Raw genomic sequence first — 121,316 nt, forward strand, 5'->3', positions numbered from 1 at the left:
GCTGATTTAATAAAAATAAAAAAAACGTCGAATATTCAGGGATGAATGCTTTTCTCCAAATAAACAAATGTGAGTCTAATGTGCTCTAACTAAAACCTACGGCGTGACACTTCTGGGGGTCGATTTGAAAGTTGAACAGGATCTTGTACTATTCTATGAGGGTACGTTTCGAGTTTCTGAAACGAATGCTGAAACTGAAAATATAAAAATGTGTGCTCTTTCAGGTCGTTAACTGTTCAACATCAGTGATGTGTGATGGGACTACTCATCTCCTCACATGAGTTTGATCAAGGTTCACGAACATCCGACTACCGTAAAGATTCGCCTTATGGCGCACTTGGGCTCCTTTGCCTAAAGGTAAATTCCATGTGCAGATAGAGGCTCCCTCCTCTGAAATTCCAATAATTAAGGTTCCGTGCCCTTATTTGCTGATGGGAATTCTACGGGAGGACACTTTTAGGTTGTGCCTAAAATTCTACTTATGTCAAGGGAGCCCATAGCGCCATTAGGCGAACCTTTACAGCATATCGATTCGGACATGTCCGATTTGGACAGGTCATATTATGGCCAGTGGAAGTACCGGCTAGAATGGCGCATGCAATCAATATTAGTGTAGAAAACGTCACCCATATAAACAGTTCCACATTATATTTGGTTTGTTCAAGTTTGTTTGTTTCTGTTTCTTCTTTACCCTATAGGATATATATATGGCCCAACCTGATCGACAAATGGCACCGAATGTCCCAATTGAAAGTAAAAATAAGCGTCTTTCTTAAATTGTAGTTTGTTTACCCATGACGACTAATCTAGCAAAGTTCTGAGTTGAATCTGTATCAAGTATTGTCTGTCTGCTCCTGGCGGTGTCTATCCAATGTTGACATCTCACTTGCAATGGATACAACAACATGTTGATACCTAAACACATAACACACACACCGCTCACTATCAGTGGTGCCCGATAGTTGCCAGATATGTCGTGCAGAAATCCTGCAAAAAAGGGAAGACATTTCAAAAGTTATTGAGTTGCAGATAATGAACGAGTCACGACCTCGCATGCATGTCTATCATGTCTGAGAGGATGATTGAAGCACTTCCCAGCACTTCACTGGGGTCAACTTGCGGTTAGCACAGCTGCGTGAGTGAACATGACACCACTGCATACACGTGTATGGTAAAATTTGAAATTGGACTGATATATTTACAATAAAAACACATTCAAAATGTCAGTCGATTTCACATTTTATGTTATCTACAGAAGGTGTGAATTATCCTTCGTGCATACATCACTTTTGTTCTGAAATCGACCAAGTAATAATGACACACACACAATTCTAAAACAACATCTTTTGCACAGAATTCAATGGGAGTTGAGAAGTAAAGTGGCAGTTGAAACTCGCGTGATAAGGGACCGTTCATTATTTCCACCGGAGGGGGGCCGGGAGAATACATGGGGGGTCAGGTGGTTTTTGTCAGGCAAAGTTATTGAAAGGGGGGGTCAGATGGTTTTGCCCTGGACCCATGACCATTAGATTTGCGCTTTGCATGTCGGCCGACACTTTGGTCCTAGTCCGGACTTAAGTCAGACCTCACCTGTTTTTCACCTGCCACGGTGTGAATTGACATAAATTTGCACCAAAAATAAGTAATTTATTATAACATTTTGAAAAAATGGGTCATTGGGTAAAACATTCCAAAAAATGGAGACAAATTCTAGGTTTTGCTTCTAATTTGCCAAATGTACAATACAAATTTGCTGAAATAAGAGAATTTTGAACCTTATTTCATAAATATACATGCATTGCCATTTTCGTAATAGAGAATTAAGAATAATCAAGCTGCTGCACAGTAATGCTGTGGTCAGACTCTTCTTTGTTCTTTTACAATGAAAAGAGACAACTACACCACCCAAACTGCTCCCCCAATACACATCTACTATCAAACCCCACCCCACACAGGTGTCATTTCCATACCCTAGTTAAATTACAAAGACTCGCCCAAACCACCATGACAGTAAACTTGGGCAATGTATTCAAATACATTATAGAAAAATATCATCATCATCATCGTCATCATCATCATCCTCATCATCATCATCATCATCATCATCATCATCATAATCATAATACTAATAGAAATTCACCCTTTCAGAAATTATATTATGGTTGTGTGATGGACAAATGTTCCGGACAAATGTGCAGTGACTGCCACTGAGTAGTGAACACACACAAACCACAGCCACCCTAGCCCTATGGATGGGGTGTATATGTCTGTGTGCATGTTTTCTCTCTTTCAAGAGTTCAATGAATTTAGAGAGTTCCATGAAAGAAATTTTAGATATTTTTATATAGTCAAAATATAGATGTATAATTATCAATTATTTCATTAACGATAACAGTAATGATTCTGGGAAGTGACAGATGAATCTAAATAATTTTGTGGATATGTTGGATATTATGACAACAAATTTTGAATTAAATTTAAGATTCATTTTGACATTTTTTTGATAATCATTTCACATAATTACATGGATCTAATTGGACCTTCTGTGTCCACGTTTGAGCCGAACGGAGTCTGTTACATCACCATAGGAATCACCATCTCCCCAATATTTGCCAGGGGGTTGATCCATACAATCACCCCCCCCCCCCCAATGTTCACGCCTGAATATAGGTTTCTGACCACATATTTGCCCATTTTAGCCCCAAAAGTGCAAATTTCCGCGCGCTTCACACACATTTATTCCACTTTTGCCCCATATTTCATCAGTTTATCTTCAAAATATCAAAATTTTGACCTAAGTTTCCAAACCTGCCACTTGAAATATTGTTTTTGGTACAAAAAAAACTGTAGTCGTATGGATGATATCACTGTGGTTTGTTCAGGGACCTGTGGTATAATTTGAAGTACATGTGCTAGCTGGAGCACAGGGTGGCAGTTTGAACCAAAAACTGTGTACATGCATGTGAAATAAATAATATTTTAGAAAAATGACTAAAACAAGTTAAAATACCCTGTGGGGTTCTACCAAGTTGAAGGTATATGAGATGTGCCACGATGGGTGGCTATTCAGTAAAGACCAATATTTGGAGAAAAGTGCCCAATTACTGCAATTAGGGTAAATTTAGGTCTTTTTGTGAAAAATTGGTATACTGATAGCCGGGTGGCAAAAACAGTGAAAGCATAATTTTTCAGCCTGATATGTGGCAGTGACGTGATGCGTTGAGGCAGCTGATCCAGGTGCGCATCTATTGCGCGTCATTGCGCGTGTGCGTACGTCAGCGCTTTAAGTGTCCACTAGCTACTTGAAGCTGTGCCTATAAATGAAATGCACAATGACATCACTGCTACATGGTGATGAAAAATGGTACAGATGCGAGAAAGTCAGCATTCAAAGGTCTGTGTGGCACATCCCTGTAACCAAAATTACAAAGACCCCACTCCTCTGCCGGGCTCCTCCGCAGCACTATTTTGGTTGGTGGGGGGGGGGGTCATATGATTTTCATGTAGCTCGGAGGGGGGGGTCATATGGTTTTTATTATCGGAGAAGGGGGGTCATATAGTTTTCGGCAGTGACTTTCTGTCTGCTCCCGGCCCCCCCTCTGGTAGAAATAATGAACGGTCCCTAACACTTTTACAGTGCATTATGGGGCTTCCTTAAATCATCCTCTGATCATGTCTATGCAGCAATACCTGTAATTACTTACACTATAGGATCCACAACATGCTCATCTATCAGGCACAGATAGATACATTCATTGAATGACCTTTGAAAATTTGAGTACAAAAACTCATACTCTGCAACTTCAGGTCAAATTTTGCACTATTATTGTTTATTGAGGTTATTGAACTTTGTCGTGTTCCGAGGCTGATTCGACATTGTAACCTTTTCGATAATACTAAAATTCATCTAAAGATAAGTTTCGAGTAATATCACCATCATGTTTTTGTTAGTCGAACTCAAACGAATTGTCTAAAAAAAACTAAAAAAGAGTCTTCCAGAAACTGCTTTTGTACATTAGGAAGTAATTAACCAATAATATACCGTAAAACCCCGTCTACAAGCATATAGAGTGCTTCTGATGAAAGCTACATCCAGGCGTCATTATGGAGTTTGAGCAAATAAATTACGGATCCAAGCATATACAAACAAGTATTATTTTAAGACCAATCTATTGTATTGGTATATTTACGCTTGGTTCGAATTAATTTAGCTTTCATAAAAAACACTATATATGCTTGTAGACGGGGTTTTACGGTATATCATACCCATAAGCAAAATACAAGTAAGAGTCCCAACTCCTTCGCCGAGAAACATCCAGCCAATGGCACCAGGAGCTTTCTCGTTAGACCCAGCAGCGTAAGTAACCATTACCATCCTCAAGAAGGCTGCAACACCGAGGGTAACCCCATACACTACTGCCACTATAACTAATCCTGAAAATGTTCTAGTAAATGATGTGATCACAATGTTAAGTCCACACATCAGGAATGCAATTCCACCTAAGGTTGATGCGGAGATGAATTTCTTGTCGACAATCCAGCCGACGGGACAGAGTCTGATGGCGAGTCCGCTGATACCAAAGATAAACATGAGGTAGGAAGCTTCCATATTAGCTATCCCGACGCTTACTGCGTATGGGACGAGGTACAAAATAGCAGTGTTGTTGCCGCCGTATAAAACTCCAGTTACGATACCTTGAAAGACGAACGCCAACTTGCGAAATAACGATAGATCAAAACTTTTTGCAATGTCTTTAAAGAAGCTATTGCAGCAACTGGTGTCAAGTTCTGCTGTATCATTACTTTTGCTACTGATAGTCCTCAGTTTTTTCACTTTTGGAGGATTTCTCAGCAATGCCCCACATACACATATATTAGACATGATTGCCGATGTTATTTGTAACGCGCCTCTCCATCCGTAGTAACTTATAAGGATCTCCATCAACGGTGGAAGACTCAAAATCCCAACTGCGCTTGCTACACTGTTCAGTCCATTAGCCAGAGCTAAACGTTTGTCAAAAAACACAGCAAAATATGAACATCCTGTCTGACAAGCGATCCCAAACCCAAAACCTGAAACGAAAATTGAAAATGGCATTAGGCCTATAACAAACCATTATGGTTGTTCCTAAAATGTTTTTGTTTGTTTTTATCTCATTTTTCAAAAACTCGGAATGGCGTTTTTAATACTTAGTATCATTACCCCATATTAATTTTATCATTAAAATTCTTTAAAAAGGAATAGGGTGAGACAATGAGAAATGTGCAAGAGGCATGCATGACTAGAAATGTGCAAATACTCGAGAATTATGATACGTAACAATGGGCATGCAGGGGTCAAAAACTGTAAAGTGCAATTTAAGTAAGTCGGATCAAGGAATAATGTACACTGTTCTGAATGCTTCGATACATTCACAAAATATGTCTTAGTCGATATATTTACATGGGGTGTATGGGGTTTCACCTTTTTGACGTTTTTACTCAATAAAGACGCATTCTAGGCATTGCAAACTACTAGCATATTCCTCTGACTAGTTTAATACATGATGGAACATGAAACAAAATCAATATGGCGTCATTTGAGGTCAAAGGTCAAATGGGTAAAATGTAAAAATGTGCATGATTGGGCTGAAACTTGGTGCAAATCATCCTTGATATGAGTGGAACATTAAAGAAACAAAACTAGACCATCCAAGGTCAATGTCGTCTAGAGGTAAAATATTAAAATTTGTCCAATTGGGTTTAAACGTGAAAACACATAATTAAGAGTACTAATAAATTATGGTTGAGGTCAAATGTCATGCAGAAGTCATCTATATTCGTGAGCCACAGTAGGTCTAGTTTCTTTCTATTCGTATTATGCTGAAATTGTTTAAATATCGGAATAAATTTAGTAATATCTATATAGCTTGTCACTGTACTATAGCCTATGTCATAGTGCTGTGACCATTCTTTCTCACTTCCTTGATTCTACATGAGTTCAATGCTGCGAAGGCGTCCGAAATATGTTATTGTTGAAAACATGAATGGAGACAAGATTTTTAAAACTCCATTTGTGATGGTATTGCCCGCCAGTGGTTCAAGGATGCGCCAAAAAAACCCGGGGGTCACTCCCATTGTGGCCTGTACACCATCCGCGATAATGAAAAAGCGTAAAAAGGGCCGTTTTTCGTGGGTAGGCACGATACGCGCGTATCGCGTTTAGGGTGTCAAAAACATGAAAAATTGGAAAAAAGGGTAGCAAAATTGCAATTTCTAAATACGCGGAAATGAAATTTAGGGTATGAAATTTGATGTTAGGAATGAAATCCCTGTTTAGGGTGTCGTTTTAGCCAAGGGTTAAATCCTTGTTTAGGGTGCTTTTCAAAAGTTGATTATCGCGGCCACAATGGGAGTGACCCTCCCCCCCCCCGGGCAAAAAACAAATAAATAATATTATTCGTTACTTGATTTCAATGTCAAGTTGTTTTACTTTCTGCATGAATTTGAATAACATTAGCATTGTTTATTAGTAACACGATTTTCAGCTATTATCAGGCCCGTACGCAGGATTTTTTTTTTGGGGGGGTGCTGATTTTGAAAAAGTGGACCTTTTTTCCAAGGGGGTGGGGCGATTTTGTAAAAAGTGGATTTTTCCTCAAAAATGTGGACCTTTTTTGACCAAAAAAGCGTAAAAAACTCAATTTTTTGCTCGCTACGCTCACAAATTGTCATATTTTGGGACTTTTTGTATACTTTTGTACATTTGGGGGGTGCGGCCGCATACGGGCCTGATGGTTATATTGTAAATACTAAGCACGATTGCACAGTTTAAACTTACTAAGAATTGGCATAAATATGTAGATTTGCCAGAATTGGTCCGTCTTACTAATAGCAAACAAACACGAAAATATGACAATTCCCGCTCCTATGACGTTCACACGATACGTCAGACGATGTGCCAAGGCGGAGGATATAGGGGCTGCAAAAAAAGAACAGAACGGTGGTATTATTACGAGGGATGGTCAATAAGTTCCCCACACTGGCGTATCTCCGCTCATGGATGACTTTAGTGATGACTGTTACTAGCTGTTACTAGCTGTTACTCACGATAAATACAAGTTTGTACTTTTTCAAAACAAATATGAACTAGCGATGATGAATTGTTGATTACGCAATGACATTAGCATAAACACAATAGCGTATGGACACTGCCTAACCACAGATATTGGAATGTATGTTCCAATATCTGTGGACTATAACTTATGGTGAAAAGTAGGCCTAGTCAAGAAAATCTCGCTCCAAATTGAGGTATTGTTGCGTAATTACAGAATAAAAGTATGGAATCTGGCGCGGTTTTACAATTTTGTAGACTGATAACACAGGGTTGATGCTATACTCTTTTTAGACCTATACCATTTTTATTAAAGATAAGGGATCATGTTAATATGGATTTTGAGTAGGCTTTATAACCTATTGTTCTTTACCATGTTTACATAATAAGAGATTAATCGACGATAAAATTTAACAAATGGTACCTGGATTGGGTATAAACTACTGACTAACCAAACAAAAAGAATTTCTTTATTAATGAACCCTTTGTTTTCAAAAGGTCCTGATTTTGTAATCAAAGTAGCACACCATAGAGAGGCTCTGGATTGAAATTGAATTTCAAATGGTTTGTTTAAGGCCGAGTAAAAAAAATACATGTTTCTCATCCGCGCCCTCCTCCTTTTTTGAAGATTTGTCACATTTCTTTTTATTTTGTAAACTTTCAGTTATAACTTGTTGAAAAAGATGTTTCAGAAGTTGAAACTTATTTTACGGCTTTGTAAATGCATAATACATCATTTAAGAAGAGTTTTGTGATCACTAGAGGGGTCTACCTCTCAAAAAAATAAAATAAAAACTTAAAGGACCTCCTCCTTTTTCTCAGATATCAATCTGTATGTCGAATACCCAAAATATGGTGCCAAATACAGGTATTTAGCGTCGTTTTCCAATAAAAAATAGAAAATAAAAAGCCCCTCATCCTCCTAATTTTTAAAAACCCGGACGAGAAACATGTTTTTATTTTTACTTGGCCTAATTGTGGCATATCTGTTCCCTCCTATCTCGCCGATTCTGTATATCCACTTGCATACAATACTAAGGGACGCACCATTAGACTTCAAGGGGTGGGGAGGAAGTTTTTGCAAAAAAAAACTTTCCCCACTCCATGAGCCCTACCAACACTAAAAAAAAAAAAACCTTTCCTCACCAAACTGTATGAATGCATGAAAATTAAAAAAGAAAAAACTTGTCTCCTTTGGCGACGAAAAAAAAAACTTCGCCGCCTTTGGCGGCGAAAAAAAAAAAATCTTGCCCCGACCCCAACTTCCTCCACCCCCCCTTGAAGTCTAATGGTGCGTCCCTAAGCTGAGCTGTGCCCGGAGCTGTGTTAAAGTTCAGCCGAGTTCATGGTATCACAGTGCAATATGTCTATGTTTACGCCAAAAAAAATAATGTTTTGGTTCTCGTCCCCTCCTGCCTCAATTTATAGGATTTGTCATATTTAAGTTCAGAGAATAAGAACCAAAAGACCAAAAACGTCTAAAACAATGCTAATTTTACTTTTATGTAAATAAAGAAATAGAAAAAGAAAAAAAGTAAAAATAATAACATGTTATATTACTACTGAGATAACATGGAGTGAATAAACATATTGCTTAATCTCCATACAGCGTTCAAATACAACTGTAAGCTTATTATGTTCATTTTGTAAGGCCAAGTAAAAAATAAAACATGTTTCACGTCCGGGTTTTTGAAAAAAAGGAGGAGGAGGGGGCTTTTTATTTTCTATTTTTTATCGCAAAATTGGTGTAAAATACCCATACTTAGAGATGTTTTAGCGTATACAATAATGCCTGGAAAAAGGAGGAGGCCCTTTTTTATTTGTTGTTCTGAGACCCCCTCCAATGATCACAAAACCTTCCTAAATTATGTTTCTTGTATCTTAACAAGGCTATAGAAAGCATTCCAACTTCCTAGACATATTTTTTGTACAGTCATACCTGAACCTCCACCACTAAACCTATATCACACAAAACCTCAAAAAAGCAAGCGGGAGGGGACGTGAAACATGTTTATTTTTTTATTTTGCCTAATCATAACTCAGTGGCCAACTCTGACATTTTTTGGCTAAATACAAAAAAGGAATGATCAATGATTTATTACTATAGGCTATTACCTGAAGAATATAGTATCAACATAAATACGGATCCTATCCATGCAGTATTCGAGACACTGACATCAAAATGTGTCTGCCATTTTAAAAACAAGATGCCAAGACTAGTCCAAAAGGCATCAACTAATGCCCTCAAAACAAAGCAACTTGCAAGAACCACCCATGCGTAGCCGCTATCTACTGATGATGGTGAATGATGATACAGCTTCCCCATGGTGGTGATTAAGCCCCCTCCTCTATAAACATGATAAACTCCCGTGTTAAATTCGCGGATGCAAACATCATTTTACGTTGGTGGTTTGATGATACTACATGTAAGCTTTTGACGGAGGTTTTGCAATCCCGGTTTGCAACACTGAGAAGACAGTATTATGCCCATGCCAATGGATGTTGACTTACAAATGTATGAGTACGGTACGTCAGTTTGAGGCGGCGTTATCCGCGTCACTATAGTTCACAACATAGCTATATGTTTTGGGCCGTCGTGTCAAGGCACTGGACTTTGGACTTTTGGAGTGTGTATGTTGGTACAATTTGTGACCCCGGGTTGTGACCCTACTTCTCATACCCGACTTTTCATACCCCACTTGACCTGACTTATTTTTTAAGTTTTGTGAGATATTAGCAGCGTATTCAGTAGGTAATCAAATATTGAACAAATACCATACACATGTCCTTTATTATCGACTAAAATAACAGCATTTTCAAGCATTGTTATCGCAAATTTCAAAGCCTCGTTCAGCGATGAGCCCTGTGCAATAGAAATCGCCCGGACTAATTTGCTCAAGCCAATCAATATTGTGTTTGGTTATTGACCAATTACCAGGAGAAAAGTCAATAACTGGTTATACCCGGGGGTTATACCTTTATCTGCTAACTTGGTTGAATCTGGTGGGGTGACTACGTTGAAGTCAATGTTCAATAAATGCCAAATGTTGCTAGCAGTAAAAGAGCTAAGGGAACGTTCATAAATACTTTGGTAGGGGGGGCTGGAAAATTTTGATTTCGGTATGTCAAAACTTTTTGACCCCCCCCCTCTGTCTGTATGTTAAACTTTTAGAACCCCCTCTTTATGGACTGAAAACTTTTTGACCCCCCTTTTGTAAACACCCAAACTTTTTACCCCCCCACACACACACACACACATAATGAAGGTATACTAGTAGGCCTACTTAAAATACTCCACTCTTGTTTCCACTATAGGTAATGCTTTATTTTACTAGTACAGTGGATTAAACTTATACAGTTTCAACCTTGTTACAAATTCAAGCAAACAGATCCGCAATAAATTAATCATTTATCAGTGTCACTCTTACAGGCCTTATTAGGCCTAAATTGTCAGGTCATCATAAAATATAAATAAATTGTTTTCAAATAAGGTCTCAAAAGTTATTGCATGGATGTATCAGGGGTGTATCCAGCTTTCTTGGTGTGGGGGGATGACATTTTGCGGCACAGACGAAAAACAATTGCAGTTGCTTTACATACATATATACCGGAGCTTTAAAAAAATGCTTTACTGCGCGCGTAACGCGCAAAAATTTTGTATTTTACTCTATTTACGCCTATGATCGGGATGAAAAGAGCTTTATTAGACAATGTGCGCGCGTAGCGCACAAATTTGTATTTAACTTTTGGACCCCCCTTTATGGGTGTCAAAACTTTCTTGACCCCCCCTTTTGCCATGTCAAAACTTTTTGACCCCCCTTTTGGAAGGTCAAAACTTTTTGACCCCCCTACAAATTTTCCAGCCCCCCCACCAAGGTATTTATGAACGTTCCTAAATAGGCCTACTGCATGCAGTGACAATAAAAAAAAGTTTATGTCGTCATGCGTAGATCTTAAGGTGGTATTTGATGCATATTCTAGAAATTAATAAATGGCTGAGACAAACCGTTTGTGTCTTTCAGAAGATTTTAAGGTATGTAATTTGAAAATAAATCATTTGAGTTTGATTTGTTTGACTACTAGACCTAATTCGTTTTAGGCCTATCTTTTTAATATATTCTTTATAGTATAGATATTTTGTAACTTTCGGAATATTTGTTTTCATTTTGATTTTGAGTAGGCCTAATAGTATGGTCGCCACATCTCTAGACGGATAACCAGAGCGACAGAAAAAGTAGAAACACATTCAAAATAAAGGAATTTTATCATTTAGGTGTAAATATTTTCATTAAACTTAAAGCCTTAAGGGATCTGGAATGAGCGTTTTGAGCGCTTCGACAGTATTTTTTGTGGGACATGAGAGCACATCAGACATATCGAATTGCATTCTGAATACGAAGAATGTCTTTCTGATATCAAATAATTTTCATTTTTGATATTCACGATATAATACAAATTTTATGACAAATTATTAAAAGTTGATATTTTTCACATTTTTGATATATAACAGTCCTCGAAGTAAATTTTTATAAATCTAATGATATATTCTTAAAGTTTATGTATAGCTGGGAGGAAAAGCCGACGATCAATTGAAAATTTTGACCTTTCATATTGAAGATATGGATTTTTTCCCAAAAAGACCTACTTTTTTTGGTGTTTTGGGAAAAAAATCCATATCTTCAATACGAAAGGTCAAAATTTTCAATTGATCGTCGGCTTTTCATCCCACCTACATACACTTTAAGTACATATTATCAGATTTATAAAGTTTACTTCGAGTACTGTTAAATATCAAAAATATCAATTTTTAATCATTTGCCATAAAATGTGTATTACATTGCGAATTTCAAAAATCAGAAGGACATTCTTCGTATTCAGAATGCAATTCGATAGGTCTGATGTGCTCTTTTTTTCTTCCAAAATGATAATATGCAATCATTATGAAAGTTCCCAATACATTTGGACGCGAAAAATATTGGGAATTTGCAAAGAAACAACATCATAAACTTCACCTCTTTCACTCGAAACATCTCATGATCTCCCACTATTTGGATTAGGACAGCGAGTGCGGCCCAATGAGGTAGAAAGGATAGAGTGCCCTGCTCGCCGAATCTGTGAAGCAGGTTTGGGTCCCGGTTTGGGTGCTGTATAAATACACAAAGTTGAAAAAATCATGTATTAAAACGCATTAAATTTCCCAGTATACCATTGTTTTTATCAAAAAATTGCTGAATTATAAAGGCAAGCACGCCTGAATCTGGTATATCACCAGTGTTGCCACGCTAAACAACTCTACTACTTTACGAAATTTCGCCTTCAGTGGTCATGGTAGTAGAGTTGTTTAGGGTCCGCATGGCAACGGGCGAATGAACTAGATTTAGGAGCGTGCCTGCCTTTATTATTCAGCAATTTTTTGATAAAAAAATGGTACACAGTAAAGTTGAATATGCTCAAACAAGTAATTTATTTAATTTTATTAATCCATACATGCTAGAGTAAATTTAGTTCCCATTTTAGTTGCATTTGATGCTGATTTTGTTAGGTCCCTTCATTTCATAATGCCGTATTCAGTGTGTGATTGTCAATGAAACGGCAACGTACCAGTTCGAGCTCAGCGATCTATGTTTTTCTACGTCATTGGTGCGGCCTCAGAGTTAGTCTCCTACGCGGCCAGATTGGTTACGCGGCCAGTAACCAAACTAGTTTAGTAGGAGACTACGGTTTGCGATCGTGGCCGACATAAAATCATAGTCTAAAAAATTATGATTTTATGTCGGACCAACAGAAAATCATCCCGTTTTACTACAAATAGGGCGAATTTGACAGTTTGCTCATAGATTTAAGTTATAACATGTGTAAGTATTACAAATATGCCAAAAAATCGGGTTTGAAAAAAATAAAGGTAAATTCTGAAAAAAGATCGTACATTAAGGCTTTAACGAATAACTGGAGTAACATGAAAAGTAGAAACATTTATGGGGGAAGACTCATTTATTGACATTCAACAGAATATAAACTTACTTATAGTTGCCCCGCCCGTCAGCTTCTAAGTAGTCAACGAAAACTAAAGAAGTGTTTTGTTTCCACACAGTGCAGACAAAGTAGCGTAGTCAGTGGGAGGGGGTGGGGGAAGGGGAAAAGAGTGACCCCTTGACAAAAAATTAAGGAGAAAAATGCCTTAAAAGTAATGTCTCAATAAAGCCCTTTTTTTGGAAGCTTGAACTTAACATGATGTAGGCTAGCCTACAGTCATGACAGTCGCTTAAAAAAACGGTATAGACCTTTTTATATGCTCCACCGATATTACCGGGTCAAACTGATGCAACCGGGATTTTTTTTTGTCCCCCAACCTACCTGAAATCTCCCCCTCGACTAAGAAATCTGGCTATATGCTCCTGACAGTGCCAGCATTTTTGGTAACGAACCGGAGCGATATTGACAAAAAAACTTGAAACATCAACCTTCTTTTGTGATGACTTTTAGAACATTCTTTTGGAATGGGATGGGGGCATCTTTTGTAATGATTTTCGGAACTGTCTTTTTAATGGGGCCGAGCTATTATTGGCATAACCACAACCGCATTAATTAACCTTCTTTTGATCTTCTTCTGTTATGACTTTCGGAACATTTTCTCGTGGGGGTGCATATCAATTTGTAAGCGCTCTTTAAGCAAAGTCATTGTTCATTGAATTTACAACTGAACTGTGTATGACAAAACAGACGAAACTAGTAGTGACTTTTCGCACAAGATTTGCAATTTAAAGTGAATTGGTGGTCATTGCTCATTAACATGAAGCTAGTATATGGACAATATAAGTGTCCCAGCAAACACAAAACGTTTTCGACATCATTCGCAAAAGGTTATAAAAGGTTGTCAGAAAACGTTTAAATGTCGGGTTATATAAAGGGTATATTAAGGGTATAAAACGTTTTCATAACCTTAAAAACATTTTTGATAATCTACTGCTCAGCAAACAAAATGTTTTGCAGAAAACGTTTAAATGTTGGGTTATATAAAGGGTATAAAAACGTTTTAATAACATTCCAAAAACATTCTTGAAAACTTGATACAAAACATTCTAAACAGAATGTTATTTTGGGTTGAAAAAATATTTTGCGAAAAATGTTTGCCTAAAATATTTTCAATAACGTTTTAAAAACGTCTTCATGACCTTTATATAACCCAACATTTAAATGTTATTAAAAGGTTTTGAAGAAGAAATTTTTAAGAACATTTTTGTGTTTGCTGGGTTCAGATATTTTAACATAATGTTATTTAAGTATTGACACAATATTTGGCAAAAATGTTTGCAGAAATAGTTTACAATAACATTTTTTGAAAACATTTAAAATTATTGTTGTAGTGTGTTTTCATACCAAACGTTTTAAAACGTTATCATGACCCTTATATAACCCGACATTTTAATGTTATTAAAACGTTTTTACCTAAACCTAAAGCCAAAATATAAAAATAATTATTTAAAACGTTTTTAAAACGTTTTTGTGTTTGCTGGGGTGCTCTTTCATTTAATGACATAAAATCTGAAAAAATATTTCAAGGATCACTTGAGGTTTTGATTTTTAAACCCTACATTTTGGTCACAAATCGTGCTTGATTAGGTCATTTTCAACAAATTTACCACATTCGCCTTGCTATAAACATTGAATTGCGTTATCTGTTGACCTTATGAAAAAATATGTTTTAGGGGGAAGTGTTAGATTTTGTTCGATATAAAAAAATTCTGATTGGATGAAGGGAACACTTTTAAGTGTTCCCTTCATCCAATCAGAATTGACAAAACCAATCACAGATGCCTATTTTCCAGCTAGAACCTTACACAGCTCTTATGATGCTATGCATTCAACCGTGTAGATTGTGTCGAGACAATTCACTGCTTGCTTGGAAGCTCTTGGATGAAATTGTGAGCTCAGGTGTATCGGGGTGGAAACTGTGCATAGCTATTCGTTTATAAGAGAATCGTTTTTATAGCCAAACCTTTCCATATGAAATTTTTGATCAAACTCACACTCTCCCCTGGCATAAATATACTACATGTACTAAATCAACATATTAGTTATTGAAAAACAACTCTTTGATGTTTTGCAAAAGTTCATTCTACAAATCATATACTTTGAAAACTTGCTTGATTTATTGTTGTGAATGAGCTACGTACGTTTTACAAAAGTGTTGTTGTTCCAGCCCTCTTTACAACAGGACATACGAAAGTAAATCTGTGATATTTGAATTCTTCTACACACTCGCTATGAAATGATCAGTGCAATTTTTGTCAAAGCTCACTACCATTCGCAAGATGCTGTGAACTACCAAATTACAACAGTTTAAAATAGTTGCTAAATAACCTTAATTTTGTCTTTGCTTTGTAGTTCTCATCATATTTTTAAATGAGGCAGGGGCGGATTTAGGGGGGGGGGGCGCAGCCGGCGCGCGCCCCTCTATTTTTTGACTAGCAAAGGGCGCCGGTAACTTAAAAATACAAAAATTGTAAGAAATTAAAAAAAAAGGAACAAATTCGGCCATGAACAGCAAACAATGGGCCAAAACCGTTGAGTTTTCGAGGGGGTAACCCCCTTTAACACATTTTTTCGTCGTCGACCAAAAGGCGCCCCCTTTATCAAAAATTCCTGGATCCGACCCTGTGAGGTACACAATATTGACACAATCACGATGTGAGCACACAAAAATAGTTTTATTGACACCTTATATCATTGAGTATATAAAAATAAAAATACATTTCATATCAAGGATTGCAAGATCAAATATCATAAAATATAAACTTTTAATGTAAATTAAAATAAAACATGTATGTCTGTGATCAGACCATTTAACTTGGACCATGGATTTTCCATGATAAACGTTTTCCTCTCTCCTCCCAGGCCTGCACTATTCTAGGAGGGTATGAACATCGGAGTTATAACTAGATGATATATCGAGGGCTTAGAGCCAGAGGTAGCTATGTCCATTTGTTTTCTCAATTACATATTACATACGGCAACAAATGTACGGTTAATTATGCCCTTCATAATAAATGCAAGTGACTTTGGGGTATGGTTACTTGAACAGTTAGTTAGACCACTGTGGTTAGACGCAATTGACCATGCATATACCCCAAAGTCACTTACATTTTCTTATGGAGGGCAGAATTAACCGTCCATTTGTTACCGAAATGAGTAACATGTAATTGAGAAAACAAATGGACATAGCTAGTTCTGGCTCTTTAAGCCCTGGATATGACGTTGTACATCCACCTCATAGATCGTTAACCAAGGGTTGTGATTATTTTGTCTCAATGTGGGCATATGAGTCCATTATATATGCTGATCATCTGATGTCCATCAATATCACAAATATTACAAAAAGTCACACATATGAACAGTTCCACATTACATTTTGTTTGTTTGTTTGTTTGTTTGTTTGTTCATTTGTTTGTTTGTTTGATTGATTGTTTCCTCTTTACCCTTACAGGAAGTCTCTGTTCTCCCATATGGCCCACCCTGATCAACAAAATGGCACCGATTGTCCCAACTGAAAGTGAAAATGAGCGCCAGTTCTTAGACTGAAGTTTCTTTACCCGTGACGACTAATCTAGCAAAGTTCTGAGTTGAATCTATATCAAGTATTGCCTGTCTGCTCCTGGCGGTGTCTATCCAATGTTGACATCTCACTTGCAATGGATACAACAACATGTTGATACCTAAACACATAACACACACACCGCTCACTATCAGTGGTGCCCGATAGTTGCCAGATATGTCGTGCAGAAATCCTGAAAAAAGAAGACATTCAAAAGTTATTGAGTTGCAGATAATTCACGAGTCACGACCATTATACATACATGCAGAAATAGTTACTTATAGACGTATTCCGCGAGTCATTTAGGCTGATTCGATAACCTTTTCGCAAAAGACCAAAATTCCTCTAAAGATAGGTTTCGAGATATCTTACTATGTTTTTGTTAGTCGAACTCAAAATAATTGTCTAACAAAAAATCTTCTAGAGACTGCAATCATTGATTTTCTACATTATTATAGTAAGCAACAATTCATACCCATAAGCAAAATACAAGCAAGACTCCCAACTCCTTCGCCGAGAAGCATCCAACCAATGGCACCAGGAGCTTTCGCTTTAGACCCAGCAGCGTAAGTAACCACAACCACCCTCAAGAAGGCTGCAACACCGACTGTAACTCCATACACTACTGCCACTATAACCAATCCTGAAAATGTTCTAACAAATGATGTGATCACAATGTTAAGTCCACACATCAGGAATGCAATTCCACCTAAGGTTGATGCGGAGATGAATTTCTTGTCGACAATCCAGCCGACGGGACAGAGTCTGATGGCAAGTCCGCTGATACCAAAGGCAAACATGAGGTAGGAAGCTTCCATATTAGCTATCCCGACGCTTACTGCGTACGGGACGAGGTACAAAATGGCAGTGTTGTTGCCGCCGTATAAAATTCCATTTCCGATACCTTGAAAGACGAACGTCAACTTGCGAAATAACGATAGATCAAAACTTCTTGCAATGTCTTTAAAGAAGCTATTGCAGCAACTGGTGTCAAGTTCTGACGAGTCAACTTCATCAGGGATACGTTCCTTAACAAGCTTACTTTTGCTACTGTTAGTCCTCAGTCTTTTCACCTTCGGAGGATTTCTCAGCAATGCCCCACATACACATATATTAGACATGATTGCCGATGTTATTTGTAACGCGCCTCTCCATCCGTAGTAACTTATAAGGATCTCCATTAACGGTGGAAACATCAAAATCCCAACTGCGCTTGCTGCGCTGTTCAGTCCATTAGCCAGAGCTAACCGTTTGTCAAAAAAGACGATAAAATATGCAGTTCCAGTCTGACCAGCGATCCCAAACGCAAAACCTGAAACAAAAATTGATATGAAATGGCATTACAGACCATGGTTATTAGTGGGTTTTTAGCGGGTTCGCCGTGGGACAAGTTTAGAACTGTCAAACTTTCGTCAGGAGTAGCTTCAGGACAAAGTACCTAAGAATGAGACATGTAGGCCGCCCCTTGCCTACTAATGGCTCTGAAAAGAGCCGTTCACTGAACTGCCCCCTGTCAACAGAGAACAAACAGATCTCGCATATCTGCTCATTTTAAAGGTTTTTGTGGCTCTGAAAAGAGCCGTTCACCTAAGACTACCCCTTGTCTACAGAAAACAAGCAGACCTCGCCTGTGGTTCTGAAAAGAGCCGTTCACCTACCTAAGACTGCCCCTTGCCTACAGAAAACAAGCAGGCCTCGTCTATCAGCTTCTATCTGCTAAATTTAAAGGTTTGGTGGCCCTAAACAGACCATGGTTGTTGCCTATACATGCTATATTCATATAAATTTCTATAGATTTCTTTGTGTCTATTTATTTCAATTTTCCAAAAATTTCATTCGGAGTGGCTTGTTTGCTTTTATACCTACCAATGTTCCCATATCATTGCCCCATCTCAATCTTAAAATTTAAAAAAATCCTTCCTGCATGTCTGCCTTTACGTTAAACAATGCAAGTTTATAAATTGTTGGTAATAGCCACACATAATTTTCTGAGCTACTTTTTGCTTGTATTAATTTACTATCGTCCAATGACAATGAATTTTTGTGCCAAAAATCCCACGCCCTTAATTTAATTGCTACCCCCACCCCGAAAAAACCCTTAATCATTGCCTCTCTTTTGATTCGTACCCCCGTAATTTCACCATCTAATCTGGGGAAGATAATAACCACTAACGAACGAAGGAAAGTATGACAAATACGGTAGATTGCTCTAGCAAGATGTACCGGGCAATGGAATTACATGTTTACAATGTCATAAGGATCATTGCATTTAAATTTCAGCTCAATTGGAGCATTTAGAAAACCTTGACCTTTGACCCCTTTATGACCCCTTAATGACCTTAAATAAATTTTTAATGTTTTAAACATGTTTAGAATGTCATAAGGATCATTGCATTTAAATTTAAGCTCAATCGGAGCATTTTCGGTTAAAATGACCATTTTTGACCCCTGTGACCCCAGGATGACCTCTGACGTTTGAAAATATTTTTATTATATTCTTTATGTTTTCCACTTTCATATGACACCACTCATGGGGTCATACCTTCGTGGCATTTAGAGATATGTCCATTTCAGACCAAATGGTTAGTAAGTTAGTAAGCTAGTAAGTAAGCTAGTAACATTCACTCATATAGGCTGATACCATTTCATGGTTCAGCAAAAACCGGCATGCATAATACCTTCCGATAATACCGGGTCAAAATTATGCATTGCGAAATTTTTTGCCCACGAAAATTTTATTTTGCCCCTTTGGCTACGCTCCTGTGTGACAATACAGGAAAATCCCGGAAATTATGATAAAGTCATCAGGAAAGCGTTTACCTATTAGTCGTCGGAATACTATTATTACTACTGTATAGGCCTACAATAATGAATAATAACAAATTCACCCAGACTATATATTTTAGTGTAGTCAGGATTGTTGCCCAATCAATGCCATTATTACGAATTCATGGCCGTACACCATTCTTCTTCCACATCCTTGATTCTATGCAATGGCAAGTTCAATGCTGCGACGGCGTCCGAACATGGCGAATGTTCAACATTTGTCCTTCACCAGAAAGTACAGCCTTTTTTGTCCAACATTTATCCTTCACCAGAAAGTTCACCAGAAAGTACACAGAATGTTCGCCAGAAATTACAGCCATTTATGAAATTTAAGGCCGAAATAAAGTTGCATTTTTTTACTTTTTCAAGCGGGCCTAGTCACATCTATGCATTTCTCTTAAGGGGGTACTACACCCCTGGCCAATTTTGTGCCTATTTTTGCAATTTTCTCAAAATTATAAGCGCATTGGTGACAAGTAAGATATGTATATTATAGGGGCAAGGACTACAACTACTGCACTGAAAATTCAGCAACTCAAGGTAAGTAGTTATTGATTTATTGATCAAATATTGGTTTTCCCTCATTTTTGACTGTAACTCCACAGCTGTTGTCTGTGCTGAAATAAAATTTCCAGTGCAGTAGTTGTAGTCCTTGCCCCTATAATATACATATCTTACTTGTCACCAATGCGCTATAATTTTTGAGAAAAATGCAAAAATAGGCACAAAATTGGGCAGGGTGTAGTACCCCTTAAACAACTCCAATGACAAGAATGTTGAAAACGAACAAATTTAATGAAATGATTTGCTATCCGTTATCATGGTTATGGTTTAAAATTATCCAGCACAATTTTCGATAATGGTTGACAGGCTGAGTGATTATTGTCTATTGAATGCGGATCATCCGTTTGGATAGAACCCATGACTTTAGATAACACATTAGCTCACATTCTTTCTTCAATAAATTTATTTTCCTGATAAAACAAAGAGTCATTCAGGCATCACAAAGTTCTCTTTGCTGCAATAATAGCAATTAAAAATAACAAAGTGACTTGTGTAATTTAAAGAGTTTTCGATTCTTTTCTTTTGTCAAAAACAATTTAAAGAAAAAATTTCCTTGCTGACAGTTTTGTCAGTGAACCACTGACTTTATCAAAGCTTGATGTTGTTGTGATGATCCAACAGCTGATGACGGGCGGGAAGTTATGTCACTTCCGGTAGCGATGTTAGTTTTGCTAGCAGTCTTCAAGAAATGACTTGTGTAATGTGAAAGTTTGTTTTCCTTTTTAGTAATGTGTTGGTCCACCTTCATTCTCAACAACCTCATTGCAACGATTCTGCATTCTGTTGACCAGGTTTCGAATGTACGTCCAGGTGATTCCATGCACGTTGCAGTTTTCTCGGCAACCCTTTCCATGCTTTCAGTCTTGTGTTGTCATCCCGGGGTTGTCATTGACTATCTTGTATGCAGCTTGCTTCAGATGGTCTTAGAGATGGTCAATGGGGTAACAGTCTGGGGACTTCCAATTTCTTCGTGGAATCACCTGGAACATACCAACAGTGCATTTGATTTGAAACCTGGTCAATCGCATTCAATTGACAATAATCACTCAGCTAGCCATGATCAAAAGTTTTGCTGGATAATTTTAAACCATAATGGTAACAATTCATCGAATTCATTTTCATGATTGTTCATTTTCAACATTCTTGTCATTAAAGTTGTTTAAGAGAAATGCATAGATGTGACTGGGCATACTTGAAATCCCTATGTAAAAATGCAACTTTTTTTCAGCCTCAAATTTCATAAGTGGCTGTATTTTCTGATGAAGGACAAATGTTGGACAAAAATAACCACACACGTTATATGTAACTTATCAGGCTACATTTCACACTTTGGAACCGTTTATGTACGGTTGCACAGTTGCACTGTTAGGACTTACTAAGAATTGGTATAAACATGTAGATTTGCCAGAACTGATTCGTCAAACTAATAGCACACAAACACGAAAATATGACAATTCCTGCTCCTATGACGGTCACACGGTACGTCAGACGATGTCCCAGAGCGGAGGATATAGGGGCTGCAAAGAAAAAGAACAGAACCGTGGTATTATAATTATGCTATTTGCACAAATATTCAACATTCAGGGTATAGTTAGTGGTACTAAAGGCAGTGGCGGCGCCAGGAATATTTTTCGGGGGGGGGCATGGGGGCAAAGTGAATTTCAGGGGGGAATTGGCAAATTTTGCGGAAATTTACGTGATTTGGGTTTTTTTTCCTTAAAAGTGGGGGGCAAGAAAAATATTGGGGGGGCAAATGCCCCCTTGCCCCCCGTAGCGCCGCCACTGACTAAAGGGGCGTACAATACATGCATTGGGAAAATTCATTGGAAGTCTTTTGATCGGTTGTCTTGACCTCGACTGACCCTAAGATTACCTGGCATTTTTATCATGTTTATGTAGTGTGACGAATGAATAGCGTGGCCATTAACACACAAGTACACTTATTGATGTTTATATCTCAAAGCATAACTGTTTTATTTCTGAAGATAAAGCTTTACACATTTCGATGGCGTTTTAAAATCTTCTTCGAACCCCTCAGTGAGGTGTTCTCTGAGTCAAGTTGTAGATTAGACTGAAGAGAAGAGGAATATCTCTCCCTATACATACAAATGAAGGAATAATCAGATAATTAATATTATCCAATAGGAAGTTTCTTAACAGTGATTGGTACTAAACTTTCCTGACCAATCACAAACTTCCAAGTAGGTTTAGATATCAACTTTCAACCAATCATATGGCTGGTATGATTCAGATCACCAATAAAGTGGGTGGTGTCCCTTGAGATGGTCTAAATCCTGGAAAGGAGGAGGCTTGGCCAAGAAGAGGAAGATTTCCTTGGCCAAAACCACATTTATGATTATTTAGTCAGATTAGCCAGAATTCAGGATCGAAATGACCATTACTTTTGAACATACCATCTGTCGTGGCGGACATGGTCATTTTAGGAATGTATCTCCTCACTTTTATGTGTGAGAAGTTTCGCTTTCTCACCCCCGAATTTTAACTCTGTACAAGGGTGAGCTTTTTACCTAGCTGGGGGGTTTACACCCCCCAGCTAGGTATTGTAATCGTTCGGGTTCTTCCGCTGGCAACAAACCACTGTAATCTTCCCGTTTTCTTCCGCTGGCAACTAAGTGAAATTGCACATGTTTTTGTACTTTATGCACCAAACCCTCTATCTTTTTAACCAAATATCCCACAGAGTTGTGCGATATGTCAAACTTTTCCTCTGGTCATAAGGAACAAAAAGTCAGTGGTCACATCTCTGTAGGATCATTGGTTAATGAGATATAGTCACTTTTTTGTACTTTATGCACCAAACCCTCTATCTTTTTAACCAAATATCCCACAGAGTCGTGCGATATGTCAAACTTTTCCTCTGGTCATAAAGAACGAAAAAAAGTCAGTGGTCACATCGCTGTAGGATCATTGGTTAATGAGATATAGTCACTTTTTTTGTACTTTGTGTACTTAACCCTCTATCTTTTTAACCAAATATCCCACAGAGTTGTGCGATATGTCAAACTTTTCCTCTGGTCATAAGGAACAAAAAGGTCAGTAGTCACATCTCTGTAGGATCATTGGTTAATGAGATATAGTCACTTTTTTGTACTTTGTGTACTTACCCTCTATCTTTTTAACCAAATATCCCACAGAGTCGTGCGATATGTCAAACTTTTCCTCTGGTCATAAAGAACGAAAAAGTCAGTGGTCACATCTCTGTAGGATCATTGGTTAATGAGATATAGTGACTTTTTGTACTTTGTGTACTTAACCCTCTATCTTTTTAACCAAATATCCCACAGAGTTGTGCGATATGTCAAACTTTTCCTCTGGTCATAAGGAACAAAAAAGTCAGTGGTCACATCTCTGTAGGATCATTGGTTAATGAGATATAGTCACTTTTTTGTACTTTATGCACCAAACCCTCTATCTTTTTAACCAAATATCCCACAGAGTCGTGCGATATGTCAAACTTTTCCTCTGGTCATAAAGAACAAAAAAGTTAGTGGTCACATCTCTGTAGGATCATTGGTAAATGAGATATAGTCACTTTTTTGTACTTTGTGTACTTAACAATCTATCTTTTTAACCAAATATCCCACAGAGTCGTGCGATATGTCAAACTTTTCCTCTGGCCATAAAGAACAAAAAAGTCAGTGCTCACATCTCTGTAGGATCATTGGTTAATGAGATATAGCACTTTGTGCATTTAACCCTCTATCTTGTTAACCAAATATACCACAGAGTCGTGCGATATCTGATATGTCAAACTTTACCTCTAGTACGTGAAGATGGCCTGATTGGCGCGAGGTTCATATCGGTGCGTATGCACCAAATATGTATCTTGTAAACCTTAATAAGTTTTGCCTTGCCTTGCTTCGTAATCCTGTTTGGGCTGGACAAAAAAAAAAGTTCCACTTTTCCCCAGTTTCCCCTAGGTATTTCGTCTTTAAGCTTACTGATATACAGGGATTGAATACGCGTGTCACGGCCCTGGTTAGTGTGCATTCAAATCAGAGATCCCTGTTCAAGGCCATCTTACTTAGCCGTCGGAAATGATTGCAAATTACACATTTGTAATCATTTTGACCACAAAATATGATGTGAAAACACAGGTAAGCAATGAGAACAAGTCCTCAAACATTTGAAATTTGTAGCTTACTACAACCTGATGATGTACTCATCCCAGGCAAACCTTAGTTAACACATTTGCTAGTCAGCCAAATTCGCCGACAAAATGCATATTTACATAGAAATTTAAAACAACTGGCAAAAGAAGGAAACCTACATAAATATGTTTTCTATACTTCACTTGACCCAAATATATGATTTTTTATGGTGACAAGACAATCGCACAAGGAATTTTAGAGGGATTTTGATAGCAGTTCCATTAAAAAAAAAGCTGCTATCATAATGAGACTAAGATCTAGAAACACCCCCGAAATGCCGTTTTGTGGAATTTTGCTAGCTGAATCTTTTTGATGAAAGTCAATCTTTGACAAGATGTAACTTTGCTACGGAAAGTGCTATGAAAAAAAGGTTTTCAGTTTTGGCTTTGTTTACTCAAGACTAAGAGCTTTAATTTGATATATAAAATGATGCAGTTTGATGGCAAATTTGAATTCACCTAGCATACCTAATATACCATGTACATGTCAGATGTACGGTATATTGTATTGGCAAATATCCATAAAAGCGTTCATTATAAAATTATTTTGATAAATTGTCACATTTATGACCTTCCCGGAGAAACGGTAGCCCAAAATGGGTTATATTTCATAATATGCAGACGAATGGTCAAATTAATAGAAAAATACCTGTGATAAATTTATCTGTACACATTGTCGCACTCCGAGTGACGTATAGTATATTTGCAACCCTGTGGTGGATTTGTGAACAATTTGTCGACATAATGATGTTCGCTGAGAAAAGGTGGCCCAAAATGCGTTATTTTTGGTAATATGCAGACGAATGGCCAAATTAATAGAAAAATAGCTGTGATAAATTTATCTGTACAAATTGTCACACTACGAGTGACATACTGTATGGTATATTTGCAACCCTACTGTGGATTTGCAATTGACCTGGGGAACATATTGGAACATTTTGCACGGGTCAGCTCAAAAGACATCATTCTGGGGCCAAATCTTAGAATTGCGTTATCTGGACATCTGTAAGATGTACAGGGCTCAAACTCGGTGACAACTCACGACCAGGGGTGAATTATAGAACATCTTGCAGGGGTCTGGTCAAAGGTCATCTGGGTCAAATCTTAAAATTGCATTTTCTGGACATCTGTGAGGAGTACAGGACTCAAAACTCGGTGACAACAAACCTCATGACAGGAGAACATTTTTGGAACATTTTGCAGGGGTCAGATACCTCCACAACACCAACATGCCCCAGCTAGGTTTGTGGTCTATGACCACCATTTGCCTCTAGTTAACTTTCTCTTTGAATCCTTATATATTATATATTTATAATTGAAACAAAACTCTACTTTAAACATGAACACGTTATAAAGAGTTAACAAGATATAAGTAACATATATAGTTATTTGCCTCAATTAGGGATCATACTATGTCACATGCCCCTTCTCTAAGTATGGAACTGTGTTTCCATGAGCAGGTTTGTTCTGGGCAGATTATAATATTAACAAAAGTCAATGTTTGACATAGAGTTTTAGGCGATTATCATAATTTTCCAGGCATAACATTATATAATCAGAACATGCAAATTGTGTTCATTTCAATGTAGAAAGTTCTGCTCTCTCTCTGAATGCAGCCAGTTGCATCTTCGGTGTCCATAGGAACCATAGTAAAAGTAAAATGCAATACAGTTTGTTGACATTTTTGAAGGTGATCCCTGTCTGGAGTTCCAACAGTGTATAGAGTTCTTCCAGTCCTCTTTCCCAAGAAATATCTGCTTAATTCATTGGTTGCTATGGTAACTAGTAAGACAAGTAGTATACCCTTGTAAAATGTAGGTCATTCAAGGTAAAGTTGTACAACTTCTGTGTACAATTCAAGGAAATCCTTTACTGGTTACAGTCATGGTGTCTTGTTACAAAGACATAAAACATTTCTGGAAATGTCAAAATTAAGCTCTGTTGCCATAGAGATCTGCATGGTCAAAATGACCTTTGCTCTTGGTTCAGCTACAGTTTGTTGCAATACAAGCTGGATCTCCAATATGTGTACTAGCATTTTACACATAAACTGGGTCATTATACATGTATTATAAAGCAGGATACAAGTTATATACATGTACAAGCAATTCAAAGTTACTGGAACCATTTTTTGTCATCATCAGCCTGTCGCCGCCATGTAGGATATATAATATGGAATATAATAGTCAAAGTTCATATTGTTCTCTGGAGCAAAATCTGGCAGAGATGTTTTAGAAGCAGGATAAATATAGTTCTGGTAAAATAACAAACAGCATAATATAGTTATCTCGACAGAGAGTTATACATTGTCTCTGTATGATGTATCATCTCATGCCTTACGTAAGACGGCATGGTTTTGGAAGACCATTGGTCACCCAAATAACTTTAGAGTATAGCCACCCACATGTTATGCACTGAAAGTGGCATATGGTGGTTAAATATCATTCAACATTCAAGTCTAAAATTAGTCACACTATTATTTACCTCTTCTTTTAGTAAACAACATTATTTATATTCTACTGAGGGTATCGGCGTTTGCATTTGCCGAACCTTTTCGGTATGCTACCGTGAAGTGGTAGGGTTGGAGGGCTAGGCTCCAGCGAGTTAACCTGTTGTTGGTTGACTTCATACGCTCAAGCCATTGAATAGCTTGGTGGTCAGTTTGGACATGAAATTGGTGTCCATACAAATAGATGTGCCATTGCTTGATTGCCCAAATAATAGCAAGGCACTCTTTTTCCATCACAGAATATTTTTCTTCTGTGGAGGAAAGTTTCCTACTGATGTAGGCCACAGGGTGTTCTTCGTCTTTTTCGTCGAGTTGACTTAGGACGGCCCCTAAACCTCTTTGACTGGCATCTGTTTGTACCAGGAATGACTTTGTCATATCAGGGGCCCTCAAAACTGGGGCATGAGTCAGGCGGTACTTGATTGTCTTGAATGCCTGCTCTTTGTCATCTGACCAGTTGACAATGTTGGGTTCAGACTTTTTAGTGGCATCAGTGAGGGGTAACGCTATGACTGCCATGTCCGAGCCCATGTATTTGCGATAGTAGTTTGCCAAGCCTAATAACGACCGTACGTCCTTCTTTGTAACCGGCCGGGGAAAGTTTTTCATCGCTTCAATTTTGTCAGGGTGAGGACGGGACTCGCCATTACCAATGACATGGCCTAAGTAGGACACGGATGATTTCCCAAAGTGGCACTTGCTTGGTTTTGCTGTTAGACCTGCCCTTTGAAGACGTGACAGAACCTCTCCCACATGTTTGACGTGAGATGCCCAATCCATGCTATATATAGCAATATCATCAATGTATGCTCGAGCAAAGGTGTCACATCCCCGTAAAACTGTGTCTACTAGTCTTTGAAAGGTGGCCCCTGCCCCACACATACCAAATGGAAGAAATTTGTATTGAAAAAGTCCAAAACTTGTGATGAAAGCTGACTTTTCTCTTGTGTCTTCAGCTAGGGGTATTTGATAATAACCCTGTGTTAGGTCCAAAGTTGTGATAAATTTGGCCTGGCCTACTCTATCAATTATATCATCAATTCGAGGCATGGGATAAGAGTCAAAAATGGTAATTTGGTTAAGCAATCGATAATCAGAACAAGTTCTCAGTGTTCCATCAGGTTTAGGAACAGTGACTATTGGGAAAGCATAAGGCGATCTTGACTCTTCAATAATCCCCAAGTCTAAAAGTTTTTCAATTTCTTTCTTGACTTCAACTTCTTTCGCATAGGGTAACCTGTATGGTTTTCTACGGATGGGTGTTTCTGTAGTAGTCCTAATACTGTGCTCTACCAAATTTGTACGCCCTGGGACATTGCTCATGACCGGTGCATGGGATTGGAGTACAGTGATCATTTGATACTTCTGTGATTCAGTAAGGTCATCAGAAATATCCGAGTCTTGGTAAGTTTCAGTTTGTGTCATGCTCAAAGGTGGGTCAGGTGGTGACCAGTCTTCAGTAAACGAATCGTCATCGTCCGAACATGCATGTACCATGAGACATACAGCTTCTTGTGTGTCTGTGTCTCTTTGGTGGTATTCTTTCAACAAGTTGATGTGGTATACCTTAAGTTTCTTGTTCTTTTTACCCACATCAACTTCATAATTTAGGTCATCGACCTTTCTGGTCACCATGTGTGGACCTTGCCAGCGTGTTAGAACTTTGCTGGGGTGAGTAGGCAGAAGGACCAGAACTTGTTGTCCTGGTTGGAGACTACGGTCACGCGAGTGTTTGTCATACCATGTCTTTTGTCGCTGTTGGGCCACTTCTAAGTTTTCATGAGCTTGTTTGGTCATGTTATACAGTTTTTCGCGGAGGTCAACAATGTATTGGATGACCGTTTTGTCATTAGTAGAGGGTCCTGTCCATGATTCCCTTACTATATCTAATGGTCCTCGAACTGGTTCAGCGAACACAAGTTCAAAGGGTGAAAACCCCAAGGACGCTTGTGGGACCTCTCGATATGCAAACATAAATAGGGGCAAGTATTTGTCCCATTCTTTTAACTGTGTTTCAGTCAGTGTGCGCAACATTGATTTGATCGTCCCACCGCTGCCACCATGTGACGAATGAATAGCGTGGCCATTAACACACAAGTACACTACATAGCTACTGGGATTCCGTTAGACTTCCTCCACATTAGATGCATCTTTCAGCTTACAGTTCTACTAGCTTGAAGAACATTTCAGGTGTCGTAAACCTAGCTGCTACCATGTGACGAATGAATAGCGTGGCCATTAACACACAAGTACATATGTTTATATCTCAAAGCATAACTGTTTTATTTCTGAAGATAAAGCTTTACACATTTCGATGGCGTTTTAAAATCTTCTTCGAACCCCTCAGTGAGGTGTTCTCTGAGTCAAGTTGTAGATTAGACTGAAGAGAAGAGGAATATCTCGGCATATACATACAAATGAAGGAATAATCAGATAATTAATATTATCCAATAGGAAGTTTCTTAACAGTGATTGGTACTAAACTTTCCTGACCAATCACAAACTTCCAAGTAGGTTTAGATATCAACTTTCAACCAATCATATGGCTGGTATGATTCAGATCACCAATAAAGTGGGTGGTGTCCCTTGAGATGGTCTAAATCCTGGAAAGGAGGAGGCTTGGCCAAGAAGAGGAAGATTTCCTTGGCCAAAACCACATTTATGATTATTTAGTCAGATTAGCCAGAATTCAGGATCGAAATGACCATTACTTTTGAACATACCATCTGTCGTGGCGGACATGGTCATTTTAGGAATGTATCTCCTCACTTTTATGTGTGAGAAGTTTCGCTTTCTCACCCCCGAATTTTAACTCTGTACAAGGGTGAGCTTTTTAACTTTCTCTTTGAATCCTTATATATTATATATTTATAATTGAAACAAAACTCTACTTTAAACATGAACACGTTATAAAGAGTTAACAAGATATAAGTAACATATATAGTTATTTGCCTCAATTAGGGATCATACTATGTCACATGTAGTATGATCCTTTTGGGCGTCTTTTGATGCTATTGGCCATCCATAGAGTTATACTCTTTTCGAGCAAGATTTTCGATTGGAGGTATCTTTTCTCCATTTTTGCTCTTGATACCCTATACGAGATTTTAAAAATTACATTTCTTATGTTTTTGTATTTTGTACGTGGCTGATGTAATTTGAAATACATGTGGGCCCGGGAACAGGGTCAACATTTCTTTAAAAAGAGCATAGCTTCAAAATTTGTGAGCTGATGATATTTGTTTTCGGTTTATCGATCAGAAGTTTCTTTACATTCCAAAATAAATTAGTGAAATATATGTATTTTGCAAATTACAAAGAAACGTCAGAAGCAATCGCTGTTGTGTGTTGGACATTTGTTTTGTTATACATACATAATATGCATACACAATAATTTTCCGTTAGTAGGCCTACCAGAAAGTTTCATGATTTATTACTCACTGTAAAAAGGACCATACTGCAGTTACTGTCCGTTTTCCTATACACAATACACAGTGCTCTTTCCCATTGACGCGTGATATACAAATAGCCCTACGTTAAAAGTATGGGGATATGACTAGTTAACGTCGCTGTGTGAAAAATAACCGGCCAATATTAAAAGTACTCTTCTAAAGTTCTAGAAAATATAGTTTTTAACATGTCCTAAATTTTTAGCTAATTTAGATGTTTGGAAATATTCGTACTTTGGTGTTTTAGTTAATGTTATAGGTAATAGTACATTGCCTAGTTAACGTCGCTGTGTGAAAAATAACCGGCCAATATTAAAAGTACTCTTCTAAAATTCTAGACTATATAGTTTTGTAACATGTCCTAAATTTTTAGCTAATTTAGGTGTTTGGAGAGGGTCGCACTTTTGTGTTTTAGGAAGGACATGTAAACGACAGATAACACCAAAAATATGAAGAAATTATTTCCAAACCGTGTTAAGTCAACAATCATTATGTTGCTCATTTTCAAGAATGCTGGTTTACAAAAAGCACGCCATTGTCTCATTTCGTGAACAAAGGTACACATACCATTGTTTCCTTTCGTTTCCTTTATAATCGGTTACCCAACTGAAGCTATGAATACCAGCTTTATTGCGATATCGCACATGAAAACAGACACTTGTGCACAACCAGAGAAGATCCGATTTAATCAGTTGAGCTGTTTCAATGAGTGTTATCTTGGTTTAATAGCTTTTAATGGGGTTAAGTCCTGCAAAGGTCGAGATGAATTCTACTGTAGACATGACTGCATCATGCCGTAAATTATCGGACGCCCGTATTTCGAAATTTCCCGTAATTACGGAAACCCCGGGACGGGAACCATGGTTTGTGAACACATTTTTGTGATCAGAACCACCTACCTACCTCCACCCCACCCTATGGATGGCGGATACCTTCTTAATACGCCTAAGATAAAACGCCTAACCTTACACGTCTAAGATGCAATCTTAGACGTTTAAGGTTAGGCGTATTATCTTAGGGGCGCACCATTAGATTTCCAGGGGGCATGGGCCGGGGGTTTTTGGAAAAAAAAAAACTTCGCCCACTAGTGAAACGAAAAAAAAAAATTCGCCCACTAGTGAGACGAAAAAAAAATTGCCTCACTGATGAGTAAAAAAGATTTCCCCCCCCAACTTTGCATAAAGGTATACATTAAAATTGAAAAATTAATACTTCGCCCACAAAAGAGAAGAAAAAACACCCATTTTGCTGCCTTCGGAGGCGAAAAAAAATCCTCCACCTTCGGCGGCGAAAAAAATCTGCCTGACCCAAACTCCCATGCCCCCCCCCCTGAGAATCTAATGGTGCGTCCCTTAGGCGCTAGGCGTATTTAGAAGGTATTCGCCATCCATGCATAATTTCGCGGTCCTCTCGAGTATATAAAATATTACCCCTTTTCCGTGCTAATTGGTAACTCTCATGGTTGGTTGCCAACTTTGGTGACGAGTTGGGAGCCGGGTATGAGACCACTTAAAGGTTTGCCAGACATGCTCCCGGTGCTGCGTGCAAAACCACATACCTTTGCAAAATATGATATTTTGCATATGCAAAATTACATACTTTCCAAAAGTATGTAGTTTTGCATATGCAAAATTACATATTTTCCAAAAGTATGTAGTTTTGCATATGCAAAACTACATACTTCGGCAAAATATGTAGTTTTGCATATGCAAAATATCATACTTTACGGTCACTATGAAAAAATACAAGTTTTGCTGGGAAACCCCGTGCAGTTCGTGTTTGTGAATAAGGGCGCATGTCACAATGATTGGTATAACTTATATTTTAAAAGGCAAAATATAGCGGACTGTGTATGTAACAAATGAATTAGCAATATCTGTATCTGTCTCCACAATCCTTAAGTATTAGGCTACATATAATATAAATTATTCTTTGAAAGTAGAGAATATTAGAACAGTGACCGTATGGATCCATGCCCCTAAAGCGGCCGATACCGAACAACACATAGGGCCTACACGGCCTTGACCTGCAGTTGTCTAAATTCTGAGGGATTTGCATGCTGGTCAGGTAGAAGATAAATAACAGAGTGGGCAGAGTGACCTTCAGCTTCTCCGTGTTTGGTCAGACCTACCGTATAGGCGTAGGCTACATGGGGTGTATCCTGCATAAATTAGTGTTCTTGGTCAAACCTGAGAGTAGTATACCTCAAACACATGTTTCACACGTAAGTGTACGCTGCATGACTGTATGTTTCTGTTTTCAGGGATGATTATCCTAATGTGTGTCCTAATGTCTAATAAATGATGAGGGACATTAATTTGGTGGTATGCACCCTTACAACACACATCGCGCGGTGTTTCTTTATGCAAAATAAAAGTTATGCAAAACATCATACTTTGTTAGTATGTAGATATGAATGCTATACCGGGTATTATTGCGATACTATCAGCCCCGGCTATCAGCAAAAGTATATCTACACCTTGCACATTTGGAAATTCCTCATTTGAACCTAAAGTGGGTATTTATTATTTCAATATCTGTAATTTGTATACACTTTGACATCTCATTGTATCTGGTGTTATACAATCAAACCAAATTTAAGACCGTTTATATAAAGCTCCATGACCATGGCCCTCTAAAGCATTTGAATGGGCAAAGGTCTAATACAACAAACTAGTCAATACAGCATAGTACTAGATAAGCAAAAATGGCCGATATATGCAGTTTGATCATTATTATTATTATTATTATTATTATTATTATTATTATTATTATTATTAATTGGTTATTTACCATAGTGTAGTGGTTGCATGGGATTCACTCAAGCATAAAGATATACCGGTCCCTTGCCTTTGTTGATAAATATTGAGGCCAACTCATCTATACTTTTAGTACTAGATACACACTAAAAACTACGGGGTTATATTTTCCGTGGTCATTTTGAATTGACCACGTTTGGGGTTGTTTTGACCCTTCAAGGGGGTTGTACTGTTTTAATTTGACCACATTCACGAGGTCATTTTAGCCACGACGAACGTGGTCAAAAACTTAGTGGTCATTTTGCCGATACCGTCGCGCATTGATATCAGTTTCAATCTTCCGCTTTGAAAATCTCAATTCATAAATAAGTTTAAACATGAGCTGCAATTAATGTTTGTTGATTAATAAATAAAACTAATTTTTTGACCGAAGTTACCCAATTTGTCAGACGGTTGACGACTGAGGGCAGCAGTCTACATTGCAATGACCCCGACCAATGGGGTCAAAATGACCCCGTTAGTGGTATGGTGTTTAGTTGATAACTATGCTGGGGTCAAAAATGACCCCATTTGGGTCATTTTTTGACCCCGTAGTTTTAAGTGTGTAAGCAAAAATGGCCGATATGCAGTTTGATTATTATTATTATTATTATATTGTTATTTACCATAGCTTTGATTTGTCTCATGTCCCATGGGAATTTGAAATCTAATGCGGTATGCGTGTTTGTATTTTTTATTTTATCACATCGCATACGTATTTGACTAATATTTCCATCGTAATAATAAAACGAAGGTTCCGCGGCGTTTTATTCAAAATCTCAGATTTCGACAAAACTGCAGCACAAAAAGTCTTGATTTTTGCAGAGTGTCTTTGTTTACTAAAGTACATTACAATCGTGTAAAAACCAGAATTAAAAAAAATTGAGGGCGTTCTCCTCAGCAAATGTTATAATATGGCTTTAAGTAATAAAATAAAGATTCTACATTAAAACACAATTTCTTTTTGTTCTCTAAATGCTTGAAACGATGGGCCATATTTAGCATTTAGAAGGTGGGTTCCATTGAAAAAAAATTTGTAATTGAATTTTGTGTGACAATTTACACTATATAATGTGGCCCATGTGAACAAAAAGCTACAAAAAGTGGTTCAAATGGATCGTCCCCCATTTGTAGAAAAATAAAACAAATTAATGAAAGCTTGAACTCCTTGCAATTTTCTGTTTTGACTTGAATCTCACGAGCTTCAGCCTTTTCAAGATATGTCACTGAGCAAAATAATCAAGTTTGTCATAATAATGCAATAAAAATGAACAAAATGGATCATTTGGACGAGTTCGAATAAGATCCCAGTGCACCAATACCAAATTGGATAAAACAATATATAACCCGACATTTGATGTTATTTTAATAAAAAAAACGTTTTTACCAAAACCAAAACCCAAAATATAACCTATTTTTGTGTTTGCTAGGAATCATCTCCTAGGCTCTATAATCAGCTCACTGTGGTCAAAGTCCGACCGGGGTTACTAAAGTACGTTTAATTTTTGTTATTTAAAGGAGTATTTCGTGATCCTAGCATCCTCTTTTTTTCTCTTTTAGCATCCTCTTTTTCAGTAGATATCCACGAAAAAAGCTTATTACCAAAACATCAGTGTAATTTTGAGTTCAACAGAGTGCGTTCATCATGATTAATAATAAAACATTTTTATTTATCAAAATTCGACTATGGCATAGTCTAAGTCCGAGGCTGCGTATATTTTACTTTTACTGACACTATTACTCTTTATGACCATTTTACTATTGAACACTTTAATTTTAATAAACATCAGTTATACCGTATGTATTTTTTTAATGCGATTCTATAATGCAATGCAACCTTTCTTCATGTTTGAATGTATCGTGTGTACTCAGTGCATTTAGTCGTTTTACGCCAGACGGTAGAGAAAATGGAGTTGAATAGAAATCTATAGAAACATTATTCATGCACATGATAAGCTTTTATATTGTAGTATAACCTTGACAATGATCGACCGCACATTCACCATGTTCATGGGTTCATATTCAATCACAGATTCTCAATCAGTGATTTAAATATACGGGCTTGTGCTTGCGCAGATTTCATATATCCGCGATGTTGTTTAATTATTAGAGCTCATCGCTAATTTAGCGCCAATATACAACCATTAAAATGCATTGACATACGTTTTTGTATAAATTACTGGTATGTGTTTGCAACAACAGAAAAAAACCAGAAAAAATAAGGTATAATCAACGGTTTATTACAATACCAGCTCAGGGCGTATAAAATTAATGTTTTGGTTCTCGTCTCCTCCCTCCTCAATTTCTGGGATTTGTCAGATTTTTTTAAAAATAGATTTTTCAATTTTTTTAAACTTTGGAATGATTAGAGAAGAAGGATCACTTCCAAATCTTTTTGTGGTACTTTAGGGGGTATATCCCTCAGAATCTCACATTTGAAAAAAAAAAACTCCCTCCCTCATCCATTCATGAAAAAAACCCTGGACGAGAACCATGATTATTTTTATACGGCCTTACCTGAAGAGAGCAGTATCAACATAAAAATGGATCCAATCCATGCTGTATTCGAGACACTAACATCAAAATGTGTCTGCCATTTTAAAAACAAGATGCCAAGACTAGTCCAAAAGGCATCAACTAATGCCCTCAAAACAAAGCAACTGGCAAGAACTACCCATGCGTAGCCGCTATCTACTGATGATGGTGAATGATGATACGGCTTCCCCATGATGGTGGCGATTTTAAAGCCTGTGGTTATAATAACTCCCTGTTTAGATTTGCGGATGAAAGCATCATTTTACAAGATGGTTTAATGGATATGCAACCTTTTGCAAAATATCACAGAAGAATGAGTACCATGCACATCATGACATGTCATGGCCTGCTCTGAGTTCAACTCGTCACTCTCTAGCAAATCCTGACGTGGACAGATAGTGATTTTCCCTTCATCGGCCGTCATCAAGGCAGACTTTGGACTGTGTATTTTTGTTTTTGTACCTGATGGCTCATATCTACGGATCGCATGCACCATCCACGGTCATATTCCAAGTTCACAGTTGCCTATATAGTATTATTATATAGAACAGTCTGTAACAAAGACTATTAACCTCAGGCTAAATAAACTGCCCTGATCTAGTCTCCTTCACAGGCAGCCGGTTTCTGTCACTAACACACTTACGCCAAGTTCGCGATTACGATTGAGCCACATGCAGCCTGCGAGCCTCATCTAGTAGTGACCTTTTATTAAGGGAGTGTTCAGAAATACTTTGGTGAAGGGGGGGGGGGGCTGGAAAAAAGGGAGGGGGGGCCAAAAAGTTTTGAACCTTAAAAGAGGGGGACCAAAAGTTGTAGGTGGTAGGAAAGGGGGGCAAAAAGTTTTCCGCTTTAAAACCCAAAATTTTATCACTTTTAACATGGGCAAGTTTGGGTTTTCAGTGCTTTTGTTTGAAAAAATGATGGCACTTATTGTACACATCTATTAATTAATATAACATTAAAGATGATCAGCAACATGCAACATCTGGGTTGGTCTAAGAAATACTGGCACTTTTTTATCATAGAATTTTATATCTCTTCAAAGTAGGCTACAGACATGATTATGTACCAATCTGATCAAAATACAACTAAATCAAGAAAATATTGCAAATAAATTGGATTTCTTTGCACGTAAACTGCACACTTCAGTTTACTATTTCTCATTGCAAAATTATTTTGTACACATAGGCCCATAGGTAGATTTACCATAGGTGCCACAGTCTTTGGGGGACAAAACTGATACCTGTGTACATTTGCGTGACCAAATTAATCTCATATTTGACCATTTTAGCTTTTTGCATATATTAGTTCCAATTTTAACAATATTTGACCATTCAAGCTTCAATATCGCCAATTTTAACAATATTTGACCATTCAAGCTTCAATATGGCCAATTTTTTTTGCGCAGTTCGCGCGCATTTGTACTATCATAATAGCCATGGATCCAAATTATATACTGATGTGCCTATGAACCTCCAAATAAATCCTCTATTAAGTTATCCCTGTAAAATCAGATAAACACCCTGATTTGGGACAAATCTAAATTAAGTATAAAATGAAAATTTCCTTGTGCTTGTATTTCATGCGCAATTGTCCCACCGGGAATGTTTCAAACATTTGCCTCCCTCAATGACATGTGACCCAGATACCACACCACTGGAAACAACATTATTAAGTATAATGTTTGTTATACGATAATGGTGGGGGCCAAAAAAGTTTTGTCTGTCAAAAGAGGGGGGTAAAAAAAGTTTAGCGGTCCATCGAGGGGGGGTCAAAAAAGTTTTCGAGCGAAAAATTTGAGGAAGACCAGCCCCCTACCAAAGTATTAATGAACACTCCCTAAGGGCGCCGTGTTCCCCCGGTGTGTCCCCTGACTTGTTTTCGCCAGCCGACGGGCTGGCATTTGATTCAGAGATTGTATAGGCCTACACAAGAAATTATAGCCTACTGGTATTGGTATGAATTATTTTATTTCACTTTTTGTGGTGAACATGTTTTAAAGTATTAATTACTATTCGATTTGTAAGGCCTACACAAGAAATTATAGCCTACTGATATTGGTATGAATTATTTTATTTCACTTTTTGTGGTGAAAATGTTTTAAAGTATTAATTACTATTCGATTTGTAAGGAAAAGAAAGTATTGAATTGGTCCATGAGTGACCAACGGTTTTTGGTAGGCCGTATACTTCTATTACAGTATATGCAGTCTACATGTTCTCTGTTGACAAGGGGCAGTCTTCAGTGAACAGCTCTTTTTCAGAGCCAACAAACCTTAGCAGATAGGCGAGGTCCGCTTGTTTTCTGTTGACAAGAGGCAGTTTTCAGTGAACGCCTCTTTTCAGAGCCACCAAACCTTTAAATTTAGCAGATAGGCGAGGTCTGCTTATTTTCTGTTGACAAGAGGCAGTCTTCAGTGAACGGCTCTTTTCAGAGCCACCAAACATTTAAAATCAGCAGATAGGCGAGGTCTGCTTGTTCTCTGTTGACAAGGGGCAGTCTTCAGTGAACGGCTCTTCTCAGAGCCATCAGTAGGCAAGGGGCGGTCTACATGTCTCATTCTTAGGTACTTTGTGTCCTGAAGAAGTCAGAGCTACTCCTGACGAAAGCTTGACAGTTCTAAACTTGTCCGACGGCGAACCCGCTAAAAACCCACTAATTGAAAATATAACCTGTTTTAAAACGTTTTGTGTTTGCTGGGATTTAATTCCCTATCGGACCTAGACTTCTCCGTAGTCCACTTGCCCATTTTGCATACACAATTCCAATTTGTATTAATTTGTGTATATAAATTGATAGATTTTCACATCTGATATTTTCAGTCACATCGTACTCCCTCTGTTTGTTAGCTTCCCAGGATTTTTACTCGGGCTTTCGCGATCAATAAACTCGTAGATTCCAAAATCAGAATTTTTCACTATTGAAGTGAGCCATTATAATTATGCAAGATCAGTTGCATTCAATAACATAGGCCTAGCCTATACGTTATACGTATACTTTACTTTTACTGTCACTAATTATATATAAACTCTTTATGACCATTTTACTATTGAACACTTTAATTTTAATAAACATCGGTGTAATTTTGACTTTAACAGAATGCGTTCATCATGAATTATTGATTAATAATCAAACATTTTTATTTATCAAAATTCGACTATGGCATAGTCTAAGTCCGACCGGGGTCAATAAAATACGTTTACATAGGCTTAGGAACGGGTGTGCTGGGGCTGGGAGGGGGGCTCAGCCCCCGCAATAATTTTGGTGCGGGGCTGGAATACCTTTCAGCCCCCCCAAATAATCCTAGGGACTAGGTGAAGTAAAAAAAATGTGATCAAATAGAGGGAAATTAAATGAGTGTTTGTGACCTATATTTTGCAAAATTTTCTGACTCCGAGGGGGAAACCTCCATCTAGCACCCCCCCAGGATGGCTCACCAAAAGTTTTCAATTATCAGCCTCCCCAATGTTGAAATCTTCCTAAGCAAATGGTTTATATATTTTTAATGCGATTCTATAATGCAATGCAACCTTTCTTCATGTTTGCATGTATCATGTGTAGGCCTACAGCGCATGCAGTCGTTTTACGAATAGAGTAGAATATCATCGAGTTGAATAGAAAATAATATATAGAAACATTATTCATATCATAGGCCCTATTAGTATAACCTTGACAATGGTCGATCGCACATTCACCATGCATGGGTCGTATTCAATCACAGATTCTCAATATGTGATATAATACGGGCTTGTGCTTGCGCAGCTGATGTTTCATATATCCGCATTGACATATACATTTTTGTATAAATGTTTTTGAAAAAGAAAAAAAAAAGAGAAAGAAAGAAAAAGAACAAAGTATGATCAACGGTTTATTACCAGCTATTACCTGAAGAGAGCAGTATTAACATAAAAATGGATCCAATCCATGCTGTATTCGAGACACTAAGGGAGCGATCGTTATTTATGACAGGGAGAGGAATGGGCGTTTTGTGGGGGGAACCCAATTTTATTGGGGGGTCTTGAGGGGGGAAAGCGAAATTTCTCATTGAACCAGGAGGGGGGATTGTTAAATTTTAAATGGAGAAAATTGGGAAAACAAGGGGAACGCGAAAATTTTGAGCGGACACGTGGGGGGAACGCGAAATTTTTTGTCGATATTTTTGCCAAAACACCCATTCCCCCCCTGCCGTAAATAACGATCGGTCCCTAACATCAAAATGTGTCTGCCATTTTAAAAACAAGATGCCAAGACTAGTCCAAAAGGCATCAACTAATGCCCTCAAAACAAAGCAACTGGCAAGAACCACCCATGCGTAGCCGCTATCTACTGATGATGGTGAATGATGATACAGCTTCCCCATGATGGTGGCGATTTTAAAGCCTGTGGTTATAATAACTCCCTGGTTAGATTTGCGCAGACCCTGGATTTGCGGATGAAAACATCATTTTACTGGATCAACCTTTTGCAAAATATCACAGAAGAATGAGTACCACATCATGACATGTCATAGCCTGCTCTGAGTTCAACTCGTCACACTCTCTAGCAAATTCTGACATCGCATATTTTGGACAGATGAGTGATTTTTCCTTCATCGGTCATTATCAAGGCCAGACTGAGCTTTGGACTGTGTATTTTTGTTTGTCCCTGGCTCCGCGGTTCATTGCGGGCGCTATTGATATCTATATTACTGGTAGTCTGTCTGTGACTCTGTCTGTCCGCCTATTTTCTCGGAGGCTAGGGATCGCACGTTCCTCAAACTTGGTGGGTGGGTGCAGCTTGGTATGAGGAAGAACGAGTTTATATTTTTTAAGGTCAAAGGTCAAGGCCGGGGTCAAGTTCAATTGAAGTCTAATTTCAAACACTTTAAATGGCAAAGGCAAATCTAGCCATGCCAATGTGTTGACCTTGGACTCTCAAACAAAATTTTCCACGTTGACCTTTTCATCAGACCTACGGTTAAGAGGTCAAAGGTCAAGAAAGGTAAAAATTTCAAATGCCCCTATAGAGGTCAAACTTGGTGGTTGGGTGGACCTTGGACAAACAAATAAAAGTTTCCATGGTGACCTTTTCATCAGACCTACGGTTAAGAGGTCATAGGTCAAGGAAGGTAAAAACTTCAAATTGCCCCTATGGAGCTCAAACTTGGTGGGTGGGTGGACCTTGGACTAACAAACAAAAGTTTCCACCGTGACCTTTTCGTCAGACCTACGGTGAAGAGGTCATAGGTCAAAAAGGTAAAAACGTCAAATTGCCCCTATGAAGCTCAAACTTGGTGGGTGGGTGGACCTTGCACTCATGTGGTGGGTGGGTGGACCTTGGACTAACAAACAAAAGTTTCCATGGTGACCTTTTCTTCAGACCTACGATTAAAGAGGTCATAGGTCAAAAAAGGTAAAATTTTCAAATTGCCTCTATGGAGCTCAAACTTGGTGGGTGGGTGGACCTTGGACTAACAAATACAAGTTTCCATGGCAACCTTTTTGTCAGACCTACAGTTGAGAGGTCAAAGGTCAAAAAACAAACATTTCAAATTGCTCATGAAGCTCAAACTTGGTGGGTGGGTGGGTGTAACTTTGCCCACGGAAGCTCAGATTTGAAAGCGAAAGTCAGGTCAAATTGCAGAAAGCTACAATTGACTGATCTGTGAGGACAGTGATCCCTGCCAAAGGACACACCCTGATTTTCAGATCTGCAAAAGCCAATAACCATGACAGCCGAGAACCGCGAAATACGGGTAACCGCCTAGTAATATAGCTATCAGCCTGATAGCTATCTACGGATCGCATGCACCATCCACAACTATCCACGGTCATATTCCAAGTTCACATCAGTTGCCTATTAATATATATAGAACAGTCTGTAACAAAGACTATTAACCTCAGGCTAAATAAACTGCCCTGATCTAGTCTCCTTCACAGTCAGCCGGTTTCTGTCACTAACAAATTTACGCCAAGTTCGCGATCATACGGTGTACCATCTCCGCCAATTTCCTTTTTAATTCCCCCTTTTTTTAATTTCCCTTTTTTTAATTTCCTTTTTTTTTTAATTTCCCCTATTTTTTTTAATTTCCCCTTTTTTGACAATGGCGACCATCTTTTACTTCCTTTTTTTTAATTTCCCCTTTTTTTTGCTTTTTTTTTAATTTGCTTTTTTTTAATTTCCCCTTTTTTTAACTTCCTTTTTTTAATTTTTAATTTCCCCTTTTTTAATTTCCGCTTTTTTTTAATTTCCCCTTTTTTTTTAATTTCCCCCCCTTTTTTTTAATTTCCCCTTTTTTAATTTCGCTTCCCGCTGCGTATGCTGGTCTTTACGTTCTGTAGTCTTTTACGTGTGACAGACCATGGATATAGTATATGGAGAGACCCACTGTGTAGATGTCAGTGGTCAGACCATGTGTGTGTATCCACTGATATAGCCTGTGCCGGAGCCTGTGTGCTAGGGCCGTAGACTTATTTCAAGTCACGGGAAAACCGTAAGAATACTAGTATATAAATCGCAGTGGTTATCCCGGCCCGTGAGGGGGGGGGGTGTAATTTTCCCAAGGCGTGCCAAAAAAATTGCTTGCTTCCCTTCTCGGCCTGCCAAAAAAAATCTTCGCCCCCCCTCCTTTGCACATGCCAAATGTTTTAAAATTGCCATTAAAATTGCCATGTATAAAGGGACGGCATATTCGTACTATTTAATAGAGCTATTTTATGACTATTAGGCCTATGTGACTATTTTTGCATTTTTCTCACAAACTAATAACACACTGGTAAGGAACTGCATTGGCTTCCTGTGTTCCAATGAATTGTTGTTTAACTTACGTTGATTGTATATAAATGTAATAATGATAGGCCTATTGCTCCGTCATATTTATCTGAACTTCTTTCAAAGTATGTTCCCACTCGTACTCTTCGATCTGGAAACATGCAACTTCTACAAAATAAGAGCACATGAGTCATTTGAAATTGCAGCTCCACGTCTATGGAATGAACTGCCTATATATTTTAGAACTGCTAAAAATGTAACTATGTTTAAAAAGATGTTAAAAACTCATCTTATGTCGGGGTTTGCTCAGGGAAATTTGAAAATGCCACCAAATAGTGAAAAACTGCTAAAAAAAGGGGAAATTAAAAAAGGGAAATTGGCGGAGATGGTACACCATACGATCATCTAGCAGTGACCTTTTATTAAAGGGCGCCGTGTTCCCTGACCGGGGTTCCCTGACTTGTTTTCGCCAGCCGACGGGCTGGCATTTGATTCGAAGATTGTATACTGACACAAAAAATCATAGCCTATGGTATTGGTATGAATTATTTTATTTCACTTTTTGTGGTGAAAATGTTTTAAAGTATTAATAACTATTCGATTTGTAAAGAAAAGAAAGTATGTTTTGCCGTTTCAACGAACGAAAACGAGTGAGTATTGCCAAAATTATGTTTGAATTATTCCCGGGAATTATTATGACTTTAAAAGTTATAGGTTAGGCCTACATGTAACAATAATAGTTCTACAGCATATCAACATGGTCAGCGAAAGAAAATGATATCACCAATGACGTCATATATATCAGTGGCATTTCCCTGGTCAATCACGGTATCCTTGACCACTGAGACCACAGAACATATATGTTTGGTTGCATGTGAGTGCATTGATCATGTTGATCACATATCTAATGTTGTAGAATCAAAATCTTCATCATGGAACGTATTGAAATCAAAGTAATTATCTATCCTATCCTGATTAGTTTTATGCATAAAAATTATTCAAAATGTTATTGATGAAATAATTGCTATCTTAAACGTCAGTTTTGTCTTTTTAACGGGAAACATCCGATACAAAATAAAGTTTGTAGGGCCTAGTTATAATATGGGCATAATTTATACATGTAGGCCTATAATAGTATTGAACAATGTATCCCATTTGACATGCACTTATAGATAAATATTATTGTCTCACTTTATTAATTTAATAACTTATTTATTAATTAAAAAATAAAATGACACATGACTAAAGATACTTTTATTTGATTCATAAAATTACATTTTAAATTCAACAAAATGATCAAGCGAAAACACGCAATGCATACTAAGATGCCATGTCCACGGCTTCGCATGAGTTTCGGACTAACGTTAACAATAAACACATTCAGAAAAATACAGTTAAAAAGTAAATGAGTAATCAGTCATTTTGGTTAAATACATTTATGATGTGCTTGTCACTATCTACTATAAACTATACATTGCGAATTAATATAAAATTATTTTAAAATAAAATGTGCATGTAAGGTGAGTTTATATAGCCAACTAAAAACTGCAATGTATTTCTTCATATAATAAGCATGGGTAAAAGGCAGATAAGACAAAAAGCCAGAACAATTTGGAGTAATGAATTAAAGAGTTTTGTCAGGAGTTTAGGAGTTAATGTTTTTTGCTGTTTCAGTGTGCATGTTCTCATCATTGATGGTTTAGTGGACTGTCATGAAATATGATGGATGTAAGCGTGATCCTAAAAATGCCTTTCACGGTGACCCAAACTAATTACAAGACCTCTTCTACATTGAGGGTGGCTTTACCTTTTAAAGGGAATTTTTATTTAGTAGCGTGCGTTTTTCGTTCTCCGGCGGCGACGGATATAGACATATAGTCCAGGGCCTTACGTTGGAAAATCGCCTCCCGTGGGACTTTCATAATTTAAGGTCAAATGATCGTCGGCTTGTACTCCCAGCTATATAGGCCTACACTTTAAGTAGGCCTACATATCAGTATATTTATAAACTTTACTTCGAAGACTGTTCCCGGAGACTGTTGTAATAATTTGCCATAAAATGTGTTTTATATTGCCAATTTAAAAAAAAATCAAAATTACTTGATATCATCAGGACATTCCTCATATTCAGAATGCAATTCGCCATATGTGTGATGTGCTCTCATGTCTCACAAAAAAATACTGTGCAAACGTTGCTATCCAATTCCTTAATTAATGTAATTGCGCAACACAAGATCCAATCTTTACTGCAAAGAAGAATTGTCTTTAAAAAAAGACAAAAGTTCACGATCAGATGTACAGGCTGTATCAAAATGATTGATACACATCAGTTTCCAGTGATTATGGACATGACTGCCACATCAAAATGCAACATAGGATCCGCATAAATTGCGCAACCTAAGATCCAATCTTTACTGCAAAGAAGAATTGTCTTTAAAAAAAGACAAAAGTTCAGATCAGATGTACAGGCTGTATCAAAATGATTGATACACATCAGTTTCCAGTGATTATGGACATGACTGCCACATCAAAATGCAACATAGGATCCGCATAATTTGTTGATTAATGTCATAAACAGTCGTATAAAATAGATTTATGGTCTGGTCATTTTATATTGCATTTGGAAGAATCAGAACTATCAAAACTGCTGGGTACCAATCTTTTTGATACAGCTTGTATAGTAATTTGTTCTAATCTCCATTCACGGCCAAATGAGGTTAATTTGGTCAGAAACCCACATACAGGCGTCACATTGGGGGGATGAGTGCATGGACCATCCCCCTGGCAAAATATTTTTTTTATATCTCCCCAGCCACCCCCGGATCTACACCTATGCTTTAAGCGCAGTACATTATGTTTTGGGACCTAGAGCACATCAGACACACCAAATTGTTTCCTGAATATGGGGAATGTTCTGATATCAAATAATTTAGATTTTTGGCAATTCGCAATGTAATACAAATTTTAAAGCAAATTATTACAAATTTATAATTTTTACTTAACAATCCTCGAAGTAAACAAGGTACCGGTAGACTTTATAAATCTAACGCTATGTACTTAGAGTTTGTGTAGCTGGGATGAAAAGCCGACCATCATATGAACATTTTGACCTTTCGTATTGAAGATATACATGAAACTTCCCAAAAGACCTAAAATTTTAATATATCATTAGATTTAACAAGTTTACCTTAAGGACAGTTAAATGCCAAAAATGTCAAATTTGTCATAATATTTATATTATATCGTGATTAAAAAATTTATTTGATATCAGGACATTCCTCATCTTCAGAATGCAATTTGATGTGTCTGATATGCTATCAGGTCCCACAAAAAATACTGTACAAAGGTGGGTTACAGAGCCCTTAAATCAAGTTTAAAAATGGAAACCTTTCAAACGATGGTTCTCTATATTATTTTATTTAGATACCAACTATAGATATAAAAATATACTCCACCATAAATAGTACAGAAATATAAACCATTGCTAATATACAGAACAATATATTTTTTATTATACAGTATAAGTCTTATAATAATAAAAATAAAAATTCAGCTTATCATATGATGCTACAGGCTGAGTCAAAATGAAGTAAACTCGTGTTTGTGGTGCTTTTGTGCGAAATTGCTCTTATCTGCTCTTAATGAAAATATCATTGAAAAGAGCAGATTTTGATCATCTAAATCAAAAACAGAATAGTTGTATTCGACTTATACCAAACACGAGTTATAGGTCAAATCATTGGAATAAAAACAACCATTTTTGCAGCTGTACACGGTTTCACATGCCATTTAAAATGCACATAGTTTATTGATTAGTATATATGGCGCTATATTAAAATTCAAAATCCATGATGGTGCTGCCTGAAAATAGTGATTCTATGGCCAAATCACAAGGAATAAAATTTGAAAGTGGTGTCTTGTACTTTGCAGGTGGCATGGGGAATTATGAGGCCGGTCGAGTGCAGATCCGTCGGAACACACTTTTCAATACGGAATAAATAAATGCCAACCTCATCGTGACATCATCCAAGCAGCAAAGTTCATTTCCCATTGAAAGATCGTTATCCAACCCCGGTATCCAACGGATCTGCAGTCGACTATTCTGTTATTTACAAAAGTATGCAATCTCGTCAAATGGTGGGGAACTCCCGGAGTTGGCTTTCCTCAACGCAAACTTTTAGACTACAATCCCTCAAATGTCTCCAAATGAGGGACACGGTTGAGTGACTCCAACGCAAGTAAGTGCTATACTTGGTACTTCAGTCAAGTATCTGAAGTGGATGATGACATTGGACAACAGTTTATGAGTGGATTGAAGGAGATAAGTACATAAAGATTGCTGGGTGTGCAGTCACCTATGAAAATAAAAGTAATAAACCCTAGTCTAAAAGTTTGCATTGAGGAAAGCCAACAAGTAGAAGGCGCTTTTCAAAATGGCCGCCAAAATTCCTTAATTTTGTCAAAAATTGTCAATTCCCAGCAGCAATTGGGTGATTTGGATTTTCAATCGGCGATTATCCTATTACCGTATTGGTCCGAGTATAGTCCCACCTGTTTTTTTGTTTTTTGTTTTTTTTAAGTTTATTTTGTTCCGGTTTTGGAGTGTCCCTGGACCTAGACCTAGATGCTAGGATCATTCATGGTTGACCTAAAAAAAAAAAAAAAAAAAAAATTTCAAGATATTTTGTATTTTTAATATGAAAATTGATACTTTGTTTTCATGTCATACTCTATTAATGATTTCAAAATGCATTCAAATTCAATGCATTTTGAAATCATTAATAGAGTATGACACGAATACAAATTATCAATTTTCATATTAAAAATACAAAATATCTTGTCAAAAAAAAATATATATATTTTTTTTTTTTTTTTTTACAATTTCTGAAATTTTTCGAAAAATGGGGGGTGGGATTATACTCGAACGTGGGACTATACTCGGACGAATACGGTACATGCGAGCCCGCTATCCATGTATAGAGGTCAGTGGATTTGAAAGGCAAATATGCCTAATGGTGCCTATCCTTTGAATACTAAAAGTAAATTGCATTGGTCCACCTGGACAGCTGGAACTAATCTCTATTCCTGTTACATGTATAATCTGAGACGAATATACCTACATATATTCCTAGGTATATTCGTCTCATGTATAATACAGCGCTACTTTTTTTTCAAAATTATAAAACAAGGAAAAAGGGAATTTATTTTACAATAATATTAATTACAATTTACAATCAGAAATCCTTTCTGGTCTAACCAGGTTAAAGATATGGCAAAGTGTGAAATTGAGAATAAAAATAGGGTAAAACAATAAATACAGAAGAAAATTCCTATTAGGCCAAAAAAATTGTTGTGTTGCCCTTCCATGAAAATGTTTGATAAGAGTCGGGCGGTCAGATTTGTTTTTTCTCTTCATACACCAGCTCAACTGATTTAAACCTACAATGAGAGGTCACTTGTGTTTTTTAAGCTACACAAGAGAGGAAAACACATTCAGTGGTGGCGCCAGAAATTTTGCGCACAAATGCCTTAAAAAGTGGAAAATTTTCGTAATTTTGGGTTTTTACTGGGGGACAGGGGGCAAGAGTTTTGTATTTTGTATCCAAAGCTAAAGGTGAATATTTTTCAAGAAGTAGCTACCAGAAAAACATATTCATCATCTACAATGTATAATAAAATGGAAAACATTGAAGCATACAGAGCATACATGTACAAAAACTACTTGATCAGATTTTGACCATTGCGACCTTCGTAAAGTCAAAAGTTAAAGTCTGGTGTTCTTTGTTTCATATGTGAGTGTTCAAGCCATGGAAGTACAAGTACTTCCATGTTCAAGCCAATAGTATGTCTACTCTGTATGTCCTTTGTGAATATAGGCACAATGGGCCATTAATAAAACACATACTAATGACTTGTACAGGTGCATGGCAAACAAAAGTACATCAACCCAGCAGACAGGATGTTTCAAAACTACCAACTTGTGACTTTACGCTCATTTCGTGGTAGCAGGTCACATTTTAGCCAAGCAATGATTTGTCTCATTATACTTAATTTGGGATTTAAAGATTTCAGTAAAAGTATGCTTGCTTTTGTCAAAATTGCTTTAGCCTGGTTGGATCAAATTGTGTCACATTTAGACCTGATTAAAACTGAATTTATACATGATGGTCAAGTGATTTCAATGCACCGCTTTTGGAAAGCGATGGGCAATCGCCAAATTTTGGGATGCATTGCTCGTTGCTTTTGCATTTATACTGATAACGGCGATAGCAATTGCAGATGACAATTAAAATATTCTAAATGCTACAAAATACATTTTTAGAACATCCCTTGCTGTCAATAATTATTGCTTATTTGCTTTAATTTAATGCATCACCAAAAGTTAAATTGAGAAAGGTAAATTAATTAGTAAAATAATAGATCCAATTGGTTTTAAATGATTGGTTGATGCATTCATGTGTCAAGCGATGTCGCTCGAAAGTTGAGATTTCTTCAACTTACAAAAGCGACATCGTTTTTGCCTCTGCGATTTGTATCGATTGATCAGCTTGACAATCTGAAAACAGGAGTTAACACTGAGCATGTGTGAGAATCGCTTTTCTGCAAAAGCGATCGAGTATAAATTCAGCTTAGGAGTACTAGAATACAAAATTCCATACCTTGCATATTTCCTCAAACAATTAAAAAAAAACTCAACACAGATTGGCAAAAATCTGTGCATTCATCTGGAAAAACAAAATGATATAGTATAATTTTGTTTTTAAATTAAAAACACATTGAAATTTACTTTCTTTGAGACAAATATATACATAAAAGTTCAGAAGATGAATGAGTTACAAAGGTCACTTTATCACCTACTTACATTTAGAAGAAAATTAAATATTCAAAAACCTGAGAGTAGTTTTTCACACCTGACATTTTTACAAATTCAAAAACCTGAGAGTAGTTTTTTCACAACATTTTTAATGTTTGTGCAGTCAAATTTACATGGGAAAGTCACAGAGGGGTCTCTGGGTATACTGGTTCCAGTAACCATGCCACCCGGGGGGGGGGGGGTACTCAAGTTTGGTTTTGGTAGGGACGTGTTGCTGAGATTTTGGAAGTAGACCCATAAATATACCAATTTTTCAAGAAATTTGGACCCATTGATGATTGATATGTCAAAATTTTCGGCCGAATTTACTCAAAATTGTCTTAGTTTGGGGAAATTTTGGCTAGATTAAGGGAAAATTGGGCTGTTTTCCGAAAAAATTGAGAACATTTTGAAAAAAAGACCCATTCATATACCAAAATAGGCTTTGAAAAAGGGGTCATTGATATACCAGAAGGCTGAAAATGCTACCCATGTTTGCGCACGTCCCAGATATGGTCATTTGTACTGAGTACCCCCGGCCATGCCAGCTTTTAAAAAACACCTGCAAGACCAGCTGCGGTTCAGTGACCCTCAAAGTACAGAGAAGTTTGATAAGGATGGTTCATTCTTCCTTCCCCCTTAATGTTCTCTTTTTTCTTTAAAAAAATTACCCAATTGCTTGTTATAATGATACCCTTACAGTTTGTTTATCGTCTCACTTACAGTGTCAATGTCTCAGATTGGGTATCTTTTACCCATATCTAGTCTTGTATGGGGTCACCATCGGAACCCCTTGGTTACCCCGGCACTTGTACAAGAGACCCCTCCTCTGTAGGGCAAGTTTACTCAAGTGACATGCATCCCTCAATTAAACTAAGAAACATTATGTGAAGTCAGATCTGAAACTGACCTTTGGGGAAACAGTGTGAAATTGGGGTAAAATAGATCAAGTTGGGCTAGAAACAAAAGAAAACACATAAATTTGAGCAACAAAAAAAGCTGAAAGCCGCTACTAAGCTGAACATTTTCAGGTCTGTGTTTAGTGTGTTATTCACCTTTCACCCTTTAAACTGCTGCATAGATTTCCAGTGCCTTCTTGCAATGGTTTAACCTAGAGTGGCAAGTTTTCCGTGATTTAAAACACCAAATTCCGTGATTTTGCGTGCATGGTTTTAAATACTAAATTCTGTGATTTTCCGTGATGTAATTTCAATTCCGTGTTCACATTCGGGGTAAAAAAACAAGTTACTTACATTATCTTTTTAGTTGTTTTATGCCCGAAATCTTTGAAAACGGACTTCATTTTATTATTTTAACCTCACATCTCATTATTTTTTCTTCATTTTTATTTTTCTCAAGGAAAAAACATGTTTCCCGTGAATTTCTGTGTTTTCCGGGTTTTTTTCTTAAATTCCGTGAATTTGTCCGTTTTCCGTGACACTGAAAACTTTCCACTCTAGTTTAACTCCCTGAGCGCTACCTACCAATCTAATCTAACATTGCCAATGATTGGTCAATTACATGTTATTTTCACTTTAATCACCCATCAGAATGGAGCTTTGCAAATAATTCACCCCAACTTTTGTGTGGTGAAATTATTCTAACAATGTTGCTGATTGGGCCAATTGATAATGAAAACTTCTTTTGGGCCAATTAGCAGGTAGTTCTCATTAAGCTGACCTCATAACTCATCTTTCACAAGGTCTTCTTCACCAGGTGGTACAGGGTAAATCTTTTGAAGCAGACGATATTTTTCCAAGGCGTATTCCAGGTTTTGCTCAATATCTACAGGTAACACTTTATCTCTCTTGGTATCTCTGGTAAGTTTATCAAATAGCTGCAGGAAAGAGAAATAAAAATAAGTAAAGATGTTTATCATTGCAAGATTTTGTTTTAAAGGTGATAATACCGGGTTACTACAATTTTGAACGGTTAGTGTGTTTGATGGCGAGTACTCGACCATCTCAATATAACCCATGCAAATGAGTTTTCTCTATTATTATGGAAATGGAGATTGAGAACAACATTGGGGTATCAAGTGTAGCACTGAGATGGTGTTAATTAGGGATTCAATCATGTTTCACCATTGTTCATCACCGATTAACAACGATGCGTCTGTGTCGTCTAAGTAGTTTACTTCTTGAGAGCAGTTTAGCTGCTAGAACGAAGTAAACCATGCAGACGCCCCGGACGTGAGTTGTTAATCAGTATGACGAATTTTACATACATTCCAGGCATGACGAATTTTATGCGCTCATACATAACGCGTATGCGTAACCTTGCATTTGCGTATACGCCACTCATCACCGATTAACAACACTTGGCTCCTGTACAAAGTTATAGGAAGAGTTCTTGAATCTTACTTAAAGGACAGATCACAGTGTGGACAGATCACTTGTGGTACTGAACTATTCTGTGCTGCAGGGGTCTATGCTCAGACCACAGTGGTTTGTTATGCACCTCTCCTATACATCACATTATCCAAATAACATCTTCAGAATGTCACATTTACGGAGATGGTACCCACATTTATATTTCATTTGATGCATCATTGAACGCAACTGAAAATTCCATTCTTCAGGAGTCATGTATTGAGGAAATCCATCAATGGTTGAGAAATACATGTAATTACTTCAAACTTTAAAATGTCAAGACCGAGATTATTCTAATCTTCTTCTTGAGTTAATCTGCATGATTGCTTTTTTGCAGATTTGTGCATGTTAGAAATGTTCATCATTATTATTATTACGATTCACAACATGTCATCTGGATCGTGTATTTGAGTCCTGAACCATAATTGAAATGATCGCCACTCAATAACGCGCACAGAGTCAATGCATCTACCATCATTACAAAAGGTGCATGATCCAGTCACCAATTTGCTATATGTACATCGCCTGGCTAATAATTACTTTGTCAGCAGAGATACTAAAATCAATACCCCGGATCGATACATGTGAATGTACTATGCACGAGTTTGATATGAGACGAAAATCTTTGGATACCGGGGTAGAAAATGATGAATATCTCCCGTAAATGATTTCGTATAAAGAAACCAGATATGGTTCCTTTGCACTTGAATATATATTTTGAACAGATATGATAGTCGTTAGCTTGCATCTTGAGAAAGTAGCTTGCATCTTGAGTCAAAAACTGACAATAATTCTGATTTATATGTGCCGAATTATATAGCGCAGTGTATAGGCCAATCGTGGAGGTAGTCTAAAAGCATATGACCTATGGCGCACCATATGCTCGACTCACACACAGGAGGTCAGTCACCGCCTAATCGGGCTATATTGTCAGTAGCCTTAGTCAGATGTCCTTCAGCCCATTATGCGACTCAAAACTATTAAACAGGTCGATACAAAATGGCCATGCGTGGCGGTGGATTCAACCTACCATGGCGATTTCTGCCATGAAGATATCGGGCGATGACACTGTGTGATATACTTACTCCTATTGCATACTGTTTAGTACCTCCTAGCACCTCCTGGTACATCAAGATAAACTTCTTCTTTGTTAGAGCACCATCTCTATCCATAAGAATCTGAATTACGTCCCTGTATGGAGATGCAATACAAATTAAACATGACCATTTAGTAAAAATAAAGCCAAAAAATGGGGGAGGCATTTTACCTTTACTTTTTAGCCTATGACACATTATTAATGTGTAAAGAATATGGCAGCATCCTTTATTTCTGTTTTGTTACCAAAACATAGCGTGATTTAAAAGTTGTTTACATCACGATAGAGCATGTATGCATATCCACAGCATAAGTGACAACGTGCATCACTGAATTTGGACATGTAACTGTGCGTAATGCTCTGCATAGAATGTGTCACACTTTATTGAGTTTCAGATTCAATCAGGCCACATACATTATTCCGATTCATGGACTCTCAGATGAGCCGTTTGGATAATGCGCACTTTTGAATAATGGACAGTGGAGGTAATTCAATGATATTCACAATCACACACAGACATGGTCTAACATAGGCCTAAATTTGGCTACAATGTCCTTGGAGTTTAATTGGTCCAGTACACCCATGCTGGATATAGCCATCAGTATACCTTTGTCCAGCTTATAATCAGGGCCGGATTTACCTTTTTGGGGCCCTGGGCCAGGTCAGAATTTGGAGGCCCCCAAACTCACTGTGAAGAAGGCATGTGCACTCCCGGGGGGGCACTGGTCATTGACAAGGGGGTATCATGTGTGGCCAAAAAATCACGTAAAAAGGGTCTTTTTTCACAATCAGGCACTGTATGTACGTATCGTGAATAGGGTGTCAAAAACATGGAAATTAGAGAAAAAGGGTATCTTTTTCACAACAGATTTACGTATTTAGGGTCCATCCAGACTCCAGTCCTTCATAAGTTTCATGTCCTTCATGTTTATCCCCAGACTTGACTGTGTAGTTCTCTGTTTTAGTCTCTTCTTTAAGTCCATAAAGATTGCCGACTTTGCCCAGCTGGCCCTGGTAATATATTTTCCATTAACCCATTCAATGCTACAGCCCTACAACATTCAATGGTGATGTACACATGCAGTACATGTACAATGTACACAATGTACACTCTGATTTTAATGGAAGAGTTTCAATTCTCCTTTATAAAGTTTCTCATTTCATTTTAAAATGTTTTTACTATTATTTGAATTTTCTATCTTGTATTATGGATAAAAATAAAGATTTTTCAAGCTAATTTTCATGTTGTATACAGTTATTTAACCACACATCTACGGATGAATGAAGAGGATTGATTGATTTAACCTGTGACCTTATATCCAAAAAAATAAAATAAATAAAAACATGCATTTATTATCGTCAAAAGCATCAGATTTTTGTCACAATAAGTGATCTTGATTTTATTTAAAAAACAAATTATAAACATTTGAATAAATTGAGAAAACATTAAATGAATATTTAAAAGATAAGATGGATATGGTGCAGAATTAAAATACGTTTTTGGATTGGTATCAAATTCTGCAGTCATACACGAATCCTGCAAATCTTGACTGAACTGATTGAGCGCCATACATCTCAGTCGCTATTTACTGACTTATTTTCATCCTAATACTTTATTCAACTTATGAAATAATACCACTATTATTCATCCGATTCCTTCCAGAAGTAGGCCTAATTGTTGTCATTTTAAGCTTTTAAAATAAATTATTAATATTATGCACTTTTCATCTTTTCACAATAAAGGCCTAGGCCTTAAAAAGCCAAAAAATCTGACCACTATTTTATGATTTTTGTCTCAATTTGAAACATGATTTGTAGACCTATAATAATATTTGTAGGATGGAGAATAAATTGTCGAAACTTTAATAGGGCCTACAAAAATGATATAAAAACATTTCTTGACTTATACGAGTGGATATTCATACGTATAAAATGATTAAAGAGTTTAACTGCAACACTACACTATTTTTTGCTCACCTGGAGCGTTTTCACTAGTCGACTAAGCGTCTTCAGCAGATGGTGATGCTGTGATGATATCTTGTCTCACGATCGGGATATCATCACAGCATCACCATCTGCTGAAGACGCTTAGTCAAACTAGTGAAAACGCTCCAGGTGAGCTTCAAAAAAACTCTTTAATCATTTCTTGACTTCTTTTTCTATTTTCTTTTCTTCATTGTTGTTTTTTCTTACAGTTTTGTAATTTTTCTTTTCATTTAATTCCCTCTTAGGCTCTCTGATACCATATATCAGCTTAAAAAATGAAACGTGTATTTTGGAATTTTAAAATACCGGTAGCTCATATTCTGCCCTGGCAGAGCCATTCTGAGTTACTATTAAAGAAAACAATGAAAATGGAGCTTCAAGTAGTAATACTTGCTTAGGGTGTCGAAAATACATGTTTTACTTGCTAAGGGGTAAAAAAACGCCAATACTTGTTTAGGGTAGGATATTACACTTGTTATACTTGTTTAGGGGTATATTTTCAGTCGTTGCACATACTTGTTTAGGGTGCTTTTTGAAACTCCATGGCCACGCATGATACCCCCTTGTCAATGACCAGTGCCCCCCCATTTTTTTTTGAGTGCCCGACGGCCCGGCCCAGTGTAGTGACAACCCTGTATTTGAGTCAATGTTCACTCAAAACCATATAATTTTTGCCAATTATCATTGTCACCTCAGGTATTAATAGGGGCACTCCTATGTAAAGATGGTACAGGTGTGTGCAGAGGTCAAGGGTTCCTTTGTCAGGCTTTCTGACAGTTTATCTCAATTTTAAATTTGCCACCTTTGGTCCACATAGACCAGATCATATCACAAATTCACATCGAAATATATACACCCTGGATAGACACACAGTGATAAAACAACCAATAACAATGGGGGTATTCCAGTTGAAATCCATATTTATACCCTCTATACCATTTTTCACCCTGACATGGCAGTGACGTCAGTGCGCATTTCATTGGGCACGTCCAACTTTAAATTGCTAGCATTTGCTCAAAGAGCTAGCATAAACACACATACGCTTACAAATGTCACATAGATGCACGCGCGAAACAGCTGCCTCAACGCATTGACGTCACTGTCACAACAGGGCAAAAAATGGTATATGGAAGATATGACCTTAATCTTCCACAAAGCGGGTGTAGATTTCAAATGGAGTCATCAGTTAACCCCATTTGAAATTCACACTCTCTTCCTGTGTGGAAGATTAGCTAAGATTAAGGTCATGTCTTCCATGGGGGAGTATGGATTTCAACTGGAATAGCCCATTGTTGATAAAAATAACACAAGGCAGACATATGTGACATGATCAAGGGGAATGAGTCACATGTCGACCCTGGTAGAAAAAGAGTTTTACATTAAGTTTCTAAAGAGGACATTTAGAGCTTTCAGAAACTGAAAACTCCATGTTGATACGACTTTTCTTTGCGAAATTACGCAATTTATCAATCGCTGAAAACAATATAAAACAAAAGAATTTTAACACTTTCTTTGCCAATATCTCAAAATCAATATTAGCGACATCCGACTCATTTCCCTTGATCGTGTCACATATGTGATGCGATCAAGCAAAATCAGTCGGAACTCGGCAATAATAAATTTTCAGTTTCTTATAGGATAGTAAAAAGGATTTACGGCTGGATTTTGCAGAAACCCCATTGAAATTGAACAACCAGTTCCAAAGATATGAGCAATTAAAGCGCTTCCAAAACAATAGGAAACAAAAGGAAATATTGCCTTTGTTTGGCTATATCTCAAAATCAATATTTCCGGGTTCCGACTGATTTTGCTTGATCGCATCACATATATCATCGCGGTTCTGGCAAAACCTTGTAACTCCAATAGCTGCTATGTGTTAAATATAATATAAATCATATTTTGCCTCTGAACTCCTCAAATGTTCCATACTCACTTGAGCTCTGAATAATCCACATAGGTATATTCATACTCCTCTGTATTGGATGGTTCCCTTGCCTCTATAGCGAATGTATATTTACGCAGCGTATCACCATCAAGTTTACTGATATCTTCAACTGTAAGATAACCTTTGCCCTCTGGGTCTAGTATTTCCTGAACCTGAAATGAAACCCAAAGGAATAATTTGTTAATACAAGGGTTACCACTAGTGGCAGTGCTAAGGGAGGGGGATGGGGTTATACACCAAAAAAACCCACTTGTGCCCCCCCCCCCCACCATACAAATATCCACTATTTGGGCCATAATTAGTTTAATTCGCCAGCGAAGTGTTACGTGTAATCCTATTATCACCATGTCAACTGGATCACGCTTTTGAATTCTACACCACGATCGAAATGATCGCAACATATAAAAGACTATGGCATGTACTATCAATTCCAAAAGGTGCGTGATCCAGTTACCAGGGAGTTACTTAACCACTTCGCTGGGGAATTGAGCCTTTGTATCAGGGCACAGAATAAGAACTCTACCGGCGGTGGGATTGAGTAATATAATGCAAATAAATGACACTTGCCACAATTGTTTAGGCATGCATTTCCAGATCTTCTTTAGGGTGCTTTTTGATAGTCCATATTCATGGAGGATACGTAACCTCTCGTCAAATGCCGAGTGCCCCACCCCAGCTTGAAAATGAATATTCAATGTATTTAAATGCAATTATTTTGTATTTGAAAGAACACAAGAGGCTAAAAAGCAAACGTTTTTGTTGACTTTCTTATCACCCCAAAGTACACTTCTTCTGCCCTAACCAGGGACGGATTTAAGCGGTGGCCCGGTGCCAGTTGATTTGGCTTCGGGCCAGTAAACTTCCAAAAATGCTGGCCCGGCGGGCCACTAGATTTTTGAGCCTGATAACTCATGAGACAAAATAATTAGCGATGGACATAATTGGACATAGTTTCTGCTCCACCTGTGTGTAATATATATTTTTATTTAATGATTTTTCGTTTATTCTTATACTTGCATTGCAAGCAAATTCGAAATATATACGACCGCTTTTTACGGTGATAGTAGATATGTACTATATACTTCCAAGCTCTTTCGTGCTCAATCTGATGATGGTATAGCGATACCACAAATACCGCAAACTTGAACTGATGTGAATATAACTAAATACAGGAAGGACTACTGACTACACTCTCTACATTTGAGTACACTCAGTACAAAACCATTAAAAAGATTTGCTCAACTTAAATTGGCATCAAACACAAGTAACACATGTTAAGTTTGGTAATTGGTAGTCTCTAACTTCAAAGTCGCATTGCAACATGCTTATTCATTTTGCACTTTTTGCAGTAGAAAATACTGAAAAAGCTGGGCCAGTAAATTTATTGCAGGGCCAGTACATTTGCCATATTACTGGCCCGGAGGGCCAGTAGAAAATTGTAGCCTAAGTCTGTCCCTGGTCCTAACCTCTTGCAATTTGTCTGTATCAGCTCCTCGAAATAATTCCTTGTCAAATCTTATGGGTCCGTTCTCTCTTGCAGCCTCCAGCATTTCATCCCTGGAAAAATATCACACAAATAAAATATTTATAATACTAATGATCAAGACCTTGAAGAAGGAGACCAATTTAAGCTTAATGGGTGTTTAGCTCCTCTTGGTAAAATAGTTGGTCTTTAGGGGCTGTGCAGTAATTATGAGACCTTTGCAAATGCCAAATTTTTAGGCTCCCAATTTGCAAACCTTAAATGGTCTATTATTATATAATGCGAACATAGCGAGTAGCAATTTTGCATATTTGAATGTTTCTGTACGTTTTTCCTACGCCTTTTTAGAGCGTGTTGTTTAAAAGGTGCTCCGTAAATGTGTTCCAAATTACCCCCCTCCTTCGATCTGCCAAAAATTGCTTGCCCCCTTTTGGCTGGCCAAAAAAAATCTTGCCCCAATTTTTTACCATCCCCAGGGCTTATAATTATTGCACAACCCCTTATATTGTCTTGGTCATTGGTCCAAACAGTAAACATATTATCTAAACTCCTTCTTAGGAAAGCTTTCCACAACTCAGTCATTTCATCATGAGAAAAAAATACCACTTATTTACAGCAGGCATTACTATCATGGTTTGTCATATGTGTGATGACTCATGACTCAAGAAATAAAGCATAGGATTGAAATTGAACGTAAAACAACAAAAAATAAATCTATTATTCAATTATTGCTTTACTTAAAGGAGGATTTCGTGATCCTAGCATCCTCTTTTTATGACATTTTTCTGTAGATATCCATGAAAAAAGCTTATTTCCAAAATTTCAGTTGATTCCGATTTTTTGTTGGTGAGTTATGCATGATTTAGCGCATTACACTGCTCCATAGACCACTGTTGTTGTAAAATTCAAATTTGTCGATATTTTTGCTAAACGAATTAATCTGCAATCTGATATTTTTGGTATGATAAACATTATGTAGCCAGAGGTTTCCAGTGGTATAAAAATCTCAACTTTTTTTGAGAAAAGTGGGGGGATGAGGCTGTGGATCAAGAATTGCCCTTTTTAGCCCGGGGGAGGGGCACATCAAAAAAAAAAAACTTTGGTGGGTATGCTCCCCCGGGATTTTGAGGCGGTGGGTCTTTGGGAGCTGACGGCGTACCGGTAAAAGGGGGTCTTTTGGAGCTGCGAACCGGGCTGTGAACAAGTAAAATGTGGGCTTTTGGAGCTGCGAACAGTCAAAATCAAGGCTCTTTCTTGGCCTTTTGGTTAAAAATCGCCTGAAAAAAACCCAGAAATATGAGGAATGAGCAATTTTTGGGTCTTTTAGAGCCAAAATTATCAAAATCAAGGGTCTTTCGGAGCTCTATTTTGGACACAACACAGGAACTTGGCATCTATTTTCTTTTCAGTTACACCACCAGGAAAATGACCTAACTGAATTGACTTACTTGATTTCCCATATGTCATGATGTCCCATCGTCATATACCCATGCCCAGGCCACTCCCAGACGACATCAAACTCACTGAGTGGTATGAAAGCTGGCTCGGTCTCATTACATCCCCTGTCATCATACTCCCTATATTGAAAAGCAAATAGTACTGCTATGGCTAGGTTGGTTTCACCAGCTGAAGACACCTGGTGGTAATAGGCTGTACACAGAGAGAAAACAATTTTGATATCATGAAATGAAAACCAAATCTTAGACCAGAAGTTTCACATGATCATTTCAAGGATATACCGGTAAGGCACCAGAACCAAATTTGTTTGATCTTTGGATCGACCATCGATGCTGCTTCTAAGCTTATTGTCAATTAACTAATAACTAATCAATCAGAATTAATGCTTAATTTATATTGGTCAATATCAATACAAGCAAAGATTCATATGCTATCACAATTGTAATCAAATAATTGATTTTTTAAATAATAAGGATCGACCAAGCCTCAATGTTCAATTGAAAGATCAAACTAATTTGTTACTATTGCCCAAGTGAGCATAAAAAGACAATTTTGCATGTCACCGTGTATATTAATGGCAGCCCTATACTAAAAACATGAGTTTGACTGAAAAAATGGCAGACATGTCAAGACACATCAAGGCAAAACAGCTATACGGTAAAGCTGACAGGTTGATGCCTAAATAGCTGTTAACCTCCTTTTTGAAGCCGGCCCATTTTACAATTCTTGGAATGTGAATATATTCACGAAGAAAATAGTTTAACAGTCCAATTCAGCAGAAGGGTCAGTTTTTTTTAATCAGAACCTACCTATTCTATCAAAATATCAACTAGTTGACCTTATGTTTGTCAAAATTCAATGACTGACACAAGGAGCATAAACATTGCATAAATAAACTGAGCTCAAAAAGAAACTTATAATTTTTCACAAGGTCATATCTTGAAATCCTGTCTATCAAATTCTACCAAAATTACACACAGGTTTACTTCAATGCTCTACTCTTAACAAATGTCAGTAACCAAACAGTTATCCAACTGACACAACAGCAAAATGCACTGACATGGAACAGCTTCCTGGACCACTTTCACAGCCCAGCCCTGTTTCATGAAAAAAGTGTATGAAAAGCAGAAAGCAGCACCGTTTTATCATCAGAGCAAGGATCTTGTGTGCATTCTCACTGATTTTTTGTGCTGGGTGCCAAATGTTGGGCTGTGAAAGTGGAGGAAGTCCAGGAAGCTGTCCCATGACAGTGCATTTTGCTGTTGTGTCAGTTGGACAACTGCTTGGTTACTGACATGTGTTTTGAGTAGAGTATTAAAGTAATCCTTTGTGTAATTTTGGTTCATTTTGATTGACAGTATTTTAAGAAATGACCTTGTGATTCACAAGTTGTAAAAAATTATAAGTTTCTTTTTGAGCTCAGTTTAGATAATTTAGAAGAGAACACTATAAAGCAAATATATGAGTTATAAAAGCTTGTTAGCATGTCAAAAGAAGCTGTGTCTCTATGGAAAGAAATCCATTAATATTACAATCACTAAAATATTTTGTCCCCATGTTTAATACCACTAAGTCCTCTACCTGCCGCATATTCATAAAGATAATGCTGAATTTATGCAATCAAAATTTACAGCAAGGAGATCTTGTGCAACAGTAAAGTAAAATATTTTCATCTTCTGAGCGGTCAAGTAAAATAAACTCGTACAACTTACTACTTGGCAAGAACAAACAGTCCCCAGCATGAATGGTGAATTTAGACCATGGTACTTTGGCTATATCAGGATGTTTTATCATGTCAACTTCCTCTACATTGATTTCAGAGTAACCTCCAACCTCGTAATCTGGCTCCCATGCCTCGTAGATCCACTTCTCATATTTTCGCTCTGTAAGATTTTCAAATCAAATAAAAAATTTGAAACAAAATTAATACAATAAAAATGCATATAAACAACTATATAATAATTGACTGCTGTGGTATCATGAGACACTAAGGGCGAATTTCTCGACGGTGTCTTAGCAATTGGCTTGTCTAGCCTCAAGGCTTAAGAGGTCGTAAGACCAGGCTTAACTGAAAACGTATTTCCCAAGCACGGCTACCATAGCCTCGAGGCTTACGTTAGCCCGTGGGCCAGGCTTGTAGGATTAGCCCGGGCTTCAGTAAAATTTGCATTTCTCGAAATCAGTCTTCTGTAGCCGTAGTCTATGCAAGCCTGTTAGACCAGGCTTACAGCGGCTTTTCTTGGCCCTGCCTCAGAGCAGGTCTTAGGTCGGAAGCCTTGGTCTATTTCAATTTACAAATTATTTAAATTGTAACGCAAAGTTTATCTTTCATATTTTTGACGGTCTTTCAATTAACATGAGTAAGCAGTCGCATAACTAGGGGCGGGAGCTCTTGCCCCCCCCCCCTCCCCCATGAAAATGGTAAATTAGGCCTACTTCTGAGAGTTATTAATTAACCTCATATTTGGTCATCTTAACCTTAAAAACTAAATTTTTAAGGTTAAATAAATTGCATTTATCCCACTTTTGCACCATTGGCCTATATGTCACCAGCTTTAATAGCTTAAATATGGCATTTGTACCATAATTTTTTTTCATTTTTCAATCCCACCTCCCCCCCTGTCAAAAAGAAATCTACGCCAATGTTCCGGGGACACATTCCAAGCAGATCCCACAACTCCTCAGACCCACTCCACCCCTTACAAACCCAAACAGCATGAACGATGCCTGCTGCCCCTCATTTATTATGTTTGCCCCCGCTTTCCCCCACCCACCCCCAAATGAAAATGTCTAGTTACGCCACTGTGGGTAAGTAATAATGTTCGAGTCGAACATTTCAGCATTTTATTTTAGTGTTCATTTGAGTTAGTTGAATTTTTTTAAGTAGCTGTTGCTATCATAAGACCTACTCATTTTGAATGATGATTTTTTAACAACGAATATAATTTAAAAAAAATTCTTTCATCATCATCATGATCATGATCATCATCATGATCATGATCATGATCATGATCATCATCATCATCATCATCATACAATACAATAAACGGAATTTATATAGCGCCTTAGCATACGTATGAACAAAGCGCTTTAAAGTATGAATAAAGCGATGATGATGATATCATCATCATCATCATCATCATCATCATCATCATCATCATCATCATCATCATCATGAAGACCTATATGATACCACCTGTCCCTATCCAAGCCTTAATTGTTTGATACTCGTACTTTTCATAAGTAGGCCTATTACAATATTATTTTGGAGTGCCTATATTATACCAGGTTGGACATCAATTTAATACAATAGATGAAGGATAAAATTGAAACTGAATTTACGGATAAGATGCATATAATATTGCTATATATCTTCTACTTAAATAATTATAAATATTGTACCAACAGATAACTTTGTGTGAGATCTACGAAGACTACTGATATCAGCAGTAGATAGCACGTTGGTTGCTTTCCTTTTTAGGGGAATCACAGATTCCTTTCCATTAGGCTTACAGTTTTACCCTTTTTGGGATGCAAAGAAAAAATCCAGAGCATAGACGTATCATTCATACACGTTGTGGAAATAAAATAATACATAAAAGACACAAAAACAGACACAATATTCTTGCATCAAGTTGTGTACGGTATAAGCCCAAGTACAAGACCGCTGGTCCAGGCTAGTCTTTGCGCCGGAACATTTCGATAATGAGACGGCAACCTTGTTAGTACGGTAAACCGTGAGGACCACAGCTTATGTACATCTACCTCCAACAGCCTTTACAATTAAGTCGCTGGTTGAAAGGGACGAGGTTGTCAAGCGTTAAGCCTGCAAGGCCACTAAGACTAGGTTGAATTTGCGTTGTAGAAATCTGGCTAGAGTTAAGACTCAGGCTTCGAGAGCGGGCTAGGCTTAGTAGCCTCAAGGCCACCTTAAGACTACGGCTTAATAAGACTCCTGTCGGGAAACTCGCCCTAAAAATCTTTTCTATGCTGTACTTTTTGTACTTCCAAGTCAGAGCATGCATTCGATACATCATAGCATTATGCTCAACACCCAGTGCCTTGACTGTGTGAGCAATGCCCAGACCTATGCCAGGACTGACACCTCATCAACCCAGTAAGGTAGCGTCAACTTTGCTTTCTCGGACACATCCTCGGACAAAATCCACCCAAGTCCACTTTTTCAAAATCCGCCCCCCTAAATGAAATCCTGGTTACAGGCCTACACTAATATTTTAAAAGCAACTCTCCAGAGCGCTTAGCATGGAATGATTAGCACCCTTGAGACCCCTGGATCCGCGACTCCACAGGCAGAAGTAATTTTAAATTATTATTACTTTGGGACCACCCCTTGAATCTGTGCCTGGATGCAAAAACAGAGTTCGCGTCTTTGAATCATATGATGGCAAGTGTGAATATACTGAAATAAAAGCAATCAATCAATCAATCAATTTTTATTTGCACTATGCCAATTTCGAACAGTTTTCCTTGTTTTTAAATTCTATGTGTCATTACACAGGCATTGAGTTTTGAAAAACACAGGCATGCTACAAATCACACTTCTGGAAATGTTAAGGCTAGCTTTCAGGCGTGCTATTAATTTTACTCAGTAAGAAGCTTAGGAATTGAGGAGTGCTATAAATCTCACTCGGACAGGCGATTTAAGCTAAGGTGTGCGATGGTATGCGATCGGACTTGCGCACCTTAAAACTCTCTGATTACATTAAGCTATAAAAGGAATACTCTCATGCAAGGTTATTTTCGCTATAGACGAATCCAATGAGCCAAGTCATGGTCAGGATTTGGTCGGCCATCTTTGGGTCCCCGCAACACCAAAAAGCTGCTTAAAATCGATGTTAGATTCTTTTGTGTTGTAAACTGTCATCATTCTTTTGTCTACGTGTAACACGGGTGATAGAATGCAGTTTAAAATATCCTCCAAGGCCGCATTATTTCACATTTTAGGTGAGATTGAGCCGACGGGGACCCAACTTTGGCAGCCATTGAGGTATAGGAATGCGTGAAATTGGATTCGACTAAAGCTTGGAATGTGAAAAGCAAAAAATAATGTTGTTCAAAAATGTCTACTTTTTAGTGATGTGGTCGGCACCGTTTTTTATTGTCGACATGTCGATATAATTCGTATACCGACGTCGACAGTGTGTCGACATAAAAAAAAAATTCTGAAAAAAAAAAAAAAATTTTTTTTAATTTTCAAAAATTTTTTTTTTTGGCCAGAAAATCAAGTTATAGGCCCAAACTGACTTGTTATTCAAGCAAGAGCTGTAGGCATTCTTGTATTGTTTGTGATATTTGTACAATGTGTGAAATAAAATACGCTTTTTAACAAATATATAGTGTGAATCTGTCTGATTTTTACCCTTTCTGATGTTTTAATAAATTTATAATTAGAAGATATCACAAAATATTGTTCATTCCACACAGTAAATGATCATTTTAAATGGTATTCATTTACTTGCCCCTCTCCCCCTGAGAAAAGCACAACCCGATAACCGTGCGTAAGCAGTTGAAGGACTGGTGGATCAAGTCTACACTATATACACGTAGTAATATAATAATGAATATTTATCGCGAAATGTCAATATGAATATTAAGTAGATATCATGCATACTTAATGAAGTTCGCCATCTTTCATCTTGATCATGTCAAGTATATAGTGATTTATGAAAGGTTCGATCGGGAAAAGTGGTGGCGCTATATTAATAATTAATCAAACCAGCAGGGACACGATACGATGAATCGATATTTATTGAATATTTTTTATGATATTTTCTGATTACTTGTAACAAACAGAAAGAGACAAAAATAAGATAAATGAACACATAATATTTTAAAGATGTATTTTATTTGACAAAACATTTTACAAACAATACAAGAATGCCTACAGCTCTTGATTCAAGGTTGAAACCAGAGAAATACTGCTACTCAAAAAAAAAAAAAAAAATGCCAATTTTTTTTTACAAAGTTGGAAAAAGTTGTACATTTGAATTACTTTTGTTTCTATTGAACAGCTAGCAATGCATACTAATTCAATGTGTCCCTGACTGTTCAATAGAAGCAAAGGTAATCAAAATGTACAAGTTCATCCAACTTTGTAAAAAAAAATTGGCATTTTTTTTTTTTTTTTAGCAGTATTTCTCTGGTTTCCAACCTTGAATAACAAGTCAGTTTGGGCCTATAACTTGCTTTTCTGGCCAAAAATACTTTTTGAAAACTAAAAAAAAAAAAAAAAAAAAAAAAAAATTTTTTTTTGTCGACATGATTTTTTGATGTCGACATACGTGCCGACGTCGACATTATGTCGACATAAGGCATGTCGACCACATCACTACTACTTTTACAATATTTAGGTTCCTTTTGAGGTTTTCCTTGCAAATTAACATTGTGTTTACTTTTCATGACACTAACTTAACTTGAATTTTTGCAAAAAAATATAAATGTAAACAACTGACAAACTTCAATGAAACTTGGGCTCCCTTCACTCCTCTTACTCACCAATAAGTTTCCAATACTTGGTCCCATTCACTAAACAATTAATAGCATTGAATGCATCCTTATGAAGAATACTATGTGAGTCACCACCGCTCATCCAAATGTCAATCTCAACCAAACGATCACGAAATAGTCCGCATGATAAACATGGAGGCACAAAGAACTCTGGGTACATTGCAGTAGGTAATTCAGACACCATGTAACGATTGGTGGTGTGATAGTGGTCTATAAAGTGACCAATACTGGATCTTCCTATATATTTGTCACCCATGGGGATTAAGTGGGATCCTTTTTCCCTTTTTCCTTCAAGACGAACCTGCATTAAAAATAACATGGATAAAATGATGCAATTTAACCCCATGAAAACTACCTGCCGATTAGTCAAAAAGAAGTTTTCATTATCAATTGGACCAATCAGCAACAATGTTAGAATAATTTCGCCACACCAAAAAATTGGGGTGAATTATTTGCAAAGCTCCATTCTGATTGGTGATTAAAGTCAAGATATCATGTAATTGACCAATCAGAGGCAATGTTACATCGGCAGGTAGTGCTCACTGCTCAGGGGGTTAAACAGTAAGCTTTGACTGTAAATGCACATGACCACCAGTGCACTGCCAATAACAACCTGTAGAGTAGACAGCTTTGATGATATTGGTCTAAAAAATTCCTATCCTCTTCTGTATATAGGTGATGGTCAATCATGTGAAGATTTGGTCATACATGGTGGTATTGGTATGATGGCGCCATATTGATCATGTGTGTATTTATAAATATAGTCAAAGGTAACTGCTAAGTAAAATAGTTTTCAGCAAACGAAAACTACAGTGGCGTTTGCATATTATGGGAGATTCCGGGCTTGTACATAAACTTAATTATGTTTTATGCTCAGCTGAAGTAACTCAGTAACCAGAAAGATCGGCATGCATTAGCCTAAAAGTTTTTGTATCAGTGAACACTATTCCTTATGTCACCCAGTTTACTGGTTGCAGTCGTGGGACTAGTATCAAAATCACAAAATCCTAATGACATTAGATCTTAAGGGGGTACTACACCCTGGCCAATTTTGTGCCTTTTTTGCATTTTTGTCAAAAATTATAGCACATTGGTGACAGGTAAGATATGTATATTATAGGGGCAAGGACTACAACTACTGTACTGAAAATTCAGCAACTCAAAGCAAGTAGTTATTGATTTATTTATCAAATATTGGTTTTCCCTCATTTTGACTGTAACTCCAAAACTTTTGTCTGTGCTGAAATAAAATGTCCAGTGCAGTAGTTGTAGTCCTTGCCCCTATAATATACATATCTTACTTGTCCTCAGTGCACTATAATTTTTGAGAAACATGCAAGCAGAAGCAGAAAATTGGGCAGGGGTGTAGTACTATCTTAAGTTCAGCCAACAAGTCTCAAATAGGGCTTCTGCAATTACAATGTTTTTTGGGTTTTTTTTTTTCAAAAATGAAACTTTATTGCGGGAAATTTGTTCTAAAGTTCTAAAGCAGCTCAGTAACCAGAAAGATTGGCATGCATTAGCCTAAAAGTTTCTGTATCAGTGAACACTATTCCTTATGTCACCCAGTTTACTGGTTGCAGTCCTGGGACTAGTATCAAAATCACAAAATCCCAATGACATTGGATCTTAAGTTCAGCCAACGAATCTCAGATAGGGCTTCTGAAATTACAATGGTTTTTTTTTTCAAAAATGAAACATTATTGCGAGAAATTTTGGTTTTTTTTGTTGCAATTATTATTCATGGTCTCACATAGGGTATCAATCATGCAATGCTGCAAAGTCTACAATGGTGTGACTTCATAAAAGGTATCTGTTTAGTGTTCATGTATGAGGCCACCCTTGAAACCCTGAAACTTGCTTGATGTTTACCTGCACAGGGATATACCATAGTTACAGGCCCGTATTAAAGTGTCACAAAAGGTGGCTCAAATTGCCATAGCAAAATGAGCTTACTGTATTTAGCTACAGGGGCACTAATTAGGTTATTAATTATTATTAGTATTATTAATAGTATTGTTGCTGCTTATTACAGATAAGAACATGCTTGTATCTGAACCCTTTACTGTGAATATGTTTTCACAAAAAGATTATTTTTAAGTCTAAAGCAGAGTGTTGCAAAAATGAAGAATGATTTTCTTACTTTGTTTCAAATTCTAAACCCACCTGAATTGGCATGACTAAGGGATGAATACATGTATGTCAGCCTGAACAGAATCAGGCTGATATACATGTATTAGCTTACTATCTATTTTATGTACCTTACCTCCAAATCTCCGTATTTCTCCCTCAAATACTCATCCGTCCACAGCTTAAAACCTGGACTCTCCTTAGCAGCGCCTCTAAAGATCACCGCTCTTCCATGCTTCACATACTTTTCATAGAACTCTCTTGGACTAGGGACTTCATTCAGTTCATCGATTTCAACATCTGGAGGACGATGACTTCCCAATGGTTTTAGATGTCCTGTTGGCAGTGCTGATGTGGATTGTGAAGACTGGGAGTGAATTGATGGGAAGACAATGATGAATGAGATTAGATGAAGAAGACGGTGGAAAGACTTGTAGCTTGAGGAAGACGACATGATCGGATGCATGCATGAAACCGGTCTACACTGAAATTTAGCAGAAAAATTAAGGTTAGCAACCATTTTAAACTGTTGCGATTTGGTAGTTCACAGCATCTTGCGAATGGTAGTGAGCTTTGGCAAAACTTGCATTGGTCAATTCATAGTGAGTGTGTGAAGAATTCAAATATCACAGATATACTTTTGTAGGTCCTGTGGTTCTTGAGTTATGGTGCAAAGAGGGCTGAAAAACAACACCTTTGTAAAACGTACATAACTCATTAAGGGGGGTCGGTCTTTTGTGTGCGTAATTATAGAGGGCCAGGGGATTCACGCTATCATTATAAAAAAATATTTAAAGAAATCAAAGAGCCCTAGGAATAAAAATTGTAGTGTGATTCACGCCAGATACAATTTCTTTTAATGACAAAAATGAATTTTTGTAATCGATCAAAAACCAAACGTTTTATACAAATTTTGAATTTAGCCTGAATCAGTAAATATGGCACCTCTACGCCCTTTTTTTCAGGTCAAGGCTGTTTTTACCATTATGCAGCGAATCATTGTTGAAGCTATTTCACATACATGTCTAAAACACTCTAGAGAAAGAATTTTGCCATATACTGCTGAAATATCTTTTGTTGATTTCAATGATAGTGTCTTAACGTCGTAAATTTTAAGGTCAAATTTCTAAAATCAAAACAAAACATTGCGACGCAGATATTCCCCGACTTATGCAATTTCATCATCGTATCAGTGTCTTTATTATTTGTTTGAGCCCTTTTCCAAATGTTCGTGCTATTTATTCATAAAACGACCAATCTATCTTTACAAAATGCGTCATTTTAATGTAAACTAAAGGCTAAAGATAGCATTATGAGATTTATCTTTTATTATTACACTCTTCTGTTCATCTGCCTCCGTGGGAGAGTGGTAAAGACCGGGACTGATAATCAACGACGCGTGGAATCGTTGGTTCGAGTCCCCTCGAAGCCTGTGGGAACTTTTTTTTTCTTTGAAATTCATGATCGCATTCCGAAATGAGTCACTTGTCGCTAAATCGTGGATCGTATCCTTAACAACAATAAATCGAGCAAGTTTTCAAAGTATATAATTTGTAGAATGAACTTGTGCAAAACATCAAAGTGTTATTTTTCAATAATTGATTTAGATAATGAAAATTGATTTTTTGACTGCTTCGACCAACAATGCCTACAATCCCCGAAAAATGTTGTTGAAACGCTTTAGGCATCTTGAATGAAATCCAAAGTGTATATTTAATGTGGATAAAAATGTTCAATATTTGGAATTAGAAGAAAGCTGGGCCATCAATTAACACTTTTCCTTCCCCACCCCCATCATTCAATGTTGCGACACTTTGGAGACACGCTGAACACATTTGCACGCTTCAACATTGCACGGGGAGTGGGGGACTAATTTTCCCTAAAGACGCTTTAATGTTTCAAGACATATTTCAGGGATTGTATGAGGCAAACGCTAAAATTAACATCTGATTTTAATCTTTTGGCTATAACTTTAAAACTACTTGATAGAATCACTCCAAATTTTCAATGAATATTAGTTAGTGCATAAGCTATGATATGGGTATAAAATAAAACAACTAATTGTATCAATTTTGACTATATCGCCCTGCACTACAAGCAGGTTGCACCCCCACCTGTGTATGTCTACAATCATAGATTGAATACAATAACGCTCTTTTCAAACATACTAATCTTACAGATGTGAGTGATCAGCATGATATAGTTCAATGCATAGGTATCGTGAACGCTGCAGTGCAGGGCAATATAGTCAAAAACGACCTTTTTCACCTTTTTCAGACCAACGCCCCGAGCAAAAAAACAAAACAAAACGAACCAATAACAAAATCGCATTAGTGCGCTTATGAAGTAGGCCTACTCATGCAGAGATATCTTTAAAATTGATATTTTATTTGCGTTGAAATGGTAAAGTGCGATTGTAAATCGTCCCATTGAATCACATAGTGATTTGACGGTTTACCCTAGCCTAATACTGAATATTAATACAAGGAGTTTCTTTAATTTAGAAATGGTAAACCGTTGACAAAATTCATAATTTAGGCCGATTTGGTGTCAACTTTTATTTGTAAAGTGTTTTGTTTGAAAGCTTGTTAAAAACTACATCTAATTTTACTATTTTACGTTTTGTTAGCTCTAACATTATTTACATTTTACTGATTTTAGCAAATGTAAATCGTCTGTCGAGATTTACCATTTTCATAATCACGAGAATGCAATGCGCACCCATATATCACGGAATCCCGTAATTATTTCAACATGACAGCGTGGTGTAATGGACAGTACTACAGACGGTGAAACGGAAGGCTATTGGTTCGAGCCTCAACAGTTTCACCTTTTTTTTTTTTTTTTTTTTTTGTGTGACTTATTCAAACCAGTAAACTATTCTTCTGTATTCATGACAATTGACATTGTGAAACACGAAAATAAGTTTTAAAGCCCTAATTTATCTATGCCATGATAATTGATTTTATTTTAATTGTAATAAAGACACAAATAGATCCGGACATCTTTAAAGGTTATGAATATGGGCACTATAGCAATTGTAAGATAAACTATTCTTCTGTATTCATGACAATTGACATTATGAAACACGAAAATAAGTTTTAAAACCCTAATTTATCTATGGCATGATAATTGATTGTTTTTGTTTTAAATTGTAATAAAGACAAACATAGATCTGGACATCTTTAAAGGTCATGAATATGGGCACTACAGCAATTGTAAGATACCCCCCCACACACACACCCACCCCCACCCCGTTCAAGTTTCATACGTTTCATAAGTATTTTACTTATAGAGTGCTTGCACATAAGGTCATTAGTTCAAATCATCTCCTCTATAGGCACGCTCCAGAAGATATGCAAATGGATGGAGTACAAAAGAATTATTTGACCACTACCTAAATAAAAGATGAGTTGTTTTATTTTGTGCCCACATCATAGCCTATCTATTAATGAATAGTCATGGAAAATTTTTCACGCGGTACCTATGCATTGAACTATATCATGCTGATCACTCACATCTGTAAGATTAGTATGTTTGAAAAGAGCGCTATTGTATTCAATCTATGATTGTAGACATACACAGGTGATGGGTGCAAGCTGCTTGTAGTGCAGGGCGATATAGTCAAAATTGATACAATTAGTTGCTTTATTTTATACCCACATCATAGCTTATGCACTAACTAATATTCATTGAAAATTTGGAGTGATTCTATCAAGTAGTTTTAAAGTTATAGCCAAAAGATTAAAATCAGATGTTAATTTTAGCGTTTGCCTCAGACAATCCCCGAAAAATGTCGTTGAAACGCTTTTAGGCATCTTGAATGAAATCCAAAGTGTATATTTAATGTGGATAAAAATGTTCAATATTTGGAATTAGAAGAAAGCTGGGCCATCAATTAACACTGTTCCCTTCCCCACCCCCCATCATGCAATGTTGCGACACTTTGGAGACACGCTGAACACATTTGCACGTTCAACATTGCACGGGGGAGTGGGGGGACTAATTTTCCCCTAAAGACGCTTTAATGTTTCAAGACATATTTCGGGGATTGTAGTCTACCCTTAAAGATGCAAAACTAGTATTGTTCAGTTCAGTTCAGATTTATACACCAGGGTTAGAAGTTCAGGGAGAATCCGAGAATCCATTCTTGCAGGGATTCTCGTAAATAAATTTGGGAGAATCCAAACAGATTCTCCTGAAATTCTTGGAACTGTGTGCAAAGTAAATGGAGGAGAATCCAAAGATTCTCGCAAAATTCTGTCACAAGAATCCATTTAAATTCTCGCAACATGTCACAAACTTCTATCCCTGTACACGTAATATCACATCTTCACATGAATATACTTTCTGAACAAAAATTGTGATTACTAGGTTACAAAATTATGATTGCATTGATAGATAATTTACACAAAATGAATAATTTACATAAAATGAAGTATTTTAGCAATGGACAAAATATTAATAAAATTTGATATTTATATTACTAATAAATAATAATAATAACTATTCGTGATAAAATAATAATGGTAATAATTGCACCTGGGAACCAAGGGAGAACAAAACAGACAATATGACGGCAACACTGTCTGGACGTTGGACGCAATTATTTTTCCCTGAGCCAAGGTGCGATTTAGCTCTATTGGCCCGTTACAGAAAAAAAATGCCCCCAATAATTTCCCAGTGCAATGTATACATTTTCATATATGCAAATAAATAATTTTAGATTCAAAGAAAAAAGAAGAAGAAAAATTGTTAATCATCGCCGGGGGTGGGAACCGATTTCGGGACCCTTCGTATTGCAGGCGAGATTCTTACCACTACACCACGTAATCGCATTTGTTTACATGGGGAAATTTTCAGTACCGTATATATAATAACATATCGTGCATTATTCATACAAAAATTCAAAAAAACAGTACATGTACTTAGAATGAGGTTCACTGTCGAAGTCGAACCTCAACGGATTTAGACTGATAAAATAGTGCTTGATAACATACATACACTATCGTGTTTACGTGTTAAACCAATGACGACGTCAAAATTCGGTCGATCTTGGCCGCCCCCCAGGCTGCATATTATAACATTTGCTGAGGAGAATGCCCTCAGTATTTTTCAAAATTCCATTTTTTTACAAGATTGTAATATACTTTATTAAACTAACATGCCCTGCAAAAATCAAAATTGGTCGATCTTGGCCGCCCCCAGGCTGCATATTATAACATTTGCTGAGGAGAATGCCCTCAGTATTTTTCAAAATTCCATTTTTTTACAAGATTGTAATATACTTTATTAAACTAACATGCCCTGCAAAAATCAAGACTTTATTAGGTGCTGTAGTTTTGTCCAAATTCGCGCTTTTGAATAAAACGCAGGAACCGTCGTACTTCATAATATGATGGAAATATTAGTAAAACCTGTACACGATGTTCACATCACAGTACGTACACGGCGTGCGGGATGGTAAACACACATCAAAGGCCCGTGCAGTAGCACAAACAAAGGAGTGACATGTATTGGCAACATCAGCGCTGGTACTGGTAATAAATTTCAGTTTTCTTTGCTTTAATACCGCAGTTGTTCCGCTCAAAATTAAGCTGATTGTGTAAGATTTAAACAAATCATTGATGTATCACAGCCTAGGTAAAACGTGTAAGATGTATAAAAGTATTCAGACAAATAAATGGGCAATGAATGGGTTTTAAATGTTGCATACCTCGCTAGCTCTGGAGTTAAGCAACTTTATTCAATTGTGCGGCGCATTGCTTACCTGTATTTTCAACATACGTAATCCACTTACGGTACTGTATAAAAAATAACGTATAGATCCCTATTTATGGTATGCGTATGGTATTATATACCTCATCTAAAGATTCCTGCCATCTGATTGGTTAAAAGCGCGGGCATAGTTTTGACTATGCCCCGCAAAAGTAACTATTCCCGGGCATGATATTATGCACGCGTTAATGTTTTCGCACGCTATAATTACATGGAAATCGCAGATTGTAATCTGTGCCGTTCGCATTGAAACTATTATTTCTCTTTCCAAAATCGATGCTTAATTTACCCAAACAGATGACAAGAATCTTTAGATTTGGTATATAAAACAAATATTAACTGCTTGTATTCGGGGCATGGTTAAAATTATAGGCCTGCGGTCGGATCTCAAAACCATGACTATGCCCCTCGGCATCACCTTGGGCCTATAATTTCAACCATGCCCCTCAATAGCAGTCAATATTTGTATACTAAAGTTGGTTTTTTAAACTTCCGTGGTCCGCGTACACGCTGGTGAATTGCGATCGCGTAGAAGTGACAAGGTCGCCTACTATGCGCCGCGCCGAAGACCAATGGGTCAGCCGGCTTGTTGTCAAGTGCATTGATCAGCCAATCAGCATGATTGTTTATTGCTTTTTGTGTTTACGCTTGTGTACGCGATACGCACAGGCACGACCACAGAAGTTTTAAAAAAACAAATTTATAACCCGGACTGTACTGAGTAAACTAAAGACTTACAGTATCAGCTAGTATCATGAGTCCACATCCAACTTAGTTTCGTCAGCACACTCGACTGTTATCATATACATGTAGCCCGAGGTGAATTCAAAATTGCCATTCATATCGAAACCTTTGGGGAACAAAGATTTTCCGAGAAACACGGGCTAAAATCTGGTCTTTTTTTACATCTCTTGCCACCAAAACATGATTTGCGGTGATATAATCTGGATCTGCTAGTTACATGGAGCTAAAATACTGTGATCTTTTGATTTTTTCAAAAATAAACATGCACTTAACTTGTTTAGACTTGCGTATCCAGGGGTAAACTTTTTATTTTTAGTCAAAAATCGCGAAAATTTCAGTATAAATTTCGCATTTCTTGAAAAACCGGGAGCTTCTAGTCAGCTTCTACTCACCAGAAAAATAAACAGCGCCATCTAATCACTTGGATCTCTTGAGTAAAATTTCATCAAAGTGACCGCTTTCCATTGATGTAAAACATTCATTTTGGTGGCTTCAGATTAAGACTCGCGTGTGTTCAAGAAAGAGAACATCGTGAATTCGAAGTCTGACTGAAATCTAGTCATCAGGCTGTCATATCCTAGTCTTTTGCACAGACCTAAAACATTTCGACGCACTGAATGCGCAAAGCCAATCGATCAGAAAGTAAACAAACAACCCGCTGAAGAGGTTAAGTGAGCTATTGTGCATAACGTGGACAAGCTTCTTCGCAAAGTTTGTGTATATTCTATCGTATTTGTGGCCAAATTGTAATCAAATTTTTTTTTTTTTTTTATTCTGTAACCACAATATTGTAAAATAAGTAATACAGATAAAGGTGTGTATTTGTTTGCAATAAAACACAATATAAAATGGTTAAAATAGCGATAAACGAGTTGTATGTCAAAATAAAACATTCGACCGATAGTATCATAGGTTTCAGTGCTTCGTTGACAGTATCGATCTGTGTTCACTATTATGCGTGACCTGTGCGTTCAGGCCAATTTTGATATGGCCCTTTTCACTAAAAAGGTTTCCATATGTTACAGCATCATTTATACATATCAAATTAAAGTCCTTGAGTAAAGAAAGCCAAAACTGAAAACCGTTTTGTCATAGCACTTTCTGTAGCAAAGTTTACATCTTAATTTACATGATTTATTAAAGCTTAAGGACATTGTCCCTACTACTGACCTGTGTGTGAAAATTTATTCCATAGAATGCTGGTGCAGAGGCAGTATACGTGTGAAAACAGCTACATGTATCTACATGCTACTGGTCAGCAGTTTATGGTGTAGCGTGTAGTTTTAACCAAGTTTCAACAATACCTTCCACACGTCAGTACACAAACACAGAACCCCGGGCACAGAACATATGTGTACCAGAGCCATGGACGTACTATAGAGCACGTAGTGCGATGCCAGAGCATGCAAATAAACTGAAATCAAAACAAGACAGCGCAGTTCATCTAGAAATACAAGATTTCCCCAAAACGAATAATTTATAATTTACAATTTTTAAAGTCACCCTCTAAGATATCAACAAAACAAGAAATTTATTATTTTAATCATGTTTGATTGTAGAATGCATATTGCAAGTAACAAAATCGAACTTTAATGTGTGATTTTAGGTCAGGTAATGTGTGTTAAAAACACAACCCGGAAGTGATCATCCTGGATGTCAACTTCGTCGATCATCAACAAAGTTGCATCCACACATGCAGCACACACGCAAAAGGCTTCAGTGCACGAATGTTGCTGCTGACCTGAAGTAAAAGCTGTACGTACTGCTAACGTTTCTGTAAAAGACAACAAACAGCTCATATGTAGTGGTGGTAAGTACTCAAATACTTGGTTTTTGACATGAAGATATGTACATATCAGCCCTTACATGATAATAATGACAATGCATGATGACTTTATGGTTTTAGCTTAAGGGGGTACTACACCCCTGGCCAATTTTGTACCTATTTTTGCATTTTTCTCAAAAATTATAGCGCATTGGTGACAAGTAAGATATGTATATTATAGGGGCAAGGACTACAGCTACTGCACTGAAAATTCAGCAACTCAAGGCAAGTAGTTATTGATTTATTGATCAAATATAGGTTTTCCCTCAATTTTGAGTGTAACACCACAACTGTTATCTGTGCTGAAATAAAATTTCCAGTGCAGTAGTTGTAGTCCTTGCCCCTATAATATACATATCTTACTTGTCACCAATGCGCTATAATTTCTGAGAAAAATGCAAAAATAGGCACAAAATTGGCCAGGGGTGTAGTACCCCCTTAAAAGCTTAAAGGGGCATTTCGTGATCCACAGCCTCATATCATCCCCCCACTTTTCTCAAAAAAAGTTGAGATTTTTATATCACTGGAAACCTGTGGCTACATAATGTTTATGTACGTTTAGCAAAGATATCGTGAAATTTTAATTTCGTTCTGGTGCACCAGAACGAAATTACAACGCATTGTCTATGGAGCAGTGTAATACATAGAATCATGCATAACTCGCGAACGCAAAATCGGAATCAACTGAAATTTTGGGAGTAGGTTTTTTTCGTGGATATCTTAGTTCACCACGTAAACTTGTATGGCTCAAAATTCGGACCGCTCGCCATTAAGTTTACTGCTTTCTGTGTTTTGAAATTTGGTGACGTTTTAACGATCCCCGATTCCCGGTCGATTATTTTAGCTGTGTCACGTCACATGCATGACGCTGGTGGGTACCAACCAAACTTCAGAAAAAAAAAACCTTGATCGCCGATAACGATGTGATATGGGACTTACATATAGGATTTCACAGAGATATTTCTTGCCAAAATTTGACCATTTCTAGGCAAGATGGCCCTACTTTGTTTGCGTTATGTGAAAAAGGACAGTCTTAAGTAAGTATAAGTGCAACGCTTTTGATGTTTTGATGTTTTGGAGACTGGGAGGGATCAGAACCAAATGATGATGGAGCCTATTCTTGACTGTGTAATATTCCTTCACCACATTATCGTACGGTAAGAGGCTTATACGATGGACAGATAGTATCAGTTTGTGAATGAGGACATCGTATAAGTTCCTTGTACTATGGATATCTAATGAAAAATGACATAAATAGAGGATGCTAGGATCACAAAATACTCCTTTAAGCCATGTTGTAACATTTTCATACAAAATAGATTTTTTTTTGCCAATTAGCTTTTACTGTCACATATATCCCCTTTTAATTTTGAGCCGAACAACTAAGGCAAACCAAAGAAAATTGGAATTTACATGTACTACCAGCGCTGATGTCGCCAATACCGTCTGATACACATATGCACTCTTTCGGTCATTTTACAGTACGATCCTTTGAGGCTTTGTTGAGTAGATCACCATCCCGCACGCCATGTACGTACAGTGTTATGAACATCACGGATGCGTTCGACTAATATTTCCATCGTAATAATAAAACGACGGTTCCTGCGTTTTATTAGCTCAATTTGCGAAGCAAAATTGAACTATAGGCATGATCCGGATTTCTCAATGTTTTTTTCTTTCTCTTGCTACATCGTTTGAGTAATGGAGCTGGTAATTTGAGGTGGCGATCTTTGCAAGTTTGTTCATGAAAGTTACTTATTTTGCTGGGAAAAAATGGACAGGAAGTGTGCTTTTTCGAGCAATTTGTCACTTAAAAATTGTGCAGTTTCACAAGAATAATCTCATTCCTAGATTTCTTACATGCTACACCAGGTTTAACCTTGGTGTTTTAACCAATATAAGTCATCTGTTACATGTTTACATTTTAGCTTTGCCAATGATGTTACTGTGTTTATGGAGGTTTAGATTTGGAGCATGTGTATTTTTGCAGAGACCTCTCAGATATTTGTGAGGATAGTTTTACATAGTAATTATTTTTTATGTGAGATTGTAAAATTCTAAAGCTCCCTAAATATGCATAAACCACTAAAACCTAATGTCAACAGTAGAGTGTTTGTTTAAGAATTAGTTCAAGTGCTTGACAAGGACAAAGTAATCAAGGTTGCCAAACTCATAGTTCAGTAGCCCAAATGGGCAACTTTTGAAGATTTTCCCTGAGACTTTCAACAATTTCCTGTCCCACAGAAACAGATGGTTAAAATTGGGTGGCTTTTCAGCAATGCAGGTGCAATTTGGATGTCTTGAAGGCCTACATTTATTCAACTAATTAACAGACACAGATAAATTTGGGGTAAACTTAGTAATTGGAATCCTTGAGAGCGTTCACATGGTAGATTCCCCCCAAGTTTTTGTCCGAGAACCGCTTTGCTCAAGCAAAAATTCCTTTAGCTGTGTGGACATGCCTAAAGACAAATATTTATTACTGCTAATATTCCTGTCAGTTATACCTGAAGATATTTGGTGCCCATTCATTTATTTATTATTCATTAACAATTTATATGCAGAAAAACCTCGGCACCTTGCCTCCCTCCTGAGCAGTGGCATTGGGAGCTAGGGGAAAGTTGCATCCCCAACACAGAAATTTCCAGTGATGAAAATGGAGATGGGGATCGGAGTAAAGTGTCATTAAAATGACTGAAAAAGGTCAAAAATTGACAAATGGGGACAGAGTTTGGCTTTACTCCCGCACACTAAAATGCTGGCTATGCTGTTGTTCCTAAGGCCACCTTTGTTTCAGATGGACATTTTATTGTGAAAGGACCTATATGTCATTGCACAAGAAAATGAAGAGATACAATAAAAAAAGTCCACATAGCCCCTTAATTAAAAGTATTTAATTATTTTTGTAATCACTCAAAAGCATTTTGTGAGAATTTTACATCCAAACTAAGTGCTATTCCATTTTTATGGGCCTTTTTATTTTACATGTAAAGTCTATGGGGTTAGAAATGGACAGCAATATTGAAAACCCTCATTTTGGGCCATTTTAGTCACTAAAATGACCATAAAAAAGAATAGCACTTAGTTCAGCTGTAAAATTCACACACAATGCTACCTTAGTGAGTACAAACATAATTAAATACATTTCATTTGGGGGCTATAGCAAACAAAATTTCCTATACCTTAAGGCCCCTAACAATCAATTTTGAGTTTCCTGTCACATAATTTCTGAAAACAAGTGAGGTAACTTTTTCATTATTCATTATTCATTATTTTTCTGCCTTTCATTATATGCCCAACACGCATACTTAAAATGTGTTGTTATTTGCCACTCACTCACTTGAAGATGGATGTTTAGCCCAAATGAGATTCAAAAGTATATTAAAAAGAGTCTGCAAGGTTGACAGCAAAATGTATGTTTTGGTTTTGATTTTTCCACAAAAAATAAAGTGATATTCATAATTTTGTTTGCAAATATAACCAGTTTTTATCGGTATTTTTTTGGAAAATCACAATAATGAATTCAAGTGAGGGTCAGAAAATGAAGTGAGGGTGGGTGATGGGAAACTCAAAATCGACTTTCCTTGGCCTAATGGTTATGGAACAAAGGTGGAGGGCCCTGTTGCACATAAATTACCTTTATATACATGTACATTATGCCACATAAAATTACAATTTTGTTTCACATCCCCACCATGAGAAGTGGATCTAATGTAACACCAAGATAATTGGATTCATTTGTATGATCAAGCATGTCATATTGTTGAACTTGGTAAGAATGTGAGATGCACCAAATACTATATAGATTATTTAGTTTTATTGTTAATGTTAACTCGTTTTTATAAAACCAACTAGCAATATTCTTGACCAGTATCCGAAATAATGAAAATATGGAGGTTACCCGAGGATAACTAAAGCATAAATTCTGCTTGTCCTCAATACATTTTGGTTATCCCCAAAATGTGTCATACTTTTGGAGGTAAAATATACATAATAGAGGTTGTCCAGGGGATAAGTACATAGCTCAATATGGTTGTCCCCAGTGATTTTAGGACAAGAGGATAAGTGCTTATTTCGAACACTGTTCTTGACATAAATAAATAAAGAAATGTTATAAACACAATTAAATACCAGTGTATTAAAAAAAAACCAATTTGATATATTCAACGGTTATACATATATCTGAACATTATATTTATTTTTAAAATTTCAAATAACAATTGAGCTACAGCACCCTTGGTGCTCTTGTTCAAAATCTCGGATTTCAACAGTTTGACAAAACTACAGCACCCAGGGTCTTGATTTTTGCAGGATTTGTTAGTTTAATAAAGTACTACAATATAATTGTGTAAAAAAACGCCATGTTCGACTGTACGTACTGTGTTATGAGCATCACATATGCTGGGCACATATGTTTTCGACTAATTCCATCGTAATAATTAAACGACGGTTCCTGCATCTTACTCAAAATCTCGGATTGACAAAAAGCTACAAAACTACAGCACCTGGCTACAGTCTTGATTTTTGCAGGGTATGTTAGTTTAATAAAGTACCTTGTGTAAAAATACATAACTTAGAAAAAGATTGAGGGCGTCTTCCTCAGCAAATGTTACAATATGACTTTAAAGTTACATTGCACATGTTGCATGCATGCACACATAGCAGTATAGGGGAGATTGGGGTTAGTTGGAACGCGGGGTAAGTTGAAACATTGTATTTTTTTCTGACACAAAAAATTAATTTGGTAAAATACTGGCACCTAGTAATAGTTATTAGTAAGGGTCATCATCCACCAAATTAGCAACAGCACTGATGCCCCACCAGTGTTGGCTTGGGAAAGGAATATATCTGTTTTTTGACTTACTGACTAATTTTTATACCCCTCAGAAAAGATGCGTTATCTCCATGTTGTTTGAAGATTCAGGGGATTGTTTTTTGAGTATCATAAGCACTTAATTCCCAGAATAATGTTAAATAAAAGTTTTATTGTATTTCTTATTTTGTGTAATGAACTTTGAAATGTAAAAATAGGCATCAGGGTTAGTTGAAACTTTTGAGGTGGGGTTAGTTGACACGTGAAAATCGCATAGAAAAATATGGTTAAAATTTGACTTTTTAAAAATTTGTAACATGTTTACCATTTCTTCAATATTGCTTTAATATGGTTAAAATACAAGCAAAAAGTGCACACAGAAAGTACATTTTATAATATTTTAGGCTTCTCATATTTTGGTCCATGGTGACACTCGTCACCTTGTGTCCAAAGTATTGACCCTCACTCCCACATATTTATTTATTCATTTTTTCACACTGATTGTATGTTAAAGGGTGCCTTCAAGGGAAGTATAACCCTAACAACACAATAATAATTATTTTGAAATTTTTACAACCCGTGTTTCAACTAACCCCACCCTATGTTTCAACTTACCCCAGGGGTGGGGTTAGTTGAAACACTCTTTTTCAAATTTTCAAATTGGATGAATAATCATAAGCAGGTCCAATACAGTTTAAGGCTGTATTTGTAGCATGTATGTATATGTTTATACTGATATGGTTAGTGTTTCTTGAAAGTAATCGGTTTGCGTTAAAAAGACGATTTTGTGGAAAATGTTTCAACTAACCCCAATCTCCCCTACTGACTTAGACTTGCTGGTAGGACTATATTGCGCATCATGCATTCATGAACATTTCATGATCAGATGATATAGCTGGCTATTTCTGTTTGCCAATTATGGCTTCTATATTAATAGTCCTCATTAAAGAGTAGTTTGTGTGCTACTAGCATATCCCCCGGGGGGGTTACTCCCATTGTGGCCTGTACACCATCCGCGATAATCAACTTTTGAAAAGCACCCTAAACAAGGATTTAACCCTTGGCTAAAACGACACCCTAAACAGGGATTTCATTCCTAACATCAAATTTCATACCCTAAATTTCATTTCCGCGTATTTAGAAATTGCAATTTTGCTACCCTTTTTCAAATTTTTCATGTTTTTGACACCCTAAACGCGACACGCGGATCGTGCCTACCCACAAAAAACTTGACCCTTTTACGCGTTTTCATTATCGCGGATGGTGTACAGGCCACAATGGGAGTGACCCCCGGGCATATCCCCCAAAAAGCTTATATTCCCAAAATATAAGTTATTCCAATTTTGCATTTGCGAGTCATGATCTAGTACATATTAAATAGGGTCCATATGGCCACTGTGCTGTATTTCATTCTGTTACTAAACAGAATTTACTTGAGAAGTCTGTTCAAAATATGCAGTATTTGCTCTAAAAGATTGCCTCGATTCTTCATTCTTTGCAAAAGAAATGTCAATGTTGATCTACTGAAAAACGACAGCTCTAAAGTTTGTTTGGTTTATATAAGGCAGAAATTATACGGCTTTTGTTACTGCGTGCCCCGGGCTGCGTGCGTCAATGAAGTCCCAACTCACGCTCGCATAAATTCACATAAGCATGCATTTAAACATTGCAGCCAACTGTGTGCATGCCATTCTATATCAATACACAGTGTTATGATTTTTTTCCGCCTTATATATGCCGAACAAACTTTAGCCTCAAATGTGTAACTATTGTGTGCAAATTTAAAGCTAAAGTTTGACCATATTTTTGCCAAAGAAAGCAATATGTATATAGCCAGTGGTTTCTCATTGTACCCAGGGAGCAGGGATGGTCCACCTGCATCGGGAAGATATAAAAACCTCATGGGTGTCAAACAGTTCAGTGGGGTCAAATAAACACCCCTAGGGTGGACACGTAAAAAAATCTTCTGCACGGGGCCTACAACAGGGGGGGTCACATGTGGGGGGTCCATTTTAGTAATTTTTGAAAGTGGTTTTTGTTTTGTCAATTTATCATCCTGCAAAGAGTTACACTTGATTTAAAGGTGTACATAGGCCTACACTATATAGTAACGGATGATTGAAACGCTACCGTAACATGGTTAATGACTATAATGAGGCTATACATCGTGTATATTACTGTCCCTATCTAGAATACTAGAAAATGCTAAAGGTGCCTTAAGACTTCCAGCTATTTCAGTGGAATGTTTCATTCTTATAGGAACTATTTTCTGTAAATCCTTTGTCAATATGACCATCATCTATAATATATGGATGATACTACATGTACATTCACATGCACATCAAAGCGAACTTTGTACCTCTTGTCTTAGAGTCCATTAAACGTACTAAGCTTAGCTACATTGTGTTATCATGACAAATGTTGAAGTCATACAATAATATCCTATTGGATGTCTTCTTCAGATCCAATTTTTTCTTCATTACTTGACTCCAGTTCACCTGCCAGTTCCATTTCCAAGTCTTCTTGCAGCTTTGCTCGACTACCCGTCAGGATGTCCTCTGCAGATTCAGCCGATATTGCAGCGTCTGGATGCTTTTGAACACTTGCAGTTTCTCTGGCACCCTTTCCTGCAGGAGCAATTGGTTCCTTTTGACACATTTGGTGGCCATGGTGGATTTCACATTGCTTGTGGAACTACGATCTCCCCCTCTAAAGTCCATCCACATTCCTTTGTGATGTATGCTGTTTTGTCTATGATGCATGCATATGCTGCTCTCTCCAGGTGAAGGCGAAATGCATCCTCGGTTGGTGGTAATCTCTTTAAGTTAGTAGTATCATTCTTCAGAAATTTATGAGCTCTGAGCTCTGTAAGACTATTACACCGGGCGATGTCATTGCTGGAAGAGTAGACTGAAATGAACAACTGCTGCGCCTGGTCAATGACATCATCTCTCAGGTTGTGGTCAGCCTCTGCAAAACTAGCAAGATGATCCAGTGGAACAGTCTTGCTTTTCTCTAACAATGTAGGTTTTCCAATGAAGAAACGGTAGCTGGCCGTAATGTCTTGTCCACTGGGACTGTGGATCAGTGGAAGGACCTGACACCAGGGGTAGCGCTACCTGACACCAGGGGTAGCGCTAACTTGCACCATCTTCTTCTTCTTCTTCTTCCAATATAGTACAGTCCGCACATAGCGTATATTCGTACTTTGGGGTCATAAGTCGCATTCTTTTAGCTTTTGGTGAACAGAATTACCATTTAGAGGTTGCTAAAGGGTCAATTTAACCCCTTATATCTATTGTTTTGGCTCCATAGTTTTAAAAAATGTGCAATTTTTGATCCCTTGTTTGAAAACCTAACGCTACCCCTGCCTGACACAGATAGATCTGTATCTAGTTTGCCTGCTATTTCATGGATAGGGAGATAGCTCTCCTGGTCAGTTTTCATCCAAAACTTTCCTGAAGCATGGTAATTATAGAGGGCCAGGGGATTCACTCTATCATTAAAAAAATCATTTGAAGAAGTCAAAGAGCCCTAAGAATAAAAACTCTAGTGTAATTCACGCCAGACACAATTTCTCTAGTTTGCCTGCTATTTCATGGATAGGGAGATAGCTCTCCTGGTCAGTTTTCATCCAAAACTTTCCTGAAGCATGGTAATTATAGAGGGCCAGGGGATTCACTCTATCATTAAAAAAATCATTTGAAGAAGTCAAAGAGCCCTAAGAATAAAAACTCTAGTGTAATTCACGCCAGACACAATTTCTTTATATGACAAAAATTAATTTTTGTAATCGATCAAAAAACAAACGTTTTATATCAATTTTAAATTTAGCCTGAATCCGTAAATATGGTACCTCTCGCCCTTTTTTAGGTCAAGGCAGCTATTTTCACCATTATGCAGCGAACCATTGTTGAAGCTATTTCACATACATGTATAAAATACTCCAGAGAAAGAATGATGCCATATACTGTTGAAATATCTTTAGTTGATTTCGAATGATAATGTCATGAAGTCGTAAATTTTAAGGTCAATTTCCTAAAACCAAAACAAAACATTGCGACGCAGATATTTCCCGACTTACGCAATTTCATCATCACATCAGTGTCTTTATTATTTGTTTGAAACCTTTCCCAAGCGTTAGGTGCTCTTTATGCATAAAGCGGCTAATCTATCTTTACAAAAGCGCGTCTTTTTTAGTAAACAAAAGGCTAAAGATGGCATTATGAGATTTATCATTTATCATTACACTCCTCCACTCAACTGCCATCGTGGCGAGCTGTAAAGCGCTGAACACGTGTCGAAGGAAGTTTCAATCGCTGGTTCGAATCCCAACGAAGCCTGTGGAAACTTTTTTTTTTCTTAAAAATTCATGATCGCATTCCCAAATGAGTCACTTGTCGGTAAATCATGTATCGTATCCTTAACTCAGAGAATATGTAAGGAAGTAATTACAACTTCTCTGCTCAACTGCAATCTCACTTCCATTGGTCAACAGGGTGCATTTTTGTTCAAGACGGAAACCTCCTGCAAGAAACAACTTCACCGATCCTAGAAATGGGTTGACCATCTCATCACTGACCTACTTCTCACAGAGGTACAGGCAATGCTGATTTGTTGTTAGATACGCTGAAAAAGCTATGGGATCAGGTGCACAAAATTGGCTGCTCACTTCATACACTTTTCCACCTGTTTCAGCCCATCTGGTATACGCTCTGTAGACTTCAGGTTGTTGGCATAATATCTGTCGCAACAGAAGTGTATGCTCTCTGTACGTTGGGATAGATTGGACATTAGTGATCGTCTGTATTGGTCAGCAATATCTGGAAAAGGATCATCTCTGTTAAATGACCACTTGCGAATGACAGACATTGCATCAACAATCACACTGGTGCTAACAATGGAATCTGTGGGACACCAGATATCTTCAGCAGGTTGCACTCCAGTCTCCTCCTTCAGGGCTTTTCTGTATTGACCCCCGGGATTGACCCAAGCTCTCAAACCCAGGGTCCATGCTTGCTTGTGGTCAGAGAGAGAGAGAGAGGTGACCACTACTGAAAGACGCAGATATGATGCTACATTAGGCTATATGATCACTGGCATGTCCAGGATCTGTTCCTGCGGGGGCTCAGAGGGGCTTTCAGGGTTATGTGGGGGGCTAATGGCTAAAATCGCCATAAAACGGCTGATTTTACATGATTTTTAACAAAGTGCAGGGGGGCTTCAACCCCAAAGCACCCCAGACACGACACTGATGATTGCTAGCTGGGTCAAGGACTGGGTTGGGTAAGGTCAATGGCGTCAGGTCTCTGTTACTAGGCAGAGGGTACTCAGGATAGAAAAAGGTGTCAATTCTAAAGTAGGAGTGGGTCTACAAGAACGTGAATCGTGAAGAGGATCTAGTTACTTGTTATCTAGCATAAAACATGGAAAGAATGTGAAACAGCACAGCAGATCAGTGTATTGATTGCAAAATTTAATGAAATATGATACCACACATGCCATATATATGCGCAGCTCTACTTCATCTGATACCCCCCCCATTATCCAGACCCCCCCCACACACACACCCCAACATGGTGCCCTAAGTCCAATCAAATGTATGGCATAATTTTAAGCATCAATTTACTAATCTTTGTGCAAATAAAAGGTGATTTTGTCACATTATAGTGCACTATATTAAGTATTAGGCCTACGCTGCAAAAATAGGTTTCCGGGGGGCAAATTTTGACCCCCCATAACACCCCCTGTGCAGCTGATTTCAAAACGTGTCCACCCTAGGGATGTAGCCTATAGTCCATAGAATCCATCTATATAGGACACATTTTTATATCTTGCCAAGTCAGTTTCATCAAAATATGGGGGTTTGCTCCCTGGGGTATTGTATCAAAATCTCACAACTTTTTTGAGAAGTGATAATAATAATAAGTGATATGGGATGAGGCTGTGGATCATGTAATGCCCCTTTAATTAATTATGAGCCCTTGGTTACTAGAGAACTCTAGATTCAAATTTGCACATGTACAATTTTTATGCAATAGGGGTGCAAGAATTTACCCTTGGGTACAACACAAGTTATATTTTAAATCTTGAACTTTAAATGTAAATAAATAAATGTAGAAATTTATTTAGCGCTTTATGCCGTAAACAGCCTCAAAGCGCTTTACATTTATTCCGCCATCATTACAATATGTCGGAACCACGTTTGCAGCCTACAAGTGGCGCAGGGTCCATCAGTACAACGACTGTGACTACCCCTAACAGCTTCCCATTGCACCTGGGTGGGGTGAGGCAAGCGAGGCAAAGCGCCTTGCCCAAGGGCGCAACACGGTGGTGGGACGGGAATCAAACCCACGCACGTCGAGCAAGCTCTCAAATTATGAGTCCAAGGCCGTAACCACTGAGCCACCGTGCACTTTAAAAAAACTTCAACTTTAAAAATTGAATAACAAAATTATTATCTAGAAAGTAAAATTAAACTTCTTAATTTTTTTCAAATATTGGCGCAATATCATCGTACGGACAACATGTTGTTTCTAAGAATATTTTTTCACAATTGGTCACACGATTAAGAATATTGCAAATAATTGCAAATGGTTCATTAGACCACCATTCTCATAATTTTTTTCTGCCATAACTAAATGCTACGTAGATTTTGAAAGTGCATATGACTCCATTTTTTGAGCCTAATACAGCTTGATAAATATACACACCTGGTTTATGAATATGTCAAATTAACGGGAATAATGTTTTTTAAAATGTTTTAGATCAGAAAAAAACTGGTTGGAGTTATTTAGAAGGGAATGTTTCATTTAAAATATTAATCCATTTAATTGACTTGTTATTATTTTCACTTAGCTACAGCTCAATGAAAGTATACACACCTGGTTCATTAATGTTCACGTTAACGGTTTTATGTTAGATAGCTACTTCAATAATTCAGATCAATAGTAGAAATACTTCATCAATACTGATATCAGCAGTAGATAGCTACTTCGTCAATTCAGATATGAACAGTAGAGCCTACTTCATCAAAACTGATATCAGCAGTAGATAGCTATTTTGTCAATTCAGATCAGTGGCGTGCACAGCTCATTGAAAGTGGGGGGGGGGCAGGTTATTCAGTTCCCCCGAATGGAGTCTGATTAGGAGCAAATTTTCATGTTTTTAACATTTTTCCCCCGAATGACCAACAAAAGTTGGGGGCCATGGCCCCCTCCCCCCCCCCCCTTTGTGCACGCCCACTGATTCAGATATGAACAGTAGAGCTACTTTATCAATACTGATATCAGCAGTAGATAGCTACCTCATCAATACTAATATCAGCAGTAGATAGCTACCGGTACTTTATCAATTCCGATCTGATTCAGATATAAACAGTAGAGCTTCTTCATCAATACTGATATCAGCAGTAGATAGCTACCTCAACAATACTTATATCAGCATTAGATAGCTACTTCATCAATTCCGATATCAGCAGTAGAGCTATTTCGTCAATACTGATGTTAGCAGTAGATAGCTACTAATTCATTAATTCAGATATCATAGGAGTTGTAGAGTTACTGATATCAGCAGTAGATATCTTCTTCATCAACTCAGATATCAACAGTAGAGCTACTTCATCAATACTGATATCAGCAGTAGACAGCTACTTCATCAATTCAGATATCAGAAGTAGAGCTACTTCATCAATACTGATATCAGCAGTAGACAGCTACTTCAGACTATAGAACCCTTTTTAAAATTCGGACTATAGAGCCTATTTTCATATTCGGACTATAGAACCTTTTTTACCAATTCGGACTAAAGAACACGGTATCCGTTTCGGACTATACATGTAGAACCGTTTTGCAATTTCGGACTATAGAACCTTTTTTTTAATTTGGACTATAGATCTTATTTTCATATTCGGACTATAGAACCCTTTTTAAAATTCGGACTATAGAGCCTATTTTTATATTCGGACTAGAGAACCGTTTTTAAGATTCGGATTAAAGAACCTCTTTTAATATTCGGATTAGGGAACCTTTTTTAAAATTCGGACTATAGAACCTTCGAAATAAAGAAGCGTCGGAATAAAGAACCTTCGTAATAAAGAACCGTCGGATTAAAGAACCTTCGGACTAAAGAACCGTCGGAATAAAGAACCTTCGGACTATAGAGCTTCCACCAGTACATCAATACTGATATCAGCAGTAGATAGCTACCTCATCAATACTGATATCAGCAGTAGATAGGTACGGTACTCCATCAATACTTATATCAGCAGTAGATAACTATACATACCTCATCAATAGCTACTGATAGCAGCAGTAGATACATACTTCATCAATACTGATATCAGCAGTAGATAGCTACCTCATCAGTACTGATATCAGCAGTAGATAGGTACTTCATCAATACTGATAGGTACTTCATCAATACTGATATCAGCAGTAGATAGGTACGGTACTCCATCAGTACTTATATCAGCAGTAGATAACTATACATACTTCATCAATACTGATAGCAGCAGTAGATAGCTACCTCATCAGTACTGATATCAGCAGTAGATAGGTTATTTCATCTATACTGATATCTGTGTTACATAATGATTGTTGATATCAGCAATTGATAGCAGTTTCATCGATACTGATAATTGCATGCAATGATGCAACTTTCTGTAAAATACTTAATTCTGTGGTAAATAGTGGACAACTGATTCATAAATACTAACATCTGTAGTAGATATTGCCATTAATACTAGAAAGTGCAGTAGAGAAATATACTTCACTTGATCATTTAAGGAGGCACACAGGATCACTAATTATCCATAAAAGTATACATTTTTTGAACGGAAATGAGCTCATAAATCCATTTAAAATGTCAGTTTTGTGTCAAAAAGTACAATTTTCGAGAAAATCCCCAAAAGCGGCTTTTTTGACCAAAAATTTTTGGTCCGCCATAAAAAATTATTTGAAAATCAAAAACTGTAAAACATGAATTTTATTAATTTAGACAAATAAATCTAGAAAGTGTTTTTTATTTTTTCGAAATTTTGCTTAGTTTTTAAAATATAGGCAAAAAATCAGTAAAAGCATGTGACCCGTGTTCAAATTTTTGAATCATGGGTGATAAAAAAAAGTTCTAGGCCCTAATTTAAAAAATGAAAAAACACTATCTAGATTTTGGCCATATCTAAACGTTTGACTTAAAAACTTACCTCAGTGATGCTTCATTTAGACGCTATGGCGGACCAAAAATGGTTAAAAGTGGTCAAAAGTGAACTTGCCGAAAATCGCGATTTAGAAAAATACAGCGGATTTTAGGTCCATTTTTGAAGATTATTCCATGAATATATAATCCGGTGACTTGTGACGTTTGGTCAAGTTAGAAAATGAGAAGGGGCGTCCAACTGCAGCAGATTGGCATTTTTTTGGTGATTTAGAAGGTAAAATATACAATATGAAAAAATTATCCGTGCACATTCGGCATATGTTTATCCACATGGTGTAGCCATTTTATTTACTGCAGTCTTGTTTCCATGGTGCAGCAGAGCTTCCGGCAAGGCCGCGACGTCGCGTCGGCGTTTGAGGAGCGACAGGGCGCGGGGACAGACAGACAGGTTACTCTGTATTAAAATTTGTGGACATCAGAAAATTAGGATAGAATAACTGACAAGCAATTATTTTAGCAGATAATCAGGAAGTTTTATGAAATGAAGAATAAATTGAGACATAATCATGATAATTGCGATTTCTGTTTTGTAGGCCTACTAATTTTCATAATTTTGCTTTAAAAATTTATTTATCGTTTTGGTGATTTTCTTTTTTCTTTTTTTTTTTTTTTTTTTTTTGGTGTTGACAAATATTGCATTTTTATGTTCATTGTCCTTTTCTGAACCGCAAACATGATGTTGTTACTACTCGTTGCTTTTTCTTTTTAGTTGGTGCTTGACTGCTTGAGAGGCATCACGCCAAAGATAGGCATTTTAACGCCCGTTATAGCTAGGCCTACATCACAGGAATCCCAAGTAAAATTTTAAAAGATTCTGATGTGTCGCATTACTCAATATTCCGTTTTGTTATTGTAATTGTTTGTTGTTATCATATTTTATTTTTAACTTTTTACGGAATATCAAACACGTACAAAAGTCATAGGCCTATTAGACGTATAGGCCTAAAGCCACAATAAAGTTGTAAAATATTTTGTACCGCATAAAAAGTGAATAAAATACAACAACAAAAATAAAAAAAAGTGTGTCTGTTGTTGTTTTCAATCAAATAAACGTGTAAAAAGTGGGGTAAAAGTTGTAATATGTCTTGAATAAACTTCTTGTAAAACGGACAAAAAGTAGGCCTATATATGTTAAACGGGCAAAACACGGAGAGGTCACAAGAAAACTGAAAAACACGGAAATTAACATTATAGCCTAACAAATCCGAATTTCAAAAGTAGAAAAGGAAACACTTATGGCTTTAAATTAAATTGTGGTTTATGCAGTAGGCCTACTGTATATATAGGCATCATGCTATAAAGAGCGTTTTAAAACACTGCATGAAAACATTCACAAAAAATGCTTTAAAGCAGTTTACCTTTTAAAGTAGGCCTATGCAGAAAACATTATAAACGTGAAAGTTGAAAGCCAGACAAACATTGCAAATAAAAAGGCACTCGGCCAAAACATTCGCAAAAAGTGTTGTAAAACCAAAAGCTTTTATCGCAATCATGGTATATAATACTAGTAGACCTAATAGGCCTACTAATGGAAATGTAGTTAAAATGGGTTCTGAAAAAAGCACGAATTTGCGTTTTCTTTTTACTGGGGGTCGCCATTTTGTGCGATTTTGTTGGGTAGAAAACCGTACAGGAATCACAGTGGTACCACATGTGTACACTCATGCTGATTTCAAATATCGACATTTTTGACATAGAGTTGTAGGCCTATATGCCTAGATGGTCGATATGATGTATTGAAATGTCAATCAGGAGTAGAGAACGTTTGAAAACGAATCTTAAATCCGTGTTTTAATATCACTTTGAAACATTATTAAGGGCATTAGGTATATAGGCCTACCGGTAGTAGACTAACTATATTTTTTATGGTCTTCAAAATTAAGACGAGACTGAACGACCGCAAAGGCTCCCGAACCAAGGCTGGGACTGCATAAAAGGTAGGTCTATATTCTTGTCCGACTACACCAACTTGGTAAATCAAATAATAACAATGAAATGAATGAATGAATGAATGAATGAAATAAAACAAATTTTTAAACATAACATAATAAGCCTAATGATGTACTATACGGGCTAAGTCTAGCCTACTAGCAAAATATTTAGGGCTTACGTTTTCTATCGTATCTATCAGATTGCGTAATCATTACAGGGCTTCTTACGGGTAACTACTTCTTACAGATAAATTTCATCTTTTCAAGTTCAGAATGAAACTTGAACAACAAAACAAAAACAAACAAAAAATTCACTATTATGTTCAAATTTAAAAAAAAACCTATAATTTATACCACTATATCAGCACTTTTTGGCAAAATTTATCGAGTAGGCCTAGGCCTACTGATTCTGGGACGGGGACGGGGACGGTGGTGGTCTGCACTTTGTCGGCCCGCAGTTTCGCAATGCAATGGTGCAAGCTTTACCTACCTTGGAAGAGATCAATACGATAAAATACGGTAGTGATCGCGATTGGCGACTCCAGCGCCTCAATCAGTAATCACCTCGTCCATCCAGTTTACCATGTGTGCGTGTCTTTGCTAGCTGCTATGCGCGCATGCAAGCGTTACGAGAACGCGATCTATTTCGGAAAACAATGATTTATTTGCTTTTGCATTTTGACAAATTCTTTAATGAAAAATGGTCTTTAAAATAGCTTTTCTTATGGTTCAAATTTTAAGATTTCTTTAAAATCTATTAATGACAAGATAAAATACGGTTTGAAGATGACATTAGTGATGAAAACTCAATTTTGGCCATGTAACACTTCAGTGATCCTGTGTGCATCCTTAAGGTATCAGCAGTAGATGTGAGACATCATCAGTAAAGGCACTATAACAATTATACTTCATCATTTTTTCTCCTCCAGGTTCATGGACATGCCAGGTGATAATCAGAAAAATGAGACTGTTCATGTTGCCACCAACGACAGCTGTTGTAGCATTATTCCTGTGGTCTCTTCTTGTACCACTAACCACAGAGACCTCTGCAGGTGTACCCAAAGGACATGGAGAACCTCTCGGTAACCATAGAGACTCAGACGGCCATGTTGATATATTGACCACACTTCCATCACCTCAAGAATTCTGGGACAAATATGTTAGCAAAAGAAGACCTGTTTTATTTAGTGGTGCAGCAAGGAGTTCCCCAGGGATGCAACTGTGGACCGATGAATACATGCTTGAAAAATTTGGTGATTTGAAAGTGAGAATTGAAGGGAAGCATCAGAAGGAGGGCAAATATCCTGAAGGAGAGAAGGGAATAGCACAGGATACCTTGAGGAATGTGTTGCAGACCTACAGGACTAGGGATGTGTATGTGGTGTCTCAGATACCAGATCCATTGACTGAACAGGTACAATCAGGGTCAGAAATTCGGCGAGAATCCGAGAATCCATTCTCGCAAAGATTCTCATCAACAGAATTGCAAGAATCTAAATGGATTCTCGTAAATATTTCAATTTATCATACAAAGTTATATGGCGAGAATCCATGAATTCTTGCAAAATTCCACTGGGAGAATCCAAAAGGATTCTCGCACTTGGTTGCAGATTTCTGACCCTGACAATAGTTCAAATAAAAGAAATAAACTATAGTAGGAATTCCAATTGAATGAACGCAGCTTTCAATAGCGTGACTTTCTTGTGAACACTGAGCGATGTACGCCAGTGTGTGCGACTGTGCGTGAGTAACGTGGAAGTGAATCTAACCATGCCAACGCACTCATGATTGGTTAGCATTGTGTCCAAGGTCGTGCGTTCGCATTGTAGTTAGAATCGCGGTTGGATCGAGTACAGCTGTTGAAATCTACATTCATTCAATTGGAATTCCTACTATAAATCATTGGATTTTTTGATCACCCTACACTGCCAGACCCACAAGGCCACATAAAACATGCCAAATAAGGGTTTTGTGCATTTTTTTAAAGCAGACATCATAAATTCTCCATTAAATGTGAGATTTTGATGCACTGGTGGAAAAATGTCATCAAATGGAATCAGGGGAACAGACAAAAACTATTGGTCACACAAGTCCTTTCATGTTAGCCATGCCAGGTTTTTAAGTTTAAAAAAATGTCAGTATGCTCTAGAATTCCTCTAGCATTCCTGAGTTTGGTAGTTTACTTGTTTGTCTGTTTATTTGTTTGATTTGTGGAGGCTTGCTACCCAATATCTACAGTGATTTTGACTATATACATGTTTAACTTTGTATCCTTATTTCCAGGTCGCAGTTCTCCCTTTCCTGACATGTGGTACCTTCAAAGACCACATCTTAGAATCCAACCTGTGGTTAGGTGGCCATGGTACACAAAGCCAGATCCACAAAGATGCCGACAATGCCATCAATTGCCTCTTCAGTGGTACAAAAACTTGGATCATGATTAGCCAAGACTATGAACATCTGCTCCCTGTGGTGTCGAGTGGTGGATATTCTGCAAGGGCCACCATCGATCCTGATGACGTTGACCTGATAAAGTATCCCAAATTCAGTGAAGTGCCGTATACTCATGTGGATATGAAACCTGGCGACTGTCTCTTTATTCCAGCTAGTAAGAACTACACTTTAATCCCAGACTGAATTAAAAAGACTAGTTTGCATCTGACATCAGTGACATCACTGTCAATCAAGCAAATTCCCCATGAACCTTGATTGGTTAGTAGCCCGTAAAAGGAAGGTTGATTCATCTGATGTCTTCATCAGATAAAAGGAATCACAGAAAATGGAAAGCAATTATAGCACTTTTCTAGGCATGGTACGTGCCTTCAGTAAAAAAGTTTCCTGTAAAAAGACCTAACTTTTGAGATGATTTGTATGTTTGAAGGTCTAAAATTAAACAACGGTGTGTAAAATAAACTTGCTTACTGCTTATGTCTTGTCTCTCTAGTCCAGTATCCTCGATTAGTTGCTTAAGGGGGTATATTATAACACCCTGGCCAATTTATTTGCCTATAACTACTACACTGAAAATTCAGCAACTCAAGGCAATTAGTTATTGATTTATTGATCAAATATTGGTTTTCCCATCATTACTTGTCACCATATCTTACTTGTCCTTCCGTGGTTGTCCTTTTGATCTTTTACCAAAATATTGGTTTGAATTCACAGGTCATTGGCACCAAGTCAACTCTCACGGATCCAAGAACTTGGCTGTATCCATCATGATGTCCCGCCTCAAAGAAGTTGACCTCTCAGAGTGTGATGGCATTGACCTTGATTTCAAACCTCTTAGTGAGATGAATATGGTGTTTACTTATGATGGTTATAGTGAACAGACTATGGGGGATATGGATCCATTTGAACTGAGGTGAGTGTGTCTTCTTTAAAAGTTGTTGTGCTTGCCTGCATTATATTAGACATTCTTAAACACTTGAGAATGTTCCTGCAATCTTATTGGTTCTTACCCGTGTGATATGACACGATATCACACGGGTCAGCTGCGTAATGCATCGACGCGATCACGCGTGCTCGCTTTTTGAACCAATGGGAGGCGCAGTGCAACAACGGGACTGGTCGATTTTAAGCCCTAGGTAATTCCTTGTAAAATGTAGAATTTAATTTGATTAAAATTTGTAATACTTATGATATTTTTATTATTTTGAATTGAAGTGTTTAAGAATGAGAATAAAGGTATTGTTTTTAGCAGCTGGAGTGCATCTATCGTCTCATATAACACGAGCGACATCATTATTTTTGGCGTAAAACAACTCGGCTCCGCCTCGTTGTTTTACTTAAAATAATGATGTCGCCCGTGTTATATGAGACGATAGATGCACTCCAGCGGCTAAAAACAATACCTTTATTCTCTAAATAGAGTACAGCTGGATGCATATTGAACTGCACGGCTGTGTGCACTATTGTTGGTGTTGCACGTAACATTGTATACTTAGGGGATTCAATCATGTTTCACCAAGGGCAGCTATAAGCTGCCTGAGTGAAGTAAACCACGCAGACGCGCCGGACGCGAGTTGTTAAACGGTGATGAACAACGGTGAAACATTGAACGACCTTCAACAACAAAAACAAGCTAAAGACCATATAATTCAAAGGATTATTTCATGAGGAATGTCAGTTAATCATTGCCACTCAGTCTTATGAAAAGGTAGGTGATTTCAGCAATGAAACAACAGAATAAAGCGGCAATGTTTAGCCGCTACCTCCAAAAATACGGAATTCAACTTGTATATGCGCACACAAGTTCCAGGCATGATGTTTCAATTTGTTGACCTTGTCTTTCGGGGAAACTAAGGTCTGATGCAATGTCTAAGAAGATACTTTATGCGGGTGATATTCAGCAATGTTTGTTCTATCTGGAAATGGGCACTATAAACTCATTTTTCACTCACTGTTGTAGTATTTATTGAGTGGTTTTTAAACAAGCACGTAAAACTACGGTGAGATTTTTAGGAAAACTATATATACTATTATAATTTCTATATTATAATGACATGTGTATCTCTATCATTATTTCAGAGAAAGAATTGTGGAGCTTTGCAGTGCCATAAAAGAGCTTAGTTTTTCTGCTGTTTATCATGAATTTTTCCATGTAAGTTGTTTTCCATATTGTAACATTTGCATAGAAGGACTTCATCAATGTTTTTCAGAATTCAGATTTTTGCACAATTGTGATATATGTGAATAAGCTTAGGTGCTGAATTTAATCTGAGGTTTTAAAAATCAATGGGTCCCATCATTTTATGCAAATGATCAAAATACTAGTAACCATACCGCGGAAACATGGGATGTTGCCTCAGGGGATCGACGCTAGGTCAGGTACCGCGTGAGCAAACTCAAAAATAGCGCAAACAGCTTTCTTCGCGCGTAAGATTCACGCGTAAGATAAGCGATGTCGCAAGGTCTGTACGCTGCACCTGCGTCAGCTGAATTCGAGTACGCTTAGAGGGCACAGGCATGGAAAATTCCAATCTGTGTATTAATAATCTAAGCTAGTAACACTGTGCATACAGGCACTAGGATCCACAACATCATCATCTATCAGGGCACAGTCCAGTAACTGCAATACATTTGCATATTCATTGAATGGCCTTTGGAAATTTGTATGGGTACAAAAACTCATGCACTGCAACTTGAGGTCAAATTATACCCGCATGCGAAGCATGAACGGGTATATTGCCATTCTATGGTTTCTTCTCCTCCTTCTTCTCCTCCTCCATCAAACACATCATTCTGTCAAGGCTAGCGCTAAAACTACAAGGGCCACAGGGCCCATATGTGGCACACTTATGGGCCCTACCACGTAGATTTATGCTTTGCCCATCTTGGCCCCAGAGGTCAAAGGTCACGGGCCCCAGGGGCCCAAATGTAAAAAATACAAAGCATGCCGTTTCTCATCAAATGAAGCAGCCTCAGGGCCCTGAGTTGGTACAATGATAGCCCCAGGGGTACTCTATATATACAAGTATACATGAGCCCCACATGTCATATATTATGGGCCCCAGGGCCCCAAATGTTAAAATAAGGGGCAACAGATTGACAGGGCTAGCGCTAAAACTACAAGGGCCCCAAGGCCCATATGTGGTACACTTATGGGCCCTACCCGTAGATTTATCATTTGCACATCTTGGCCCCAGAGGTCAAAGGTCACGGGCCCCAGGGGCCCAATGTAAAAATACAAAGCATGCTGTTTCTCATTAAATGAAGCAGCCTCAGGGCCCTGAGTTGGTTCACTGATAGATCCAGTGGTACTCTATATATATATACAAGTATACATAAGCCCCACATGTTATATATTATGGGCCCCAGGGCCCCAAATGTTAAAATAAGGGGCAACAGATTGACAAGGCTAGCTATAAAACTACAAGGGCACTAGAGCTCATATGTGGCACATGTATGGGCCCTAAGTTGAAAATTGCCTTTTGCCCATTTTGGCCCCAGATGTTTAATTAAGTCTAGGGGCCCCATAGGCCCAAATGTTAAAACAAAGGGCCGGTCGTTTCTCAGCAAATAAAGGAGCTACAGGGTTCAGATTTGGTACACTAATAGGTCTTTAGCATTATATTGTTATATGTATATATGAGACCCCATGCGTCACATAATATGGGCCCCAGGGCCCCAAAAGCTAAAACATAGGGCCGGCGTTATTCAATAAAGAAAGCAGCTACAATGCCCAGCTTGAGTCTGCTGATAGCACTTGAGAATTATATTTCAACATACGCACATGAGCCCCATAAGTCAAATATTATGGGCCCCGGGCCCCAAATGTTAAAGCAAAGGCCCGGCCGTTTTTCATCAAATAAAGCAACTTTAGAGCTCAGAGTTTGTACACAGATTACACCTGAGAATTATATTGTTATATGTACATATGAGCCCCATATGTCGCACCAAACGCTAAAACATAGGGCCAGCCGTTAATCAGTAAATAAAGCAGCTACAGTGCCCAGCTTGAGTCTACTGATAGCACTTGAGAATTATACTTCAACATATGTACATGAGCCTCATAAGTCAAATATTATGGGCCCCAGGGCCCCAAATGTTAAAAAAGGGCCGTCCGTTTATCATCAAATAAAGCAGCTTCAGGGCTCAGAGTTTGTACACAGATTGCACCTGAGAATTATATTGTTAATAACACCCATCCCATCCCACCCCATACACGTAGGACTAAACAGATTCACAGACAATAGCGTAATTATAATATAGACTAGGCGGTTACCCGTATTTCGCAGTTCTCGGCTGTCATAGTTATTGGCTTTTGCAAATCTCAAAATCGTTGACCATGGATGACCTAACAAACGCAAACCTGGGCTTCCTTGGCCAAAGTTATACACCCACCGACCAAGTTTGAGCTCCATGAGCAATTTGAAATCTTAGTTTTTTGACCTATGACCTCTCAACCGTAAGTCTGACAAAAAGGTCACAATGGAACTTTTGTTTGTTAGTCCAATTTCCACCTACCCACCAAGTATGAGCTCCATAGGCAATTTGAAATTTTGACCTTTTTGACCTTTGACCTCTTAACCATATGTCTGAAGAAAAGATCACCGTGGAAACTTTTGTTTCAGGGCCGGCGCAACCTATGCGACAGGTCAGGCGATCGCCGCACCAGTTTTGAGCAAAGCAAAAAAAGAGAGAGAGAGAGAGAGAGAAAAGGAAGAAAGAAAGAAAGAAAGAAAGAAAGAAAGAGAGAAAGAAAGAAAGAAAGAGAGAAAGTATGCACCAAATCGGGCGAATTGAGTTCATAAATGCAAAATTTCCCTAGGCAAGGGGATGCTGCCCTTCAATACACTGGACCCCGTATTGGTCATAACTTTACAGCAGGCGCGGTTTAGGGGCGGGCCCTCCTCCCCGCACAAAAAAAAGAGGAAATGAGAAAAGAAAAAGGGGTAAAAAAAGCTATACAAAAAGGAGAAAGGGAGGAGAGAAAAAGTTAAATTGCACGTAATTGAGTAGGTCCATGCCTAAAAAACCGCACATCGATCGGAAGTAGGCCCTATAATATAGGCCTGATTATTTTAGGCATTACTTGAAGGCGGGTCCTCGTACCAAAAGCATGTGCAAATTACTGCGGGCCCGCCGATATGCAGGGCCTATCACATTTTGTCGCCAAAGTCACTAGACGACAATAATAGGGAAAACTTGTTCACGAAAGGCTTCATATGGACGGGCCGTCATTCACAAATATTTTCGGCTTTTTCAACATGTTCTAACTAAAATTTTACATACTAATAGTGCCAAAATGGTCCACCAAATCGCTTCAATTAGGTCTTCATTTTGCAAAATTTTCCAACTTCTCAGCTCCGAGGGGGGAACTTGATATCCCCCTCAGACACCCCCTTGCATAGTGGATAAACAAGTGTCCATTTTCGCTTCTGCTTTCAACATTTTGCCCATTTATTTTTAAACAGGCCTACAACAATAGGGAAAACTTGTCCACGAAAGGCTTCATGCCATGTCATTTCACAAATTGTCGGTTTTTTCAAACTAAAATTTTACACACTAATAAAGACAAAATGGTCCACCAAATCGCTTCAATTAGGTCTTCATTTTGCAAAAAGTTTCTTACTCCTCAGGGGGGCACTCCCCCCCTCAGACACCCCCCTGCGATCGATGCTCGCTTCACGTACATTTTTTACATTTACCATATTTTATTTTAAAGCACCCGGGAAGCAGTCCTGGATCCGCCCTTGTCACCTTGTATATATTGATGGGTCTACTTTCAAATTCTCAGCGGCACCCCCACCCCCTTTCCCGGGTTTTATAATGTGAAGTTCTTAATCTGCATATTTACCATTGCAAATTGGGGAAATTATAATACATGTAGAGTGATTTTTTTTTTCGTGATTCTCGCGCAACCGGGACCTTATTTTGGTGTTAACTTAAGTCAAGAATATCCACAATTTTGTTAAAAAAAACAACAGGAAATGGCTTCTAAGCGCATCCAGAAACAAAAATTTTCAGGGGCCCTAAAGCGGGCCCCTGCACCCGCCCCACGCCGTTAGGCGCTCCGCTCGCGTCGCTCACTACGCTCGAATTGGATAGTATATTTCTAGCGCCGCACCACTTATAAATCCCTTGCGCCGGGCCTGTGTTTGTTAGTCCAAGGTCCACCCACCCACCAAGTTTGAGTTCCAGAGGGGCAATTTGAAATTTTGACCTTTCTTGACCTATGATCTCTTAACCGTAGGTCTGACGAAAAGGTCACCGTGGAAACTTTTGTTTGTTAGTCCAAGGCCCACCCACCTACCAAGTTTGAGATCCAAAGGGACAATTGAAAATTTTGACATTTCTTGACCTATGACCTCTTAACCGTAGGTCTGACGAAAAGATCACTGTGGAAACTTTTGTTTGTTAGTCCAAGGTCCACCCACCCACCAAGTTTGAGCTCAATGGGAGCAATTTGATGTTGTTACCTTTCTTGACCTATGACCTCTTAACCGTATGTATGACGAAAAGGTCACCGTGGAAACTTCTGTTTGTTAGTCCAAGGTCCACCCACCCACCAAGTTTGAGGTCCATAGGAGCAATTTGAATTTGTTACCTTTCTTGACCTATGACCTCTTATTCATAGGTATGATGAAAAGGTCACCGTGGAAACTTTTGTTTGTTAGTCCAAGGTCCACCCACCCACCAAGTTTGAACTCCATAGGGGCAATTTGAAATTTTTACCTTTCTTGACCTATGACCTCTTAACCGTAGGTCTGAGAAAAAGGTCATTGTGGAAACTTTTATTTGTTGTTCCAAGTTCCATCCACCCACCAAGTTTGAGCTTCATAGGGGCAGTTTGAAATTTTTACCTTTCTTGACCTTTGACCTCTTAACCGTTGGTCTGACGAAAAGGTAACCGTGGAAACTTTTGTTTGATAGTCCAAGGTCAACACAATGGCATGGCTAGATTTGCCATTCAAAGTATTTGAAATTAGACTTCAATTGAACTTGCCCCCGTCCTTGACCTTTGACCTGAAAAAATATAAACTCGTTCTTCCTCATACCAAGCTGCACCCACCCACCAAGTTTGGGCCCCGTACGGCCTACAACGGCCTCACATTAGCAGTCACAGACAGACAGACAGACAGACAGACAGACAGACAGACAGAGAATAGCGTATTATTATATAGATAACATAAACGTTACGGCTGTTCCAGTTAAATTACATACCCATTGGCTGTTCTATTTAATTTACATACTCCCTCTGGAACGGCCACAAAATAGGCTGTTCCATTTAATTTACATACTCCCTCTGAAATGGCTGTTCCATTTAATTTACGTACTCCCTCTGGAATAGCTTTCCCCTAATCAAATTGCATATTGTGAATTTCAATAGCGTATTATAATAATTATAGATGGTGATTGGAAATACTATGTGTGAAGCGTTAAGACTACCATTTAAATTACATACCTTTGGCTGTTCCATTTAATTTACATACTCTCTCTGAAATGGTCCCAAAATAGCTGTTCCATTTAATTTACACACTCCCTCTGGAATGGCCACAAAATAGGCTGTTCCATTTAATTTACATACTCCCTCTGAAATGGCTGTTCCATTTAAGGCCAAAAAAAAAAAAAAAAAGGTTTGTCTCACGAACATTTGCCAAAAAAGCTAAGTGCTATGCTTTTTTTTTTTTTTTTTTTTTTTTTTTGGTTTAGAAGCTATGCTAATGCGGTTTTTTTGTTTTTGGGTTTTTTAGCCTGAGACAAATGAAAATCACAAGACAGGTATTGGAAAACTACAAGTGGTCTTACAATGAAAGAGAAGCAACAAATTTACAATGTTAATATTCTGTAACTGTATTTTATTTGCCTTCCTAGAGCTGATCACTATTAAAAATCAGTGCAAAATACAAAGTTACGATACAAATGTTGGTATGAGCGAGATTTGATGTTTCCATAGCCGGAAAATACGGGTTACAGCTTCGCCCCGACACCAACTCATTTTTTAGGGCATTCAGAGTAACCGAATCGGCGCGGCGCACCGATGCAGTGCCCAATTCCTCAGCACAGTCCCCCTGTTTTAACTATCTGAATCTGAACAATCATGTTGAAATAAGCGGTAAAAAATTCGTTAAAAAACAGCTACAAAAGATACAAAATTTATGAAAACAACATGGCTTCACTTTCGATCGCAGAGTTCTCCGTAGGCTAAGTCCTTTTATATTGCATCCACTTTGCTTCGTCGGCTTTACGCTCCGTGCCGTTGCAAGGATGGCGTGAAACTAGCGAGACTGAGGCTACGGTGTGGGTTATGGGCTATCTGCAACACTAATGGCATACGCGCTGCCTGACATTTTCGATGGTTTTCTGACATTGAGGAATTCATTTTTACTACGTTGGTCGAACTATCGGGAACCGGAAAAATCGGGGGGAAAAAAAAAAACCTTTAAAAAGGCGGTCCGGGCGGAGACAAACGCGGGGGAACGCATTTAAATATTTATGCGGGCGGGTTCGTGAGACAAACCTTTTTTTTTTTTTTTTTTTTGGCCTAATTTACATACTCCCTTTGGAATAGCTTTCCCCTAATCAAATTGCATATTGTGAATTTCAATAGCGTATTATAATAATTATATATGGTGATTGGAAATACTATGTGTGAAGCGTTCCATTTAAATTACATACCTTTGGCTGTTCCATTTAATTTACATACTCTCTCTGAAATGGTCCCAAAATAGCTGTTCCATTTGATTTACATACTCCCTCTGAAATGGCTGTTCCATTTAATTTACACACTCCCTCTGGAATAGCTTTCCCCTAATCAAATTGCGTATTGTGAATTTCAATCCATCAAATTGCATAGCTTCACTGTGAATTTGAGAGACTGACAACAGCAACCTAAGTCTTCAGCAAATAAGGACTGTAAGTTTGTGTAAACCGATAACATGCGGGTATAGCCGTATTTGTGTACAAATATATAGCCTTCTAGTTTTGTACTATGATTGTTTAATTGAGGTTAGTGAACTATGTCATTGGGATGACGTCATGGGGAGGGTGTACGGGATGGTCATAACACATCAACAGGCCTGACCTCAGTCATGATCGAAGGAGTGACACGGATTGGTGACATGGGCACTGGAATTAAAGTACAATTGTTTTTGCTTTTTTTGCCTCAGTAAAAACTAACATTTTGTGGAGAAGATGTTTTACAATATAGCTTTAATATGGTAATGCTGGCCCATTGCCTGTTGGTGGTTGGTCAGTATCTATTCAGGTAATGTTGCAAACACTGCTAAATGTCTAATTAAGGGTGTTTAATTCAGACACCTGGTTAGACAGCTAAGCAAATGGCATCCCTTTTCTTTTATGTTTGATTATTATCATTATCAGATATTTGTAGATTTTGCTACAAATATCTGATAATAATAATAATGATAATAATAATGATAATAATCAAATGATCAGAAGAAAGATTGGACAACTACATAACATATAGCTCCATTTATTCAGGTACACTATTCTGCAGTTGTGCCATTATTGTCCACACCTGCAGGACCAAGAAAGGTCAGCAGGGTCAGGGGAAGTTATGGAAGAGTGCACATCAAATATGCAAAGATATTGTTGTTGGCTTAATATGCAGGCAAATACACTCAAGTTTATGTATGGAGGCCAAAGGAGGTATTTTTGAAAATTGAGTTGTGTATTTGATTTTACTGACACTTAAATTGGAGCTATTGTTTTGTATCAAAACTTTAAACTTCTTTTTATAATGTTATCATTTTATGTTTTAGAAAGAGGATGAAGATAATGAAGTGATAAATAATGCAATAGATACTGAGATGGCAAAGGGTAAATCATCTAAACAGCAAGACCTACACCAAAATAAACAGGTAGGTGCCAATTCCTTTATTTTAGTGGCTTGTATGTAGGTGAGGTAATGAAGGTCATGCCGGAGCAATGGTCACAACCTGGAGGGCACTCACATATATTCGCATGCATCATGTGCATGTCAATAGACCCCTTTTGTTAGCAAATCTGCCACCCAATGACCCCCTTTTTCATCAATTTACACCTAATGACTCCCTTTTTTTAGAAAATTACACCAAATCTGTGACTGTTTTGTGTGCTTTGCGCCCATTTGGAACAATTTCTATGTTTTTGTAGCAATGCTAGCTTTACAATGGCAAATTTGTGCACATTTTTGGAGCCGCCAATGAATGACCCCTTTTTTTGACAAAAATTGACACTGATAGACCCCTAGTGTCATACTCCGGTAGGCACATGTCCGTAACTTTCATATTCAAGTGCAACCCCCCTCCATGGGGTCACAACCCAAAGTGCTATCTCTTTTTCCTTGACGTTTAGGCCAGACTCCCCTGAATCACATGTGTGCATGGGGGCTTTACCATGCACTCTTTCCTGCACAACTAGTCTAATTTCCCTACCACCAATATATATAGGCCTATTGAGAAAAATGCTAAATTTCTGTTATTGACAGCAGTTATTTGATGTAGCTATAGATTCCTGCATGCATTTATCATTTACCATACCATAATGCAGTCTCTTCAATAAACTGTTGGGATCAATCTACATGTAGCCCTATGGTGCACATTGTATTTTCTGTGGAATAAAGCCAGGGCATAAACTTGTATGTACATATTAGAGATATTTTAACTTATTCTTCTATCAAGTGGCAGGTATGACGATGTGAATGAATATGTAGGCCTGTAACAAGTTATGTCTCTGCTTTTTCCTCCAGATTTTTGCCATTCTAGACACCGATGGTGACAATTTTCTATCCTGTGATGAAGAAGTTCTTCCAAAATTATCAATAGAAACACTGAAAAACCTTGCCAATATCATAAGCTATGATCCATCAAATAGTGAGGAGTATGAGTTCTCAAGAATGGGTACAGAGGTCATCAGGTGAGTACATAGAAACTCTGAAAAACTTACCAATTGACTTTTTTAGTAAATCCTATAAGCCTTTGCGGGTCGTCAGGTCGATGCGCACATTGTTACTGCGCACTTCATGGCTTTCAAAAACGCAGTAGCAGCATTCGCTAAATGATGTGTACATCGGCATGACGTCAAATGATGACATCTCAGGTCTACCAGCAAAGGCTTATGGGATTTACTGAAAAGGTGAAAATCATAAGCTACGGTCCATCGAATAGGGGATGGTATGAGTTCTCAAGAATGGGCACAGAGATCATCAAGTAAGTGTAGAAACACTAACAAAACCAATATCATATCAAGTGAGTGAAAGACATGAAGGGAGTTCTTGTTTGGTTGGCTTGGTTAAGGACATGCAATTGGGATTTGGGAAAACAGATCCTGAAAGTATACCAAATTTAGGAAAAATACAAATGTGTTTAATAATGGTCTGGATTTGGCACAATTTCATCCCTGGTATGAAACAATCTATGTATTGTTTAGTAAATTGTGTGCCTGATGTTACTAACTGGCATTGACTGTTACATTCTTTATTCTTTCAGAATATTAATAGAACATGTTATCAACAAACTAAGCAATGATAAAGCTCCAAAAATGACAAAGGAACAATTTCTCCTGAGATATCGAGCTGTAGGCGGGTCACGACCAGTAGGCTCACAGGTAAGTTTGATATTATGCTGTTCCTGGGAAAGAGGTTACTATGGGAACAGCCTATTAGTCTATATGTAGCTATATGTTGCCAGGATTCAGTTGTGGCTACCGAAGGCAACTGGCTAAGATTTGATGCTAGGGTATGCTAGAGACTTCTAAAATTGCTTTGTATGATACGGGTGTAAGGCACGTAGCCAACCTGGACAGTCCAATTGTCATAAGTCCTCTTTCAGGTCGAATTTATGCTGGTCAAAATGCTCATTCAGCAAAGTACAAAAAAATGACCAATTGGTAAATTGGAAGATTCTTATATTCACTACTTGCATGGTTCCGCCATTATGCACAATATGTGAGCCTCGAACTGGCAGCACACATGAATGAGAATCGAACCAGTCATATTACATTGTGTGTAAAGTTATGTAATTATTCCTTTCATATGATGTCAGTTCGAGGCTCTCATTGCAAATAGTACATAATATTAATAGCGGAACTGTACAAGTAGTGATTACATTGCGAAGTTGAAATGTCACATAATCACAAAAACATCATTTCCATAAGTGTGTGTATTCATTTGTCTTACAGCTATATGACATGATGGACCCATCTCAACAAGGCTATATCACAAGGGAGATGGTTTTAAGTAAAATGGAGGATGTGATAAGTCTCTATGACAATGGGCTGCATCCTCATCATACTCAAAGTAAGTGTGTAATGTCAGAGAAGATAGCTTACACTTCCCATAATGCATTTCTCTCATTTCAATTTCCTGTACTGATGTGCTATCTAGTGTAACATGGGTCGATAGTGACAAATTCATGTACCTCAATGAACAAAGCACAAAGTAAAATATGTTTGTTTTATGTTTGAACAGTTATTCTCAAAATGAAAACAAAGGGAACCTGCTCAAAGTAATGGGAGTGTCATTTGATGAAATGAACTGATTTATTATGTTGCAAAGGATTCTGGGAAGTGTAAGGTATCATCTCTGATGCAATGTATTCTCCGAAATGGTTTCAGTTAACTTCTGTAAAAGTGGCCATTTTTACGAAAACATTAATGTTTGCAGTTTTGCGCTCAATGTAGAAACTGCGAAAATGAAAAGTTGTTAATTCTTTAACCCTAACCTTGCTGAATCCTACAAAATCACAGAGCACAGCAAAATACTGCAGCCCAAAGCATCCCATGTGATGTGATTGCACAATAATCCAAGCAGATGTATACACACAAAAAAACACTGGTAGGCCAAGTCAATGCCTGTGGTTTGTTATCTCTGGTCTTGTATTTGGCACTTTAGGGATCGGCGGTTCAAAACCGCACAGAGATGGGATAAAGACACTTTTCTCTTGATCCTCTTTCTTCTGTCCATCCCCCCGCCACAAAAACAGATAGGTTTGATGACTAAAAAAGCAGCAAGGGCGTTAAGGTTAAAAGGTCTAGGTAAAAAAACTCAAAATCACAAATTTTAAAACAAGCAAAGTAGTTCAAAAGCGTAAAAAACCACATGCGCAAAAATTAGAACTTTTGCAGTATATTATCTCTCTCAAGATCACATTTGGCATATGACAGGCATGACAACCAAATTAGATTCCTTGCAGACCATGCTTATGCCCAAAAATTCTAGATAAGTGCAAAAAAAGTTATATCTGCCAAAGTCGTCATGGACATGCAATATGTTCAACAGAATCATTGAAAATGACTTTTCAGCATAAAGGTGGGCAGTTCAGTTGTATAATTGAAGACCGAATTAAAAAGACTAGTTTGCGTCTGACGTCAGGGCAACGGCGCGGTGTGATTGGTTGCTGACCTGGTCTGGTTGACAGGACGTCAGACGCAAACTAGTCTTTTTAATTCGGTCTTCAATTATAACAGTAACACATTTCAGAGTTTTCTACTTCATATGGAGGCTCATCACCCAAACATTCTGATTCCATGTTTTGAGTAAAACTGCTTTAGCTTTAGTGGTTTGAATTCTAGAAGCAAAATTGTGTATCACACTGGCCGCCCATAGAACTGTGCATGACCACCAAACTACCATGTTTTTCCTTGTACTGCTTTAGCAAAAAATATAATCTTTCCTGATACAAAAATCTTCATTTTTGATGGAGTAAAATGCTCTTACAGATGTTATTTCGTAGTATTTACTGTGATAATATGGTAATTGGATTTGAATACGGAAACAAGCCAAAAGTGAGTGTGATACACTCAAAATTTGCTTCAAGTAAATGCCCCCCTCTCAAAAAATTGCATGCCCCCAGGCACTTATTACAAGCAATATGGTAATTGTTTATTTCTATTGTTTGTGTTCTAGATATGCCATGGCAGGCTGATATTGAAATCCCAGGATCACTGATCAATGAAGTTGGAACCAAGCAGCAATGGAAAGCACAAAAAATAAGGGATGATTTATAACCAAGTTAGAAAACAATTTACTTGCTATGTAACCAGTGCCACCCAGTGGCATAATTACAAATTTTACAGCCACTATATCCCAGCAAACACAAAAATGTTTTTAAACATTATAAACCTGTTATAAACACGTTTTAGTTTTGGTTAAAACATTTTAATATTAACATTTAAATGTCGGGTTATATAAAGGTCATTAACACAATATTTTAAAACGTTTTATGTGCAAAAAGACACGGCAACAATGTTTGGAAATGTTATTGCAAAATATTTTGCAGCAAATATTTTTGCAAATATTTTGTCGACACTTCATAACATTATTAGAATGTTTTGCATCAGATTTTCCAAAACATTTACTGAATGGTATTAAAGCGTTTTTTTTAACTCTTTATTCGCAGATCGCACGGTCATCTCAAAACAAGGTTCTAACCGCAAATTGTGTGCTGAGTGTGTGTGTATGGCTGTCAAATGCATGTTTTAATTACCGCTTATCGCTCATTCTACAAAATCCGGTGCCAATAGCCTTTTTTCCATTCTTTGGTCCACAAAAACTTTGTCGAGCATTTAGGGCATCAAATATGTTGTTTTTCTGGTAGAACTCAACGAGATCTACACGGACATATATAGTTTTCCATACTTTAAATGCTTTCTTCAGCCTGATTAACCCTTGCAAAGACTCAAAAATCGCTAAAAATGTGTTTCCACAGCTCAAGTGTCACATCTAACCCTAAATATTTTCTTTGAATAAATGCGATTTCTTTACATATTTGTTGTTTTTAATTAGATAACGCACCATCATATTGTTTATCAACATTATTTTTTAGTGATTAAAATGTCTTTGTGTAATTCTAAAATAAATTGCACTTTCCACCAAAAGCGCTGTGAGCTCGTTACCCTTTTTAACACACGTTATTGGAAAGAAATAAAACAGAGGTATCAATGTAATTTGCAGTTTTTGAAAGGAAACACTCATAGGTTTTTAAAAATCACAGTAAAAATCGTGATGCTGTAGCATTTTTGGCACAGAAATGTTGTAAACATTGAAATTTCGACCGACCATGTTAAGATTGGTGAGCTACGTTACCAGGATTCTATAGTATGCACTTGTATTACACGTACTTCCTAATAATATGTGAAAGCTACCAGTGGTCCAACCCCATTTATATTAGAATTAATCGACATAACATTCTAACGTTCGCAAATCACATTAAAAACATTAAAAACCAGTGAACTACGTTACTGTGAGCTACGTTACACACTCATTTACGCATCTTCAAAACTTCTATGAAATGGTGAAATCTGTTTTACATTTCACTCAAGTGATCTTTAATTTGCTTTTTATGACCTTGGATCGAGTAAAAACAGCCCATTTTATAGTCGGTAACGTAGCTCACATTACATTGAGTTTTAGTGTTAAAAAACATCATGACTTCCTGAAAGAAAAATATGCAAGTGGTGTTGGCAATATTTTACATCTGAAAGTAGTGATACATATACTTTAAAAAAACACAAAAAGCAGGTCTTTTTGAACAACTTTTATTTTTTCTATTTTTTTTAGTGGATTGGCACCGGATTTTGTAGAATGAGCGTTATACGCATTGCAAAAGCCTTCTGGTGCGTTGCTTCTGGCGCTTTGCTAGAAAAGCACATTTCAAAAATGCGTTTGCAGGGAGAACCTCGTTTTGATAGCAAGATGGTGGATCTGTGCAAAGGGCTAATATAACCCAAATTTGAATGTGTTATGTAAATGTTTTGTGTTTGCTGGGATAGGTCAATTTTCTATGACAAAAATAAGCAAACATGGGAAAGAAATTTTTATGAGAAATTTCATTTCCTAAATCAAATTCTCATATTATTTTGATCAAAACCACTGGTTATATTGTTGAAGTAAATTGTCTGCAAAAATCACTATGTATTGGAAATGTGGGTCCAAGTATGTGTAGCAGATGTGTATGTAGGCAAAGCCGTAGCCACTGGGGATGTGTGGTGTGACGCACCCCTCCCTCATAAAAAAAATGCCAATCCAAAAAAATATGTCCACTTTTTCTATAAAAACATTGAAATGAGTCCTTTTTTGAAGGAAAAATTCAGAAAAGGTCTTCTTTTGAACCTGCCGCACACATTTAAATAAATCTTGGCTATGAGCCTGGATGCAGGTTTAGATTTGGAGTTTTATAGATAAAGGGTGCTTTTTCAAAAATTGTCACAAAAATATGGAAAAGGTGCTAATTTGTCATTAATTTTAGCACAATTTGTCACAAATATTCCAGAATTTGGCAAATTTACCTTAATTTTGAACAGTCCAGAAATTAGTGTAATTTGGGGTATATTTTAGGGGTAAGTTTTTGGAATCCCATCTGCACATCTTGCCCAAACAAAAATCAATACCCCACACCCAGGACAACAGTTTGAACAGTCCAGAAATTTGTGTAATTTGGGGTATATTTTAGGGGTAAGTTTTTGGAATCCCATCTGCACATCTTGCCCAAACAAAAATCAATACCCCACACTCAGGACAACAGTTTGAACAGTCCAGAAATTCGTGTAATTTGGGGTATATTTTAGGGGTAAGTTTTTGGAATCCCATCTGCACATCTTGCCCAAACAAAAATCAATACCCCACACCCAGGACAACAGTTTGAACAGTCCAGAAATTTGTGTAATTTGGGGTATATTTTAGGGGTAAGTTTTTGGAATCCCATCTGCACATCTTGCCCAAACAAAAATCAATACCCCACACCCAGGACAACAGTTTGAACAGTCCAGAAATTTGTGTAATTTGGGGTATATTTTAGGGGTAAGTTTTTGGAATCCCATCTGCACATCTTGCCCAAACAAAATCAATACCCCACACCCAGGACAACAGTTTGAACAGTCCAGAAATTTGTGTAATTTGGGGTATATTTTAGGGGTAAGTTTTTGGAATCCCATCTGCACATCTTGCCCAAACAAAAATCAATACCCCACACCCAGGACAACAGTTTGAACAGTCCAGAAATTTGTGTAATTTGGGGTATATTTTAGGGGTAAGTTTTTGGAATCCCATCTGCACATCTTGCCCAAACAAAAATCAATACCCCACACCCAGGACAACAGTTTGAACAGTCCAGAAATTTGTGTAATTTGGGGTATATTTGAGGGGTAAGTTTTTGGAATCCCATCTGCACATCTTGCCCAAACAAAATCAATACCCCACACCCAGGACAACAGTTTGAACAGTCCAGAAATTTGTGTAATTTGGGGTATATTTTAGGGGTAAGTTTTTGGAATCCCATCTGCACATCTTGCCCAAACAAAATCAATACCCCACACCCAGGACAACAGTTTGAACAGTCCAGAAATTTGTGTAATTTGGGGTATATTTTAGGGGTAAGTTTTTGGAATCCCATCTGCACATCTTGCCCAAACAAAAATCAATACCCCACACCCAGGACAACAGTTTGAACAGTCCAGAAATTTGTGTAATTTGGGGTATATTTTAGGGGTAAGTTTTTGGAATCCCATCTGCACATCTTGCCCAAACAAAAATCAATACCCCACACCCAGGACAACAGTTTGAACAGTCCAGAAATTTGTGTAATTTGGGGTATATTTTAGGGGTAAGTTTTGGAATCCCATCTGCACATCTTGCCCAAACAAAAATCAATACCCCACACCCAGGACAACAGTTTGAACAGTCCAGAAATTTGTGTCGATAGGGGTAGAGTGTAGATCTCGGTTTTCGGAATCCCATCTGCACATCTTGCCCAAACAAAAATCAATACCCCACACCCAGGACAACAGTTTGAACAGTCCAGAAATTTGTGTAATTTGGGGTATATTTTAGGGGTAAGTTTTTGGAATCCCATCTGCACATCTTGCCCAAACAAAAATGAATACCCCACACCCAGGACAACAGTTTGAACAGTCCAGAAATTTGTGTAATTTGGGGTATATTTTAGGGTAAGTTTTGGAATCCCATCTGCACATCTTGCCCAAACAAAAATCAATACCCCACACCCAGGACAACAGTCTGAACAGTCCAGAAATTTGTGTAATTTGGGGTATATTTTAGGGTAAGTTTTTGAATCCCATCTGCACATCTTGCCCAAACAAAATCAATAGCCCACACCCAGGACAACAGTTTGAACAGTCCAGAAATTTGTGTAATTTGGGGTATATTTTAGGGGTAAGTTTTTGGAATCCCATCTGCACATCTTGCCCAAACAAAAATCAATACCCCACACCCAGGACAACAGTTTGAACAGTCCAGAAATTTGTGTAATTTGGGGTATATTTTAGGGGTAAGTTTTGGAATCCCATCTGCACATCTTGCCCAAACAAAAATCAATACCCCACACCCAGGACAACAGTTTGAACAGTCCAGAAATTTGTGTAATTTGGGGTATATTTTAGGGGTAAGTTTTTGGAATCCCATCTGCACATCTTGCCCAAACAAAAATCAATACCCCACACCCAGGACAACAGTTTGAACAGTCCAGAAATTTGTGTAATTTGGGGTATATTTTAGGGGTAAGTTTTTGGAATCCCATCTGCACATCTTGCCCAAATAAAAATCAATATCCCACACCCAGGACAACAGTTTGAACAGTCCAGAAATTTGTGTAATTTGGGGTATATTTTAGGGGTAAGTTTTTGGAATCCCATCTGCACATCTTGCCCAAACAAAATCAATATCCCACACCCAGGACAACAGTTTGAACAGTCCAGAAATTTGTGTAATTTGGGGTATATTTTAGGGGTAAGTTTTTGGAATCCCATCTGCACATCTTGCCCAAACAAAAATCAATATCCCACACCCAGGACAACAGTTTGAGCAGTCCAGAAATTTGTGTAATTTGGGGTATATTTTAGGGGTAAGTTTTTGGAATCCCATCTGCACATCTTGCCCAAACAACAATCAATACCCCACACCCAGGACAACAGTTTGAACAGTCCAGAAATTTGTGTAATTTGGGGTATATTTTAGGGGTAAGTTTTTGGAATCCCATCTGCACATCTTGCCCAAACAAAAATCAATATCCCACACCCAGGACAACAGTTTGAACAGTCCAGAAATTTGTGTAATTTGGGGTATATTTTAGGGGTAAGTTTTTGGAATCCCATCTGCACATCTTGCCCAAACAAAAATCAATATCCCACACCCAGGACAACAGTTTGAACAGTCCAGAAATTTGTGTAATTTGGGGTATATTTTAGGGTAAGTTTTTGGAATCCCATCTGCACATCTTGCCCAAACAAAAATCAATATCCCACACCCAGGACAACAGTTTGAACAGTCCAGAAATTTGTGTAATTTGGGGTATATTTTAGGGGTAAGTTTTGGAATCCCATCTGCACATCTTGCCCAAACAAAATCAATATCCCACACCCAGGACAACAGTTTGAACAGTCCAGAAATTTGTGTAATTTGGGGTATATTTTAGGGGTAAGTTTTTGGAATCCCATCTGCACATCTTGCCCAAACAAAAATCAATATCCCACACCCAGGACAACAGTTTGAACAGTCCAGAAATTTGTGTAATTTGGGGTATATTTTAGGGGTAAGTTTTGGAATCCCATCTGCACATCTTGCCCAAACAAAATCAATATCCCACACCCAGGACAACAGTTTGAACAGTCCAGAAATTTGTGTAATTTGGGGTATATTTTAGGGGTAAGTTTTTGGAATCCCATCTGCACATCTTGCCCAAACAAAAATCAATATCCCCACACCCAGGACAACAGTTTGAACAGTCCAGAAATTTGTGTAATTTGGGGTATATTTTAGGGGTAAGTTTTTGGAATCCCATCTGCACATCTTGCCCAAACAAAAATCAATATCCCACACCCAGGACAACAGTTTGAACAGTCCAGAAATTTGTGTAATTTGGGGTATATTTTAGGGGTAGGTTTTGGAATCCCATCTGCACATCTTGCCAAAACAAAAATCAATATCCCACACCCAGGACAACAGTTTGAACAGTCCAGAAATTTGTGTAATTTGGGGTATATTTTAGGGGTAAGTTTTTGGAATCCCATCTGCACATCTTGCCCAAACAAAAATCAATATCCCACACCCAGGACAACAGTTTGAACAGTCCAGAAATTTGTGTAATTTGGGGTATATTTTAGGGGTAAGTTTTTGGAATCCCATCTGCACATCTTGCCCAAACAAAATCAATATCCCACACCCAGGACAACAGTTTGAACAGTCCAGAAATTTGTGTAATTTGGGGTATATTTTAGGGGTAAGTTTTTGGAATCCCATCTGCAAATCTTGCCCAAACAAAAATCAATATCCCACACCCAGGACAACAGTTTGAACAGTCCAGAAATTTGTGTAATTTGGGGTATATTTTAGGGTAAGTTTTGGAATCCCATCTGCACATCTTGCCCAAACAAAAATCAATATCCCACACCCAGGACAACAGTTTGAACAGTCCAGAAATTTGTGTAATTTGGGGTATATTTTAGGGGTAAGTTTTTGGAATCCCATCTGCACATCTTGCCCAAACAAAATCAATACCCCACACCCAGGACAACAGTTTGAACAGTCCAGAAATTTGTGTAATTTGGGGTATATTTTAGGGGTAAGTTTTTGGAATCCCATCTGCACATCTTGCCCAAACAAAAATCAATACCCCACACCCAGGACAACAGTTTGAACAGTCCAGAAATTTGTGTAATTTGGGGTATATTTTAGGGGTAAGTTTTTGGAATCCCATCTGCACATCTTGCCCAAACAAAAATCAATAGCCCACACCCAGGACAACAGTTTGAACAGTCCAGAAATTTGTGTAATTTGGGGTATATTTTAGGGGTAAGTTTTTGGAATCCCATCTGCACATCTTGCCCAAACAAAATCAATATCCCACACCCAGGACAACAGTTTGAACAGTCCAGAAATTTGTGTAATTTGGGGTATATTTTAGGGGTAAGTTTTTGGAATCCCATCTGCACATCTTGCCGAAACAAAAATCAATAGCCCACACCCAGGACAACAGTTTGAACAGTCCAGAAATTTGTGTAATTTGGGGTATATTTTAGGGGTAAGTTTTTGGAATCCCATCTGCACATCTTGCCCAAACAAAATCAATATCCCACACCCAGGACAACAGTTTGAACAGTCCAGAAATTTGTGTAATTTGGGGTATATTTTAAGGGTAAGTTTTTGGAATCCCATCTGCACATCTTGCCCAAACAAAAATCAATACCCCACACCCAGGACAACAGTTTGAACAGTCCAGAAATTTGTGTAATTTGGGGTATATTTTAGGGGTAAGTTTTTGGAATCCCATCTGCACATCTTGCCCAAACAAAAATCAATATCCCACACCCAGGACAACAGTTTGAACAGTCCAGAAATTTGTGTAATTTGGGGTATATTTTAGGGGTAAGTTTTGGAATCCCATCTGCACATCTTGCCCAAACAAAAATCAATAGCCCACACCCAGGACAACAGTTTGAACAGTCCAGAAATTTGTGTAATTTGGGGTATATTTTAGGGGTAAGTTTTTGGAATCCCATCTGCACATCTTGCCCAAACAAAAATCAATACCCCACACTCAGGACAACAGTACTAAGACTAAATTGAGCTGAATTTTGAACAGAAATAGAGGACAGACTTTAAGATTATAAAAAAATAGGCTCATGAGCATGCACCTAAGAGACATAGGTGCTATTTTGTTTTCTTGCCATTTAGTTTCTAATGGCTTGTTAGAATCAAGGGTTCAGGCTTAGGGTTAGGGTTAGTTTTAGTGTTAGTGTAAATGTTGAATATAGACAGTTGACAAACGTATCCAATTCAAAGTTCTTCTTCATATCTACAAGACATTGAATGGTCTATCACCAATCTACTTTGAGGAATGCGTACAAACCCACAAACCATCACGGGACGGTCTACGCTCATCAAAAGACCAGAGCCGCCTTACCATTCCAAGGTCTCAGAAATGTATCGGTGATGGCTCCTTCAGTGTCTTCGGCTCACGCCTCTGGAATAACATACCACTCTCAATAAGATCTTCTCCATCTGTTGACATTTTCAAACGCTCGCTCAAGACACATTTGTATTAATCTGTTGTTTTTTGTGTGTAGTTTTTAATATTGCTTGTTGCATAAGACCATGTAGTGTATAAGTTCTTATTTTGTAAAGCGCAATGAACATGTCTGGTATTGCGCTTATAATAGTAAGCGCCATATATTAGATAAATGAACAAAATGAAAAGCTTACCAAAGTTGTCTTAACTTGCCCTCCAAACAACAGTTAGAAGTAGTATGTTTTCTGATTTTATCATTTTGTTTGGATTTTACCTGATTGCCTAATCTGCCTGTAGGCGAGATTTATGGCTATTTTAGTGTTTCAATCATAACGCAATAAACTTTGAAAATAATTTTTAACTACCTCTGAATATGTGCTGAATGGCAATACAACACATGTAATCTTGGTTTTAAACCTGGGATATTTATTTGTATTCACTATTCAGTGTAACTGAAGTTACTAATACTTTTTATATTTTTGTAATTGTTAGTAATATTTGTTTCATAGTAAATATGATACTATGATGAGTTCACTGAAATAGAAAAATATAAAAGTAGTTTTTAGTATATTTGCTAATAGTGTCAACTCTGGAGGCTTTAAAATACTATTATTTACAAAAGAATTATTTTCTGAAGCCTCTAGAGTGGTGATGGTGCAGACAATATCAACATTTTTACAAGGATTTGATTGATGGTTTGGAAGATTTTGGGCTGTTTTTAGGGGTTCAACACCAGATACCAATTTGTGTGATCAGATAACATTCTTCATGTATGGTCCTCCACAACAATTTGAAACTACATAACTTGATATTGAAGATAACATTGTAAAATGGGAGTCGATCTTCATGCCTCACACAAATTAACAGAGAAACACATAAAATTACCAGTTCTCCAAGATGGCTGTGTTCATTGTAGCACAAACTGTTAGTGACTCAGTGGCCACTGGCATCAATACTAATGTTGCATGCAATGACATGCCACCAGAGCCACCAGAGACTGCATTCACTGCCAACATCTATTACAAGATGGATGAATCAATTGATGGCATAAACAGTAGATGCATTGTGAATAAGTTATAATTTTATACAATTAGGCAAAAAAAAGATTGTTTGCTTGTCCATAGACCATCTTTTCATAGATGGTCAGACGGAATGTAAAAACTTTTCTTTTTCTTTATTTTCCCCAAAGAGTGACCAGCATGCCAACATTCATGCATTCTCACTTGGGTCTACAACTTGCTGACAACCGTAGGCACAATCTAATGCTTCAATTCTTGTTATCTACTTCTGTTTGTTCAAACATGATTCTTTCTTAAATGAACAGTTCAAATACATTCATGTCTATTGCATGTTCAAGAGATGTAATGCTGCAGTTAGTGCAGTAGCATTATAAATTGGTATATCCGTTGTAGGCAAACATGGACTTTGAAACACAGAAAATTACTATTTTGAGCTTTTTTGTGGCAGTCAATTTTTTTTGATGGAAAAAAGTTTTTCCAAAAAGAAAAGTTTTATGGTTGGTCAGATGCAAACAATCCTTTTTTTAATATGGCTGTATGGAAAATTGATTCATCACACATTCAAAGCATTCAGGGATGGATATCTAAATAATAAGGTTTATTGTTGGTAGTGAGTAATAGGAAAAAATGATGCATGTTGGGAATGAAAAGGGCTCAAATTTACTGCTGTGGGTGATGAATTTGATAGCCTTTGAACCCTTTTCATTCCCAGCATGCATCATAGCTCATCATGTTTACCTAACAATTGCTATTAGCAATATTCCTTATAAGGGGTAAGTGTAAGAAGGCCTTGTCTGCAATTATAGTTGCCCTATAGAATTTGACAAAAGGACTGCAAATATTGTACATGTCTGAACTAAACTGACACACGGCAGCTATTTACAGATGGGATCTTCTTGTCCTTAACCAATGAATATTAATAAAATCTGTTTTTAATATATTATTTTATGCAATGTTACAATATTGGAATTTTAAGTTAAATTTTAATGGAAGTTAGAAAAGTCTTCAGGGGTCTTTAGGGTACATGTAGTATTAGTACAATTGAAATATTTGTATGTATATTTAGAGATCTTTTTCATTTTGAATGTGTTGTACATAAGAAAAAAAATCTATTTCCTTTCTATTTTAAAGAAAAGTTATGTATAAAAGAGGTACTGATTAATACCTTGTGGTACTGATAAAACAATTTAAAAAAAACCTTGCCCAAGTAATGTATGTTTGATGTGCAAAATTGACCATATTTGTTAGTTATTTTCTCAAAGAGAAACAAAACTAATAATTAGTATTCAACAACTTTTCTAATGGGCTATTGCAGGTGAAATTCATACACCCACTATGGAAGACATGACCTTAAGGGAGTACTACACCCCTGGCCAATTGTGTGCCTATTTTTGCATTTTTCTCAAAAATTATAGCACATTTGTGACAAGTAAGATATGTATATTATAGGGGCAAGGACCACAACTACTGTACTGAAAATTCAGCAACTCAGAGTAAGTAGTTATTGATTTATTGATTAAATATTGGTTTTCCCTCATTTTTGACTGTAACTCCATAACTGTTGTCTGTGCTGAAATAAAATTTCCAGTGCAGTAGTTGTAGTCCTTGCCCCTATAATATACATATATTATTTGCCCCCAATGCGCTATAATTTTTGAGAAAAATGCAAAAATAGGCATAAAATTTGGCAGGGGTGTAGTACCCTCTTAATCTATTCAGGTAACACCATTTGAAATTGAGTTTTGGAATTAAATCTAATACTGGAACTTACTTTTGCAACTATTGCGACGTTGAAATTCACACTCCATATGTGGAAGATTAAGGTCATGTCTTCCATAGGGGGTGTGAGGATTCCAACTGGGATAGCCCAATGTACCTATATGAGTATATACATTCATTAGGTTTATAGAAACTCATATTATATACATTTAATCTTTTGAACAAATTCATCTTTAATCTTTAATCTTGTCAAAACCAAAATTTATTTACTGAGTGACTTGACAGTTTCGACCATCATGGGCGATGCCCATCTTCAGTGTGATGTTTGTTGATCCTACTTGGGGGGGCACTAGTTCACCCTTTGTCGGGTGTACAGAAGTTGGATAATATGCCCAATATGATCGAAACTGTAAGGTCAGTAAATAACTTTTGATTTTGATAACATGAAATGTGTATTATAAGAAATTCAGATGAGGTCAGGTGAGTCCAGAGTATGCCATGTTGCTTTTTCTGGGCCATATATTGTATTGTGTATACATTTCTTATTTTTATACTTTTGTAATCATGTCTACATCATGATTATTAGGGGTATTATGTTATTAAAAAATAAATGCATCTTTATTGAGATTTTTTTTAATTTCATCTTGAAAATCTTGTTGCTTGATTTTATTATGATATCTCACATTTGACAGCCACAAGTTAATACTCCATCCACTCTATCTAAATGGAGATAAAAATTTTTGCCCAATTATAGAGATTTGAATACTGTGATATGGCTTACCACAAACCCCCTTTAAGACCCTGACCAAATTACAGCCCCCTTGGCATATAAGCCCAGTGATCACTGGCCAGACATGTTGTATACATAATTATAGAGATCTGCAGAACCCTTCTCCATGTCACTTAAATTAAAAGTGACATTTGATTTCTGGATCTGGATTATTTATACTCTAATTTTAAAAGCAGAAGATCTGCATCACACTAGGGATTTACACAGGCATGTGCCAGGAATTATACCCAGCAGTGAAGCTGGCCAGGAGGGGCTAGCTATTATCAATTAGTGAGAAATGTGTTGTTTTGGCCTATTTCTGTTCAAATATATAAAGTTGTGTGGTTTCTGCAGGACAAAACACTTAGCAGGTATAGGTTTATGCACTTCAGTAGATTCCTGTCAACCCTCTCACTTCAACATCTTTTTAGAAAGGACCATGTGGACAACGTCAGTATTTGTGCAAGAACTATCACAAGCCTTGTGTATATTGTGGAATATATGTGACCCAGTCAATCAAATTGAGGATATTATCATGAAGATTCTGTTGTCAGATTTTTACATCACTATAAAGAACTTTCAAATCAACTTTAATTTAATCAAAATGCCATCAATGTATGATATAAGAAAGATAGTTGAAAACATTTAGTGATTATAATGAAGAACATACAATCAAGAACACACCTTTAAAGTAAAAAAAATTATTTTGGTGACATTGGGCTATTTTCAGTTGAAATCTGTACACCTATGGAAGACATGGTCTTAATCTCCCACATAGGGTTGTAGATTTCAAATGGAGTCACCCATTCAGGTAAACTCATTTGAAAATCACACTCCATGTGTGCAGAATTTAAGGTCATGTCTTCCACAATAGTGGGTGTATGGATTTCAACTGGA

General features: G+C 37.4%; 4 protein-coding genes across 5 annotated transcripts; 1 reads left to right on the forward strand and 3 right to left on the reverse strand.

The window, feature by feature from the left end:
* Window positions 1-609: 609 nt before the first annotated feature.
* On the reverse strand, window positions 610-9,569 carry LOC140157209 (monocarboxylate transporter 12-like). The gene is made up of 4 exons (XM_072180327.1): window positions 9,209-9,569; window positions 6,821-6,961; window positions 4,267-5,073; window positions 610-987 (listed from the first exon to the last, which is right to left on the reverse strand). Exons 1-4 carry the CDS (start codon window positions 9,417-9,419, stop codon window positions 773-775), a joined length of 1,374 nt encoding a protein of 457 aa, XP_072036428.1. The 5' UTR covers window positions 9,420-9,569; the 3' UTR covers window positions 610-772.
* Window positions 9,570-15,774: 6,205 nt separating this feature from the next.
* On the reverse strand, window positions 15,775-40,162 carry LOC140157208 (monocarboxylate transporter 12-like). Of its 2 annotated transcripts, XM_072180325.1 has the most exons (5): window positions 39,997-40,162; window positions 35,520-35,827; window positions 21,452-21,592; window positions 17,161-17,997; window positions 15,775-16,878 (listed from the first exon to the last, which is right to left on the reverse strand). In XM_072180325.1, the coding sequence occupies exons 2-5, from the start codon at window positions 35,728-35,730 to the stop codon at window positions 16,664-16,666; spliced, it is 1,404 nt and encodes a 467-aa protein (XP_072036426.1). In that variant the 5' UTR covers window positions 35,731-35,827; window positions 39,997-40,162; the 3' UTR covers window positions 15,775-16,663. The 2 variants fall into 2 exon arrangements, with proteins under 2 accessions (XP_072036426.1, XP_072036427.1); XM_072180326.1 differs by lacking the exon at window positions 39,997-40,162 and having other exon boundaries at window positions 35,520-35,971.
* A 9,525-nt stretch (window positions 40,163-49,687) lies between these two features.
* On the reverse strand, window positions 49,688-75,934 carry LOC140157210 (uncharacterized). Its single transcript, XM_072180328.1, has 9 exons — window positions 75,831-75,934; window positions 68,275-68,622; window positions 65,997-66,309; window positions 61,193-61,363; window positions 59,471-59,672; window positions 58,006-58,096; window positions 56,528-56,691; window positions 52,598-52,703; window positions 49,688-50,977 (listed from the first exon to the last, which is right to left on the reverse strand). Exons 2-9 carry the CDS (start codon window positions 68,602-68,604, stop codon window positions 50,822-50,824), a joined length of 1,533 nt encoding a protein of 510 aa, XP_072036429.1. The 5' UTR covers window positions 68,605-68,622; window positions 75,831-75,934; the 3' UTR covers window positions 49,688-50,821.
* A 390-nt stretch (window positions 75,935-76,324) lies between these two features.
* On the forward strand, window positions 76,325-108,995 carry LOC140157211 (uncharacterized). Its single transcript, XM_072180329.1, has 10 exons — window positions 76,325-76,470; window positions 93,375-93,859; window positions 94,729-95,053; window positions 95,611-95,809; window positions 96,976-97,048; window positions 104,676-104,774; window positions 105,644-105,810; window positions 106,383-106,500; window positions 107,074-107,191; window positions 108,800-108,995. The coding sequence occupies exons 2-10, from the start codon at window positions 93,407-93,409 to the stop codon at window positions 108,898-108,900; spliced, it is 1,653 nt and encodes a 550-aa protein (XP_072036430.1). The 5' UTR covers window positions 76,325-76,470; window positions 93,375-93,406; the 3' UTR covers window positions 108,901-108,995.
* The last annotated feature ends 12,321 nt before the right edge of the window (window positions 108,996-121,316 follow it).

Source organism: Amphiura filiformis, chromosome 7, assembly GCF_039555335.1.
Source record: "Amphiura filiformis chromosome 7, Afil_fr2py, whole genome shotgun sequence".
NCBI classification, from domain to species: Eukaryota; Metazoa; Echinodermata; class Ophiuroidea; order Amphilepidida; family Amphiuridae; genus Amphiura; species Amphiura filiformis.

Excerpts from the sequence above, each read along its gene's own strand:
- LOC140157210 (XM_072180328.1), bottom strand. The coding sequence starts at position 68,604 with ATGCATCCGATCATGTCGTCTTCCTCAAGCTACAAGTCTTTCCACCGT. Across the intron at positions 59,673-61,192 it reads CTGTTTGTTCTTGCCAAGTA|CCTATTACCACCAGGTGTCT; the intron begins GTAAGTTGTACG and ends CTCTGTGTACAG. Across the intron at positions 58,097-59,470 it reads CATGACATATGGGAAATCAA|GGATGAAATGCTGGAGGCTG; the intron begins GTAAGTCAATTC and ends ATATTTTTCCAG.
- LOC140157211 (XM_072180329.1), top strand. The coding sequence starts at position 93,407 with ATGAGACTGTTCATGTTGCCACCAACGACAGCTGTTGTAGCATTATTC. Across the intron at positions 95,054-95,610 it reads CTGTCTCTTTATTCCAGCTA|GTCATTGGCACCAAGTCAAC; the intron begins GTAAGAACTACA and ends TTGAATTCACAG. Across the intron at positions 95,810-96,975 it reads ATGGATCCATTTGAACTGAG|AGAAAGAATTGTGGAGCTTT; the intron begins GTGAGTGTGTCT and ends TCATTATTTCAG.
- LOC140157209 (XM_072180327.1), bottom strand. The coding sequence starts at position 9,419 with ATGGGGAAGCTGTATCATCATTCACCATCATCAGTAGATAGCGGCTAC. Across the intron at positions 6,962-9,208 it reads GTTGATACTATATTCTTCAG|CCCCTATATCCTCCGCCTTG; the intron begins GTAATAGCCTAT and ends CTTTTTTTGCAG. Across the intron at positions 988-4,266 it reads TACTTGTATTTTGCTTATGG|GATTTCTGCACGACATATCT; the intron begins GTATGATATACC and ends CCTTTTTTGCAG.
- LOC140157208 (XM_072180325.1), bottom strand. The coding sequence starts at position 35,730 with ATGGGGAAGCCGTATCATCATTCACCATCATCAGTAGATAGCGGCTAC. Across the intron at positions 17,998-21,451 it reads CATGTTTATACCAATTCTTA|GTTTTGCGTTTGGGATCGCT; the intron begins GTAAGTCCTAAC and ends TTTTTGTTTCAG. Across the intron at positions 16,879-17,160 it reads TGCTTGTATTTTGCTTATGG|GATTTCTGCACGACATATCT; the intron begins GTATGAATTGTT and ends TTCTTTTTTCAG.